The 121896-nt window shown below is 43.8% G+C and overlaps 1 protein-coding gene across 1 annotated transcript; it reads left to right on the top strand.

Moving 5' to 3' along the window:
• Positions 1 to 201: 201 nt before the first annotated feature.
• On the top strand, positions 202 to 66447 carry LOC132406388 (adhesion G protein-coupled receptor E2-like). Its single transcript, XM_059991994.1, has 17 exons — positions 202 to 251; positions 13143 to 13238; positions 15006 to 15122; positions 24241 to 24372; positions 26523 to 26608; positions 29874 to 29960; positions 32706 to 32880; positions 45737 to 45856; positions 48948 to 49135; positions 50104 to 50274; positions 52274 to 52468; positions 53360 to 53595; positions 54645 to 54711; positions 56496 to 56587; positions 59376 to 59544; positions 61019 to 61105; positions 64524 to 66447. Exons 1-17 carry the CDS (start codon positions 212 to 214, stop codon positions 64563 to 64565), a joined length of 2100 nt encoding a protein of 699 aa, XP_059847977.1. The 5' UTR covers positions 202 to 211; the 3' UTR covers positions 64566 to 66447.
• The last annotated feature ends 55449 nt before the right edge of the window (positions 66448 to 121896 follow it).

The following is a 121896-nucleotide window of genomic DNA, read 5'->3' as shown; positions in this document are numbered from 1 at the left end:
TCAGCAGGTCAGGCAGTGTCTATGGAGGGGAGTAAGGAGTTGATGTTTTGGGCTGAGAATTTCATCAGGACTCTTGCCTTTTGATGTGTTCAGGAAGGGAGTTTCATTTCCTTCTCCAATATTGAGTCAGTGTGATGGTAAGATTATACGGAGTATAAAACCCAGAGCTCACAGTGACAGCTGACACTAGAAAGGGCGAGTTGTGCAGAGAATGGGTCTCAGCAACACGAGCAGCTGCCTGCCTCTTCTGGGTAAGTGTTCATTCTGGAATATTTCTCTTTCTGTCTCTGGCCCACTCTTTTCCCTCCCCTCTCCACTCTTCTACCTCCCTTCTTCCTCCTCCCTCCTATTGCCCTTTGTCTTCCCCTCCCCTCTTCTTCCCCTCTCCCTTTACTTTCTGCATCATATTCCTGTTGCTTGTCCATTCCTTTTCATTTTCAAGACTACAACAGAACCGTTTTTCTCAGCAGGGTTGATGGGCAGATTGGGATTGGAACAGAGAGTGCGGAGGCTTCAAAGGTCATGAGGTTCAAATAAGAGAGAGGTGTGCTGAAGTTAAGACAGTTAAGGACCTGTTGTCAGTTGGAGATACAAAGCTCCAAAGCAATGTATGCCTGTTCTCAATATTATTTATGTATTTATTATGATTTATTTTGTTTTCTATTTGCACAGCTTATTATCTTTTGCACGTCGGTTGTTTGTCCGTCTTTGTGTGTAGCATTTCATTGATGCTGTTGCGTTTCTTTGTATCTGCTGTGAATGCCCACAAGAAAATGAATATCAATATGGTGACATATACGTGCTTTGATAATAAATTTCTTCAAACTTTGTAGACCAGAGCAAGGTGTTCAGGAAGAGGAGGATGGCTGAAGATGGGAGCCATCCCCCATTGGTGGGGGTGGGAAATTGTCATTACTCTGTCTGTAAAGGTAACTTCTTTTCATGGAGGGTAGTGAGCACCTGGAGTGGGCTGTAAGAGAAAGTAGTCAAGGTGGGCCCAATTTCAACCGTTAAGAGGGATTTTGATAGGTACATGGGGGGAGGGTGGAAAGGCTCAGAGGGTTCGGGGCCAGATGTAGGCTACTGGAACTAGCAGGGAGGATGCTGCACTCAGCATGGACCAGTTGGGCTGAAGGGCCTGTTTTCCTGCTATAAAAGTAAAGTTTTATAAGCTTATGATCAGTGGGCTCTTGACAGAGACCTTTGTGTCCTTTTTAGGTACACGTGAGTCACAGAACAGCGGAGAATAGCTGGCATTTTGTCTTCTTTTCCACATTGGTTGTTTGTCAAGTTTGTGTTCAAAGTTGAAAGTAAATTGCTTATCCAAGTATGTGTATGTCACCAAATACTGCCCTGAGATTCATTAACTTGCGAGCATTCACAGTAGAACAAAGAAGTACAATAAAATCAATGAAAAACGCACAGAACAAGTTAGACAAATGAGCAATGTGCAAAAGACAACAAACTGTTGATCATTTGCGGATATGGAGAGGGTGATGTCAGGTGGCAGTTAATCTGCGCATGGACATTGCGTTGTCAGCAGTGATTAGTTTAATTTCCTTACTAGTTTAATTAGTTCAGCAGAATACTGAGGGGCCTGTTCTGTGGCTGTGTTCAGATGTAAGTCCTGGGTCAATTGAATGAGTCCAGAGTCCAGTAAAGGTATTCTTTGCCCACCCCTTTGAACATCTTCTCCTGGTTGAAGAGGGAGTGGAAATCAGTGGACCAACTCTCTGAGGATGTTGGACCAGATCTCAGACAAAATAGACATCACCCTAAAAGGACCAGCACATGGCCCAGGGGTTGATAGTTCTCTGAGCAAAGATGCTGCTATCTGTGCTGAGGGAGGAGATTAGTCTTGAGCTTCTGAGGAAGTGAGAGTCAGCGGACCAAGGTTTAGTCTTGATCTCAGGTACTGCCTGTGGACTTTGCATGTTCTTCCTGTGAACACGAGGTTCCTCTGGGTGTTCCAGTTGCCTCTCACATCCCAAGGATATACAGGGTTAATTTTCACTGGAAACTACCTCGTCGAGTAGGTAAAAAGCAAAATAACCAAAGGGGAATTGATGGTCATCTGAGGGAGAATATTGCCAGGAAACAGGGAAATAAGAAAGGAAATAGGACACGATGAAGAGAAAATCTGCAGGTGCTAGAAATCCAAGCACCAGAATTAAAATTCTGGAGGTACCCAGCTGGTAAGGGAACATCTATGGAATAAAGTACAGTTGATATTTCGGGCTGAACCCCTTCAGCAGAACAGGAGAAAAAAAGCTGAGGAGTAGATTTAAAAGGCGGGCTAGGGGAGAGAGAACCACCGGGGGAGGGATGAAGTAAAGAGCTAGGAAGTTGATTGGTGAGATGAGATGAGGGGGGAAGAAAGGGATGGGTGATGGAAAAGGGGTGCGGATGTGGGTTGGGGTTGGGAGCATTACTGGAAGTTTGAGAAATTAATGTTCATGCCATCAGGTTGGAGGCTGCCCAAACGGAGTATAAGGTGTTGTTCCGCCAACCTAAATGTAGCCTCATCACAACAGTGGAGGAGGCCATGGATGGACATAATGGATAGGGAATGGGAAGTGAAATTAGAAAGGTGCCACTGTGAGATCCCACTTGTTCTGGCAGATAGATTGTAGATGCTCAGTGAAGCAGTCTCCCAATCTACGTCAATCTCACCGATGTACACTGTGAACACTGAACGCAGTAAATGACCCCAACAGACTTGCAGGTAAAGCGTCGCCTCACCTGGTAGGACTGTTTAAGACCTTAGATGGTCAGGAGGGAGGAGGTGTAAGGGCAGCTGTATCACTTGTTCCGCTTGCAAGGGTAAGTGTCAGGAGGGACAAGTGGACAAAGGAGTTGCATAGGGAGCGATCCCTGCAGAAAAGAGAAAGTGGTGGTGAGGGGGTGGGGGGTGGGAAGATGTGCTTGGTGGTGGGATCCCATTGGAGGTGGCGAAAGTTTCGGAGAATTATGTGCTGGACATAGAGGCTGGAGGGATATTAGGTGAGGACATGAGGAACCCTATCCCTGGGAGGGTGGTGGGAGGATGGGGTAAGCAGACATGTGTGAAATGAGTTTGTGGATCTTGGGTAGGAGGTAGAAATAGGAGGTGTGGGCTGCAGGAACTATGAGGTTGGTGGCGGTGAATGGGAGATCCTCAGAGCCAAAAAGGTTGGTGGTAGTGTGGGCAACGGTGGCCTGGTGTTCCTTAGTGGGTTCCTTTTCGAGGCGTAGGTAAAAAGAGGTGTCTGAGAGTTGGTGCTGGACCTCAGCCAGGTAGAAGTCAGAAGGGATTACTCTGACTTGGGCTGAATGGCTTTTGGCTGGCACATGAATCAGTAACATGGCAACAACCACCCTGTGTCACGAGAGTGATATCTGCCAGTCATCTGGTTTTCCCAAGTGTTTGCTTCAAGAAAGCCCTGAAGTTCTCCAAGGTCATCCTGGCCTGGCCTGGAGACTGACTTCCTGAGAGCTGGTGGAGGAGAATGGTCGGTTCCACCAATGTTGGGGAGTATCTGAGCCAATGTTTGGAAGGTCATCCCATAAACTGTGTGTGCATCCTGGCTGGGTCGACTAGGCGAGAACAGTCTGTTAAAGGTACAGGCCTAGTCTCCTATTCCCTCTGGATCCTTGACTGGGGTCAGAAATAGGAAAATGGTCAGAGATGGAGGGCCAGCTATAATTATCATTCTGACAGCACAGGCTTGAAGGGTTGAAAGGTCTCATCCTATCTTCTAAGTTTCTATGTGTAGGAGGGGTTGTCATTGAGCATATGATCTGGTGATGAAGCCTCGACCATTTCCCCACCAGTCAGAAGAGGAAGTCACAGTTCAAATTATCTGGGACTTTCCAAATGAATTTTAGTACATTATGAGCTGCAGGTCTATTAGTGGACTCTCCAAACCCTGGTACCTTTGTCCTGGGACAGGCTCTCAATCTGTGCTCTTATCCAGGAATTCCACGCCAGACCTCAGCCTCTGGTCTGCCCCCTCACATCTGTGTGATTGGATGTGGTAGAGGTGGCTTCACTCTGTATATAACTCATGTTGTCTCTGCCCATGATATATTTATGGGACAATGCGAAGGGAGCTTCATTCTGTACTTACCCCATGATGTCCCTGCCTCAGATGTGCTTATGTCAGTGCCTCCAGTTGAACTCTGTCTTTTTGTGTGTTTCCCCTTAGCTGTCAGTCTGTGGGTTTGTATTGCCATGTGCTCCTGTCCCCACTCCTGCTCTACTCCGGCCCCTGTATCACCGAGTACTCCGTCTCTCACCTGTTTCTCATTATTACCTGTAGTGCTGCCACCTGTGTTTCATTGTGCTCCACCTGTCATCTGCCTCTCTGTTTATTGTTCAGTGTATTTCAGTCCTGTGTTTTCACCTGTTTGTTGCCAGAGAACTTTCCTGAGCCTTTCCCTCATTTGTATTTGAACTTTGTCCCTCTGAATATCAACCCTGCCTGATTCTGGTTTTTGGATTTCTCTGGATCTTTTGATCTCTGCCTGAACTTTGACGCTGACTTTGTTTGCACCTCAGGATTTGTTACTCTATTAATGTCACTGTGTGCACAGTACTGGGTCTGTGATCAGATTCCTGCTGCAGCACCCCAACAGCTTGTGGTACATTGCAGAGGGAGATTTACCATGTATTTAACCCACAATATCCCTGCTCAGGATATGTTTAATGGGACGGTACAGAGGGAGTGTTACTCTGTATTTAACCCACATAGTCACTGGTCTGGAAGTATTTCGTGGGATACTTGACCAACTTTTATGCCATGGAGGTGTACCATTAACAGGCCTACCTTGAGATTCATCTCCTGACAGGCAGCCATTAAACAAAGAAGCTAAAAATAAACTATATATATATGGTGGCTTTCTGCATAGGTACATTCCAAAGAGTCAGGGAAAGGTTGGGAGGGTATAGGAACCATGGTGTACAAAGGCTGTTGAAAATCTAGTCAAGGAGAGAAGAAAAGCTTGTGAAAGGTTTAAAATAATTAGGTAATGATAGGAATCTAGAAGATTATAAGGCTTGCAGGAAGGAATTTAAGAATGAAATTAGGAGAGACAGAAGGGACCATGAGAAGGCCTTGGTGAGCAGGATTAAGGAAAACCCCAAGGCATTCTACAAGTATGTGAAGAGCAAGAGGATAAGACATGAGAGAATAGGATCAATCAAATGTGACAGTGGAAAGTGTGTATGGAACCAGAGCAGATAACTAAGGTACTTAATGAATACTTTGCTTCAGTGTTCACTATGGAAAAGGATCTTGGCGATTGTAGGGATGACTTAGAGTGGATTGAAATGATTGTGCATATAGATATTAAGAAAGAGGATGTGCTGGAGCTTTTGGAAAACATCAAGTTGGATAAGTCTTTGTTACCGGATGAGATGTACCCCAGGCTACTGAGGGAGGTGAGGGAGGAGATTGCTGAGCCTCTAACAATGATCTTTGCATCATCAACAGGGACAGGGCAGGTTCTGGAGGATTGAAGGGTTGCAGATGTTGTTACTTTGTTCAAGAAAGGGAGTAGAGATAGCCTAGGAAATTATAGACCAGTGAGTCTTACTTCAGTATTTGGTAAATTGATGGAAAAGATCCTGAGAGGCAGGATTTATGAACATTTGGAGAAGCATAATATGATTAGGGATAGTCAGTGTGGCTTTTTGAAAGGCAGGTTGTGCCTTACGAGCCTGATTGAATTTTTTGAGGATGTGACTAAACACATTGATGAAGGTAGAGTAGTAGATGTAGTGTATTTAGATTTCAGCAAGGCATTTGACAAGGCACCCCATGCAAGGCTTATTGAGAAGGTAAGGAGGCATGGGTTCCAAGGGGACCTTGCTTTGTGGATCCAGAAATGGTTTGCTCACAGAAGGCAAAGAGTGGTTGTAGACGGGTCATATTCTGCGTGGAGGTCGGTGACCAGTGGTATGCCTGAGGGAGCTGTTCTGGGACCCCTTCTGGGATGAGGAAGTGGAGGTATGGGTTAGTAAATTTTCTGATGACACAAAGGTTGGGGATGTTTTGGATAGCGTGGAGGGCTGTCAGAGGTTACAGCAGGACATTGATAGATGCAAAACTGGGCTGAGAAGTGGGAGATGGAGTTCAACCCAGATAACTGTGAGGCAGTTCATTTTGGTAGGTTAAATATGATGGCAGAATATAGTATTAATGGTAAGACTCTTTGTAGTGTTAAGGATCGGAGGGTCTGAGTCCATAGGATACTCAAAGCTGTTGAGCAGGTTGACTCTGTGGTTAAGAAGGCATGCAGGGTATTGGCCTTCAACCGTGGGATTGAGTTCAAGAGCCGTGAAGTAATGGTCCAGCTATATAGGACCATGGTCAGTTCCCACTTGGAGTACTGTGCTCAGTTCTGGTCACCTCACTACAGGAAGGATGTGGAAGCTATAGAAATGGTGCAGAGGAGATTTACAAGGATATTGCTTGGATTGGGGAACATGCCTTATGAGAATAAGTTGAGTGAACTCGGCCTTTTTTGCTTGGAGCGACGGAAGATGAGAGGTGACCTGGTAGAGGTGTATAAGATGATGAGGGACTTTGATCATGTGGATAGTCAGAGGCTTTTTCCCAGAGCTGAAATGGCTAGCATGAGAGGGCACAGCTTTAAGGTGCTTGGAAGTAGGTACAGAGGAGATGTCAGGGGTATGTTTTTTACACAGAGAATGGTGAGTGTGTGGAATGGGCTGCCGGCAACAGTGGTGGAGGCGGAAAAAGTAGGGTCTTTAAAGAGATTCCTGGATAGGTACATGGAGCTTAGAAAAATAGCTATGGGTAACCCCAGGTAATTTCTAATGTAAGTACATGTTCAGCACAGCATTGTGGGCTGAAGGGCCTGTATTGTGCTGTATGTTTTCTATGTTTCTATGTTTAACCCATAAAAAGACCATTGAACACCCAACGTGCGATGAAAAACAAACATCATACAGACAGTGACCACAAACAAATAGCTTTTCTGAACTGAAAGATGGTCCCAGAGTCCAGCGCAGAGCTGAGTAAACGCTGTAGAGTAGCAATCAGAACCAGCTCATACCTCGCTCCAGGCCTGAGCTTTTCAATCTGTCCCGGTGCTGAAGTCTCCATCTAAGTAACGGGTTCTGTCATACGGATACGCCGACTTTGCCTTCTTGATTCAGCCTGTAAACCTCCGTCTGCACATTGTGTTCAGTTGTGTCGATACTGTCTGGTGCCTGGACCCCTTGGCTTCGATTTGGCCTGTGCCCGACCTTTCATACTCTTCCATGCTCTCGGCGATAATTCCGCCGCCTTGCCTCAGTTCTGCCACATCGAATTGCCTCCAAGTCCAAAGGGAAGTTATAGACAATTACTTGGGATGATTGTTTTCCAGAAGAAGTATGCTTAATGAAATACTTAGTTGCTATCCTTGTTTCGTTAACCACCAGACAGAAGTCACTGAAGTTCACCAACGTCATCTTAAACTGGAAGACACACAAAGAGACACTCGGATACACACATGGATGAAAAGAAAGTGGATGGTTATGTGGAAGGGAGGAGTTAGATAGTTCTTAGAATAAGTTAAAATGTCGGCACAACATCTTGGGCCGAAGGGCCTGTATTGTGCTATACAGTTCTTTATCAATGTCCAGCAATTCCTCGGTTGATTTATCTTGGCATAAAAAGATTTGAAACTGTAACGAGTAACTCAGAAACCCAGACAGCATATTTGTAGGAAAGTAAACAGTCGATGTTTCGAGCCAAGACTCTCCATCAGAACTGTTGCTCAATATTTCCAGCATCTCTTTTGTTTAATCTTGAAAGAGTTAAGCCAAGAATATAAGAATTGGTGTCTGCAGTTTTCCTGATGATGAGTTTGTTTCCTCCCACATCCCAAAGTTGTGCAAGTTGGAGATTAATTGGCCTTTGTAACTTGTGTGGTCGGACAGAGTATGGGTGATTGGGCAATAGTTGGGATTGCTCTGTGAACCAGCAGAGACTCAATAGGCTGAATTGCCACCTTCAACCCAATGCAAAACACTCTAGAGCTGCTGAATCTAGATATCTTCCCCACCCTTGTGAAACTGTGTCGCTATGTCAGCAAACATTATTCATCGGCACACAGATAACAAACCTTTTCTTTCATACTCTGAATACAACAAACATTCGAGTAAATTGTGTCCATGTACCCTCACTGATCTCCACCTCTTGTTAGACATTGGAGCATGAGAAAGTACGAAGCAGACAACGTGGCCTTGGAATTACTCTGTGGGATATTGGGACTGATGGGATTCCTCCGCAGTACTTGCGAGCACATTAGAAAGGAGCTGGTGTACAGCTTTACTAAAGTTACTGGCAAATCAGTTTACATTTACATTTCGTATTGATCAATGCTTTATCACCTCACTGTCCCAACTCACTGCCTGTAATTCACCACTAAATGTCTGCAGCAGCAAGAAAGCAGGCATTGCCACAGGAATAGTTTCCATGGGAATGGGTCTCTCAAGCCCCACCACAGCTCCTGGATCCATGGAGCCTCTGTTTTTGTCCCACTCTCATATCAATGCTTTCCCCTTCCTGCTAGAGACATTTAGTGGTAACTTACAGATAATGAGTTGGGACCGTGAGTTGATAATTGAACAACCCAACCTTCATCCCTCCTCAGGTACGACCAAACCTCTTCCCTTCTCTGATCCTAGCTCTCATCCATGCTGAGTCTTCTTAATTCTTTCTGACCTTCCCCTCTCTGAGGTGGAACGTCCTGTCCTCAGTGAGAGTCTCACCTTTGTCCCCCATGCCTGCAATGATGCTGAGCTCTTCTGTTGCTTCCATCTCCATTCCTACTTCTCTACAGCCTCCACCGATGACCCTTTCTCCTCTTGCTGGACACCCTGGTCTGGTCTTCTGCCCTCTCTGGCTCTTTTATCGCTAACTTTTGATGACACATCAACCGTATCAACTTTAGCACTCCTCTCTACAATTCCAACCTCACTCCTTCTGAACGTGTGAACGTCCTGCCCTCAGTAAGAGTCTCACCTTTGTCCCCCAGCACCTGCCATGCCCTCAATAATGCCAAGCTCTTCTTCCATTGCCTCTATCTCTGTCCCTGCAGGCAAGAACTCTCCAGCCTGCACCGATGGCCCCTTCTCCTGTCTTCAACCCGCCTTCTCTTCCTGGACACTCTGCTCTGGGTCTTTTTATCACTAACTGCCGATCAACCATATGAAGCGTAACACTCATCTTTACAATCTAACCTCAGTCCCTTTGAACGTGTAGCTTTCCACTCTGTCCGCGCTGTCACCACCAAACCTGCAGATAAGTGTGGTGCTGACGGTCTGACCTCTACCTTGCTGAGGCCAGGCAGCAACTCTCAGACACCTTTTACTTGCCCCTTGAGCAGGACTCCATTAAGGAGCACCAGGCCATTGTCTCATGCACCATCACCGACCTCATTGACTCTGAGGATCTCCGACCCACTACCACCAGCCTGAGAGTTCCCTTACCCCACACCTCCCATTTCTACCTCCTTCCCAAAGTCCAGAAACCTGACTGTCCAGGTAGACCCATTGTTTCTGCCTGTTCCTGTCCCACTGAACTTGTGTCTGCACACCTCAACTTTCTTTTATCCCCCTAGTTCAGTCCCTTTCATCCTAAGTCTATGACACCTCATACACTCTTGATTATTTCAATGACTTTACATTCCTTGGCCCCGATGGTCTCATTTTCACTGTGAGTGTCCAGTTCCTGTAATCATCCATCACTCATTAGGATGGCCCTAAAGCTCTCTGCTTCTTTCTGGATAACAGACCCAACCAACTCCCCTCCATCACCACTCTCCTCCATCTTACAGCTAATCCCAGTTCCTTCAAACCAGCTATGCCTGCCTTTTCGTTGGTTACGTGAATGGACTTGCCTAAACGGTATTGCTCCCCAACTCTTCCAATGCTATATCAACCACTCCACTGAGGCTGCTTCCTGAACCCTTGCTGAGCTCGTCGATTTTTTCAAACTTGCCTCCAACTTCCACCCTGCCCGTAAATTCACTCGGTCCATTTCCAGCACCCCTTTGTCATCTTATTTTCCTTTTGGATAGCCTCTAACCTGATGGCATGAATATCGATTTATCTAGCTTACAGTAATTGCCCCTCTTCACCATTCCCCATTTCTGTTTTCTTCTCTTACCTAATCTCCTTTCCTGCCCATCACCTCCCACTGGTGTTCCTCCCCCTTCCTTCCATGGTCTTCTGTCCTTTCCTATCAGTTTCCTCCTTCTACAGTCCTTTTTCTCTTTCACCAATCAATTTCCCAGCTCTTTACTTCACCCCCTACCCATCTCTTAGACTGATCTATCACCTGCCACCTTGTACCTCTTCCTCCCCTCCTCCCATCTTCTTGCTCTGACTTCTCCCCTTCCTTCCCAGTCCTGTTCAAGAGCCTTGGCCCAAAACGTTGACTATTTAATCTTTTCTGTAGATGCCGCCTAGCCTGCTGAGTTCCTCCAGCATTTTGTGGTTGTTGCTTGGATTTTCAGCATCTGCAGATTTTCTCGTGCTTTAGTTGCAAGAGAAGTGACCACCTCGTTATCTTGCAACTATTTCCTTTTGTCTGTTTTTCTCCCAGGGGAGTAAAATTCCAGGGAAACCAAGTTTACCTCCTGTGGCACCATGTTGTGATGCACAGAAATTTCTTCCCTGAGGATAGAGAATCCCTGGATCTCTGAATTCACGAGGTTGGTGTTGGCTGGATCATTAGGAATATTTAAGGCGGAAATAGATAAATATTTGCAAAATTGAGGCATTGAATCCTTGAGAAGTTGGCACAGAAGAATCAGAACCAGGTTTATTATCACTGTCTTATATGACATGAAATTTGTGTTTTATGTCTGTAGTACAGAGCAGACATAACATTACTAAAAATTATAAAATAAATGCATGGTACAAAAAGAAGGAACAATGAGGTAGTGTTCATGGGATTTTGGACTTTTCAGAAGTCTGAAGATAGTGGGAAAGAAGCTGTTCCTAAAATGTACAGTGTGTGTCTTTATGATTCTGTACCTCTTCCCAATAAGATAAGATCAAACTTAATTTATCCTGAAGGAAACCATTGTTGCAAGGTTGTTCAGTCAGAAATATATACTTTAAAATACAAAATGTAAGTATTGAGGTATGAAAAATAATACAAATGTGCATTTAAAAGTCATTGTGCAAAATACAGGTGTGTAAAGAAACCATGTGCTTACATATTTAAGGAGGAGGAGTTGTAGAGTCTTATAGTCACAGGGAGAAAGGATCTCCTGTGGTGTTCCGTGGTGCACCTCAGTGGAATCAGTCCGTTACTAAAGGTGCTCCTCTGTTTGTCCAGAGTGTCCATAAGGCTCCGTAGCTTCTACAGCATCCTCCTCCATACACAACCACCAGGGAATCCAGTCCCACCCCCAGAACAGAACCAGCCTTCCTGATGAGCTTATTGATCTTGGCATCAGCTGTTCTCACCCTGCTGCCCCAGCAGAGTACAGCGTAGAATAGTATGCTGGCCACCAATGAATCGCAGAACATCTACAGCGTAGTACTGCAGTTGTTGAAAGGTAGTAATGAGAAGAGGGTATGTCCTGAATGGTGAGATTCTTTAATGAAGAATGTTGCCTTTAGATGACGGTCTTTTGAAAATGTCCTCGATGATGGGAGGGTGGTGCTTGTGATGGAACCGGCTGAGTCTGCTGTCTTCTGCTGACTCTTTTGATTCTGTACGTTGGAGCCTCCATACCAGGCGGTGATGCAACCAGTCGGACTACTCCCCTCCATAGAAATTTGCAAATCTTTGTTGACATACCAGATGTCCTCAAACTCCTAACAAAGTATAGCTACTGATGTGCTTTGTTCATGACTGAAGTTTGCTTTCATTTGCACATTGGTTGTATTGAGCCCAGGATATGTTGATGTTCATGTTGATGCAGTGCAGCTTACTGGGAAGTCCAATGGTGTAACACTCCAATCGCTGGAGGTCATCTTTTGGAGGGATGTGACAGAAAATAATTCGTTCCTTTGTTGACAGTTGAGAGAAAATTACACTTAAACTGGAAATCTTAAGCTCAAAGTAAATTTATTATCAAAGTAAGTATATGTCACCATATACTACCTTGGAATTAATTTTCTTGCAGGCATTTACTGGATAACTAAATACAATAGAATTTATGAAACACTATAAATAATAAAGAATGACAAACAACCAATCTGCAAAACAGTTCAAATCATGCAAATAATAGAAAAAGTAAATATATAATACAGAGAGCATGAAATGTAGAGTTCCTGAAAGTGAGTCTATAGGTTGTGGAATCAGTTCATCATTGAGGAGAGTGAAGTTATCCCTGGTAGTTTAGGAGCCTGATGGTTGCTGGGTAATAACTGTTCCTGAACCTGGTGTTGTGGGATCTAAGGCTCCTGTATCTCACCAACCAGGCCTTGCTCTCTTCTCAATAGTCCCATCAACAAAGCAGTACAGAGCCTGAAGACCCACACTCAATGTTTTCCAAACAGCTGCCATCAGTCCTGTCATCAGATTTCTGAAATGTCCATGAACTCACAAATACTCTCATAACACCTTGTTTGGGTATTAGTTAATATTTATCACTTCAAAGTTAAAAGTAAATTTATTATCATAGTATATTTAAGTTACCATGTATTATCCTGAGATTTATTTTTTGAAGACTTTTATGAGAAAATAAAGCAACACAGTAAAATTTATATAAAACTCTACATAAACAAAGACTAACAAACAACCAAAATGCAAATAAAGGCCAACTTGTTTCTTACACCACCAGATGCAGGAAGTTATTACCCTATAACCATCAGCCTCCTGACCCAGTGTAGATAACTTCAACAGGTGATGTGGAGTCATGTGAGCTTTGGACACCCGTGTCAGAAGTCAACACCGGTGGCTGGATTTTGGTCTCTGAGAACAAAGCTCTGACACTCCTGTGTTCAACGCCATCAATCCAAAGACTGGTTTTACCCATCTCAGGAGGTGGGGCTATTAACTCTCTCTCCCTCTCACAGTTGTCATCAGCCCTGGCTACGTTCAGTATTGGGTTGTTGTGTTCCAGGAGAGAAGAAGTAAAAATGATGGAACAAAAGTCTAACTGCTTCATTTTCTTTCTTCTAGTTATCTTGTGCTGTAGTATGTTCCAAGACATTCTGTCCCAAGATCACAAGTGTCAACCAGGTCATCGATTTGATCCATCACGAAACAACTGTTTGGGTGAGTTTTAAATCCCCTCAGGTGACTGAGTTTGGTTGAGGTTTATGTTGATGATACAGTCCAATTAATGGTGTCAATGAATGTACACTCAGTGCCCACTTTATAAGGTACACATGTACACCTGCTCATTAAAGCAAATGTCCAATCGACCAATCATGTGGCAGCGACTCAATGCACAAAAGCATGCAGACATGGTCAAAGGGTTCAACTGTTGTTCAGACCAAATGTCAGGATGGGGTAGAAATGTGATGTAAGTGACTTTGACCGTAGAATGATTGTTGGTGCCAGACGGGGTGGTTTGAGTATCTCAGAAACTGCTGATCTCCTGGATTTTCACACACAAGACTCTACAGCATCCAGTTCTGTGAGTGAAAACACCTTGTAATGAGAAAGTTTTATGTTTTGTAACTCTGAAACATAAAGCTAATTAAAAGCAAAACCACGGAGACAGAGTCAGGGATAACTCATGTACATTTTGTTTTGTTTAAATGATCCAGAACACTTAATCAAAGAATATATTTACAATATTACTCAAATATTTCTGAAATATTAAATACACAACAGAAGGGTCAAAGGAGAATGGCCAGACTAGTTCAAGCTGACAGAAAGGTGACAGTGATCGAAATAACGATGTGTTACATCAATGGTGTGCAGAAGGGCATCTCTGAATTACATTGTCATCGTTAGGTCACAACTGGAATTACCAGTTGCCAAACAATTTCCCTCCACGCCGCTCTGACATATTGGGCAATCATGTACTTGGCAGGTTACAGCAGTGGTTTGCTTTTGCCTTCTGCCGGGTGAGTTTAAAGAGATCACCACCTCTTGCGGTGGATGACCAAGATGTCTACGTGTCTTGTCATGCTCTTAGCACTCCACCAATGCCTGCTGGCCGCCTTCTTGACCGTTGGACCATTAATCGGTCTCCTCCACTCAATCTGCCAGGGCCAGACTTCACACGCCACTGTTCAGATAATAATCTGTTTTCCTGTTCTTGCAACCAAAGTGGATAACCTCACATTTATCCACATTAAATTGCATCTGCCATGAATTTGCCCAATCACTTAACCTATCCAAGTCACCCTGCATCCTCTTAGCATCCTCCTCACAGTTAACACTGCCGCCCAGCTTTGTGTCATCCACAAACTTGGAGATGCTGCATTTAATTCGGGGGGGGGGATCATTGGTGTGAAGATGCGATCAATATGTATCTGTCAAGCACATTGGTGGGTCTGGACTTGACCCATGGACCAGTGAGGACAGTGGGTGGCCTTCCATGAAAGGTATGTGTGAACCAAATGGTTTTGAAGACAATCTGGCACTTTTTAAAATTCACATCACTACAAAAGTCAACTTTAATGTTATTTATTTACTTAGTGATATAATATGGAACATACTATGGTATACTATAGTATGGTCCAAAGAGCCACACTGCAGCAACCCACCTATTTAATGGTAGCCTGATCACAGGACATTTTACAATAACCAATTAGCCTACCAACCAGTACGTCTTTGGAAATTAGGAGGAAACCACAACACTTGGAGGACATCCACACTCTCCTGGGGAGAATGTACAAGCTCCTCCCAGACAGTGTCGGAATTGATCTCTGAACTTCGGAATGCCCAGAGTTGTAATTGCATTGTGCTAGCCGCTTGCTACCATGGCATCCCGATGTAATTTTCTAAATTCCACCAACTACAGTAGAATCCACTTGTAATGGAGAGCCAAATGTTTATGATTGTAAAGAATTTCCCCTCTTTACACAGATATCAATGAATGTGAAACGTCTCCATGTGGACCTCGCAAAAAGTGTTGGAACACAGTTGGTTCTTACAAGTGTCGATGCAAGAATGGGTACAATGCAATCAATCAGGACTGTGAAGGTGAAGACTTTAAATAACTATGAAGTCAAGAATAAAATTCAAGATCTGAATTATTAGTTGTGATTGTGTTAGAGACTATGAATTAAACAGTCACCCTCTCGGAGCAGGTTCAGTGAGGAGCTGAGTAATTCATGGGGACATGGATGTGATCGTGAGAAGGAGGGTAAGAGTCAGCAATGGATCATGAGAAAAGAGGAGCAGCTTTGAAACTGGCATCAAAAATGAAAATGTTCTCATTTCTGTATGATTGTATGCAAATGTTGATGGACTGGAGAAAAGGTGAAAGAGATGATCAGGACAGAATTGAAGCAAGTTGTCTTCATCAGGTCCCACCAAAGTTCACTTGTAGTTTGGTCCATGTGAACTAAAGCCACACCATTGGCCACTGAAAGTGAGAGATGAGTAAGAGATATCACTGACTGTGAAGCCTCTCTGTGTCACCCTCTCACAACTTGTTACAACACATCAGGTTCCTACCTGTGCAACTGCAATGCAGGGTTTCAGGCAACTCCAGCAACAGTCAGCCTCACTGCAGGGGTGCTTTGTGAAGGTAGAGACTTTATATCACCATGAAAGTGAGAATTAATCACAAGGCTGTGTGGGTGTCATCAATCTTCCCGGATTGTCTTGAAGATATTCTTGGAATTAAAGATTTAATTCACAGGGTCTGCATTGTGTAAATCGTGTGGTTGGTAACAACTGGGTTTTCTTTGTGTTATCATTGTTTCCAAATGTTTTTAGATACATGGACAAGAATTTATTGACTAAACAGGTCCTTTGGAAACAGGAGATCATGCAACACAACTTTGAGGACAGTGTCTGAGGACAGTTTTAGCTCTTGTGGTCATTACTACTACAATCCTGCATCCCAAATTCCCACATGGAACAACATCTTACTCTTGGAGCCCATTCAGTGGAGGGGCTGGGAGAGCTATTGGGACTGAGATGTGATAGAAACATAGAAACATAGAAAACCTACAGCACAATGCAGGCCCTTTGGCCCACAAAGTTGTGCTGAACATGCCCCTACCTTAGAAATTACTAGGCCTACCTACGCTGTGCCGAACATATACTTACTTTAGAAATTACCTAGGGTTACCCATAGCCCTCTATTTTACTAAGCTCCATGTACCTATCTAAAAGCCTCTTAAAAGACCCTATCTTATCCGCCTCCATCTCCATTGCCGGTAGCCCATTCCACACACTCACCAGTCTCTGAGTAAAAAACTTACCCCTGACATCTCCTCTGTACCTACTCCCCAGCACCTTAAACCTGTATCCTCTTGTGGCAACCACTTCAGCCCTGGGAAAAAGCCTCTGACCAACCACACAATCAATGTCTCTCATCATCTTGTACACCTCTATCAGGTCATCTCATTCTCCTTCACTCCAAGGAGAAAAGGCTGAGTTCACTCAACGTATTCTCATAAGGCATGCTCCCCAATCCAGACGACATCCTTATAAAAATCTCCTCTGCACCCTTTCTATGGCTTCCCCATCCTTTCTGTTGTGAGCCGACCAGAACTGAGCACAGTACTCCAAGTGGGGTCTGACCAGGGTCCTATGTATCTGCAACATTACCTCTTGGCTCCTAAATTCAATTCCACGATTAATGAAGGCCAATACACTGTATGCCTTCTTAACCACAGGGTCAACCTGCACAGCTGCTTTGAGCGTCCTATGGACTTGGACCCCAAGATCCCTCTGATCCTCCACACTGGCAAGAGTCTTACCATTAATACTATATTCTGCCCCAACCCCAACCCATTCTCATGGCCATATTAAAGATGAGCAGAGTTACTGGCATCCAGTTCACCTCCCCACTGCCCATTGTCACCCCAGTAACACTCAGTCATTAATACATGACTCCATCAGAATCAGATTCAGATTTCTGTTTATTGTCATTGACATCTGTTGTGAAATGTCTTGTTTGGCAGCAACAGTATTAATAACAAAGATGTAATAATAACAGAGTTGTCGTGGTGGGAGATCTTAATTTCCCAAATATCGATTGGCATCTCCCTAGAGCAAGGGGTTTAGATGGGGTGGAGTTTGTTAGCTGTGTTCAGGAAGGTTTCTTGACACAATATGTAGTGTTACGTATCCCGTAACTGGATAACTTATCAGCAAAGATAGAGAGGTCTGTTGAAGTCTGTTGTCACTATTTTCAAACGTTTTATTCGTAAAGGTTCACAAAAGTAGGGTTAATACATACATTCAGATAGTGCACATCGTCAACACTCAATCTAAAGCGCGGGTATATTAATCATCATCATTAAGAAGTGAGCTCTGCTGATGTCTAGGGGTTAATAGATTGTCCGTTGGAAATATAAAAGTCACTCAGAAGGCTGCCGGCCTCAGCCCTTTTAAAATCGCTGGGTTTCACGTGGGGCATCCGAGAGAGAGAGATTGGGGGGAGAAGAGAAGGAACTTGCCGAGTCTTGATGAATCTTCCGTGAAATCAGGGGAGCGTTGGTTTCCTCTCCCCGATGTTAGTTAAAGCGGTTTTCTGTGATTCCAGCCACAAATTCCAATCCCGGAATCTAACGCACGTGGCTTCCTTCAGAATGGCTTCCCGCTGCTGCGGGAACACTCTCGTGTCTTCTTGGTGCGTCTGAGGGGCTGTCCCCGAGACTCTCCTTTATACTTCCTCACGGGGTCGCAGGTGTCAATCAGGTTGGGATGATGCAATCTCTCTCTCAACCAGCCCACCTTGCCCGAGGGCTTTTCCCGTGGTCTCCATGAGACAATAGTTGCTGTTGTCTTTATTCTGTATCCCTGGTGGTACCTGCAATTTGGCATGTCTCTCTTTCTCTCTCCGACTGGGTCTACTGACCCCCCCCTTTCGACGGGTGCTCTTGCGATTCTCAGAAGGGAGGGGGCTGGGATCATAACAGTAGATAAACCTACAAGAGGAGAGACTGTACTTGATGGTATTGGAAAATGAACCTGGTCAGGTGTCAGATCTCTCAGTGGGAGAGCATTTTGGAGATAGTGCTCATAATTTTATCTTCTTTACAATAGCATTGGAGAGAGTTAGGAACTGACAAGTTAGAAAAGTGTTTAATTGGAGTAAGGGTAATTATGACGCTATCAGGCAGGAACTTGGAAGCTTATATTGGGAACAGATGTTCTCAGGGAAAGGTACAGAAGAAATGTGGGAAATGTTCAGGGGATATTTGTGTGGAGTTCTGCATAGGTATGTTCCAATGAGTCAGGGAAGCTATGGTAGGGTACAGGAACCGTGGTGTACAAAGGCCGTAGTAAAGCTAGTCAAGAAGAAAAGAAAAGCTTTCAAAAGTTTAAGAGAGCTAGGTAATGTTAGAGATCTAGAAGATTATAAGGTTAACAGGAAGGAGCTTAAGAATGAAATTAGGAGAGTCAGAAGGGGCCATGAGAAGGCTTTGGTGGGCAGGATTAAGTAAAACACCAAGGCATTCTACAAGTATATAAAGAGCAAGAGGATAAGATGTGAACGAATAGGACCTATCAAGTGTGACAGTGGGAAAGTGTGTATGGAACCGGAAGAAATAGCAGAGGTACTTAATGAATAGTTTGCTTCAGTGTTAACTATGGAAAAGGATCTTGGTGATTGTAGTGCAACACGAGTGAATCTGCAGATGCTGTAAATAAATAAAAACACAAAATTCTGGCAGAACTCAGCAGGCCAGACAGCATCTATGGGAGGAGGTAGTGACGACATTTCAGGCTGAAACCCTTCATCAGGAGTGAAGTAACATGGGATGGTTGAGGGGGGGATAAGAAGTGGGGGGAGGGATGAAGTAGAGAGCTGGGAAGTGATAGGCTGGAGGGAAATGGGCTAGGGGAAGGTGGAGAATTATGGGAAATAAAAGAGAAAGAAAGGTAGGGCTGGGGGGAGTTTGTAGTCAGGGGTAAAAAAGAGAGAGAAAGAGAACCAGACTAAAATTATAGATAGGGATGGGGTAGGAGGGGGCAGGGGTATCAACAGAGGTCTGTGAGTGTCCAATCCCAATCGGTCCACAGCGTCATTCGCAACCTATCCTGTGGTGAGCCCAAATCCAAGATACCTCACCAGAGGTGTGTTCATTCTTTTATGCTGTAGTGCTCCACCACTACTTGGGTCGATCTTTGGTCCAGGTTGACCCATCACATGTCCATTGCTTCAGGCACTGCAGGCTCAGGTCTGTAGAGACAATACCCCAGTCAGATAGCACCCAGGTCACCCTTCACACACACATGACACATTTCATCCTTGTGCTCTCTGGCCAACATCTTAGGATTATTATTACATTATTAGGATTCTTACTGCACTTGTCTTTGCTGTTTCTATCAGAATTGGCTTGTTCTGTTGTAATTTATCTGTGTGCAGTTCCTCACACTTACTGTACTCTGACACAATTTGATCTGCTCAGCACTTTCTGCAGACTTGATTTGCATTTCACACTGGAGAGCTTGCTTAAAAGTTGACTACAGTCCTTGTATTTCTGCAGTTATTCTGGAAAAAATGCACTAAAGGGCTGTAGGTGAGAATTGCCAGATTGTGTAATGGGGAAAGAATTCCCAATTCTTTCCAAATCAGGGAGATGAACATTTCAGAAGATGGTGTTTTTCATCTGTTTAATGCCCTTTGCTGTGGTGAAGACTTCACAGGTTTATAAGGTTCAATTACATCAGAAAAAGACATTCATTGCTTGACTTCCAGACCCTTTCATGGGGAATTTGTGAGTTACCACATTGGTGGTCCTTATCACACAGTCTAGACTAAGCAAGGTCACCATATTTCCATCCTTGAGATTCAGGTTTCAACATTCTGGATTATTTGTCAAGTGTACATAAAACTTTGGAAACAGCAAACCATGCAACACAACCTTTAGGATCACATCCAAAATGGTTGGAAGTTTTAGCTGCCGTGGTCATTACTAATCCAGCACAGCATCCCAAATTTAAGCCTTTAACCCCAGGACAGGCCTCGAGCGGACCGGACTTGGGCCTACAGACACCAGGTTTCTTCCTCCCCAGTGGACTCAAGGAGATCTGCAGATCTGGCTCCAGCCAATGGGCCTTGACTTCTGGACTTCTCACTGAAAGAGGGTGGCAATTTGCCGTAATTAAACGAGTCAAATAATACTGAAAGTAACTGAGGAGAAAGAAGAGAAGAGAATGATTTATAAAATTCTACAGGGAACCCATCAGGTCCAGGAGATTTCCCTGAGGACAGTGCAGAAATTGCAGTAGATATTTCTTCTAATGACATAGGCGCATTGAGTTTGGCTTTGAAATCAGATGAAAGTGAGGGGATATTCAGATTCTGTAAAAATTGATCAACAGAGATATTGTCATTCAGAGATTCAGAGGAATAAAGCCGAGAATAAAAATTTTTAAATGCGTCATTAATTTCTAAATGATCCGATGTAAAGTCTCCATTCTCCTTCCGGATCTTTGTAATATGTTGTTTGGCTTTGGAACGCCTCAGCTGATTGGCTAGGAATTTACCAGACTTATCCCCATGAATGTAAAAGCGACTCTTGCTTTTGAGAAGTTGGCGTTCGACAGGTTGAGTGGACAGAAGGTTAAATTTAGTTTGGAGTTCAACACGCTTCTTATATAATTCAGGGTTCTTAGTTTGGGTATATATTTGATCCAATTCTTTAATCTGGTTAATGAGGTCTAATCGATCTGCACGATTTGTTGAGATTTGCTGTGTAAGAGATTATTTGCCCCCTCAGATATGCTTTCATGGCATCCCAGACAATCTGGGATGGCACTTCAGGTGATGTATTAGTGTTAAAATAAAAGGTTATCTGATCCTTAATAAATTTTTAAAAATCATCATCCGATAGTAAAATTGAATCAAACCGTCAGTGCTTATTCCTTTGAGGGAGACCAGGCAAATTCAATGAGAGAGTAATTGGGGCATGGTCAGAGATCAGTATACTCTGATAGTCACAAGAGTGGGCAAATGGAATAAGTTGGTTATCGAGTAAGAAATAATCAATTCTAGTGAAGGTATAGTGAACATGTGAGAAAAAAGAATAATCTCTCTCCGTAGATGGAGGAAACGCCATATATCAGAGATACCATAATTAGAGAGAAACGATTGGATAGCTAAGGCAGATTTAGTAGGTGGTCTAGTAACAGAGGACGATCCAAATTAGGATCTAACCAACAATTAAAGTCACCACCCAGTATAAGAGAGTATGAGTTTAAGTCTGGTAGTGAGGAAAAAAACCATTCAAAAAAATTAACATCGTCAAAGTTGGGGGCATACAGGTTTGCTAGTTTGTTAGTGTTATATAGTTTGCCAGAAACAATAATAAAATGGCCATCTATATCAGATATCTTATTATGGAGTTCAAAAGGAATATTTGAGTTAATAAGAATGGAGACTCCCCTAGCTTTAGCGGTAAAGGATGAATGAAAATGCTGACCCGCCCACTTTGACAAAAGCTGGGAGTTATCAGAACAACGAATATGAGTTTCTTGAAGGAAAGCAATGTCAGCTTTGAGTTGTTTGATATGTGAGAATACCTTCCTCTTTTTAACAGGGTGATTCAATCCCTTTACATTCCAGCTCACGAATTTAAGTGCACTAGCCATTATTGATTACTAATGCATAAAAGGCAGAAGGCATATAAAAAGTCAAGCAGTACAATAGCAGTCTGGGAGCAGAGATGTAAACATAGATTTGTAAAATCAAAACATATACATGTCCTGAGCAATAAAGAGATATAATATATACAGTGAGTGATGTTGGAACTAGAAAATCCACCCCACCCACACAACCCAAAACTAGACGGCTACCAAAACAAGTAGCTAGCTCTACCAAAAAAATTAACCCAAGTCCAACTTCCAGATCTGTGTCATTAACAGCAGTTCTGTGTAAATACTATAACAAATAGTAACTAGTTTATGCACTGGAAAACATAACTACAGATTAGAACACCTTCTGCAGGAATATAAAACTTAATACAGAGAAAATCGGAAGAGGACCAAAACTAACCTGCCAGTGAAAACATTATAGAAGAATAAAGTAAGAGAAAGCAAAAAAAAGGATAAAAAAAAGGAGAGGAAGGGGAAAATTATAAATTCAAGATGAGTATTTATCAACCATTTACAGAGAAGAGAGAAAAAAATTCAGAGAGAAAAAAGGGGGTGAAGAAAAGAAAAAAGTATAATAAAATACATAAATATAAAAAGAAGGAAAAATAGATCAGCAATTAAACTGTGAACCAACAAACAGGAAGGCCTTCACTGAAGACTTCAAACCTCCAAAACAGGTTAAAGTCAGTTGTAGAACTCTGCAGATAAAGTTGTACAAAAATAAAAAATAGATTACACACACACCAAATCCAGGGAGAGATTGTCAATAGCCCTTAGAGTTTCGATGAATAATGTCTGAATGATTCAAGTAAAATCTGAGTCCAGAAAAAGTAATTTTACTACGAGAAGTACTTATCCACCATTTTAGGAGGTCTGATCGGGTTCCGAAGATGGCTGGATAGCCGGAAGACTTGCCACAAATGCTTCAGCTTCCTTCACTGACTTAAACCATTTGTATTTCCCAGTGTTAAGCTTGATTCGTAGATCAGCAGGGGAACGAAGAGAGGGTTTAAAACCACGATCAAAAAGCACTTACATTGCACCTTTAAACTCAGCGCGCATTTTTAAGGTCTGGGGTGCAAAATCTTCCACAAAGCGAAAGGTTGTATCCTGGAAAATAAAAGAACCTCTGCGACGTGCCTCTATGATCAGACGGTGTTTTACCTGGTATTGATGGAAGCACAAGATTACTGGTCGCGGGCGGTTGCCCAGAATTCCGGCGGGAACATGGACCCGGTGTGCCCGTTCGAGCTCAGACGGGTTCGGAAGCAAATCTTTCCCGAATATCTCACAGAGAAACTCGGCGAAAAACTTCACTGTTGATCCCTGTTCGGTGGCCTCTGGCAATCCAAGAATTCTAAGATTGCAGCGTCTGCTGCGATTTTCGAGATCCACCGTTTTGAAAAGGAGTTTGTTACACTTTTCCTCCAAGCTGGAACAGAGAGTCTCCAAGTATCGAACATGACTTTCTAAATCTTCAGAAGTTGAATCGATGCGAGATAAGTGTTGGGCATGCTTGTCCACCTTGTCGTTGATTTGATCAAGTTTGTCCTCCAACTGTTTGAAAGCGGTTTTGAAATCCTTTAAAATTTCGTCTCGGAGCTGACCGAGCGCAGCCAGGGTCTCGTCTGAGAGAGCCGGAGCTTCCTTTCTCCCGGATTTAGAGCTCTTGATAGACATTGTAAGTTAGATGTGTTCACAGGCAAGTAAGAGGTACCGAAAAAGTTCCCAACTAAGGTTTAAAAAATGGAGACATTTAGTGCAAAGATAGCGACAGTAACGGAACAAAAGTTTGGAGCAGCTAAGCAATCGCCATCTTACCGGAAGTCCGACTTCTGGACTTCTGATTGGACCATCAGATCTCAATTGTCAGCATCGATTCCAGGGACAGCATTCACCAAACACCAGGCCTCGAACATCAGACACCTATCGTGAATCCAGGGGGTCATTCCAGGAGGATATTATGGATGACTTTTTAATATAACTTGTTCGTTTTAGTGAGAGATCTCCCAATGTCAAGTCATTCCCTAAATTGCAGCTGCTGTGGAGGAATTTGAATTCCGATTGGACCCAGGGTGCTGAGGTCTGTGGAGCAGCATCTGTAGTAGATGTAGCACTGTGCCTCCCTGGTGCTAGATCTATGGGAATCCGTGCAGGAAATGGTTAATAATGTGTGATGTAGAGTATGAGGAACAAAGATCTGAGTGATGTTCCTGTGGGACTCCATACACCATTCACTTTCCAGTCATCATTATCATCATCTTCACTCAGAGGGGTGGAGTGAGAGTGGAACGAGCTGCCAGTCGAAGTATTGGAAACAGTTTCAATTTCAACATTTAACAGTAATTTGAATAAATACATAGATGGGAGGGGTATGGAGGACTATGTTCTGGGTGCCGGTCAATGGGGCTGACAGAATAACAGTTCAGCACAGACTAGATGGGCAGCAGGGCCTGTTTCTGTGCTGTAGTCCTCTATGACTCTATGACTATATCTGTGTTGGTAATATTTGTACCTCTCTTCCTCTCTACAACAGATGTGGATGAATGCCAGGATAAAAATGCGTGCGGAGTGAACACGACCTGTCGCAACTCTGCTGGATCTTTTTACTGTGTCTGCAAAGCTGGATATCAGCAGAAGCAGGGAGACACTCAGCTGGCCTGTACAGGTGAAAACAGAATGATTACTGAGAGCTGAGAATCAAAATAGACAATGCTGGAAATACAAGTCAGGGAGATCCTGTGCAAAGAAAATGAATTTGTGTTTCAAAGCGTTAGTGCAGGGTTTTAAACTTTGAAATCTCAACTCCATTTCTCCCTACGCAGTCTCTGACAAAGCTGCTGAGTTGTAGGTGTGTTGCTCTGGATTTCCAGAATCTGCAGAACATCTTGTGTCTCTGCAAGTTTCTGAGTATCATTGACTGTCAAGGAGACACTTTGGGGTGTGTAGTGGAATGTGAGGAGTGAGGCTGAGGTTGGGTCAGTATGGAGTGTGTAGGACAGTGGGGAGTGAGGCTGCGTCAGTGAGGGGTGTGTAGGAGACAGTGGAGAGTGAGGTTGGGTCAGTATGGAGTGTGTAGGAGACAGTGGGGAATGAGGCTGGGTCAGTGAGGGGTGTGTAGGAGACAGTAGGGAATGAGGCTGGGTCAGTGTGGAGTGTGTAAAGGACAGTGGGAGTGGAGGCTGGGTCAGTGCAATGTGTGTAGGGAATGGTGGGGAGTGAGGCTGGAGCTGGCCCAGGCTAGCGTGTATAGTGAACAGTGGGGAGTGAGACTGGGGCTGCCAGTCAGGGGTGTGCAAGGGAGTGAGTCTGGAATATTGAATCTTTTTTTAGATCAAAGTGTCTGCCATAAAACCAATCCTCACCACTCCACCCAGAGAGATCCCTGGAGAGAGTTAGAGTACCTGCTCTCTTCCGATCCAAGGAAACCTTGTCCATAGACGACCCTGGGGAACAAACGAGTCCCCTAAGAGCTGTTCCATCTTCCTATATTGTTTCTATCTTCTATTGGGTATTCCTGTTTGTGGGTTTTGTCGTTAAGGGATCAGCAGACCAAGTCCTGGCATGTGGTGTTGATCCAGAATTATTTTTCCGATTCCCTTTCTGGGGTTTGCCGTTCCTGTTACCCATTTTACCTGCCTGTTAACTGTTCTGTACAAAGGACGTAAACACTTAAGACAAACAGAGGCATACACTCAAAGATATACAATCATACTCTCCATATAATTTCTTTTCCATTGGCCAATGGATCCAGGTTCTAATCTCAAGGTCTCAGTTGCCTTCGTTTTAACACCATCCTTTAATTGCCTTTGTTTTAATACCGTCTTTAATCAGAGCTCTCAGGACTCTTCTTCCAAAGCCTGTCTTGTTCTGAGTCTGAACTCAGAGATGATCACCGGCCGGTATGGGGCAGCTCCGGTCTGACCTCTATCTTTCAAGCAAGTCTCATGGGTGGGTAAGCTGGTCTGGTGTTGATGATAAGTCGTCATTTTTGGCTGAGACCCTTCATCAGGACTGGAGAGGAAGTGCGAAGAAGCCAGAATAAGAAGGTGGGGGGAGGGAAGGGGACAAGCTGACAGGTGATTGGTGAAGTCAGGCGAGGGAGAATGTAGGTGGGAGGGGGTGAGGTATGAAGTAAGAAGCTGGGAGGTGAGAGGTGGAGAAAGTAAAATGGGCTGAAGAAGAGAAAGCTTTTAGTCAAGGAGAGTGAACTGAGGGAGAAAGGGTTGGAAGACGGACACCAGAGGGAGATGATAGGTTGCTGAGAAGAAGAGAAGGGATAAGAGGAGAGCCAGAGTAGTGAATGGAAAAGAGAGAAGGGGAGTGTGAGAAATTACTGGGAGTTTGAGAATTCACTGTTTATGCTGTCAGGTTGGAGGCTAACCAGACAGAATATGAGGTGTTGTTCCTCCAACCAGAGAGGGCTGATCACTTACACATTTAACTGGTTTCATGGCTGTGAAGATGTTTACAAATTGTCCCTCCCAAACCAGCAATGAGGTCCATACCAACATTTTCACATTAGTGTGGCTTGTGCCAACATTTCAAGTACAATGCCAACCATGCTATCTGTTCCTTTGGGTGCCAGTGGGTGGGTGTGGGATTGGACGAAGCATTCACAGTTGTTCTTGGGGTCAGGAAGATGTGGCGTCGAGTCACAGTCCTGTGTGTCCGGGTCTGATGCTGCTCATTGTGGGAGTACACCAGCTTGGAGTTACAGAGGTCAGCGCTTCCCTGCCTGATCGGTGAACAGCAGGAAGGTGGGGTTAGAGTCAGCAGGTAGATGCACTGATCTCTCAAATGCCATCTTCATTCCAGTGGATCCACTTTCATGTCCTGTATCTGAGAAGCAGAACTCTACGCTGTCGCAGTGCAACTTCGATTATTCAGCAAATGCCCAGCAGGTATGAGAACTCATTCCGTTTCTCCAAGGCACAAACTTAACTTCCATTATCCCCGGATGTGGATCTGTTGGAATGTTTTCCTGCATATGCAATCCTCACCAGAGTCAACAGTGTTTCTTGGGCTGTCAGTGATCATGTGGGTACCGAAGAGAAATGGTTTTAATTTGGCATCATGTTCAGCACAGAAATTGTGGGCTGAATGGCCTGTTCCTATGCTGTACTGTGCTATGATCTATGTATTATGGAAAACAGAGCTGGAGAGGAGCAGATGTGAAGAGAGGAGTGTGGATGGGGTAGAAAGGGCATAGGAAGGTCCCAGAAAGAGTCTGAAAGTTAGGGCCATGCCTTTTAGGAGCGAAAGTTGAAAAAACTTGTACACAAAATGGCGCTGGAAACTAGTAATTAAACACCTATCTAAATTATTCTGCTGTGCCTACACAACATCCATATTTATGATTCTCTGCACATTCTTGTCCTTATTTAAGAGCCTCATAAATGTCTCTTTCATAATGTAAAAAGAATGTAAAGGAATGAATTTAGCAGTAGCATAAATGGAAGTTTGAGGGTCAGCATAGACTCAATGGGCTGAAGAGCCTGTTTCCATGCTGTCTGAATTCATTTTTTTTACCATTTTTCTATTCTTTTTAAAATATATTTTTTATTCAATTTTTAAGATAATTACATAGAATGAATAGTATGATAGAATAATAGAGTATAATATCTGCCCTCCCCCTCCCCTTAACCCTTCCCCCCTTAACATCCCCATCTGAAAAGAAAAGAAAAAAGAAGAAAAGAGAAAAAGAAAGAAGAAAGAAAGAAAGATTGCCTGGATGTTGGAAGATCCCCACAAGCTCCATGGAATTGAAAATAACTTTAATATATATATTTATTTCTTTCCCCAAATGGCTAATAACTTTATCTTCAAAGGGCCTATATATTTAATCCTATCTTTTGTAAATAAGGATGCCAAATTTTCAGAAATATATCATATTCATTTCTTAAATTATAAGTAATTTTTTCAAGTGGAATGCAACTAAAAATTTCATTATTCCAACGGTCCATACTTAAGTATGAATCCGATTTCCAAGTAACTGTAATAGCCTTTTTGGCTACTGCCAATGCAATTTTTATGAATTCTTTCTGATATTTGTTCAATTTGGATTTCGATTTTATCCCTTCAATATCGCCTAGTAAAAATAATGTTGGATTATGTGGAAGTTGTATTCCAATAATTTGTTCTAGTAAAACTCTTAAATTTATCCAAAACGGTTGAATTTTAAAACAAGACCAAGAAGAATGTAAAAAAGTACCAATTTCTTGATTATATAGTAAACATTGATCAGATAAATTTGGGTTTAATCTATTTATTTTTTGTGGTGTAATATATAATTGATGTAAAAAAATTATATTGTACTAATCTAAGTCAGACATTTATTTTATTTGTCATGCTGTCAAGGCATAGTCTTGACCAACTTATTTCATCAATTTTAATATTCAAACCAGTTTCCCATTTTTGTCTTGACTTATGAATTCCTTGTTTAATTGTCTATTTTTGAATCAAGTTGTACATACAATAAGTAAATTTTTTAATTTTTCCTTTTTGAATTAAAATTTCTATTTCATTAACATTGTTTGACCCTGTTTATCTCTTAAGTAAGCCCTTAATTGGAAATAACAGAAAAGAGTGTTATTTGATATTTGATATTTATCTTTTAGTTGATCAAACGACATCAATTTACCTCCTTCAAAATAGTCATCTATATATCTAATCCTGTTTTGAAACCAGCTATATAAAAGTTGGTTATCCATTGTAAAAGTAATGTCTATTTTGAATTAGGGGTCACTTTGCTAATAAAGATTTCTTTATCTCATCATCAACATTTATCTTATTCTATAAATCAATCAAATGCTTTAGTATAAGAGATTCTTTCTTTTCCTGTATCCATCTGGATTCCCATTTATATATAAAATCTTTTGGTATATTTTCTCCTATCTTATCTAACTCTATTCTAATCCATGTTGGTTTATCTTCATCAAAAAAAGATGCAATAAATCTAAGTTGATTTGCTTTATAATAATTATTAAAATTTGGGAGTTGTAACCCTCCTAGGTCAAATTTACATGTCAATTTTTCCAACGATATTCTTGACATCTTATCTTTCCAAAGAAACTTCCTCACATATTTATTTAGCTCTTGAAAAAACTTCTGTGGTAATGTTTAGAATAAATAGTTTAATCTAGGAAATATATTCATTTTTACAGCATTAACTCTACCTATTAATGTTATTGGTAACATCATCCATTTATCAAGATCTTCTTGAATTTTTTTCAAGAATGGCAAATAATTTAATTTATATAAATTCTTTACGTCATTATCAACTCTTATACCTAAATATTTTATACCATTTATCAGCCATCTAAATTGAGTTACTAATCGACATTGACTATAATCTCCTTTAGTAAGGGGTAAAATTTCACTTTTATCCCAGTTTACTTTATACCCTGATATTTTCCCATATTCTTCCAAGCTAAAAGATAATTTATGCGATGAATGCAATGGGTTTGTTAGATAAATCAGAACATCATCAGCAAATAGATTTATCTTATATTCCTCCCGTAATATCCCCTAAAGCCTGTAATATCTGAATCAGTTCTAATTAATTCAGCTGATGGTTCTATTGCCAATACAAATAGGGCAGGTGATAATGGATAGCCTTGTCTAGTTGACCTTGTTAACTGGAATGATGTTGAAATTTGGCCATTTGTCACTATTTTAGCTTTGGGATTAGTATTTAAGGTTTTAATCCAGTTTATAAAAGATTTTCCTAACCCGTATTTTTCCAATACCTTAAATAAAAAGTCCCATTCCAATCTATCAAATACTTTTTCTGCATCCAAAGCAACTGCCACGCTCATTTCCTCCCTCTTTTGTGCCAAATGAATTATGCTAAGTAACCGAGTTACATTATCTGCTGATTGTCTGTTTTTAATAAAGCCTGTTTGATCCATATGTTTTAATTTTGGTAAATATTTAGATCATCTATTAGATAAAATTTTTGCTATTATTTTATAATCCATATTCAACAAAGAGATAGGCCTATATGATAAAAACACAAAATGCTGGCAGAACTCAGCAGACCAGACAGCATCTATGGGAGGAGGGAATGATGACGTTTCGGGCCGAAACCCTGCATGTTACTTTTGATTATTTCTGTTTGTTTGGATGTCCTGGTATATTTAACTGTTGTCTTGTTCCTCCACCCAGTTAAACTCTGCAGAAGATGTGCTGAAGTTAGCTGATTGCTACCGTGATAAAATCTGTCAGAATTTCAGTGGGACAAATGATGCCAAGGTAAGGAATTAGAAGCACAACAATTTTATCCTGGGGTAAAAGTGGTGTGTTCCTGAGGTGGAGAGAGTAAAGAGGATATTTACAAGAATATAGTCAGGAGGATTTTGACTGAGGAATGATTGATAAAGTTGGCTTACTTGAAGCAGAGAGCACCGAGGACATGTAAAGGTCTTTTCACCTATCCAGAAACATCAGTAACAATGGACATGAAGTATTTGGCAGGAGGTTGGGAAGGAAGTTGAACAGATACTTTTCTCAGCCAGAGGATCTTGAATACATTGTCAGAAAGAGAGGCATAGACACTGTATCTAAAAAGTACAGAACTTGGGGCAGGGATTTTTTCTGCCAGAACTGGCAAGGTGATTTGTTGTTTTCACATTACAGTCTATAAGAAGACTTTGGACAAACTTGGGTCAGTTTCTCTGGAGCATCAGAGGCAGAGGCTGAGAAAGGCATAGACAGAGTAAACAGTCAGAATCTTCCTCCCAGGGTAGAAACACCAACTACTGTAGGACATGCATTTAAGGTGAGAGTGGGGAAGTTTAAAACAGATGTGTGGGACAGGTTTTTGCACAGAGTGTTGGATGTCAGGAACAGGCTGTCAGAGGTAATGGTGGGAATAGTGGTGTTTAAGACCCTATTCAATAAACACGTGACATTTCAGGGAATGGAGGGACATAGATCATGTGGATACAGAAGAGAAATGGTTTTAATTTGGCATCATGTTCAGCATAGATATTGTGGGCTGAATGGCCTGTTCCTGTGCTGTACTGTGCTATGATCTATGTATTATGGAAAACAGAGCTGGACAGGAGCAGATGTGAAGGGAGGGAGTGTGGAGTGTGGTCAGGGTAGGGAGAGCAGAACAAGAGGGCAGAGTCTGAAAGTTAGAGCCATGCCTTTCAGGAGTGAAATTTGAAAAGACTTGTACACCCAGATGGTGGTGGAAACTCAGAACACTCCTCAGTGACCCATCAATGTTGGGTCAAAGGTGGATTCTAGACCCGCGAGGGATGGGTTTTGTTAACTGAAGGTAGTAACGGGATGGGGGAAGATCACCAGATGGAGTTAGGTTGCATGGGTTTTAAGGAATAGTGGAATGTTCTTACATCACCTTTCTCATGGAATCATATGATATTCACAGCACAATTCACAGCAAATTGCCCACACAGTGTCTGCACTCTGCTGGTTACCAGAGGATGAGGGACAACGTGAAGGGAGTTAAAAAGAGGTGGAGAAAGGGAAATGGTTGAGAAAGTGGGAGTAGTGAAACAGAAGGCAATGGAGAAAGAGAGGTAGTCAAAATTGGAAGTGAAGAGAGAGAAAAAGGGTGTTGGAGTAGAAGGGGGAGAAAAAAGGAATGTAGGTGGAGAAAGATTCAATAATTAATACAGTAGAAATAAAAAACAGAAAGGTGTACAAATCCTTTATTGAAGAAAAGAACTTGTTAAAGGAAAACTAGTAGAACTGCCAATGTTCAAAGTAAATTTATTATCAAAGTACATATACGTCACCATATACAACACTGAGGTTCATTTCCTTGCAGGCATTCACTGGAAAATAAAGACACACAATACAATTTATTAAAAACTATAAATAACAAAGGGTGACGAATGACCAGTGTGCAAAAGAAAATAAATCTCGGAAATAATGAAAAATGTAAATAAATAATACTGAGTCATAGAGTCCTTGAAAAAGAGTCTATTGGTTGTGGAGTTAGTTCAGTGTTGAGAATCACAGAATAAAGTTTATCATCACTGACATGTGGTGAAATCTGTTGTTTTGAGTAGTAGTACAGTAGAAGACGTAACAAATAATTATAATTTGACTGTTTTCATTTTGATCGAGTTCTGTTGGGTTTCTTTGTTTTGTTGTTGCCTGTAAGGAAATTAATCTTAAGGTTGTATATAGTATATATACTTTGATATTAAATGTACTTTGAACTTTAAAATTACAACAACTAAATAGTGCAAAAGTGGAATAGTGAGGTTCATGGACCATTCAGAAATCTGATAGTAGTGAAAGAGGCTGTTCCTGAAATGTTGAGTATGCATCTTGAGGCTTCTCTATCTCCTTGATGGTAGTTATGAGAAGAGAGCTTGTCCTGGTGGTGATGGTCCTGAGTGATGGATGCTGCATTCTTGAGGCACTACCTTTTGAAGATGTCCTCGATGGTTGGGAGGATTGTACCATGATGGGTCTGGCGGAGTGGACAACCCTTTTCAGACTCTTTCAATCCTGTTATTGGAGCCTCCATTCCAGGCAGTACTGTAACCAGACAGAATTCATTGCATAAATCTGCTGGAAGGTTTGGTGACATACCAAATCTCTCAAACTTCTAATGAAGTATAACCACCAACGTGTTTTCATGATCACATTAATGTGTTGGGCCGAGAATAGAATCTCAAGAACGTTGACACCCAGGAATGTGAAGCTTCTCACTCTTTCCACCGCTAGTTCCTTTTAAAGTCAAAAATGCTGGAAAAACTCAGCCAGTCTGGCAGTATCAATGGAAAGAGAAACCAGACAACATTTTGTGTTAGTCACCCTTCCACAGAACTGGGGGAAGAGCAAATGGAAATTGCTGGACTCAAAAGGTCAGGCAGTATCTGTGGAGAGGGAAACAGAACTAATGTTCTTGTTCAACGACCCTTCATTGGAAAACCAACTTTTTCCACTTTTTAGACATCCAGCATCTGTAGTATTTTGCTTCTTAATTTATTAGATGTTCCTTTTCACCTCTAGGATTTGACAACGTTTGTAAACAATGTTCTTAATAGTTCGCGGCTGGATAGCATGCAGACCACTCAAAGGCTGGAGGTGGCAACGGCCACAGTGGACCTCTTGGAGAACATGGCAATGGCGATTGCCCTGAAACTACCCAGTTCAAAGGCAGAGACCATAGAAACAGACTCTTTCGGTAAAGTATTGGACTCTGAAAACATTGACCACTGGAGCAAAGGCCCTCATTGCTAGTTATCGAGTCTGTGAAACTGGTTTCAAGCTGAAGGAAGGAAATGTGGAGATTAGTTTCTAAATAATCATCTGATTTTGAAAATGACTAATGTGTTGGCTCTTGATAGAAATCTTTGTTTAATATGTCTAAAGTTTAAATATCAACCAAGTGGCAGGAAATATGGAAGAAAGGAAAATGCTGGAAGTAGTTGACTGGTCAGACAACGTCCGTAGAAAGAGAAACCATTAATGTTCATGTTGAAGATGTTAACTGTTCCTCATTCTAATGTTTCTGCCTGACCTGCTGAGTTTACCAACATTTTCTGCTTTTATTTCTGATTACATGAGGTTGCTTTGGAAGGCTGTGCTGAAACACGCTGTGTCACTGATGGTGAGAGTCAGTTCTCATGTCTTGCACCAGTTACGACATCTTCCCAGGAAATCTGATAATGAGGTCACTGTCAGCCAATGTTCCTGTTTCCCAGAACTCAGCAGAAATGATCGATGAAAGAGGCTGTTTCTTGCTTGTATGGTGTCGACTTTGCCAGCAATTAAGTGTAGCCCCATTCTCTCTGTTCCCACCCTCACTGCTGTCTCTAGAGCACAGTGTCTAATTCTCCATCCAGTGTAGAACTGAGGCATGGGACAATCTGTCACCTGCTCTGTCAGTGTGAATACAAGGCACTAAGTTATAGAAAAGCAGAAGAATTATACCAAGGGTTAGAGCATACGAACATAAGAAATAGGAGCAGGAGTCGGCCATCTGGCCCATCAAGCCTGCTCCACCATTCAATAAGATCATGGCTGATCTGGCCATGAACTCATCTCCAGCTACCGGAAAAAGAAGGCAATGGGAGAGCACCTAAGGATTTCCAGCGGGAAGACATTTTGAGTTCTCGGGGGAAGAGAGAGGCCAGACTGCGCAGGGGCGTGACGTCAGCCAGTTGAGCGCGAACAGTTTAAAAAGAAAGCCGCCGTATCCAGCGGGCAGCCGTATCCAGCGGGCAGCCGTATCCAGCGGGCAGCCGTATCCAGCGGGCAGCAGTGTCAGAGGCAGCAGAGTGAAAGGGCTTTGGCTCCACGGGCTTCGGCAGTCACGGGACGATGTGAGGCAGTCGTTGATTGCTAAAGGAGGTAGTATGTGTGTGAGGCCAGTTTTCTGTGGTCAGTGTCAGATGTGGGAAGTCCTGGAGTCTTCCGGCATCCCGGACGTCCACATCTGCACCCGGTACATCGAGATGCAACTCCTAAGGGACTGTGTTGGGGAACTGGAGCTGCAGCTCAATGACCTTCGTCTGGTCAGGGAGAGTTAGGAGGTGATAGAGAGGAGGTACAGGCAGGTGGTCACTCCAGGGCCATGGGGGACAGAGAAATGGGTCACAGTCAGAAGAGGGGAGGGGAAGAGTCAGGTACTAGGCAGTACCCCTGTGGTTGTACCTCTTGACAATAAGTACTCCTGTTTGAGTACTGTTGGGGGAGAGAGCCTACCTGGGGGAAGCGACAGTGGCTGTGCCTCTGGCACAGAGTCCGGCCCTGTGGCTCAGAAGGGTAGGGAAAGGAAGAGGAAGGCAGCAGTGATAGGGGACTCTATAGTCAGGGGTTCAGACAGGCCATTCTGTGGACGCAGGAAAGAAACTCGGATGGTAGTTTGCCGCCCAGGTGCCAGATGTTTTTGATTGCGTCCAAGATATCCTGCGGTGGGAGGGAGAACAGCCAGAGGTCGTGGTACATATTGGTACTAATGACATAGGTAGGAAAAGGGAAGAGGTCCTGAAAGAAGACTACAGGGAGTTAGGTAGGAAGTTGAGAAGCAGGACCTCAACGGTAATAATCTCGGGATTACTGTCTGTGCCACGTGACAGTGAGAGTAAGAATGGAATGAGGTGCAGGATAAATGCGTGGCTGAGGGATTGGAGCAGGGGGCAGAGATTCAGATTTCTGGATCATTGGGACCTCTTTTGGGGTGGGTGTGACCTGTACAAAAAGGACTGGTTGCACTTGAATCCCAGGAGGACCAATATCCTGGTGGGCAGGTTTGATAGAGCTGTTGGGGAGGGTTTAAACTAGTTTGGCAGGGGGTGGGGATCAGAATGTGAGTGCAGGGATTAAGGTAGAAGGACAAGGGCAAGATGCTAAGAGTTCTGAGTTGATGAGGAAGGATAGGCAGGGGACAGAACATAATTGTAGCCAGTTAAAGGGGTTGAAATGTGCCTACTTCAGTGCTAGGAGTATTAAGAACAAGGAGGATGAACTTAAAGCATGGATTAGTACGTGGAACTAAGATGTTGTGGCTGTTACTGAAACTTGGTTGGAGGAAGGACAGGATTGGATAATGCAGGTCCTGGGGTTCAGGTGTTTTAAAAGGAATAGGATGGGAGGTAGAAAAGCGGGGGGGGGGGAGTGGCATTGCTGGTCAGGGATAGTATCACAGCTATAGAAAGGGAGGACACTGCAGAAGGAGTGTCCACGGAGTCAGTCTGGGTGGAAGTCAGAAATAGGAAGGGATCAATCACTGTGCTGGGAATAGTCTATAGGCCCCCAAATAGCCCTCGGGACACCTAGGAGCAGATAAGCAGGCAGATTTTAGAATGGAGCAGGAAATACAGGGTAATAGTTATGAGTGATTTCAACTTCCCTCATATTGACTGGCACCTCCTGAGTTCATGGAGGATAGATGGGGCTGAATTTGTCAGGTGTGTTTAAGAAGGATTCCTGACACAGTATGTGGACCGGCCGACGAGAGGAGAGGCTATACTGGATCTAGTTCTGGGTAATGAACCTGGTCAGGTGACAGACCTCTTGGTGGGGGAGCATTTTGGTGAGAGTGACCACAACTCCCTTAGCTTCAGCATAGCTATGGAAAGGGATAAAATCAGACGAAATGGTAAAGTGCTTAACTGGGGAAGGGCTAACTTTGAAGGGATGAGGCAGGGACGAGCGAGAGTAAATTGGAAACAGATGTTCAAAGGGGAAAGCACAGAAGTAATGTGGGAGAAGTGTAGGGACCACATGAGCTGGGTTCAGGATAGGTTTGTCCCACTGAGGCAAGGAAAAAATAGTAGGAAAAGGGAACCGTGGCTGACAAAACATGTGAGGCAACTTGTCAAGAGGAAAAAGGAAGCATATGTTAGACATAAGAAGCAAGAAGTAGGAGGGGCTTATGAGAAATACAGGGTAGCCAGGAAGGAGCTAAAGAAAGGACTTAGGAGAGCTCGAAGGGGGTATGAGAAGGCCTTGGCATGTAGGATTAAGGAGAACCCCAAGGCGTTCTATGCATATGTGAAGAATAGGAGGATGACGAGAATGAAGGTGGGACCGCTAAAGGATAAAGAGGGCAACATGTGCCTGGAGACGGAGGAGGTTAGGGAGGTCCTAAATGAATACTTTGCTTCAGTATTCACAAGTGAAAAGGATCTTGATCAGGATGAGGTCGAAATAGAGCGGGCCTGTGTGCTGGACAGTATGGAGATTAAGGAAGAAGAAGTGCTGGATCTTCTTAAAAACATTAAGATTGATAAATCCCCAGGGCCAGATATGATACACCCCAGGTTGTTGTGGGAATTGAGAGAAGAGATCGCAGGAGCATTAGCTATGATCTTTGAATCCTCTTTGGCTGCAGGGGAAGTGCCAGAGGACTGGAGAATGGCAAATATAGTTCCCTTGTTTAAAAAAGGTAATAGGGAGAAACCTGGGAACTATAGACCGGTGAGTCTTATGACAGTGGTATGCAAACTACTGGAAAGGATTCTTAAGGATAGGATCTATGAGCATTTGGAGAAGTACAGTCTACTCATGGATAGTCAACATGGCTTTGTGAAGGGAAGAACGTGCCTCAGGAGTCTGATTGAGTTTTTTGAAGAGGTAACAAAAGAAATTGATGAGGGTAGAGCAGTGGATGCGGTCTACATGGACTTTAGCAAAGCATTTGACAAGGTCCCTCATGAGAGACTCATCCAGAAAGTCTTGAGGCATGGGATAAGTGAAACCTTGGCTGTTTGGATAAAAAAAATAGTCTTAAAGGAAGAAAGCAGAGGGTAGTTGTGGAAGGAAAGCATTCTGCCTGGAGGTCGGTGATTAGTGGAGTGCCACAGGGATCTGTCCTGGGACCCCTGCTATTTGTGATTTTTATAAATGACCTGGATGTGGAGGTGGTAGGATGGGTGAGTAAGTTTGTGGATGACACGAAGATTGGAGGAGTTGTGGATGGAGCTGTAGGTTGTCGAAGGTTACAAGAGGATATAGACAGGCTGCAGAGTTGGGCAGAAAAATGGCAGATGGAGTTCAATCTGGACAAGTGTGAGGTGATGCATTTTGGAAGGATAAACCAGAAGACTGAGTACAGGATTAACAGTCAGTTACTTAAGAGTGTGGATGAACAAAGGGACCTTGGGTTCAAATCCATATATCCCTCAAGGTCGCTGCACAGGTTGATAGGATAGTCAAGAAGGCCAATGGGATGCTGGGCTTCATTAACAGGGGTATTGAGTTCAAGAGTAGAGAGGTCATGTCGTAACTCTACAAATCTCTGGTGAGACCACACTTAGAGTATTGTGTTCATTTCTGGTCACCTCATTATAGTGTAACCCTTACCCAACAGGCTGGTATATGTCTAGGGGAAAAAGGAGATCCAGCCACTCTCCAACCCACCTCCCGTACACGCAGGTGCTGTGAGAATCGAGTTAATGCCTCGCGCCCGCCAACAGTATCAAACCCACAACAAATACCGTTATGAAATACACTTTAAAGAGTTTACTAAAATTAAAAAAATAGTAGGCAATACAATATTTATATATATATATACAAGGAAAAAACAAAAGGCGCCAACTTATCAAAGTTCAGTCTGTTTAGTGCACTCGTTGGAGCTCAATCCACGAACCAATCGACCCATCCGGCCGTCGCACCTGGGAACACCCCGGTGGTCTTACGAGCAGTCCAGCACATGTCCACCTTCCTCAGCGTCTTCCTCGGCCTCCCCAAAAAAACCCGCGAAAACCCCTCCCCCAAGTTCCCAGCATCACAAGACACAATGACATTCCCCATTGATTAACAAATGAAGACAATTACCATATCAGCCATTCTAAAGTGAAACAACGGCGAGAGAAACACTTATCCGACAAAGAAACATTCCTACTTGTAACAAACCAACGAGGCCATTTTGAGTAACATACCCAGGACATTGTACAATAGGAAGGATGTGGAAGCTATGGAGAGGGTGCAGAGGGGATTTACCAGGATGTTGCCTGGTTTGGGGAACAAGTCATATGAAGCAAGTTTAGCAGAGCTGGGACTTTTCTCATTGGAGCGTAGAAGAATGAGAGGGGACTTGATAGAGGCCTACAAGATTATGAGAGACATAGATAGGGTGGATAGTCAGTACCTGTTTCCCAGGGCACCAATAGCAAACGCCAGGGGGCATATGTACAAAATTAAGGGAGGGAAGTTTAGGGGAGACATCAGGGGTAAGTTTTTTTACACAGAGGGTTGTGAGTGCCTGGAATGACTTGCCAGGGATCGTGGTGGAGGCTAAAACATTAGGGGTATTTAAGAGCCTCTTGGACAGGCACATGGATGAAAGAAAAATGGAAGGTTATGGGGTAGTGCTGTAGTGTTCTACGGTTTTATGGCACCTGTCTTTTCCCCATGATCCTTAATTCCCCAACTATGCAAAAATCTATCCAACTTTGTCTTAAATATATTTACTGAGGTAGTCTCCACTGCTTCATTGGGCAGAGAATTCCACAGATTTACCACTCTCTGAGAATCAAAAGCAGTTGTTCCTCATCTCCATCCTAAATCTACTCCCACGAATCTTGTGGCTACTTCCCCTAGTTCTCATCTCAGCTACCAGTGGAAACAAATTTCCTGCCTCTACCTTATCTATGTCTTTCATGTCTTTAAAATGTTTCCTTAAGATCTCCTCCCATTCTTCTGAATTCCACTGAGTACAGACCCAGGTGATTTAATCTCTCCTCATAGTCTAAACCCTTCATCTCTGGAATCAATCTGGTGAATCTCCTCTGCACTGCCTCCAAAGCCAGCATATCTTTCCTCAAGTAAGGAGACAGAATTGCACACAGTACTCCAGGTGCGACCTCACCAGTATCCTGTACATAGAACATAGAATAGTACAGCACATTACAGGCCCTTCGGCCCACAATGTTGTGCCGACCCTCAAACCCTGCCTCCCATATAACCCCCACCTTAAATTCCTCCATATATCTGTCTAGTAGTCTCTTAAACTTCACTAGTGTATCTGCCTCCACCACTGACTCAAGTGGTGCATTCCACACACCAACCACTGTCTGAGTGAAAAACCTTCCTCTAATATCCCCCTTGAACTTCCCTCCCCTTACCTTAAAGCCATGTCCTCTTGTACTGAGCAGTGGTGCCCTGGGGAAGAGGCACTGGCTGTCCACTCTATCTATTCCTCTTAATATCTTGTACACCTCTATCATGTCTCCTTTCATCCTCCTTCTCTCCAAAGTGTAAAGCCCTAGCTCCTTAATCTCTGATCATGATCCATACTCTCTAAACCAGGCAGCATCCAGGTAAATCTCCTCTATACCCTTTCCAATGCTTCCACATCCTTCCTATAGTGAGGCACCCAGAAATGGACAGAGTAATCCAAGTGTGGCCTAACTGGAGATTTATAGAGCTGCATCATTACATCGCGTCTCTTAAACTCTATCCCTCAACTTATGAAAGCTAACACCCCATAAGCTTTCTTAACGACCCTATCTACCTGTGAGGCAATTTTCAGGGATCTGTGAACATGTACCCCCAGATCCCTCTGCGCCTCTGCACTACCAAGTATCCTGCCATTTACTTTGTACTCTGCCTTCGAGTTTGTCCTTCCAAAGTGTACCACCTCACACTTCTTTGGGTTGAACTCCATCTGCCACTGCTCAGCCCACTTCTGCATCCTAACAATATCTCTCTGCAATCTTCGACAATCCTCTACACTATCTACAACACCACCTACCTTTGTGTCGTCTGCAAACTTGCCAACCCACCCTTCTACCCCCACATCCTGGTCGTTAATAAAAATCACGAAAAGTAGAGGTCCCAGAACAGATCCTTGTGGGACACCACTAGTCACAACCCTCCAATCTGAATGTACTCCCTCCACCACAACCCTCTGCCTTCTGCAGAAAGCCAATTCTGAATCCACCTGGCCAAACTTCCCTGGATCCCATGCCTTCTGACTTTCTGAATAAGCCTACCGTGTGGAACTTTGTCAAATGACTTACTAAAATCCATGTAGATCACATCCACTGTACTACCCTCATCTATATGCCTGGTCACCTCCTTAAAGAACTCTATCAGGCTTGTTAGGCATGATCTACCCTTCACAAAGCCATGCTGACTGTCCCTGATCAGACCATGATTCTCTAAATGCTCATAGATCCTATCTCTAAGAATCTTTTCCAACAGCTTTCCCACCACAGATGTAAGGCTCACTGGTCTATAATTACCTGGACTATCCCTGCTACCTTTTTTGAACAAGGCGACAACATTCGCCTCCCTCCAATCCTCCAGTACCATTCCTGTGGACAACGAGGACATAAAGATCCCAGCCAGAGGTTCAGCAATCTCTTCCCTTGCCCCATGGAGCAGCCTGGGGAATATTCCGTCAGGCCCCGGGGACTTATCCGTCCTAATGTATTTTAACAACTCCAACACCTCTTCTCCCTTAATATCAACATGCTCCAGAATGTCAACCTCACTCATATTGTCCTCACCGTCATCAAGTTCCCTCTCAGTGGTGAATACCGAAGAGATGTATTCATTGAGGACCTCGCTCACTTCCACAGCCTCCAGGCACATTTTCCCACTTTTATCTCTAACCGGTCCTACCTTCACTCCTATCATCCTTTTGTTCTTCACATAATTGAAGAATGCCTTGGGGTTTTCCTTTACCCTACTTGCCAAGGCCTTCTCATGCCCCCTTCTTGCTCTTCTCAGTCCCTTCTTAAGCTCCTTTCTTGCTACCCTATATTCCTCAACAGACCCATCTGATCCTTGCTTCTTAAACCTCATGTATGCTGTCTTCTTCCACCTGACTAGATTTTCCACTTCACTTGTCACCCGTGGTTCCTTCACCCTACCATTCTTTATCTTCCTCACCGGGACAAATTTATCCCTAACATCCTGCAAGAGAACCTTAAACATCGACCACATGTCCATAGTACATTTCCTGCAAAAACATCATCCCAATTCACACCCACAAGTTCTAGCCTTATAGCCTCATAATTTTCCCTTCCCCAATTAAAAATTTTCCTGTCCTCTCTGATTCTATCCTTTTCCATGATAATGCTAAAGGTCAGGGAGCGGTGGTCACTGTCCCCCAGATGCTCACCCACTGACAGATCTGCAACCTGACCCGGTTCGTTACCTAATACTAGATCTAGTATGGCATTCCCCCTAGTCGGCCTGTCAACATACTGTGACAGGAATCCATCCTGGACACACTTAACAAACTCTGCCCCATCTAAACCCTTGGAATTACTCAAGTGCCAAAAAATATTAGGGAAGTTAAAGTCACTCATGATAACAACCCTGTTATTTTTGCACCTTTCCAAAATCTGCCTCCCAGTCTGCTCCTTGGAATCTCTGTTGTTATCAGGATGCCTATAGAATACTCCCAATAGAGTAACTGCTCCCTTCCTGTTCTTGACTTCCACCCATACTGACTCAAAAGAGGATCCTGCTACATTACCCACCCTTTCTGTAGCTGTAATAGTATCCCTGACCAGTAATGCTGCCCCTTCTCCCCTCCCTATCCCTTTTAAAGCACTGAAATCCAGGAATATTGAGAATCCATTCCTGCCCTGGTGCCAGCCAAGTCTCCATAATGGCCACTACATCATAATTCCATGTATGTATCCAAGCTCTCAGTTCATCACCTTTGTTCCTGATGCTTCTTGCATTGAAGTACACGCACTTTAGCCCTTCTACCTTACTACCTATATACCCTTTATTTTGCTTCTCTTTCCTCAAAGCCTCTCTATATGTTAGATCTGGCTTTACTACATGCACTTCTTTCACTGCTCTATCACTCTGGGTCCCATCCCCCTTGCAAATTTGTTTAAACCCTCCCGAACCATGCTAGCAAACCTACCTGCAAGGATATTGCTCCCCCTCAAGTTCGGATGTAACCCATCCAATCTTTACAGGTCCCACCTTCCCCAGAAGAGATCCCAATGATCCAAAAATCTAAAACCCTGCCCCCTGCACCAACTCCTCAGCCACGCGTTCAACTGCCATCTCCTCCAATTCTTACCATCACTATCACGTAGCACTGGCAGCAATCCAGAGAACACCACCCTTGGGGTCCTGTTCTTCAGCCTTCTGCCTAATTCCCGAAACTCACACTTCAGGACCTCATCCCTCTTCCTGCCTATGTCTTTGGTCCCAACATGTATCACGACTTCTGGTTGCTTTCCCTCTCGTACCAGGATGTCATGCACCCGGTCAGAGACATCCTGGACCCTGGCACCAGGGAGGCAACAAACCATGAGGGTTTCCTTCTCACATCCACAAAATCTCCTGTCTACTCCCCTGACTAAAGAGTCTCCAATGACAACAGCTCTCCTCTTCTCCGTCCCACCCTTCTGCACCACAGGGTCAGACTCAGTGCCAGAGGGCCTGCCACCATGGCTCACACCTGGTCGGTCATCCTCGCCAACAGCATCCAGGACGGTGAACTTATTATTCGGGGAATGGCTACAGGGGTGCTCTGCACTACCTGTCTACTCTCCTTCACTTTCCCCCCCTCAGACTGTCACCCAATGACCTGTTTCCGGCAGCCTAGGTGTGACTACCTCCCTGTAGCTCTCATCTATGACTGCCTCATTCTCCCTTATGAGTCGAAGGTCAACCAGCTGCTGCTCCAGATTCCTCACATGGTCTTCCAGATCGCCCAGCCGCAAGCACTTCTGGCAGATGTGACTGTGGGGGAGAGGAGCTCCCCCAAGACTGCCACGTCTCACAGGAAAGGCACATCACCATCTCAGGAAGCAATGTAAAGACTAACTGGGAACAAGTTCGTCCTCTGCCTCTTCTTGTCGAAGCCTCTCGAGTCAAAGCCTCAAACCTCCACTCCTTCACTGGCCCACCCACTCACTGGGCACTTTCCACAAGCTGCTCCGCTTGAGCTACCCCTCTATTTATTTGTTTGAGCTTTTCGAACTGCTTGATCACCTGACCTCGATTGCCGAATCAGCTGCTTTCTGCTGAGTCTGAGCTATACAAATCTTGATTGTCTGATCAACAGCTTTATGCTGAGCTATTCAAATCTTGATTGACTTGATTGCACGGTTCAACTGCCAAAACTGCCAGAATCTCTCGAGTCAAAGCCTCAAATCTCCACTCCTTCACTGGCCCACTCACTCACTGTCCACTTTCTACAGTTGCAGCATAACCTCCCTGCTCTTATCTTCAATTCCTCTAGCAATGAAGGCGAACATTCCATTTGCCTTCTTGATAGCCGGTTGCACCTGCAAACCAAAGTTTCATGCACAAACACTTCCAAATCCCTCTGGACAGCAGCATGTTGCAATTTTTTTTTACAATTTAGATAATAATCTGCTCTTCCAGTTTTCCTTCCAAAGTGGATGAACTCACATTTACCAATGTTGTACTCCATCTGCAAGATCCTTGCCCATTCACTTAACCTATCTATATCTCTCTGCAGTCTCTCCATATCTTTTGCACAATTTGCTTTTCCACTCAATTTTGTGTCATCAGCAAACTTAGATATACTCCACTTGGTCCCCTCTTCCAGATCGTTAATGTATATCGAGGACATTTGTGGGCACAGTACTGACCCCTGTGCACACCACACGCCACTACAGTAACATCCATGCATCCCAACTCTCTGCTTTATATTAGTTTATCAATCCTCTATCCAACACCCCCAACTCTATGCATCCTTATCTGATAGATAAGTCTTTTATGTGACACCTTATTGAACGCCTTCTGGAAATACACGTAAATACCATCTATCAGTTCCCCTCTATCCACTGTGCTCTTTATATTCTCAAAGAGCTCCAGTAAGTTTGTCAAATAGGACCTGCCTTTGCTGAATCTATGCTTTGTCTGTCTGATGGATCCATTTCTTTCCAGATGCTTTGCTATTTCTTCTTTAATGATAGCTTCAGGCATTTTCCAACTACAGATGTCAAACTAACTGTCCGATAATTATTTGCCTTTTGCCTATATCATATTTTTAACAGTGGCGTGACATTTGCTGTTTTCTATTCTGCTGGGACCTGCCCAGAGTCCAGAGAATTTTAGTAAATTATTACCAAAGCCTCTACTATAACTTCTGCCATTTTTTTCAGTGCCCTGGGGTGCATTCCATCAGGACCAGGGGACTTGTTCATCTTCAGGTTCACAAGTTTGCTCAGCATTACCTCCTAGTGACAGCTATTGTATCGAGGTCCTCACCTCCCATCGCACCCATTACATCCATATTATCTTTCTTTGGCATGTTAGACATGCCCTTCACCGTGAAGACCCGCACAAAATAGTCATTCAAAGCATCAGCCAATTGCTCATTTCCCAGTATTAATTCCCCCTTCTTGATCTCCAAGAGAGCTACGTTCACTTTAACCAACCTTTTCTGCTTTGTATTCCAGACAAGATGCATCCCCAAACCCTCTTTCACATTATATAAAGAGTTATTTAATTTCTTTGTGACCTCACTGTCTGCAAATATCCTAGTCCAAGGTGTTCCCCCCCACTGTAGTATCATGGGAGCATTGTTGTGCAGGTCATTCTGCACATTGAACCCATACTAGGTCTCTACAGGGACATCACAGTCTGGTCATCCTCTGTTTCTTGATTGTCTTGTAATTACAATCTCTCCAACACTCCACATACTTTCCCACTTGAAATGTTTCCACTTCCCAACCAAGCTGTGAGTTGCATGACCACTCTCTGTGTGGAAAGGGTTTCCCTCCTGGCACCCCTGGTTCAACAATAGTCACATTTAAACCTCTATTTATTGGTTCTCCACCCTTCTTTAATGAAAGAACTTTCTCTTCATTAACACTGCCCAAACCATTGACAATCTTGAAGATTTTTATCAAATTATGTCTCACCCTTCACTGCTAAAGAAGAACAATGCCACATTCTCTGGTGTGTCAATGGATCTGATGTTCCTCATTGACTGCATCTTCCTGCTCTATCTTCTCTGCAGTTCCTCTAAGCATGGTTACCAAACACAAAGTAGCTCAATCATCTCTTATGTTAATTCCACCACACTTCAAAAATAACATCTAGGAGGACGTTCTGAAGTTGAGAAAAAGACTGAAGTCATGAAACTTCAGTGTAGGTTCTGTGCTCGTGATATAGGAGTGGGAATCCTCACTATCTCTGGTAAAGAGTCAAGATCACTGTCTGTGCCAAGGATAAGAAGTGCTGGTAAGATATTAGACCTGGGGATCTAACATACTTGAGCCAGAATTTATCATTTTACCTGCTTTTGATTCAGTGCCACCAGACAGTGAAGAATATGCATGAGTATTTTCACTCAATTCTGTGGGAGCTGAGACTAATTGTTTTCTTACTACAATAAGCTAACTCAGCCCAAGAAAGCCCAATTGCAAATTGTATCCATCAGATGGGATTCTCAGAAAGCCCGAACAAGACTTTGCAGAGAGGCATTGATTAAACAGTTATCAGGAGAGAGAGAGAAGGAGAGAGAGAGAAGGAGAGAGAGAGGGAGAGGGGGAGAGAGAGAGAGAGAGAGAGAGAGAGAGAGAAACATCCTTTTTGCCTCTGAATGCTTTACCTTACTTTAACTTTCCTCATAGTTCTTAAGGTCAAGGTGCCTGAAAGGAACAGTGCGAGTGCAGACCAACTGGTGAAATTGGACACTCAGAATAATTCCTTCGAGATTTACTGGAGAACCACTGCTGGAGAAAGTAACACTGGTAAATGTTCTGTCTCTTTCCCATGCTTGTGTACACGGTATAAGAATGAGTTTGGCCAGTGATTTACAGACTCATTCACAGAACTATTACTCTGTGGGATCTGTCTGTGTTCCCCTACATCAAAATATGCTGCTGTGTTTGATCTTATTGTGTAAACCTCGGTGAAGACAATTCTGCCTTGAGTAGAAATCAAACGTAGTTCAGAATGAGCAGTGTTCGGCCACTGATTTTAATCCATGTGTAATCGACATTAAGATCCAATTTATGGGATCAAACTCTGTGTGAACCTGAGAGACCACCGAGGCAAGGCAGGTTCTGGGAGTGGGGACTCTCAGTCATATGCACAGCCCGAGCATGACCGCAAAAGTTCAACGTAATGATCTGGTCATTCAAGCTCTAATCAAGCAGTTTCCACAGGTACTGATCCTCATTTGTATTTTAGGGCTCAAGTATGTTGAAGATAAAGTGGGAAACTGCACTAGCCCATTTGACTCATCTTGCTTGCAGAGGCTATTTCAAAGAGCTCTCCGTGTGGTCCCATATCCCTGCTGACTTTGCAAAGGCCTCAGGCTGTGTATGGATTGTTTCTTGTTATCTCTGATCACTAACTCTCCTCCTTTTATTAAAATTCTTCAGGATTATTCGTGCCTCTTTCCTAATCACTTCAGTAACAATCTCAGTCCAGAGTCTCCTTCCACCTTCTGCCCCTTCCTAAACAGTCCTGATGAAGGATCTCACCCTGAAATGTCAAATTATTCCCTTCCATAGATGGTGTGTGTGTGTGTGTGTGTGTGTGTGTGTGTGTGCGCGTACGCGCGCATACCTCATACCTCATACTCAGGACTGTTGTGCTGTTGTGATACCTTCCTACCCTCCTTGGTGTTGGATGCAGTAGTCTCATTTCAAAGACCTCCTTGGTTTTCATTCAGTCCAAGTTAAAGCTGAAGATGACATTAGTAACCTCTCAGTTTGCTGAGAGGTTACTAATGCTTGCTCACCAGCAATCCTCAATCACAATCATTGTAAAATACCTGCTCTGCTGTTCAGAGTAATTACTGTTAATTTGGCTTTCAGTACCTGCTGTTTCTGTACTCTGGCTTTGACACCTTTCCTCTTCCTAAGTTCCTCACAGTTTACTTTTCTTCCAAGTTTTGTCTTATGATTATGGGTGGTTCTTTGTTATCAGGTGTCAACCTTGCGAGATCTGGTGCTGGAGATGCTGAAGAGTCAGACAGCTCTTCCCATCAGTAGGAATGATACAGAGTGGGGATGGGCTTTGTTTGTTGTAAATAGTGAACAATTTCCATCTCTATATCACCCTCACATCCCAATTGGGATGACAAAGAGCATTCTGCGATCTTAGAACTGTGGTTACCGTATAGATGCAGGACATGCACCTGCCAATTTTGCAGAGAAGATCCCACAAAAGCAATGCAGTGATCACTAGAAAACTTGTTTGGCAAAGTTTGGTTGAGGCCAAGCTCTGGCTTGACCCCTTGCACCCCTATTCATATCGGGATCCTGTGTGTGGGAGGGAGATGTGCACTGGTCGATCTACCAGCAGACAGTGAAAGAGAAAACAAGGGCAACGTTTAGCAGTAGACAGATTGTTGTTGCCCCAAAGGACAGGAAACATGAGAGAATGTAAATTGTGAGAAATAGAAGCTTTAACTACAGAAAGGAAAGAGAGATCCGGGTAAACACAGCACCTTTGAAAATGAGGCTGATAAAGTAAGTGTGAGATTAGTGGTGGGGAGTTCAACTGGCGATCATTTGGCATTGGAAACCATTATGAACATTCCATGAATGAGGATAACACCAGAATGAATTAAATATGGTCACCATCATGAGAGAATTGGTATCAGGTAGACTGATAGAATTCAAGGTTGATGCATGCATCTTGATCCTGTGATCATTAAAGAGATGTGGCAACTGAGATATTGGATATTTTAGTTGTAATATTCCAATAATCCATGGGAAAAAAAGGATCAGCCATATTTGAATGGTGGAGCAGACTTGATGGACCAAATGGCCTAATTCTGCTCCTATTTCTTATGGTCTTATGGACCTTAACATGTAGTTTGCAGACTGACAGATATTTGCTCATCTTAACATGTAGTTTGCAGACTGACAGATATCTGCTCATCTGATCATGAAGTGGGTCAGCAGGAAGTTCAATTGAATGACTATGGGAATGAAAGGGTTAACATATGAGGGCGATGATAAGAACAACAAATTTCACAACATATACCAGTGATATTAAGATTTTAAAGGTTTCAGATGTTTCAAAGGTTTCATAGGTATATTTAATATCAGAGAAATGTAAACATCCTGAAATTCTTTTTCTTTGCAATCATTCACAAAAACAGAGGAGTGCCCCAAAGAATGAATGACAGTTAAATGTTAGAACCCCAAAGTACCCCTCAGCTCCCCCTCTCCCCAACAAAAAAGAATCAGTGCCCCCCACCAAGCTCTCGAGCGTGCAGCAAAGGAATAATAAAGACACAGATTTGCAGTACCCCAAAGACTACTCCTTCACCTAGTAATTTGACATACCCCAGACTTGCTCTCTCCCTAATAAAGGGAAAAGTGTTGTCTCTGTATTAAACCTAATTCTGATTCTGGTTAGCAAGGCATCGAAGTTTAAGGGGAGAAAGAAGGAGAATTGGGTTGAGAGGGATAATAAATCGGCCATAATGGAATTGTGCAGCAAACCCGTTGGGCTGAATGACCTAATTCTGATCCTTGGTCTTAAGGTCTTATCTCCTTTCACAGAAAGGCACCATTTTCTGTGGATCTCCAGATTTTGAACCATCCACAAGACACAGGTCAGGAATGTGATAGACTCCCACTTACCTGGAAGAGTATAGTTTAACCAACACAGATTAACTTAACACCATCCATGATAAAGCAGCCTACGTGATGAGCTCCATGTCCATCCCCATTGACAGCTGATTTTAATACTCGAAAGACTTACAAAGCGCTACTGCAATGTGTGTGTTTTGTGTTGACCTGCCTTTATATCCAGTTGCTGCAGTGTTTCAGTGATGTTTCTCCACATTCACCAAAGGCTGATCTATTATCTCCACAGAGTTTCAGGCTGTTTCCTTAATTGTATTCAAAGACTTGGAAACCCTGCTGAACCAAGAGATTAAAGGCGGCCGTCCATCTCAGAACAATGTGTCATTAAACTCCAAGGTGATAGCCGCCACCATCAGCAACAAGGACATCAGCTCTAATCTGAAGGAAAAATTTAATTTGACTCTGAAACTCAACCAGGTTTGTAGATACAATCTGTGATGTTCCCCAATTGAAGATGAACTTCATGCTAAAATGCAAAATGGGAGGCTGAACAGGCACAGATCCTGGGTTTAGCTATAACATTTCCATGGGAACTGGGTTTGGGCCATTTCAAGTCAGTTTATGGTGGCCTTTCTAGTCACCATTACTCAGGGACAGTGCAATGGGGCCTGATAGAGGAAGTGGAGATCCCTCACCTGAGAGAGATGGGAGAATGTTTAGAGACTGGTGGTGAGACATATCAAAGGAGGAGTCCCTTGCTGTTATTTCTCAGGTCATTGAGTAAATGGTTATAAAGTTTCATTGAAAGGAAAATACCCATTGTAATTACCCATTCAGCCATCGAATTTGCACAGTAGCAGAGTGGTTGCCATAACACTTTACAGTGCCAGCAATAAGACAGGGGTTCAATTCCTGCCAGTGTCTGTGAGGAGCTTGTTCTTTCTCTTTGTGACCACATGGGGTTCATCAAAGACTGTGTTGGTCATTGACACAAGTGATGCATTTCACTGTATGTTTCAAAGGTTTGAAGTTCATGTGGCAAATAAAGGTAATCTTTTCTAATTTTATTACCTGCACTTCAAAAGTTGTTGGGATATTCTAGGAGCTGCATTTTCCATTTATATTGTCTACCCCTTGGCAAGTCAGTGTCATGGGACAAAGTAGACGGAGCTTCGCTCTGTTTCTAACCAGTGTCTCCTGTCCCATGGCTGTTTGATGGAACAGTGTCATGGGATTGGTTAGAATGATATTCCCTCTTTTGTGTTAAGTGCAGTTCTGTGAATTGTTTCCCACCTACAGGAGATCATTCTGTTTGCTGTATCTATGGGATTGGGGCGTACCGAACAATTTCTGCCTTTTTACTACTTTGGGATGTATAAATATTTAACTTGCTCTTAAAATGTTGTCAATAATGGTTAAAAGAATTTGTCTTTATCTGGAAACAGGAAAAGGAAGATGGTGAAGAGCCAAAATGTGTCTATTGGAGTAATACCAAAGAGAGAAGTGTCTGGTTATCTGATGGTTGTAAACGGATCCATTCCAATCAGACCCATGTAATCTGCCAGTGTAACCATCTGACAAGCTTTGCTGTTTTAATGGCTCCAGTTCAGACTGAGGTAAGAAATCATTCAACAGAAAAATCTGTAGTCAGATGAAAAGGGTGAATGAAGAGAGTCAGAGTGAGAGAGACACAAACACAGAAACAGACCCTTCGGCCCACATTCTCCATGCTGATCATCGAGGGTCACCTGCATTAAAATTTGTTCTGTAGCTTTCTATATACTGGTGATACAAATCCTCATCTAGATATCGCTGGATGTGGTGATGCACCTGCCTCTGCCACCCCGTCAAGGCAGTGTGTCCCAATGGGTGAAAACAATCCTTCCACAAATCCCTTCAAATTCCTTACCCCGTCCGCTCAACCTCTGCCGACTGCATTTCGACACTTCTGCTATGGTGTAGATTTTCCCAGTATCTATTCACTCTGTGCTCCATCAGCACCCTCTGCTGCAAGGAAAACAAAACAAGTCAAAAGGATGGTTCAGGAGGCATATGGTGTGGTGGCCTTCCTTAGTCAGATGGGGTGGGGGGGGGGTGGGTGAGTTCAAGAACCACAAAGAAATATTCCAACTCGATAAAACTGTGGGTTAGATCGCTCTCGGAGCACTGTGTTCAGTTCTGTTTGCCTCACTATAGGAATGATGTGGAAGAGTTAGGGGGGATTTATCAGATTGGAAAGCATGTTTTATGAGGACAGGTTCGGTGAGCCAGGGCTTCGTGAATCACCTCTTCACCCTCTGCACTGATACTTTTCATGACAGTTTCCCACAGTGCGGAGGGAGACAGGATAACCACCAAATGTTGGTAGGAGGTTTGTCACCATTTCTCAGGAAATTACGTAGCCACAGTTACAGAGAACAAGTGTAGCAAATTACTCAGCGGTACCCTAGCTGTTGTCTAGACAATGTTGCTTAAAGTTTTGCATTTCCTGCCTGTACAGTATTTATATTTTGTTGCCTGACTAATGCTGGCAAGTAATCGATGCCTTCTTTACTGCCTTAGTGACCTTTATTCCACCTTCGGGAATTCATTGACTTGTACACACTGTTCCTCCACACACCAGGTCCTCACCATTCATGCTGTAAGTCCTCCCCTTATTACAGATACTCAAGGGAGCACCGACACTGGGCTGAGGAGCAACAAACAATCTGCTGGAGGAACTTATCAGGTCGAGCAGCATCTGTAGGGGGAAAGGAATTGTCAAAATTTCAGGTCCGAACCCCATATCAGGACTGAGTTGACGTTCTGTTTCTGATTCAGGGTTTCAAACCAAAACACCGGCAGTTCCTTTCCTCCCACAGACGCTGCTCGACCCGCTGAGTTCCTCCAGCAGATCAATTACTGCTCCTACCTTTGTTAGACGTGCCAAGGTTATGGTACGGTATTAGTTATGGGTGGCACTGTAGCGTTCCTGCCTTTATTAGTTGTGCTGGGGATACAGTACGGTATCAGATGTGGGCAACACGGTAGCGTAGTGGTGAGCAAAATCACTTTATAGCACCAGTGATCACCAGTTGTGGTTTGATTCCCACCGCTGCCTGTAATGGGTTTGTACCTTCTCCCCGTGACCGCGAGAGTTGCCTCGAGGTGCCCTGATTCCCTCCCACGTTCCAATGACATACATTTGGGTTCGGGTTAGTGAGTTGTGGACATGCTATATTAGTGCTGGAAGAGTGGCAGCATTTGTCAGCTGCTCCCAGCACGATCCTCGGTCTGGGTTGGTTATCAACATGAAATAACACATTTCACAGTATGTTTTGATGTTTTGATCTACATGTGACAAATAAAGCGAATCTTTCTTTAAGTTTACAGAGTAAGGGTTCAGTATCAGAGATCCTAGATTGTCAGGATCCAGTGATAAGTGGTGGAGGGGTGTATTGATGGGTTGTATAAAGAGAAGATGGAGGAGCCATGTGTGGAACAGAATCACTGACACAGGACTGCAGGGGCTGGACATCCCATGAGTGTGAACTTGAAGTAACTCTGTCTAATGCTGTCCCTGGAGACTCTATCACAGCCGATTCCTGAGCATGGTTCCCCACTTTGTGCTTGCAGATTGACGACAGGCTCTTGGAGATAATCACCTACATCGGCCTCATCATCTCCCTGCTCTGCCTCGTTGCCTCCATCGCCGTATTTGTCAACTGCAAATCCATCCAGAATGCGAACACCAGTCTCCACAAGCACCTGAGTATCACCCTCTTCCTGGCACAGTTCATCTTTCTGATCGGAATGTGGATTAAACAGCGGGTAAGAAAACCAAATTAACATCTCTAATTCTCAGATGTCTTCTGAATGTGCAGTTAATCAAATTCTGCAGCAAAGCCAGACTTAACGTGGGAGTGATGGGATCTCAGTTCCTGCTCTCCCACCACTCTCCTCTGGTGTCCTCTCCTTCCATTGACCCATCATGACCAGTGTGCCATCCTTGGTGTGTATCACCACCGTGTTCTTTATATGTTTGCACATTATCTTTTCCATTGTGTACATGTGTTGTTGTACTGATTTATTTCCATGTCTCTGTGATAGTATCTCTGAGTTACACACACAAAACACTGGAGAAACTCAACAGGTCAGGCAGCATCTATGGAAGGAATAAACAGTTGAGATTTCAGGCTGAGACCCTTCATCAGGATTGGAAAGGAAGGGGGCAGAAGTCAGAATCAGAGGGAGAGGAGGGGGAAGGAATACAAGCTGGCAGATGATAGGTGAGATGAGGTGACGGGGAAGGAGTGTGGGTGGTGGGGGTGGGTACGAATACAGCAGCTGGGAGGTGATAGGTGAAAAAGTTAAAGGGCTGAAGGAAAAGGAATCTGATCGGACAGGAACATGGAGCTTGGGGGAAGGGGAAGGATGGGAACTAGAGGGAAGTGATGGGCAGGTGAGGCGAAGAGAAAAGGTAAGGGGGAGCTGGAAGAAGTTGTGTTTCGCTCTGTGTTCCAGTTCCAATGTCAGTCCATTTCTGACTCTGTGTTTTTCACTGTGTCCGTGTGAATATCTTTAGCTGTGGTTATCTCTCTCTGTTTCTTTCCACTTGTCTGTAACTGTCTGTGTGTCTCTGCATGTTCCTGCCTGCGTCCCTGTCTCTGACTGCCCTCTGCTTTTGCCCTGAGCTGCTCACTGTGTTGCCTCTTTCTTTAGGTTGTGTGCGCCCTGGTTGCCGGGTGTCTGCATTACCTCTTCCTTGTCGTCTTCGTCTGGATGTTCCTGGACAGTTTGCAGCTTTTCATCACATCCAGACACCTGACAGTCACCAATTACACTCGCACACATATCATCAAACGAAGATACCTGTACGTTTCTGCTTATGCTGTTCCTGCTGTGATCGTCATTATCTCAGCAGCAATAAAACCCGGAGGCTATGGAACAGAGACCGAGTGAGTATTAAATGATAAAAAAAATGTGATAGAGTGATACAACTGACTGTGACGCAGGGGGGCCATTTGGTCCATCTGGTCCATGCTGGCTTCATGCGGATTTAGCCCATCAGTCCCATTGCCCCTCTCCCTATCTCCCTCTACCCCTGCATCTTAACCTCCCATACATTCCCATCAACTCTCCTTTGATGCTTCCTCAGTTGCTGAACCACTGAGAAGTCTGAGATTGGCCAGAGGAGAATCCCAGGAATCATAGGGGAACAGGAGAAGACCATTTGGCATCTCAATCTACCCTGACTGGATCCCATTTCCCTAGTTTAGGTCCACAGTCTTGACACCCTGATAGAACAAGTGTCCACCCACCTCGGCAGCCTGGGATCAAAGGGGAGAGTTTCCAGTGACCTGATATCCCACTGATCTCCATTGAGGGACCTGCAGAAGTGAGTTTGGCTGAGATCCCAGCATCACAAAACATTGCAGGGCTGATAGGCTAATGGCCAATCATTCCCTCAACTTCTGGGATTGACCACAATGAGAGAGGCAAACAAGGTTTCTGTTGAAACACCAGCTGCCTGATGCTGTTGGACTTGGTCACTATCAACCCCAGTCTCTGCATGTGGAGCAAGGGGGAGACGGGGTGGTGCCCATCCCCGTCCTTGTCAAGTCCGTCCTGTGCTAAGTGGCCCCACTCTCCCAGTTTAATGACAGATACCCAACTCTGGACGGAGGTTGAGTTCCAGTGCGGAGCTGAGGGGGAGTCACGTCGTCACTGGTGCTGTCATTGGAGGAGATATCACAGCCAAGTCCTGTCTGTAGTTTCGGATGGACAGAACTTATCAAACAAAACTATATCAAAGAAGAACACAGGCCATTTTCCCCCACATTCAGACCAACATCCCTTAACCAGTGGCATGATTGGTCATCAGCGCACTGCTATTGTTTGGGATCTTGCCGTGCGGAGATTGGCTGCCTCTTTCCTGCACTCTAGATCCGCTGATGTTCTCACAAACTGACTGCCACCCGGTGACGAAACTCTTCCATCTTCACAGCTGTTGGCTGAAGCACGAGTCGGGGTTTAACTGGAGTTTCCAGGGTCCGGTCTGTTTCATGATTCTGGTAAGTTTCCTGTTTCTCTCTACACAGCAGCCATTCCAGACCAGGGTTCTCTCTTGTTGTGTGCTTCATTTTCAGGCCCCTGTGTGTGTCCACATGGTGTGTCTCTATGCCCATTGTTCACAGACACCAGATATCACTGTGCACTGGAGTCTCTTGATGCCCAGGGTTGAGAAGGACGAGCTTGGGGGTGCACTGAAGCTCGGTGCAGACACTGCAAAAGCTCAGTGGGGAAGGACCACAGTCAAGGATGGTGCCTCTGCTGTGGGGCTGTGTCCAGTGTAGCAACCCCTCAGGAATCACTCATGGACTGTGAGAAGCATCGTGTCCTCTCAATGTTAATGTGTCTGACACTCAACGTGGTCAGCACATTTGATAACTGAGGAAATATCAGTGAACCTGGCCCTCAGGTGTGTGTGGCAATTGCAGCTCTGACCTAGGGGCTGGCCTTTGACCTCTGATCCATTGTTTTCTCTTCAAACCCTGTGTCACTGCCCCCATCAACCTGAAACCTGTGTTATCCTGAACTCCAGCCACTGACCAACACAAGGGATGCACCCAGCCTGCTCATCCTGGGTAGTTTCCTCCATCATTGCCACCCCACCCCCAGACCCTCTCTGAGTCGTGTGTGCACTGGGCCCAGTGATAACGGAATCTTCATGGTTGCTTTCATCCCTTTGAGACATTGGCACATTTGCAGATTAGATACCACTTTACTCCAAGTGTTGGGACATTTCGTCAAATGTTTCACACTTTGGAGATGATGAAAGATTTTGATCTAAAAGCAATTCCTGTTGTTGAAGTATGGTATCTCTTTCCACCATCTTCATCATCCTATTATTTATCACTGAGTAGGGGTGGGCCTAGGTCTTGGGTTTAGTTGTGTCTGTCTGCATAATTAAGAAGAGCAGTGAGGAGGAATAGACAGGTTGAGGGGCACCGGGTCATTGATTCAGGACAGGGTGGAGGAAAGAAGCAGAGAAAGTGGGGCCTGCTTCCCAACCTTCTGGACTGGAATTCCCAGCTCACAGATGCCACTGACTCAGCATAGTGGTTGAGGGTGACCAATTCCCAGTTAATTCTTCTCGTGGGTTTCCTAGGATCCAGATTATGTGGAAAACCTCATCTCCTGGGTTACAACTAGAAGAAAGTTGGTTTTCCAAAATATATGAGTGGAGAGTCTGAGGGGGAGACATGGGGGACAAGCAGAAACAAGAGAAAGTCTGCAGATGCTGAAAATTGAAATAACGGACAGACAATGCTGGAGGAAATCCGCTGAACAGGCAGTATCCGTGGATAAAAGTACAGTCGATCTTTTAGGCCGAGACTCTTCAGGGGCAATTAGTGTGTGTTGCTTGGCTTTCCAGCATTTGCAGATTTACTCTTGTTTGTGATTTAATTACTGCATTGCTAAGTCTCTTTCAGGGATATCTACCCTCGAGAAGTTTGAATCTCCCCAGTACTGCTGAAGGGTTGGCCCAACATATCAACTGGACTTCTTTGCATTGATGCTGCAGCATTTTGTGGGGACAAGCAGAGTTTTAGATAAAGAAAGAGAGCTCATTGAGGAGTAAGTGTGAGTGTCAGTGAGTGAGAATGGAAAGTAGGAGGGGTGGATTCAGTATGGGATTTGGGGGATCCGTTCTGTCTTGCTTATGAAAATCAGTCTTTCTCTCAGTCTCTCTCACTTTCTCCCTCCATCATTCTCTCACACACTCTCTCACTCACACACTCTTTCTTTCTTGCAATCTCTCCCTCTCTTGCACTCTCTCTTTCTCTCTCTCCAGGTCAATACAGTCCTTTTATTTTCAACTCTCTACTTACTGAGACGCCATTTCAACTCGCGCAACAAGGAGGTGTCGAAGCTTAAGGAAATCAAGTAAGTGACTTGATGGATGTATATAAGATGATATGAGGCATATAGTGGACATTAGGGGCATTTGAAAGACTCTTAGATAGGCACATGGATGTAAGAAAAATGAAGCCCTATGTGGGAGGGAAGACTTAGCTTAATCTTGGAGTAGGTTAAAAGTTTAGCACAACATCATGAGCTGTAGGGTCTGCATTGTACCTGTTCTCTGTTCTATGTTCCACTATGTGTCCATCACTAGCCCAGCCTCTCGGGACCCTGACATGGGGCAGACTCCTGGCATGGAAGCTGCTGTTGTTTGTGACCTGGCAAGACACAGAGACACTCCTACTGAGAGCCAACAGCACATGACCCATGTGGCTAGGTCCCAAATGTCTGAGGCATCCTTGATGTTACAAAGTAAATATATGCACTTGCATCCTCTTTAGATAACTATAGGGAGGGAACACCAAGATCTCCTTGCACATACCTCACCTTTCAGAAGCAGAGTCAGGTTTGTTAGCACTGAAATACTTTATTATCACTAACATACTAGTGGCCACATTGTTAGGCATATCTATTAGATACACCAACATCTTCAGCTGCAGTAGCCCATCTGCTTCAAGGTTTGATGTGTTGTGTGTTCTGAACTTCAGTGTTATAATGCGTGGTTATTTGAGTTACTGTTACCTTCCTTACAGCTTGAACCTGTTGGTCTATTCTACTCTGACCTCTGTCATTAAAAATGTGTTTTTACCCACAGAACCGCCATTCACTGGATTAAAACAAATTGCACCATTCTCTGTAAATTCTAGATACTGTTGTGCATGAAAATCCCATGATATCAGCAAATTTTGAGATGTCCAAGCCTCCCCATCTGGCACCAACTGCTATTCCGCAGTCAAAATCACTTAGTTCATTTTCTTTCCCATTCTCATTAACAACTGAACCTTTTGACCCCGTCTGCAAGCTTTTACGCATTGAATCACTGCTACATGATTGGCTGATTAGATATTTGTATTAACAAACAGGTTTACTGGTGTGTCTAATAAAGTGACCACTGAGTGTATGTCATAATATTTGTTGATTTGTAACAGCAAATCAACTCTATCTTTAATACTAGTATATTGTTTTACAATTGATTCCTGGTGAGTAAATGGGGTGAGAGTTAGCAGGTTCCCAGGAAGGGTCTCTGTCCATGGTGCTGATCTCTGCTGATGCGAGATTGGAAGTGGGGAGCTAGTCGCCCAGAGTTCAGGTCATTGGCTGAAGATGCCTGGTGGAAATGTTCTTGTGTACATGCCATTTGAGAACAGTGTCAGGACTGACACGGTTGCTGCCACTTACCCTGAAACCCAATGACCAGGAAAGGGCGCACAGACAATGTAAGGTGATGGTATCACCAAAAGATGGGACACATCATTAAGGTCTCATTCAGGAGGCACTTCTATAGTCTGAGCATAACCAAGCAGAACCAACACTGTATCATGAAGGGAAGCTCATGTTTCCTATCGTCAATGTAATAATAAGTAAGGTAGAGAAGGAGGAGCCATTGGGTTTTCAGAAGGATTTGGATGTTTCTTAATGACAGAAGTACTCCTTTTGGGGATAGATCACATAGACAGATGAGGTGATTCTCAGCAGCCCTGAAGGCTTCTTCCCACTCACCCTCAGGATCCATTCTTGTTTATGGAGCCAGAGGGTATGTGGTAGCATCACAACCAAATCCATCAGCCACCCTAAACATAACTGAAGCATATCAGCCCTATTTCCCAAGCTCTACTAGCATGGAGCCTTAGCAGTCAGTTGATCAAATCTTTTCTACTAACACTGAGGTTTGATCATAGGCCAAAGACAATAACCTGCTGGCTTATCATTGGTGTCTGACACACCAGGCATTCCAAACCCAACTCTTGGCCTCAGGGTTCTTCATGAAAAGAAGAGGTCAATTTACTCAAAATTACCATGACCAGATGATCTCACATTGTTGTGTTGCAGTTTGTGCACAAATTGACTGGTGTGCACTGTGGAGAAGGTTTACCAGGCTGATTCTTAGGCTGGGTTGATGTTTGAGAGACATTTAAGCGGAATGGAACTTCACTCATTATAAGTTAGAAGGGTGAGAAGGGCCCACATTGCAAAATAGAAGATTATGAAGGGGATAGAGAAGGTGTGAGAGGATGGTGTTCATTACTTAGAGTAATGAACACTTTCCGGATAGGGGGTGACACATCACAAAATGGAATCAGGAGAAACTTCTTTACTTGAAAGATAATGAATTGACATAAAATGATGCATATATGCAGTTACTGAATATTTTTAAGGCAGAAATTGACAAATGGGAGTGTCAATGGGTTTGTGGAGAACAAGAGAGCATTGTGGAAGCCAAGATTAGATTAGACCAACTGTGTGTGATCTTACCAAATCTCAGGGAAGGTTCAAAGAGGCAATTTCTGCACCTGCTTCCTGTCTTATGTAACACAACATCCTGAACTGGCAATATATTACTGCTCCTCTGCCATGACTGGGTCTAAATCCTTGGACTCATTTTCCCATCATTTCATGGGAGCACCTGCACCAGAAGGAAAGCAACACTTCCAGGCAGTGACACACCACCGCCTTCTCAAGGGCAGTTTTGATGCAATAAGCAATATCCTTTCCAGTGATGCCTGGGGCCCAGCAATGTATCCAATAAACACAAGAATATGCTGTTGGCTGCTAAGAAAACCCTGAGAACCCTAAGAATACCCACATGAAGGGAATTTCTTCATTCCTGTGCTTTTCATTCACCTGGTTTCTTTTTCCTTCTTCTCTACAGAACCCTAACCATTAAGGCTGCAGCACGAATGTTTGTTTTGGGATCCACGTGGATCTTTGGAATATTTCAAGTTGATAAGAGCACTGCAGTGTTCTCCCACTTATTCACGGTCATCAACAGTCTCCAGGGTCTGTTCGTTTTCCTTATTTACTGCGTTTTCAATCGCCGGGTAAGAGTCTCTTCCCTATAGACACATACTGTGAATGGTTGGGCACTCGGGGTGTAAAGGACCAGAGGAACCTAGGAGTATGAGTTTGAAAGCAGTGTCAGAGGTGGACAGGGTGGTAAAAAAGGCATTTGGCACACTGGCCTTCATTAGTCAGGGCATTAAGCATTGGAGATTGAACAGTAGTTTGCAGTTTCTTAAGTTGTTGGTGAGGATGCAATTGGAATACTGTGTATAGTTTTGGTCATCCTGTTATCAGAAAGTAGTGGTTAAAATGGAAAGAGTGCAGACAATATTTGAGGATGTTTCCAGGGCTAGAGGGCCTGAGTTATAGGGAGAGGTTGACCAGCTTAGGTTTCTGTTCCTTGGAATGTAGGAGAACGAGAGTCAACCTTGCAGAAATTTTTAAATGAATGATAAGATGGATGATAAGGCTTTTCCACATGGTTAGAAGATCAAACCTAGAGGCATAGATTTAGGATGGGAGGGGAAAAATTTAAAAAGGACCTGAGAGGTAGAGGGTAGTGAGTAAATGGAATGAGCTGCCAGAAGAAGTGGTTGAGGCAGGTACAGTGGTATAATTTTAGAAGTATTTGGATATGTACATGGAGGGTTGGGGATTTGAGGGTCATGGGTTGAAAGGAGCAGACTCAATAGGCCGAATGGACTAATTCTGCTTCAATGTCTGATGGTGCAACACAGGAATTTGGAATAACGGCGTGGGCACCGTCATTGCCCTGAGCTTGTTGGGTCCAAGGGCCTCTATCCAAACAGTATTGCTCAATGACTCCACAACTCTATGAATTTCTCCTCCTGATCTTACTCTCTGCATGTAATCATCATAGTGATGAATAGTTAGAGAGTCTTTTACTGAACCATGAATTTGAAGCAAGAGTCAGCACATGTTCCTTCAGGTTTTCATCGCCATTTAATAAGATCAGGCTGATGTGATTGTGACCTCTAAAGTTCTTTTACACCCCCTCTTGATAAATGTTTACCTCCTTATCCAGAAGCTCTCCACCTCTCTGTAAATTTTTTCAAAGATCATGATTTCATTGCTCTTTGATAAAAGAAATTTGGTGGACTTGTTTCTGTCTGAGTGATCCACTGGAGGTGCCAATGGGACACAGTTACAATATAAAATTTAATTCTAAATAAAATTAATTGGCTTTGGGACTCTGAAGGTTGAGTGAAATGTAGTTTTATTCTGCTAGGTAGGAATTAACAAATTCTTTAAAGCATACTACAAAATAATAGTCAGTGTGTAAAGATTTCTCTCACCACTCATAACCATGTTATGATATTTGCATAACCATCACAAAAATAGATAGCAATGACCATTGCAAAATAAATAACAGAAAATGAAAGACAGGTTCAAAATTCATGATTAGTGCAAAGAATCAAACATCTTAATTGTGCAAAAATAAAATTCATTGGAACAGAGTGTGACTAATGTATCATTCTCATTTCATTGAAGGTGTTTGATGAATTACAGAAATCGTTGACCAGTAAACAGAAAAGCATCACCACAGATTCCTCACAGATGGAGATGAACACGACTGAGGTGAGAAGTTTTCTCCAGAAGGACAGAAACCTTCAGACGGTCAGGCTGTGTCCACGGAGGCAGAAATAAATTGAGTGATTTGAGTTGTTGATCTTCCATCAAATCTCCTCCAATGAAAGATCATCCACCCAAACATTAATGGTCTCTTTTGACATCTGTAGAGGGAGGAAGAGTGAATGTTTTTGGAACCTTCATTCCTCCAATCAGGCATGGGCTGAGAAGTGGGAAATAATTCACAATCGCCACCTCCATCAAGAGCACATCAATCCACTTATCCCTGAGATTCGATGATGTCATTGAGTCCCTTCCATCAATATCCTGGAGCTGTCACCGTTAACTAACTGAACCAGACCAGCCACATTTACTGAAGTATACATGTGGAATGAGCAGCCAGAGGAATTGCTTGAGTTAGGTACAAAAACAATTTTTAAATGGTAGTTGGATGTAAATGGATAGGAAGCTTTCAGAGAAATTGGGGCTCAAATCAGAGAAATATGATAAGCTTGGATAGGACATCCTGGTTGGCATAGACTAGTTAGTCCAGAGGGTCAATGCTTGTGCATGGGAGAGGGAAGGGTGGGTCTTGTGATTCTGATATTCCTGTCAATTAATCCTTAGTGTAATTTGTTATGTGGATGACTGAGAAGAGTGAAAGTTTCAGGCTATATTCTGCATACTTTCTCTGATATTAAATTAACCATCTGAACACCAGGAAACCAGGCAAAGCTGATCCAGCTGAACATGAATTTGATGCAGCTTTTACATTCTCAGTTGATGAGATTACCTGTAAAACTATATTTTGATAACAGAATGGCATCTACAGGGACAGTTAATTGAGTTTAGGTCAAATTGCAGAATAAAATGATTATCCATAGGTATAGCAATAAATCCAATTTTCTATCACAACAGTGAGTATATGCTATTGCATAATTAGTTAAGTTACTGAAACTTGGGTGTCCTCGCTGCTGCATTTTATGTTTCTGCTTTTGTCTGCGGTTTCCTGTTACCACATTAACACAATACACATCACTATTTACTAATTATTAGCCCTCACAATTCTTTCCTCTACAACACAAGTTTATTATCATTGACATATGTTGTGAAATTACTTGTTTCCTGGTCCCAGAACTCTGCAATACATAAAAGTTACCAGGAGTTACAAAATAAATAATGCAAAAGGCGACTGGATAGAGTTCATGGTGTGTTCAGAAATCTGATGATAGAAGTCTCCTATACCTTGTTCCTGATGGTGGTAACAAGAAGAAGGCATGTCCCGGATGCTGAGGGTCTTTAAAGATGGATGAACCTTCTTGTGTCTCTTCGAACTTCTAATGAAGTAGATGGTATTTGAGCAGGGCCTAGCCACAGGAGATTGGACAGAGTAGAGTCATGAGCTCAGCACACATCCTTGACTGTCAGTGAGGAGGAGATGTTATGACTGATCCATAATGATTGGTCTCCTGAGAAGGAAATCTATGAGTGTGAATCACTTGGTGACAATAGTGGGCCCGACACACTGCTGGATTCCTACAACATCCTCTCATGATCTCAGCTCGAGACCCACAGAGCCCTCTGAACCACCAATTTCACCCTGGCCTCAAATTTACCTGGTCCATTTCTGACACCTCCCTCTCCTTTCTTGATCTTTCTGTCTCCATCTCTGGAGACGGCCTATCTACTATAAACCTACAGACTCTCACAGCTACCTGGACTATTCCTCTTCCCACCCTGTCTCTTGCAAAAAGGCTATCCCCTTCTCACAATTCCTCCGTCTCCGCCGCATCTGCTCTCAGGATGAGGCTTTTCATTCCAGGATGAAGGAGATGTCCTCCTTTTTTAAACAAAGGGGCTTCCCTTCGTCCACCATCAACTCTGCTCTCAAATGCATCTCTCCCATTTCCTGCACATCTGCCTTCACCCCATCCACCCGCCACCCCACTCGGGAGAGGGTTCCCCTTGTCCTTACCTACCACCCCACCAGCCTCCAGGTCCAACATATAATTCTCCATAACTTCTGCCACTTCCAACGGGATCCCACATTTTTCCCTCCCCCCCTTTCTGCTTTTCGCAGGGATCGCTCCCTATGGAACTCCCTTGTCCACTGGTTTCCCCCCCCCACATCCCTTCCCACCGATCTCCCTCCTGGCACTTATCCTTGTAAACGGAACAAGTGCTACACCTGCCCTTACACTTCCTCCCTCACCACCATTCAGGGCCCCAGACAGTCCTTCCAGGTGAGGCGACACTTCACTTGTGAGTCGGCTGGTGTGGTATACTGCGTCCAGTACTCCCGGTGTGGCCTTTTATATATTGGCGAGACCCGACGCAGACTGGGAGACCGTTTCGCTGAACACCTACGCTCAGTCCACCAGAAAAAGCAGGATCTCCCAGTGGCCACACATTTTAATTCCACATCCCATTCCCATTCTGATATGTCTATCCATGGCCTCCTCTACTGTCAAGATGAAGCCATGCTCAAGTTGGAGGAACAACACCTTATATACCGGCTGGGTAGCCTCCAACCTGATGGCACGAACATTGACTTCTCTAACTTCCATTAATGCCCCTCCTCCCCTTCTTACCCCATCCCTGACATATTTAGTTGTTTGCCTGTTCTTCATCTCCCTCTGGTGCTCCCCGCCCCTTTCTTTCTCCTGAGACCTCCCGTCCCATGATCCTTTCCCTTCTGCAGCTCTGTATCACTTTCGCCAATCACCTATCCAGCTCTTAGCTTCATCCCACCCCCTCCGGTCTTCTCCTATCATTTTGCATTTCCCCCTCCCCCCACTACTTTCAAATCTCTTACTATCTTTCCTTTCGGTTAGTCCTGACGAAGGGTCTTGGCCCAAAACGTCGACAGCGCTTCCCCCTATAGAAGCTGCCTGGCCTGCTTGTTCCACCAGCGTTTTGTGTGTGTTGTTGCACCAATTTATGTCCTACATTGGCGGAGTTACTGCTCCTTACAATGGATAGTGAACCCACACAGCTAAAGCTCTGATCCTAGGAAATGCTGGGTATGTTTCTGCCTCCATTTGCCTTTTGCTGCCCTCTGCTGTTGTATGAGATCTGATGAGTGAATCTGATGAGTGAATATTAAGGTAGTTTGCTCCCCTTGCTGGGAGTGATGTATGCAGGGTCTCGACAAGGTATCTTGTCATTGCCCCATCCTTTGCCTACTGCACACAAGGAGCCGTCAGAGTTCCAACAGACTACCGTGGGCCAACAAAGGTGATGAACACACCGTGGTTCTTGTTCCCATTCAAGCCCTCCTGCTGACCATGAATGCCAAGGAGCTTTGACTCTCCTGGCACAACCCCCAGGGCAGTGATTAGAAGAATTCTACCCCCTCAAAGTTGGTCTTAACTCAGTTTTGTCTGGAGCAAGACAAGTAATAGCAATCCCATTTTGTTTTATCTAGGCTTGTAAAAGATTCCAAGCAGAGGCCTACAAGACCCAATGACAACATTCTTCTCAGTGAAGCAACTTTTTTCATTCTCATTGGCCCTCACAGTGCATCGTGCTCTGAAGATTGTGGGTTCAAGACCCACTGTGAGCTGTGAGCTGCATTGCAGGGCTGGTCACAACTCCAGAATTATATGGCTTGTATGCGCTTGTGAAAAGGCACAATCTAACTTGACGTTTAAAAGTGTGAATATGTAAGTGAGTCTGTATAGGAATGTGTATGAGGTTTGTTGTAATTATGAGTGTGATTTTTAATAGATTTCAGTATTTTTGCAACATTTCCAAGTTTTGCACAGATACCCTGTTATTGGGTAACTTATCACCTGAGAAGCATCATGCCTTCTCATCTTCTGCCTTTATAAGTGGAAATTCACTGCCACTCTTGTGTGCTACATCCCCTTTAAAACCATCCGTATAAGAAATATATAAGATATTTTAAAAATTAGAATAAAGCTCTTTATTTATTAATTTATTCATACCTGAAAATCATTGTACTATTGATCAAAATTCATAAAGTCAAAATATTTTAAATAAATAAATCATATTAGTGTTAGTGCAATGTCTAACAATTAAAAGTGAATGAGATTTTGAACTGTAGAAAGAGGGTTGTACGTGGACTTTCACATGCTGAGACCCCCCTGTCGTACCAGAGAGATGGGTGTGGCAACACGAGCTACAGAGGTTACTTCAGGGGTCTGTCCTCGACTGATCTGAAGACCCATGAGATGTGTTCTTGGTGCAGCCTGTTAGATCAGCTCACTGCCCTCAGAGATAAGTTCACTGTCTCCAAGCAAGGCTGTCTTTCAGCCCAAATATTCCCCACAACCAGCACGGCTCCTGGGTGCTGGGGCTGGAGGATTCAATGTCCATTCTTCCCCACCATTCCACCAATGTCTGTTGTAGGAGGCCCAGTAGAACTGGAATCTCAGGAAATGAGAGAAGGAATCTCCCTCTCGGTTGGTCCATAGACCCTGTTTTTGGCCAGGTCAAAGCCTCCTTGCCCTAAGGATACTCCCTCCATTCTGTGAGTTGAGGTTCACCTACAGGGAATTATAGTGTTACAAAGGATGAACAGCTCTGATGGGCAGAAGGGTGCAAGGTTGCCCATATCCCCCTCCCCTGGGAGAATTACAAACTGTTACTGTTGCCACGCTGCTCATGAGAGAGAATGAAAGAGAGACACAGATAAGAGGAAAACAAGTTGGAACATCTGCTGCTGATAATACCGGGGGAGAGAGACCATATTATGACGCCTGTAAGACTCACGGCTCCGGAGAGGGCTGTTTACTTGGTACTATTCTGTTCATTAAAATTCCTCAGTGGACAGCCAGAGTGGGCTGGTTTGATGGACTAAGCCATTCAAAGCTGATTGATACCTGAGACCCCGTGAGTAGGGATAAAAGTGAGGTCTGGGGAGACACCCCTGAGATGCACCAAGAGACACACTAGTGAGCACTGCTTAAGTGTTGGAACCCACGAGAAAGTGTGGGGCATCGGAGACCGAAAGAAGGATTGGTCAATTTTAACTCAGTGTTTAGAGCGAGGCTGGTGGGGCGTTGTGTGTGTGTCCACCCTTGCCTGGGTGACAAGTCCACCATAGAAGAACGGCCTAGCTAAAGGACAGAGGGGTCATATCTGAATGGCCACAACAACACATTGACGGATCAAGATCGTAAAGGAAGGTTTGACTGGCTGTCACTGTTTGCTCGCTCTCGCTCTCTCTCTCTCCAACAATTACAACACATCGACCAACAACTACCTCAACCTGTATGAACTGAACTGAACTTTATATTCACATATGACAATTCATTATCCCCTAGACATCAGTATAGCTTGTTTATTATTATTATTATACCCACACTTTTAGGTTTAGTATTGCTAATGTGTATTATCTGTATATTTGCATTGTTGATATTGATTTGTATATTTTTACTAATAAACACTGTTTTGAAAATAGTACCAGACTCCAACAGACACTTCTATCTTTGCTGGTAAGACACCCAGTTACGGGGTACGTAACAATAGGAACAATCATTATTGTCCACTGGTTCCTTCCATTGTGAACCTCCTATTGAAGATAAAAGTGTCATGTTTAGGACATCGCGATTGACTCATTTCTATTGAAGTTAATGCTACTCTGCTGAGGTACACACCCATTCCTGACCTCTCCTAAGCCCCGACTTCTCTCTACGTAACTCTCCTTTCAACCCCCATCCTTCTGACCTTCTCAGTCATATTAACTTCTCTTAATTCCACCTCTGGAGCTTCTCCACCCAACCTCATCCTTCATAGACATTTCCTCCACCCACTGTCCCCCTCCATCCTTTCTGCTCTGGGTGGAGTGGGAAATGGTGGAGACCAGAAAGTGAAAATCTCCCTCCTTTGGGACCTGGATCTTGGTGAGTTTATTGTTGTTCTCTGGGCCTCCAATTACAATAAATCCATAAATAAGCAGTACAAGAGAATAGTGAGGTACTGTTCATGGATTCATAGACCATTCAGAAATCGGAGGGTGGAGAAGAAGAAACATTTCCTCAAATGTAGATGTGGGTCTTCATCTTCCAGAGGTAGAGCTTTATGAAGGCAGGATCCATCATTAAGGACTCTCTACATCTGGGACATGCCCTTTTCTCATTACTACCAGCAGGAAGGAAGTACAGGAGCCTGAAGCCTTACATCCATCATTTCAGGAATAGCTTCTTCTCCTCTGCCTTCAGAATTATGACTGTTCCATGAATTGTACCTCGCTAGTCATCTCCTACTCTGTTTATTTATTTTTGTAACATATTGTCAGTTTTATGTTTGCACTGTACTGCTGCCACAAAAGAATTCATTTCATGATATACTGAATGTCAGTGTACTAAACCTGATTCTAATTCTGGCCTTGGTGAATTCATTGTCGAGTCTCTGGTCCTCAAGCCTGTGTTTGGGGACGGTCTCCATGTCTCTCTAGTTCTCACAGGTCCGCCAGAAGTTGCCCTCCTCCTCTCTGAACTTGGACCTCAGGAAGTTGTGGGCTGCAGACTCCCCACCTGAGAGCTGCGTCTATATGAAAGGGTTTTCTTTCCTTCCTCTCCTGAGGACCCGCTCTGCATTGGTCTATTCGTTGTGGTGCAGAGAGCTGTTACATTCCTGCAGCTCCCAATGTCTCCCCCCCACACATGACAGCCCACATACTACCGACACAAACACTCCTCTTCTCCTGTTGTCCATTCCTGTCCCTACAGTCTCGTCCCATCCTTTCCTCCAGTTCTACAGCATCCGGCAATTGCCGGTCATCTTGGATAAAGGTAAAGATATAGATCAGCTTAATTAATCACATGTACATTGAAACATACAATGAAGGGTTTCGGCCCGAAACGTTGTCACTACCTCCTCCCATAGATGCTGTCTGGCCTGCTGAGTTCTGCCAGCATTTTGTGTTTTTAATGAAATGTGCTGTTTGTGTTAACATCTAACACAGCTTAAAGATGTGCTGGGGGCAGCCCACAAGCGTAGCTACACTCTTGGTAACAATGTAGAATGCCCACCGCTTACCAACCCTGACCCGAACGTCTTTTTGGAATGTGGGAGGAAATTGGAGTACCTGGAGGAAAACCACACAATCACAGGGAGAACTTGTAAACTCCTTACAGATAGTGTCAGGAATTGAACCCTGATCTTCTGATCACACATGCTGTAAAGTGTTATGCTAACTATGTTCCTGTGATGCACACAATTCAGCACCATGCCATCCATTTCCTCCAGGGGTTGACCTAGACGCCAATCTCTGGGAGACTCCAGAAATTAAAGATCTCTCTGTGCATCATTTCTTTCACAGACCCTGGTGTTTGTCACTTACCACCCTCTGAAATGACACAGCAAGTGACTCAGTTGCAACTTTATTTGTAAGTAGAGGAAGGGTAAAAATGGGGTAAACCACCCAGCATGAAACTGGACTCTGGATCGGAACCCAGTCAAGTTGCTCCAAGCATTGGAACATTCTCTGGACAAACGTTCAGGGACTGGGAGAGTTGTCCCATATTGCCTGATGGATTTGCACTCAGGATCCTTTGGAAAAATCGTTTCATGTAGAGGCAGCAACTAACTCTTTTCATTGACTCTCAGGTGGGGAGTCTCTGAGGAATTATTCTGAGCTTCTAATTTCACCAATGGGTTCACACTCACATTTTTTCCTCCAGGCACCTGGATCTGAAGAATTATGAGGAAAGGTAAGGGAATGTGAAGCATCCAGCGACAAAGAGAATGTCTCTCTCTCTCTCTCTGCTTCTGATGATAATACTTTCATCAATGCTTCCCTGCAATGTGTTGTTCAAGCTTCCTGAGAATTCCACCTGAAGGATATAATTTGTGCAGACCTTTTTGGGTTGAGCTCACTTTATGTAGCCAGAGAAGATAATCTGTCTCAACACCCACAGAACTGAGAGAAAAATACATCTGTCCTTCCCTGTCTGGTGGCTCTGATCAAAAGTAGGTAAAAGGATGATTCTGGCTCAAGTGTGTTAGCTCTCCAGGTCTAATAGCTACCAGTACAAGTTAGCCATGACATGTAGTGATCTGGCCTCTTTTCTGGAAGTACTGTTGATTCCCACTCTGTCAATAGTCAGGAGTGCGGTTATACGTAGGTTGGGTGTCACAAGCCCTGCACCTGCATTTGTTAATTGTTGTCTTATCTGGAGTCATTGAGCCCTTGTGCTTCCTGTTTAATCTTGTCAAGCTTATTTTGACTGCCATGAGTTTTCTGTGTACTGTGATTATTTAAAGTGGACTTCCGATTAGCGTTAATTGCGGGGTCCCTGTGTTTTGGGAATAATTGGCCATGGTATGGTTATATGTTGGGGGTATGTCTATCATTGGTCAGTCCTGTGGTTATACGTTTGGGATGTGTGCATCATTGATCAGGGATGTGGTTATGTTGGTGGTGCCCATCACTGGTCAGGGATGTGTCTACATGTTGTGGGTGTGTCTGTCATTAGACAGTGATGCTGAGCCACCGGAGCTAATGGACCACATGCTGTCTCTGCAGGGAAATCACCATCCTTGTTTTATTGTTTAAGATCTCTTCGAGCAGCAAATGCCTGATTGAATTTGCCTGCACCTGTGAAGGACTATAGGGAGTTTGCCAAAATGCCTGATATTCTGCACTCAGCTCAGTAGCGGTGCATCATTCCTTCTCCATTCTCTACATTAATAAACCTGGTCAGCAAGGACCTGAACTCAAGGATGTCCACAGCTACGAAATAGATGATACCGGGGCTGTGTTTGTACCACGCTCGCTTTGGTACAAGCGCTAAGTTCAGACGGTCTTGCATCTTCGAAAAGGCCAGTGCTTCAGGACGTCAGAGGTCTGTGAGCACCGTGGGTTCCAGCTGCGACGATTGTCTTCTGTTCATTATGGACACCTTTTCAGGGTGACGATTCCTGTTTGACACCGCTGCTCAAGTGAGAGTGTGCTGATGGCATTGTCTATTGATTGGCAAGTAAGGAACAAAACCTCGCTGGAGGTCACCAATGCAGCAGGGTCCAGACACGATGGCATATGCACCACCGCATATGAGCTTACTCAACTGCTGGGTGAATTCCAAGACTCTACCCAGCAAACATTCATCAGTACCATCACAAAAGATGGGGCCAAGTACCACATTTCTACAACTGCTCTGCCAGTCCACGCCTGCGCTCCTCAACTAGACCCTCTGTAGGGTAAACATGAGGAAATCTGCAGATGCTGGAACTTCAAGCAACATACACAAAATGTTGTTGGAACGCAGCAGGCCAGGCAGCATCTATAGGAAGATGCTGTCATCTTGAAATCTCTTCTTTTAGTCCTGATGAAGGGTCTCGGTCCGAAATGTTGACTGTACTTCTTCCTATAGATGCTGCATGGCCTTCTGCTTTCCACCAGCATTTTGCATGTGTTCCTAGGGTACCGCGCAGGCTGAGTTTGCCAACATGGAAATACTTGGCATTGTACGCTGGTCAAGTAGCCACTGGGCTTCACCCCTCCATTGTCACCATGGCCCAAGTGCAGAGTGAGCGACACTGAAGCAGGTCGATAGTTCATGGACGTTAATGCGAACAGTGTTAAAGGGAAAATAAACAATAAACACTAAGCCAAACAGGGGCATTAGCTAAAACTCTCAAAGGAAAATGAAGCCTGTACTGTGGCTGAAAAGAACATCCAGACTAAGCGGATACCACTAGTCTTCAGAGTCAGTTGATTTTGAAAGTCCAATATCTCAGGGAAGGCCGGTACAAAGCAGCAGCGAAGCGTTGCTATGCTCTGTCCAAGTCTCAACAAGGACTATGGTGACAGGAATAGAGTTAAATACTATCACGATTACATAATAATTACCTGACATGTGCAAATTCACAAGTGCATTTGCCGCGCTGATGAATCCGTGTTGGGACAGGGCCCCCTTCTCTTGGCGCAGCGGACCTGTGTCTGCTGGAAGTCCCGGGTCAGCGACTTATCCAAGAGGTCCTTCGCTGTGATCCAAGTAGGTTCCTCTGGGCATACCCTTCCCAGTCCACAAGGTACTGGTCCTTACCACGTGCCTGGCTAAATGCCAGGAGTCTCCGCACAGTATAGACAAGGGAACAATCTACTAGGCAGGGAGGAGTGGGAGGTGGGGTGACCGGGGCCAGGTGCGAAGTAGTAACCGGCTTAAGCTGGGAAACATGGAATACTGGATGGATCTTCAGTGATGCTGGCAGGCGCAATCTATAGGTCACCTTGTTGACGGCCTTTTCCACTACAAATGGTCCCACGTAGCGCGGTGCCAATTTCCGGTTCTCGACTTTCAGGGGAAGATGCCTCGATGCCAACCAGACCTCCTCTCCTGGCTTGAATGGCCTTACCTGTCGACGGAGCTGATCAGGCTGCCGCTGTTTCTGGGCGCGCAGCAGAGAAGCCCTGGCTCGTCTCCAGGTGCGCTTGTAGCGCTGGGTCAGCTGTTCAGCAGCAGGAACTCCTACATCAATCTCCTGATCAGGGAAGAGCGAGGGCTGGAATCCCTTCTGGCATTCAAAGGGAGACATACCGGTGGAGGACGACTGGAGGTTATTGTGGGCGATCTCTGCCCAATTCAATTGGGAGCTCCAGGACGTGGGGTTGGAAGAGGCAAGACAGCACAGGGTGGTCTCCAACTCCTGGTTCATTCTCTCAGACTGGCCATTAGAAGCCAGACGAGAGGCTGACTGTAGCTCCTACTGGAGAGCGGAAAGCCTTCCAAAAGCGGGAAGTGAACTGTGGTCCACAATCTGACACTGTCTGGAGGAAAGCCATGGAGCCTGAACACCTGTTGAACCATGAGTGTGACAGTCTCACGAGCCGATGGGAGCTTGGGGAGGGCAATGAAGTGGGCAGCCTTGGAAAATTGATCCACAACGACCAAAATGGTGGTGTTTCCATTAGACAGGGGCAGACCAGTGATGAAACCTACTGAGAGGTGGGACCAGGGGCAGTGGGGCACAGGCGGTGGACATAGCAGACCCACAGGACGCTGGCGTGATGTCTTGTTCTGAGCGAGGTGGGACAAGCGGATACAAATTCATGGACATCCTGGCACATAGATGGCCACCAAAATTGTCTCTTTAAAAACTCCTGAGTCCGTTGAATTCCTGGATGTCCAGCCAGACGGGAGGGGTGACCTCATTCCAACACTTTGGAACGCACCAATGCAGAGACAAACAGCCGGTGTGAGGTCCCCATCCGGGCCCGGATCTGATTGTTGGGCGGCTCTCAGCTCTGCCTCGATTCCCCAGATCACTGGAGAAGCAAGGAGGAAGATTGGGCTCTGGATCGGCATTGTCCTCAGATCCGTCAAACTGCCGGGAGAGAGCGTCGGCCTTCGTATTATTGCTGCCGGGACGGTAAGTGAGGATGAAATTGAACTGTGTGAAGAGAGCCCACTGGGCTTGATGAGAGTTGAGTCTCTTAGCATCCTGGATATAGGAGAGATTCTTGTGATCTGTCCCGACCAAGAATGGATGCTCTGCCCCCTCCAGCCAGTGTCGCCATTCCCCCTCCTTGACAGCCAGAAGCTCCCGGTTCCCAACGTCATAATTCCTCTCGGCCAGAGTCAAGCGACAGGAAAGAAAGGCACAGAGGTGCAACTGGCTATCCGCAGACGAGCACTGATTGAGGACAGCTCCAATGCCGACGTCGGCTGCATCAACCTCGACAATGAATGGCCGAGATGTGTCTGGGTGTGGCAGCAGCGGGGCAGAGGTGAAACGTCGCCTTAGCTCGGAAAATGCTTGGTCGGCATCGTCCGTCCAACGGAATCCTGCTGAGGTCTTCTTGCACAGTGCGTTAACTGGATCCACGATTGAGCCGAAATCCCAGATGAAGCGGCGATAAGAGTTGGCACGCCCCATGAAGCGTTGTACCTGTTTGACTGTAGATGGTTTGGGCCACTCTGCAACTGCCTGAACTTCACTAGAGTCCATTTGAACACTGGATGGGGTAAGTATATAGCCCAAAAACGACATTGGTCTTTATGGAAATCACATTGTTCAGGTTTGGCGTACAGGTCATTTTCAAGAAGGCATCTGAGTACTCTCCGGGCATGCTGGACGTGCTCCTGATGACAGCAGGAATAGATAAGGATGTCATTTAAACACCCAAACACAAACTAGTTCAACGTCCCTGAGAACATCATTCACCAAGGCCTGGAATACAGCGGGGTCGTAGGCCAGACCAAAAGGCATCACCCTGTATTCACAGCGGCCACTAGAGGTGCCGAAAGCTGTTTTCCACTCATCCCCTTCTCTTATGCGAATCAGATTGCAAGCATTGCACAGATCAATTTTGGAAAATATTGTTGCTCCCTGGAGATGTTCAAACGCAGACGCCAGCAAGGGAAGAGGGTAGTGGTTCCTCACAGTGATGTTGTCCAGGGGCCGATAATCGATGCAGGGATGGAGTTTGCCATCATTCTTGCTCACAAAAAAGAAGTCCACTCCTTCCGGCGAGGTTGACGGATGGATAAACCCCATGCTCAAAGTATTCTTCCATGGCCACTGTTTCAGGACGAGAGGGGGAGAAAGAGCTGGACGAGTGCCAGGTAGATCTATGGCACAGTCGTATCACCAGTGTGGGGGCAGGCTAGTGGCCTTTATTTTACTGAAAACATCAAGGAGATCCACATATTTAGCCAGAATCCCAGACAGGTCCACATCCTTAGCTGACACAAGAGGGGATTCATGGAACAGAGCCTGAGCTGGACCCAGACGGGCATGACCGTCCCCACCCTTGGAGTACCTTCAGAGACCAATCGATCTTATATTGGGATAACCAGGGGAGACCAAGTACCAGTGGCAGTTCAGGTGAATTAACCAGATAGAAAGATACTTCTTCATGATGGTCGCCTTTGAGCACCAGTTGGAGGAGTTGGGTGGAAAGCTGGATCTGACCGGTTCCCAGAGGTCGACTGTCCAGCACCTTGACGTTGATCTTTACTTTTAATTTCTGAGTTGGAACTCCCCATCTTTGAGCAAGAGCGATGTCCATAAGATTCCCGGCTGCACCAGAATTGATGAATGCCTAAAGTTCATGGGTCTGAGATCTCCGCGACCGGGAAGCTGCGAGCATTACAGAATTAGGGGAAGCTGACTGACGAGAGAACCGACCCATCGGGAATCCCCTCCCTGCTGACGGGTATTCTCTTTTACTGGACGCTTGGAACTTGCCGCCTGGGAGAGTCCTGGATCATCACAGTAGAGGCAGGAACCTGTCCTGCAGCGCTGCTCTCGTTCCTCCTGAGACAGGCGCATGCACCCCACTGGCATAGGCTCCTCCGTGGGCTGGGTGCTGGGTGGTGAAGGACGGTGATCTGGCGGCACATAGGAAGTTTGAAACATTCTTTCCCTGTGCCACTCAGTTACCCCGTCGTCAACTCGAATAGCCAGATTAATCAGGTCATCCAGACTATCCTGCTCGCCCTGGACAGCGATCTCATGCTGGACTCCTGCATTCAGACCACGCTGGAAGGCAGTTATGAGTGATATCTCAGTCCATCCCGTCTCTACTGCAAGGGTACGGAATTTGACTTGTGATGGGGAAACCAAGTTTGAAATGGGGTCCAGAATTGACCCTATGAGCTGTGCTGCTATTGAGAGAGTGAGGGGAGGGGGAGGCATCCAGCGCAAATGCGAGAGAGAGCGAGACAAGATTATGGTTCCTTGGCTGATTGTTTACTTTTCTCCAAGGACACTTTTGCCTGCTTGTTAAGATTCCTGAAGAGACGGCAGGGTGGAGCCAGTTGATGGACAGCCGGTGTCCAGCATGTGGTGATAAAAAGCAGGTCTGCTAAGACACAGGCAGACACACCACGGGACACTGAGCGAGCTTTGTGCACCCACGTGAAGGTGGGGGTTTGGAGGGTCGATTCGGGAAATCGATCAGTAGCTCTCAGTGTGAGAAGGTGCGACCGATGGAGAACTATTTGTGTGTCCTCCCTTGCCTGGGTGATAGCTCTACCACTGAAGAATGGTTGTACATGGTATGGTCATAGGCGGTGACCACAACAGAAAGACAACGGGAAGATTGATGGCAATGGCATCACCTCTCTCTCTCTCCAAAGATACTCAAACAACTACCTCAACCTGAAATGAACTGAACTCTTCACCATTGTAAGACTCCATCCATTTACCCCTAACTTCGAAAGAGCCTGGGTTTGGTTCCTATTTCCACACTTCTGTATATATCATTGCTAACCTGTTACATATATTTGCATTTTAGAGTACTGTATTGCTTAGTTTACTAATAAACACTATTAGTTTATGGTAATACCAGGCTCCAAGGTTTTTTCCATTTCTGCTGGTTCTTAACCCGGTCACAGGTTATGTGACAAAATTGGGGCCTTTGTCTGGGATCTGAACAAATTTGTGTGGGGGGCTTGTTGAATTGATTGGAGTGAATTCCCTTAATTTATTTGGTTGTGTGGAAAAACAGCAGAAATGGACATTGATATATTTTTGGCGGAGCCAACCTCAGAGGCATTAGAGGATGCCAGGAAGTTGGAGTTGCTGAGTATTGCGAGAAGGTTAAAACTTTTGAAGGTGAAGCCAACAGTGAGGAAGTCAGAAATGCAGAGAACCATAGCCGAGTATTATGTATCCAAGGAGGTGTTTCACGTAGAGGAGTTGGAGTTGTTTCCTGAAAGTAAACCTATCAGGGTTGAGCCCCAGGTTCAGATAGAAAGATTGAGGCTCGAGGCTGAGGAGAAGAAAAGAGCACAACAGCACGAGTTTGAGTTCCAAGTAAAGAAACTGGAGGTAGAAAGTCAGAGAGAAGAAGCAGAATGACAGAGTGAAGAAAGAGAAAAAGAGAGGTGGTTTGAGCTGGCAAAGATAAAGTCATTGCGAGAAGGGGGATAAGTGATAGACCCAGTTGGGGGGTTTCAAGGTTAGTCAGGAAATTAAGTTGGTACCCCCGTTTGAGGAAACTGATGTCGATAGGTATTTTCTACATTTTGAGAAAGTCGCTATGAATCAGAACTGGTCGAAGGAGAAGTGGGCTGTTTTGTTACAAAGTGTACTTAAGGGGAAGGCTGAACAAGCTGATTCAGCATTGTCTGCGGAAGACGCAAGGGATTACGATGAAGTAAAGGGGGCTATACTTAAGATTTACTAGTTGGTTCCGGAGGCATACAAAGGTTCCGAAATTTGAGGAAGTCGTGGGACCGCACATATCTGGAGTTTGCCCGTGAGATGCAGATGTACTTTGATCGCTGGTGCACCTCAAAAGGGGCCAGTGAGGACATTGACAAACTGAAACAGTTGATGCTGATTGAGCAGTTTAAAAGTTGCGTCCCTGAGGGTATGAGGACATATTTAGATGAGAAAGCAGCAGAAACCCTGTCCACATCTGCCAAGTTAGTGGACGAGTATGCCTTAACCCATAAGGTAAAGTTTTCCTCGAGCCAGAGCTACCAGAGGGGTAGTAGAGATAACAGAGAGAGCCCGCTGGCTAAGTCAGAAAGTAAGCCGGGGACTAGTGGGAAAGGTAAGCAGGATGAGAAGCAGTCTGGAGGGAAGCTCCCCAGTTTAACGTGTTTTAACTGTGGGAAGGCTGGTCACACAGCGTCTAAGTGTTTCGCTCCAAAAAGAGATAAAGGAAAAGGAAAGGCGACAACCTCAACTGCCCGCATTGAGCCGGTTAACAGACCACTAAAGAAGCAGGGGTCAGATGGAGTTCAGGAAGGACGCGAGAGGTTTATTTTGAACGGATTGGTATCTGTAAAGGAGGGGTCAACCCCGGATCCAGTGAGAATGTGGAGAGACACTGGGTCAGTCATTGATCCTAAGGAAGGTGTTGGAATTCAGTGCTGAGACGGAGACTGGTGAAGTGGATGTGATAACAGGCATTGGAAAAGGGACTGAGGCCGTACCTTTGCATAAAATATTTCTGAAATGTGACTTAGTATCCAGACCAGTCACAATAGGGGTGCCGTTTGAACTACTGATGGATGATGTGAATGTCTTGCCGGGTAATGACCTTGCAGGTGGGGATGTGTACTCAGCAGTGCAACTAATGAGCAAGCCTGCAGCTGCTGAGAACCCACCTGTAGATTCTGAAGTTTATCCCGCCTGCACAGTAACCAGAAGCATGTCGAAAAAGGCTGCTGAGACAAACATTGATTTATCCGAGACTTTCTTACTGTCCCTGTAGCAACAGGATTTGGAGGATAGTAAGGCGGAGGAGAGTAAGAGGGAGATGTGGCAGCTGGGAGGTTCAGTGTTGGAAACTGATGATTTTTATAGCTTGAAAGAGCTGTTTGCAATTGAAGAATTTAAGTGTCTTCCCGATGATATAAGGGCATTCCGAGATGAAAAGGATGCCACTACTTTGCGGTGGTCTGCTGGGTTGGCAGACGAGGTTGTCTTAACCCACAAGATTGAGTTTATTCTGGATGAGAGTTTCCCAGAGAGTAGCTGGGAGGATCAGGGGAACCTGGAATTTGAAACTGAGACTGGTATTGGTAGCCTAGAAGAGGCAGCTGTCCCGTTTGCCTGTGTTCAGGTTGTTGAGGTACCTGTGGATTCACAGGGTACTGAACCTTGTATTGAGACTCAGTTAAGGTCTGAGGTGTCTGACTTAGTTAAAAAGGAATGCAGTCCTTTTGTGTCAAATGGACTTGGTTCAGTGAGTGTGGGGTTAACCCTGGTGCCAGTGGAAATTGAGTATTCTCAGTCACTTGTGTTAGAAGGTGTTCTAAAAGTTAGTGATGAGATAAAAGCTGGTGATGTGAATATTATTGAAGATATTGAGAAAAGTTTTCTGAACTTTTGAATAAGATAAATTTAAAGTCTGGATTGGTTTCAGGACCATTGACCTTGCCCAGAGAGCAGTGGACTAACCAGGAAGTGCACGTCAGTGTGATTGACTATGTTCTGAAATTCCGCGAGAGGCTAAGTAAGGTATGCAACCTTGCAAGGGAAAATTTACAAGACTCCCAAGTCAAAATAAAGCATCAGTATGATAAAAGAGCACAAGAAAAACTGTTTAAGGTTGGTGATAAGGTCCTGGTTTTGTTTTCCTTAATGTCCAAGTGAGATTCCAGGGTCCATATGAGGTAATTAAAAAGATTGGCTCTTTGAACTATGTTATCAAAACTCCTGATAGATGCAAGCCTAATCAATTAGTTCACGTGAATATGCTCAAACCTTATCATGACTATAAAACAGTACCAGTCAGTGCTGTCATGAAAACAAATGAGGTTGTGGAATCTGATGAGGGGCAGGAGCATTTTAATAAGTTAAATATAGTGTCCTCCAGACTGGAGAATTCTGTTATTTTGACCTACTTTACTGATAAGGTCTGTCACTTGGAGTCTACACAGAGACTGCAGCTGCCAAAGTTAATTAACCGGCATACAGATTTATGTCCAGATGTCCCGAGGAAATGCACGGTCACAGTACATGAAGTTATTGTCAATTCAGCTCAGCCCATTAAGCAACATCCCTATAGAATGAATTTAGAAAAGAGCAAATTGGTGGAAGAGAAATTGAACATATGCTAGCTGCAGGTATTATTAGGCAAACTACCTTGGACTGGGCGTCCCCGGGCGTGATTGTTCCGAAACCCGATGGTAGTGTGAGGTTCTGTACTGATTACAGGAAAGTGAATAACATCACAAAGACTGATCTTTATCCTATCCCGATGGTAGATGACTGTATTGATAGAGTGGGACAGGCTAGGTACATCATAAAAATTGACTTGCTGAAAGGATATTGGTGTGTTCCTTTAAATGACAGGGCTAGAGAAATTCCAGCATTTGTCACACCATCAGGGTTGTGTGAGTATAATGTTTTGCCTTTTGGAATAAAAAATGCTTCAGGGACATTTCAAAGGATGATTGACTTGGTAATTAGAGGTTTAGAAAACATAAGGACTTATAATCGACAAATTAGTGGTCTGGAGTGACACGTGGGAAGAGCACATTGTGGCTGTGGAAAAGCTGTTCAAACGGCTGTCTGAAGCTAATCTAACAGGGAACCTCGCCAAAAGTGAGTTCGGCTATGCTACTGTCACGTTTCTGGGGTATGTAGTAGGTCAGGGTCAGCTGGCTCCAGCACAAGCTAAGGTGCAGGCTATTTCTGAAGGCCCCATTCCGACTGACAAGAAAGCTCTGAGAAGGTTTTTAGGAATGGTAGGGTATTACCGGAAGTTTTGGAAAAACTGTGCAGATATCACTCTTCCTCTTACCAAGCTCTTGGGAAAGAGTGAGAAATTTGTATGGACTGACCCTTGCCAAGAAGCCTTTGAGAGGCTGAAAACTATATTGTGTTACCATCCTGTGCTAAAAGCACCTGACTTTTCAAAACCCTTCTCTCTAGCAATGGATGCTAGTGATGAGGCTGCTGGAGCAGTATTGCTACAGAAAGATGAGGATGAAATTAAACACCCAGTGTCTTATTTCTCCAGAAAATTTAATGTACACCAGAAAAATTACTCCACTGTGGAGAAAGAATTACTCTCCCTTATTCTGGCTTTACAGCATTTTGTAGTTTATGTTTGTCCTGCACAGAAGCCACTAATAGTTTACACTGACCATAATCCACTGGTGTTTCTGACTTATTTAAAAGATAAGAATAGTAGGATGCTGAATTGGAGTCTGATATTACAAGAGTATGACCTCAAAATAAAACATATAAAGGGTACTGACAACGTGATTGCCGATTGTTTATCTAGTTATATCTGTTTTACTCTGATAATTGATGACTACTTATGTATTGCATTCGTCTCTGCAATGTACATTTACGTTTAAATTTTTACCCCCGTAAAAATTTCCTAAGGGGGGGAGGTGTGATGGGCAAACCAAGTTTGAAACAGGGTCCAGAATTGACCCTATGAACTGTGCTGCTATTGACAGGGGAGGGGTGGGGGGGGGGGAAGGCATCCAGCGCAAATGCGAGAGAGAGCGAGACAAGATTTAATGTTATGATTCCTCGGTTGATTGTTTACTTTTCTCCAAGGACACTTTTGCCTGCTTGTTAAGATCCCTGCAGAGACGGCAGGGTGGAGCCAGTTGATGGACAGCCGGTGTCCAGCATGTGGTGATAAAAAGCAGGTCTGCTAAGATACAGGCAGACACACCACGGGACACTGAGCGAGCTTTGTGCACCCATGTGAAGGTGGGGGTTTGGAGGATCGATTCAGGAAATTGATCATTAGCTCACAGTGTGAGAAGATGCAACCGGTGGAGAACTATTTGTGTGTCCTCCCTTGCCTGGGTGGTAGTTCTACAACTGAAGAATGGTTGTACGTGGTATGGTCATAGTCGGTGACCACAACAGGAAGATCGACGGCAACAGCATCACCTCTCATCACCTTTCTCTCTCTCTCCTTCAACAATACTCAAACAACTACCTCGACCTGAACTGAACTCTTCACCATCGTAAGACTCCATCCATTTACCCCTAGCTTTGAAAGAGCCTGGTTTTGGTTACTATTTCCACACTTCTGTATATATCATTGCTAACCTGTTTCATATATTTGCATTTTATAGTACTGTACTGCTTAGTTTACTAATAAACACTATTAGTTTATGGTAATACCAGACTCCAAGGTGTTTTCCATTTCTGCTGGTTCTTAACCCGATCACAGGGTACGTGACAGACTGCATAGGCTCTCACCGTTCCTCTGCCTTGGCGCAGTTCCAAGAGTCGGTGGGCAGCCTCTTGACCCCGTACTGAAGGATCAAAAACCCTCCTTAACTCCGCCATGAAATGTTGGAACGACTGGGCTGCGGGTTATTCTTGCTCCCGTAAAGCCTTGAACAGGCTGAGTGGAGGTCCGTCAGGAAGATTGACCATGTATGCCAATTTTTGTGTATCATCACCAAAACGACCAGGCTGGGCTTGGAATGTCAGCTCGCATTGGGTAATAAAATTCCTGCAACGATTGGGATCACCAGAATATCTGCCTGGTGGTGGAATACTCGGTTCCTGAATGGTCGTGGGAGTCGACTCTGGTCCGGGCGCGGGAGTGGATGCATTAGTAGCAGAGATTGTCGGGGCAGCAGAAAAGGAAGTCCTACAAGATGCTGGGAGTGGGTCTGAGGCGGCCTGAAGCTGCTGAATTGAGCTGGAGAGAACATTAATGGCTGTCAGCTGATGCTGGCTGTTCACAGTAATTTCGTGGACGGCGGCCGTGAGTGTGGAAATCACAGACACCCGCGTCCGATTGTCTGTGGTGAGTTGTTGAACAGCTGCAGCTAGGGACGATACCCGTTCCTCCAAGTGAGACTGGGCTTGTTGGCTGGAGGTTACCTGCCTCATTGCCTCCGTAACTTCACTGAGAAGAGATTCCATTGCCTGTAGCGTATCCCCTACCTGACCAATGACTCTCACAGTCGAGTCCAGCTGCTCTCTCTCTGCTGGGTCCATCTTTCTGGTTGAGACTTGTCGTCAGCCCGGTTCGGATATGGCCCAAGCGCAGAGTGAGAGACACTGAAGCAGGTCGATAGTTCACGGACGTTAATGCGAACAGTGTTAAAGGGAAAATAAACAATAAACACTAAGCCCAACAGGGCCGTTAACTAAAACTCAAAGGAAAACGAAGCCTACAATGCGGCTGAAAAGAACATCCAAACATTAAACGAATACCGCTAGTCTTCAGGGTCAGTTGATTTGAAAGTCCAATATCTAAGGGAAGGCCGAATACAAACCAGCAGCAAAGTGTTGCTATGCTCTGTCCAAGTCTCGACAAGCACTACGACAACAGGAATAGTGTTAAATACTATAACGGTTAAATAATAATTACCTGACACGTGCAAATTCACAAGCGCAATTGCCGCATCTACCGCGCTGCCAAATCCGTGGTTGTGACATCCATAGGGTCCCTCAGTCTGATGGTGGTTGGGGCCGTTGTGGCGATTACTGCCGCCTTAATGAGGCTACCACCCCCGATTGTTACCCGGTCCCACACATCCGGGACTTTTCGGCAAGTTTAGCCGGACAGTTGCTTTTTTTAATGTCAATCCAGTTAGGGGCTACCTTCAGGTGTTGGGAGTGCTCGGAGGACGTTCCCAAAATGGCAGTGATAACCCCGTTTGGGCTGAAAAATGCAGCCCAGTATTTCCAATGGCTGATTCCAAAACCTTCTATTAAAAGACTTAGATTTTATTTTCGTTTGCCTGAATGACAGTCTTATTGCCAGTGCATTAAAGTCCAAATACGTATCTCAACTCCGCACATTTTTCGATCGCAAAGCCACGTGGGTTGATTATTAATCCTGCTGAATGCCAGTTTGGGTTGCCAACCATTGACTTTCTCGGCCTTTGCATCTCTGCAGAAGGCGCGAAAACCCTCCTATTAAAATTAGCTGCTATTATGGATTTCCCACCACCCCGCATTTGTAATAAACTACAGGCATGTTGAATTTCTGTCACCGCTTCATTCCGTGAACTGCTGTAGTTATGCTTCCCCTGTATAGTGTGATTAAAGACAGTACCCCTATTCACATGCTTGACTGATCAGCGGACATGGCCATGGCTCTTTCCAACGCGGCCCGACTGGTGTATCCACTCCCCAATGCACCTGTAGCCATTATTACTGACCCTGCAGTCTATAGTGTGGGTGCTGTGCATGAACAGTTGGTCGTAGGCGTGCGGCAGCCACTCATCATTTGACTGTGAGCTTCTCGGTCTCTATCTATAGACTGTCCACCATTTTTGTTTTCTTCTAGAGGGTCGCCAGTTGACAGTGCTTGTTTGACCCCACTCAATATATCAGATCCTTGGTCTGTGCGGCAGCAATGGCACCTGGCCTACATATCAAAGTTTACAACTGATATACAACATATCAATGGGAAAATAATGCTGTGGCTGATTGCCTCTCGTAGACAGCCGCTGAGACCCAACGTCCTTGACATTCAGAAGCCAGCAGTTATCAGATCCTTGGGCACACAGGAAATATGTACCGAGCAGAAGTCTAGCCAATTCAGCCAGGACGAAGTGACGTTTGTTACATCGCCCTCTGAAGCAGAGCGTCATCTGTCGTGTCCCCTAAGTCTGGATCGTGCTGCTGTCGGCAGCTTCCGGCGAGGTTTTGTTGTTCTTTGCCTGCCAATCAACAGGCGATGTTGGCGGCACACTCACCTGAGCGCCCGTGAACGGGTGTCCGTAATGAGCAGAGGACAATCTGCTGGAACCCACGATGTTCACTGACCTCTGATGTCCTGAAGCACTGGCACTTTCAAAGCTGCAAGGTTGTTGGCACTTCCTACCGTTTGTACCAAAGCGAGCGTGGTAAAAACACAGGCCCGGCACCGTCTATTTCGCCGCTGCTGGCGTCCTTGTGCTTGGGTCCTTCCTGACCGCGTTTATTAAGGTAGAGAAAGGAGAAGGAATGATGCACCGCTGCCTAGCTGAGTGTAGACTATCAGCTATTTTAGCAAACTCCCTATAGTCCTTCACGGTTAGATTAGCGAGAGTTATGCGAACTTGATCAGGCATTCGCTGCATGAAGAGTTCTTTAACAATAAAACAATGACGGTGACTTCCCAGGAGAGACAACACGTGGTCCATTAGCTCTGGCGGCTTACAATCACCGAGGCCAGGCAAGGAGAGCAACTTTCATCTCACTCAGACTCTAAAAGTCTGAAAGGTAAAAGGTGAATTTTGGGGGTCCGTTTTAAATGATCACAGTACTCGGAAAACCCATGGCAGTCAAAATAAGCTTGACAAGATTAAGCAGGAAGCACAAGAGCTTAATGACTCTGGATAAGATGACAATTAACAAATGCAGGTGCAGGGCTTGTGACACCCAACCTACGTACAACCACACTCCTGACCATTGATAGAGTGGGAATCCACAGTACCTCCAGTAAAGAGGCAAGATCACTACATGTCATGGCTAACTTATACTGGTAGCTATTAGACCTGGAGAGCTAATACACTTGAGCCAGGATCATCCTTTTACCTCCTTTTGATCAGAGCCACCGGACAGTGAAGAACAGGTATTTATTTTTTCTCTCAGTTCTGATGGTACTGAGACAGATTATCTTCTCTGGCTACATTAAGTGAGCTCAACCCAAGAAAGCTCTGCACAAATTATATCCTTCAGGTGGAATTCTCAGGAAGCTTGAACAACACATTGCAGGGAAGCATTGATGAAAGAATTATCATCAGAGGCAGAGAGAGAGAGAGAGACATTCTCTTTGTCGCTGGATGCTTCACATTCCCTTACCTTTCCTCATAATTCTTCAGATCCAGGTGCCTGGAGGGAAAAATGTGAGTGTGAACCCATTGGTGAAATTAGCTCAGAATAATTCCTCAGAGGTTTCCTGCAGAACTATTGCTGGAGAAAATAACCGGAAAATTTCCTGATCCTTTCCCATCCTTGGTGTCATCTCGATGTCCTTGTATTCCTCACAAGCCCAGCAGAAGTTGTCCTTCTCCTCCCTGAACTCATACCACATGAAGGTGTGGACAGCAGACTCCCCACCTGACAGTCAATGAAAGGAGTCAGTTGCTGTCTCTGTGTGAAATGATTTTTCCTGATGATTGGCTCTGTATCTGTCCATCAGGTGATGTGTACAGAGCAATCACATTCCCTCAGTCTGGGAGACGGCTCTCCCTGTCCCTGTCCCTGGATATTTGTGCGGAGAATGTTGCAAGTTTGGCCAGGCTTGGAACAACCTGACTGGGTTCCGATCCAGAGTCCAGGTTGATGCTGGGTGCTTCACCCCATTTTACTCTTCCTCTGTTTACAGTAAAGTTGCAACTGAGTCACTTGCTGGGTCATTTCAGAGGGTGGTAAGTGACAAACATCAGGGCCTCTAAAAGAAATGATGCACGGAGAGATCTTTAGTTTCAGGTTACGCCCAGAGATTGATGTCTAGGTCAGTCCTTGGAGGAATGGGATGGCATGGTGATGTTTTGAGGGCAGCACAGTAACATAGTTAGTATAACACATTATAGCACAAGTGATCAGAAGATCAGGGTTCAATTCCTGTAAGGAGTTTATAAGTTCTCCCTGTGATCATGTGGTTTTCCTCCAGGTGCTCCAATTTCCTCCCACATTCTAAGAAGACATTCGGGTCAGGGTTGGTAAGCTGTGGGCATGCTGCATCATTGCCAGGTGTGTAGCAACAACATTTCGAACTGTGTTGGACGTTAACAGAGACAACACATTTCATTGTATGTTTTGAAGTAAAGATGATCTATATCTTTATTTGCCACATGAACATCAAACCTTTGAAAGGTACAGTGAAATGCATTATTTGCGTCAATGACCAACACGGTCTTTGATGAAACCCATGTGGTCACAAAGAGTAAGAACAAGCTCCTCACAGACACTGGCAGGAATTGAACACTGTAAGGTGTTATGTCAACCACTCTGCTACTGTGCAAACCCGATGGCTGAATGGGTAATTACAATGCAGTAATGGGTATTTTCCTTTCAATGAAATGGTGCTTGTACTTTGTAACCAGTTACTCAATAACCTGAGAAATTACAGCAAAGGACTCCTGCTCTGATGTGTCTCATGACCAGTCTCTAAACATTCCCCCATCTCTCTCAGGTGAGGGATCTCCACTGCCTCTATCAGGCCCCATTGTACTGTCCCTGAGTAATGGTGACTGGAAAGGCCACCATAAACTGACCTGAAATGGCCCAAACCCAGTTTCCATGGAAATGTTATAGCTAAACCCAGGATCTGCACCTGTTCAGCTTCCCATTTTGCATTTTAGCAGGAAGTTTATCTTCAATTGGGGAACATTACAGATTGTAACCACAAACCTGGTTGAGTTTCATAGTCAAATTGAACTTTTCCTTCAGATTAGAGCTGATGGTTTTGTTGCTGATGGTGACGGCTATCACCTTGGAGTTTAATGACACATTGTTCTGAGATGGACGGGCACCTTTAATCTCTTGGTTCAGCAGGAATTCCAAATCTTTGAATACAATTAAGGAAACAGCCTGAAACTCTGTGGAGATAATAGATCAGCCTTTGGTGAATATGGAGAGACATCACTGAAACACTGCAGCAACTGGATATAAAGGCAGGTCAACACAAAACACACACATTGCAGTAGCGCTTTGTAAGTCTTTTGAGTATTAAAATTGATGGGGATGGACAAGGAGATCATCACGTAGGCTGCTTTATTGTGGATGGTGTTAAGTTAATTTGTGTTGGTTAAGCTGTACTCATCTAGGTAAATGGGAGTCTATCACATTCTTGTGGATGGTTCAAAATCTAGAGATCCACAGAAAATGGTGCCTGTCTGTGAAAGGAGATAAGGCGTTAAGACCAAGGATCAGAATTAGGCCATTCAGCCCATCGGGTTTGATCCACCATTCCATTATGGCTGATTTATTATCCCTCTCAACCCAATTCTCCTTCCTTCTCCCCTTAAACTTTGATGCCTTGCTAACCAAAATCAGAATCAGATTTAATATCATTGGCTTATGTTGTGAAATTTGTTCCTTAGGGCATTAGTGCATTGCAATGCATAATAATAATAATAATAATAAATAATAAACCTTTAAATTACAATAAGTAGAATACATAAAGAAAATGATATTAAATAAGTAGTGTGAAAAGATAGCATAAAGTAAAATGGTAGTGTTCGTGGTTTCATTGTCCATTGAGAAATCTAATTGTGGAGAGGCTCCTGAGAGGCTGAGAGTGTGTCTTCAGTACTTGTTTCTGTGTCGTTGATGGTAGCAATAGGAAGAGAACATGTCCTGGGTGATGGGTTTCCTTAATGACAGATGCCACCTGTTTGAACATTGCCTTTTGAATGTGTCCCTGATGGAGCTGGCTGAGTTTTCAACACTCTGCAGCTTTTTCTAATCCTACACAGTGGCCGCTCCATACCAGACAGTGATGAAAACGGTTAGAATGCTCTCCACAGAACATCTGTAGAAATTTGCGTGCGTCTTTGGTGACATACCAATCCTCCTCAAACTCTGAATCACACATAGCCGCTGTTGTGCCTTCTTTGTAATTGCATCAACATGGGTCCAGGACAAACCTTCAAAGTTGTTGGCTCCCAGGAACTTGAAACTGTTTACCCTTTCCACTGCTGACCCCTCGATGAGGATGTGTGTTTCCTCGACTTCCCCTTCCTAAAATCCACAATCAGTTCCTTGGTCTTACTGAAGTTGTGTGTAGGGTTTTTGTTGTGATACACCTCAACTAGCTGATCTATCTCACTCCTGTACAATTCCTCAGAAATTCTGTCAATAATAGTTGTGTTGTCAGCAAATTTAAAGATGGAATTTGAGCTGTGCCTAGCCACACAGTCATGGGTGTAGAGAGAGTAGAGCAGTGGGTAAGCACGCATCCCTGAGGTGCACCAGTCTTGATTATCAGCAAGGAGGAGGTTATTTCTGATCTGCACTGACTGTGGTTTCCCGATGACGAAGTCAAGGATCCAGTTGCAGAGAGGGGTACAGAAGCCCAGGTTTTGGAGTCTGTTGGTTAGAACTGAGGATACGATTGTGTTGAACGCTGAGCTGGAATCAATAAATAGCAGCATGACGTAACTGTTGCTATTATCCAGGTGATCTAAGGCCAAGTGGAGTGCCAGTGAGATTGCATCCAATTGTAGCGATAGGCACAGTTTATTCTATTTTATTTAGAGATTCAGCATTTAACAGGCCCTTCTGGCCCTTTGAGCTGTGTCACCCAGCAACCCACTGATTTAACCTTAGCCTAATTGTGGGACAATAAACTACGAACCGGTCTGACTTTGAATGGCGGGAGGAAATCGGAACACCCAGTGGAAAGCTATGTGCACACGGGAAGGAATGTACAAACTTGCTTCCGAAGGACACTGGAATTGAACTCTGAACGCGGCTGCCCGGCAGTGGGAGATTGAAGGTGTTCTTGAACACTCCCACCAGTTGGTTTCAAAGCCCGCATAAATGGCACTGAGCTCATCTGGGAGAGAAGCATCACAACCATTCATGATGTTAGGTTTCTCTTTGGAGAAACAGACGGTTACAGACAAGTGGAAAGAGAGAGAGATAACCACAGCTAAAGACATTCACATGGACAGAGAGAAAAACACAGTAACGGCTTGTAAGTCCTTCAGAGCTGACATGCATTTGATTCCATCTCTAACTTCAATTGGCATGTGTTTTTCTCTCTTAAAGTAGCCTTCAGTAGGTCATACCTGGACCTCTTGTGTAGTTCTGGATCACTGGTCTAGAATACCACATATCCAGCTCTCAGCAGTCTACGAATCTCCTGGTTTATCCAAGGTTTTTGGTTTGGTAACATCCAGTCTGTTCCTGAAGGCACACCCTCATGATTCCCACCTGAGTTGCATGCAAAGAGTTGCCACTTATCAGCACCATCAGTAACCTATCAAGCCCCATTTTAAATATACCCAATCACTTGGCCTCCACAGCCTCTGACTAAAGAAATACTTGCACACCTCTATTCCCAAGGGATGTCCTTGTATGCAGAGGCTGTGCTCTCTGGTGCAAGACTCTCCCTGGCCTTTCAATATTCGATATGTTTCAGTGAGATCCGCCCTCACTCTTATCATCTCCCTCATATGTTAACCCTTTCATTCCCACAATCATTCTAATGAACTTCCTGCTGACCCTCTCCACCATTTCCAGACCTGATAAAGGGTCTTGGGCTGATTGGGAGGGATTTTCATTCTCTCGTTGCTACAGTGGGAGTTCCTACCTGCTTCAAAAGGGCAGCAATTATACCAGTGCCCAAGAAGAGCAGGGTGATCTGCCTTAATGACTATCGTGCAGAAGCACTCACATATCTGGTGATGAAGTGCTTTGAGAGGTTAGTTATTGCTACTATTAACTCCCATCTCAGCAAGGACCTGGACCCAGTGCATTTTGCCTATCACCCCAAAAGGTTACGGTGGATGCGATCTCATTGGCTCCACATGCGTACTTGGATCTCCTGTACAATACAAATACCTATGTCAGGATGCTATTTACTGACTACAGCTCAGCGTTCAGCACAAAAGTTCCCATTGTTCTGATCGAAAATCCCCAGAACCGGGGTGTCTGTACTTCCCTCTGCAATTGGATCCTCAACTTCAATCCACAATCTGTGCAGATTGGAAAAAACATCTCCAATCAACACTGACAATCAACACTGACACACCTCAGGGATGAATACTTAGCCCATTGTTCTACTCTCTACACTCATGACTGTATGGCTAGGCATACCTCAAATGCCATCCATAAATTTGCTGATGATAGGAAGGACAAACTCCAAGGCAGAGTACAAAGTAAATGGCAGGATACTTGGTAGTGTGGAGGAGCAGAGGGATCTGGGGGTACATGTCCACAGATCCCTGAAAGTTGCCTCACAGGTAGATAGGGTAGTTAAGAAAGCTTATGGGGTGTTACCTTTCATAAGTCGAGGGATAGAGTTTAAGAGATGCGATGTAATGACGCAGCTCTATAAAACTCTAGTTAGGCCACACTTGGAGTACTGTGTCCAGTTCTGGTTGCCTCACTATAGGAAGGATGTGGAAGCATTGGAAAGGGTATAGAGATTTACCAGGATGCTGCCTGGTTTAGAGAGTATGGATTATGATCAGAGATTAAGAGAGCTAGGGCTTTACTCTTTGGAGAGAAGGAGGATGAGAGGAGACATGATAGAGGTGTACAAGATATTAAGAGGAATAGACAGTGGACAGCCAGCGCCTCTTCCCCAGGGCACCACTGCTCAGTACAAGAGGACATCACTTTAAGTTAAGGGGAGGGAAGTTCAAGGGGGCTATTAGAGGAAGGTTTTTCACTCAGAGAGTGGTTGATGCATGGAATGCACTGCCTGAGTCAGTGGTGGAGGCAGACACGCTAGTGCAGTTTAAGAGACTACTAGACAAGTATTTGGAGGGATTTAAGGTGGTGGGTTATATGTGAGGCAGGGTTTGAGGGTCAGCACAACATTGTGGGCTGAAGGGCCTGTAATGTGCTGTACTATTCTATGTCCTATGTTCATACAACTATTGTTGGCAGAATTTCAGATGGTGACAGGAAAGCATACATGAGCAAGATTTATCAGCAACTTGAGTGATGTCGCAGCAACAACTTTGCACTCGACGTCAGTAAGACCAAAGAGCTGATTGTGGATTTGAGAAAGGGTAATATGAGGGAACACACACAGGTTCTCATTGAGGGATCAGATATGGGAAGAGTGAATAATTTAAAGTTCCTGGGTGTCAATGTCTCTGAGGATCTGTCCTGGACCCAACATACCAATGCAGCTACAAAGAAGGCAGGACAGCGGCGATATTCATTAGGAGTTTGAGGTGATTAGGTCTGTCACTAAAGGCATTTGCAAATTTCTACAGATGTACTGTGGAGAGTATTTTAACTGGGTTCATCACCAGGTTCATCATGGGGGTGGGGGAGCTATTGCACAGGATCAAAATATCTGCAGAAAGTTGTAAACTCAGTCAGCTCCAACATGAGCAATGGCCTCCGTAGTGTCCATGACATCTTCCAGGAGAGATGCCTCAAAAAGTTGGCATCCATCATAATGACCCCCAGGTCATGCCTTGTTCTCATTGCTACCATCAGGAAGGAGGTACAGAAGCCTAAAGGCACACGATCAGATGAGCAGATATCCTGAACTTAGCAAATATCTGTCGGTCTGCAAACTACGTACTGAGGTCTCTCAGATTAATACAGTGTTTGATATTATAAACTGGATATTACTGTTGATTACACATGGACTGAAAACAGTAGCCAAGCACTGCTCATTCTGAACTGCATTTGATTTCTACTCAAGGTAGATTTGTCTTCACCGAGGTTTACACAATAAAATCAAACACAGCAGCATATTTTGATGTAGGGGAACACAGACTGATCCCACAGAATAATAGTTCAGTGAACAACCTGGGCAAGGTAGAACATCCCCTGTGAATGAGTCTGTAAATCACTGGCCAAACTCATTCTTATACCGTGTACACAAGCATGGGAAAGAGACAGGAAATTTACCAGTGTTATTTTCTCCAGCAATGGTTCTCCAGTAAATCTCGAAGGAATTATTCTGAGTGTCCAATTTCACCAGTTGGACTGCACTCGCACTGTTCCTTTCAGGCACCTTGACCTTAAGAACTATGAAGAAAGTTAAAGTAAGGTGAAGCATTCAGAGGCAAAAAGGATGTTCTCTCTCTCTCTCTACTGATAACTCTTTAATCAATGCTTCTCTGCAAAGTCTTGTTCAGGCTTTCTGAGAATCCCATCTGATGGGTACAATTTGCAACTGGGCTTTCTTGGGCTGAATTAGCTTATTGTAGTAAGAAATCAATTAGTCTCAGTTCTCACAGAACTAAGTGAAAATACTCATGCATGTTCTTCACTGTTTGGTGGCACTGCTCAAAAGTAGGTAAAATGATAAATTCTAGCTCAAATATGTTAGCTCACCAGGTCTAATATCTTACCAGCACCTCCTATCTTTGGCACAGACAGTGATCTTGACTCCATACCTGAGGTAGTGAGGATTCCGGTCCTATATCATGAGCACAGAACCTACACTGAAGTTTCATGACTTCAGTCTTTTTCTCAACTTCAGAACGTCCTTCTAGATGTTATTTTTGAAGTGTGGTGGAATTAACATAAGAGATGATTGAGCTACTTTGTGTTTGGCTATCATGCTTAGAAGGAGTGCAGAGAAGACAGAGCAGGAAGATCCATTGACAGACCAGAGAATGTGGCATTGTTCTTCTTTAGTAGTGAAGGTTGAGAAATAATTTGATAAAAATCTTCAAGATTGTCAATGCTTTGGGCAGAGTTAATGAAGAGAATGAAACATAGAAAACCTACAGAACAATACAGGTCCTTTGGCCCACCAAGTTGTGCTGAACATGTCCCTACCTCAGAAGTTATCAGGTTTACCCATAGCCCTCTATTTTCTAAGCTCCATGTACCTATTCAAAAGTCTCTTAAAAGACCCTATCGTATCCGCCTCCACCACCATTGCTGGAAGCGCATTTCACACAATGGTCTTCCATTGAAGAAGGGTGGAGAACTAATAATCAGAGATTTAAAGGTGACTACTGCAGAACCAAGGGTGCCAGGAGAGAAACACTTTCCACAAAGTGAGTGGTCACAGAACTCACTGCATGGACGGGAAGTGGAATTACTTCACCATGAGCTTTCAAATGGGAAAACACATGGAGTGTTGGAGAGAAAATAATTATAGGGTTATTGAGAAACAGGGGATGATCAGACTGTAATGTTCCTGTCGAGACCTAGTATGGGTTCAATGGGTAGAATGGCCTTCTGCACAATGTTTCTATGATACTACACTGCTGATGAATACTTTGGAGTAGTTTGTTTGCAGACAGTGAGGTCACAAAGAAATTAGATAACTCATTATATAATGTGAATGAGGGTTTGTGGATTAACTTGTCTGGGATCTTTGCTATAATTCTCCTGGTTTCTATGATATAGTGTCCTGTATTCTCACCAACAGAGCAAATGACAGAACGTCTCATGCAAATGAGGCAACTCTGAAGGTGTGGTACCCCCTCAGCCTAGACATTGTGCTCAACAGGCAGCAGTGAGGGTGAGGGTAAATTGTGCAAAACATGAGAGCAGACACTCACAATCAGTGACGTGGCATGTTTCAGCACAGTCTTCCAAAGCAACCTCATGAAATCAGAAATAAAAGCAGAAAATGTTGGTAAATTCAGCTGCTCAGGTAGAAACATTAGAATGAAAAATGCTTAACTTCTTCAGCATGAAACTTTAACTATTAATCTTTCCAGAAATGCAGCCTGAACTACTGACTACTTCCAGCATTTTTCTTTCTTCCACATTATGGGAAAGTGTCATGAAAAATATCAGTGGAGAGGGTGAAGAGATGATTCACGAAGCCCTAGGTCACCCAACCTATCCTCATAAGACATTCTTTCCAATCGCAAATCCCCTCTGAAGCCTCTCTAAATCTTCCACATCATCGGAGGATGAGGGGTCCTGATAGAGGTGTATGAGATGATGAGAAGCATTGATCGTGTGGATAGTCAGAGGCTTTTCCCAGGGCTGAAATGGCTAACACAGGAGGGCACAGCTTTAAGGTGCTTGGAAGTAGGTACAGAGGAGATGTCAGGGGTAAGTTTTTTTATGCAGAGAGTGCTGAGTGCGTAGAATCGGCTGCCAGCAACGATGCTGGTGGCAGATACAATAGGGTACTTTAAGAGGCTCCTGGATAGGTACATGGAGCTTAGTAAAAGAAGAGGGCTATGGGTAACCCTTGGTAATTTCTATAGTAAAGACATGTTTGGCACAGCTTTGTGGGCTGAAGGGCCTGTAATGTGCTGTAGGCTTTCTACATTTCTAACATTCCTATAATAAGGCAAACAGAACTGAACTCAGTGCTCTGACAGCGATCTAACCGCATCTGACTAAGGAAGGCGACCACACCATATGCCTTCTGAACCACCCTTTTGACTTGCATGGCATCATTGTTTTGTTTTCCTTGCAGCCGAGGGTGCTGACGGAGCACAGAGTGAATAGATACCGGGAAAATTTACACCATAGCAGAAGTGTCGAAATGCAGATGGCAGAGGTTGAGCGGACAGGGTAAGGAATTTGAAGGGATCTGTGGAAGGATTGTTTTCACCCATTGGGACACACTGCCTTGAGGGTGTGGCAGAGGCAGGTGCATCACCACATTTCAGCGACATCTAGACAAGGATTTGTATCACCAGTATATAGAAAGCTACAGAACAAATTTTAATGCAGGTGACCCTCGATGATCAGCATGGAGAATGTGGGCCGAAGGGTCTGTTTCTGTGTTTGTGTCTCTCTCACTCTGACTCTCTTCATTCACCCTTTTCATCTGACTACAGATTTTTCTGTTGAATGATTTCTTACCTTAGTCTGAACTGGAACCATTAAAACAGCAAAGCTTGTCAGATGGTTACACTGGCAGATTACATGGGTCTGATTGGAATTAATCTGTTCACAACTATCAGATAACCAGACACTTCTCTCTTTGGTATTACTCCAATAGACATATTCTGGCTCTTTGCCGACTTCCTTTTCCTGTTTCCAGATAAGCACAAATTCTTTTAACCATTATTGAAAATATTCTAATAACAACTTAAATTTTCACAGCCACAGGACAGGTGACACTGGTTAGAAACAGAGTGAAGCTCCATCTACATTGTCCCATCAAACTTGAGAAGTGCAGGGCAATAAAGTTAGAAAAGATTAATTATTTGCTCTCTAGAATCCTCCCCCCTACTAGTTAGTTTAAAGACCTCTCTGCAGCCCTAGTTATATGATTCGCCAGGACACTAACCCCAGCCCGGTTCAGGTGAAGCCCGTCCCTCTGGAACAGTTCTCTCCTGTCCCAGTACTGGTGCCAGTGTCCCAAGAAGCAAAACCCACTTCTCCCACACCAGTCTTTGAGCCACACGTTTAACTCCCTAATTTTATTTAACCTAGCCAAATTTGCTCGTGGCTCAGGTAATAATCCAGAGATTATTACCCTTGAGGTTCTGTTTTTTAATTTGATCCCTACCTGCTCATATTCCTGTAACAGAACCTTCTTCCTTGTCCTATCAATGTCATTAGTACTGATGTGTACTAAGACAACTGGATCCTCGCCCTCCCACTGCAAGTTTCTCTCCAGCCCAGAAGAGATGTCCTTAACCCTGGCACCAGGCAGGCAACATAGCCTTCGGGACTCTTGCTCTCGGTTGCCGAGAACCCTATCTATCCCCCTGACGATACTGTCCCCTATTACAACATTTCTATTGACTCCCCCTCTGGAGTGGCCCCCCACTCCATGGTGCTATGGGCAGGTTGCTCATCCTCCCCACAGTCCCCGCTCCTGCCCTCACAGGGAGTTAAAGCCTCGAATCTGTTGGACAAGAGCAAGGCCTGCATCTCCTCCAGCCCTACCTCCTGGATTCCCCTACTTTCCTCACTCATAGCCACACCATCCCATGCTTGACTGCAATCTACATTAGTTAATCTATTAGGTGTGGCTATCTCCTGGTACACAGAGTCAGGTAACTCTCCCCCTCCCTGATGTGTCGCAGTGTCTGAAGCTCAGACTGCAGCTCATCAATATGAAGCTGGAGTTCCTCGAGCAACAAACACTTGCTGCAAATGTAGTCGCCGTGTCCCTCAATGGGGTCTACCGGTTCCCACATCTCGCAGCAGTAACACATCACCTGCTCTATGCTATATTATTAATTTAATGTACTAGTATTAGTTATGCAAGAACCCTTTGCCCCAATACAGCTAACTATCACACTATTTAACAATACTTTTAAAGTTATAAGTGTAAAAGGAAGCAGGACTACTTACCAATACTTACCAAGCAACCAGCTGTGAGAGCTCTGCAGCTCCAGTCTTCCTCGCCTCACCCGGTTCCGCCGAAGCCCGTTAAGCCAAAGCCCTTAGGTCTCCACTCTACTCCCGGCTCACTCCACTGCCCGCGACGACGCTGCCCACTATATCGGGCTGTGTTCCTTTTAAGTCTCCCGCACTTCACTGCCTGACGTCACATGCCTGCGCAGTCCCGCCTCTCTCAACTCTGATGAAAACTGGTAAAATTCAAAATGGCTGTAGCTGCTAATTAACAAGTCCACACAGCTCACACTGATCTATTCACTGGGACAGAGAGTGTTGCATCTACCACACTCCCGGCTATCAGACTGATGACTTGGTGCACTGATCCTGACCAGGTATTTGGACCTCTGCTGAATTGATTGTTGGGCCACAACCCCACGATACCCAACTTCACACTTGAGATTGTGCAAATGCTGAAAATGCAGTCAAACACACACAAAATGCAGGAGGAACTCAGCATCTATGGAGGGGAATAGAGAGTTGAAGTTTTGTGTTGAGACTTTCATCAGGATTCTTGCCTTTAGTCGTTTTCAGGAATAGAGTTTCATTTCCTTCTCCAATGTGGAGTCAGTGTGATGGTGAGATTATACAGAGTATAAAACCCAGAGCTCACAGTGACAGCTGACACTAGAAAGGACGAGTTGTGCAGAGAATGGGTCTCGGCAACACGAGCAGCTGCCCGCCTCTTCTGGGTAAGTGTTAGTTCTAGAATATTTCCCTTTCTGTCTCTGGTCCACCCTTTTTGCTCCCCTCTCCACTCCTCCACCTCCTTTCTTGCTCCTCACTCCCTCCCTTCTATTGCCCTTTGTCCTCCCCTCCCTTCTTCTTCCCCCTCCCTTAACTTTCCTCATCATATTCCTGTTGCTTGTTCATTCCTTTTCATTTTCAAGACCACAACAGTCCGCCTTTCCTCAGCAGGGTTGATCGGCAGATTGCAATGTGGTTTTGGAGTACTTGGAGGCACATGTTAAAATAGGCCAAAGTTAATATGGTTTCCTTAAGGGAATACCTTGCCTGACAAATCTGTTAGCATTCTTTGAGGAAATAGCAGACAGTATAGACAAAGGAGAATTGGTGGATGTTGTGTACTTGGATTTTCAGAAGGCCTTTGACAAGATGCCATACACGAGGCTGCTTAACAAGATAAGAGTGTATGGTATTACGGGAAAGATACGTCCATGGATACAACATTGACCAATTGGCAGGAGGCGAAGAGGAGGCAAGGAGGATTAAAGGAGGCCTTTTCTGATTGGCTGCCTGTGACTAGTGGTTGTCCACAGTGGTCTCTGTTAGGACCACTTCTTTTCATGTTCTCTGTCAATGATTTGGATGATGGTATTAATGACTCTGTGGCCATGATTGTGGATGATATGAAGATAGGTGGAAGTGCAGGTAGATTTGAGGCAAATGGCATATAGTGTCAGGAAGTATATGGTCATGAGACTTCCGGTGTAATGGAGTAGGTTGCACTAGCTTCGTGCTTCAAAATTATTTGCTTACTTTGCTGTTTAAACCTATCTCGGTGAGAGCACCAGGAGTAGAAAGCCATCAAAAAGACAGACTACCTTAGAGACTTTGACTGAAGTGATTCAACAAATGTCAGAGAAACTCGAAAAATTGGATAAACTGGATGACTTGGAATCCAAGTTTGATTTGTTATAGAATTCCTTTGACCTGGTTAAATCTGAATTGAAAACGCTTAATCGGAAAATTGGAAGTATACAGCAGACTGTGAATGACCACAAAATTTGTATTAAGCTACAAGAATCTCTGCTGGTGTTGCAGAAGGATATCCAATGTTTCAAGAGAATTTCTAAGGAACAACTTAAAAAATACGACGTGTTACTGAAGAAACTTACAGATTTGGAGACCAGGAACCGAAGATGCAATATCAGAATTCTTGGACTTTCTGAAAAACTGGAGGGTAATCAACCTATCGATTTTTGTGCTGAAAGATTTATTCCCTGATATATTATCGGAACTACCAAAATTTGAGCGTGTTCACTGAGTTACCCCGCCTAATTGGGATACTGCCAAACCTCGCTCTATTATCATTCACTTTTATGACTATCAGATTAAAGAACAGATCTTTCGTGAATCAAGGAAAAAACGTATATTACAATTTCGTGATCAACAGTTTCGGATCATTCAAGATTATCCACCGGAAGTTCTAAGAGCTAGACAGGCTTTTAAAGAGGTCATGTCTGATCTTTTTAAGCTTAGCTGTTACCTTTCTCTCAGAGATCCGTGTAAACTCAGGGTTACTACTTCTGATAATAAGGTCTCTAGGTTTATGAAGCCTGAAGAAGCTAAGAAACTTTTACAAAGTCTCCATCCTTAAATTCAACTTCGAGTTGTTTTATGTTAAATGTTTTAATTTCAGGAGTTCAATCAAGTAATTGGCGTTTTGTTGATAACAAGGTTTCTTGGTTTTATGAAGTCTTAATCATTTGTTTGATTAAGTAACTGGCGCCTTGTTATCTTTCAAACTATGCAAAACGCAGGCAGACTGCATCCATTTTCTCTTTTGCTGTTTTTCGCAGCTCTTTTTAAGCAATATGCTATATTCTGTCAGTGTTATGTAGGAAGCTATCTAAACTGCTTCCCTTTTTAATTATCTTCTATTTGTTTCTTTACTCTTTTTTTGCACCTGCGAGTATATGTTGTTTTACTTATCGATTTTCCATATTTGATTTTCCTTATCTGTCTTTCCTTTTTTACCGAGACTAATATTTATATTTTCCCATGGTTTTTTTTTAATCGTAATTAGCAAACTTATTTACTTTGATTTTTTTTTGTATATATACATTTACAATCGTTTATTCAGCACAGCTATACATATATATTTTCTGGAGCCACCGGAGTTTTGGGTTGGGAACGTTAGAATTAGTCTTCAGCCTCCCTTGGCTGATTTCTCTCTTTGGGGGGAGGGAGGTGGGAAATGGGTTTTTCTATAAAGCTGATTGGATGTTTTCACTGTTTTATTTGTTCACTATCTACATGTCTGTGATTACCTTTTATACATTATTAAAGGATACTTGATGGATTCTTTTATTAATATACACAATTTTAATGTGAAAGGTCTAAATAACCCCGTTAAATGAAATAAGATTTTCTCTTATATCCAGAAACTTAAAACTCATATAATCTTTCTCCAAGAAACCAATATTCGTAAAGATGATATTTCACGTTCTTTCAAAGGATGGAAGGGTATACATTTTCACTCACCCTCTCAATCTAGATCGAGAGGCGTCTCTATCCTGTTTGATCAGAATGTATCCTTTATTCAACATAATGTAATTTCTGATACAAATGGGCACTTTGTTATTGTTTTGGGTAGTCTTGGGAATAAACTAATCGTATTTGCGAATGTATATGCTCCAAGTACAGATGACTCCTTGTTCTTTGAACATCTTTTCTCTTTTCTGCCTGATTTGAATCGGTATTCCTTAGTGATGGGTGGAGATTTTAATTTTTGGCTTGACCCTATATTAGACTGCTCTTCATGTAAAACCCTTGTCACTAATAAATCAGTCTTACTTTTTAAATCTTTTTTATCTCAATGTGGTATTCTTGATGTGTGGCATTTTTTACACCCCCAAGAAAAAGGAATATTCATATTTCTCTCAGGTTCATCATATGTACTCTCGGATTGATTTTTTTTTATAGATAGAAACTTGCTTCCACTGGTACGATCCTGTGATTATAAGGAGATTGCTTTGTCTGATCATGCACCTGTGCTTCTGGCTTTAAGATTACCTGTTTATTCTGTACCAAATAGAAGTTGGCGTTTTAACTTATCATTGTTAACTGATAAAAATTTTCTAAAGTTTTTGGAAAACCATATTACTTTTCTCTTTAAAGAAAATTTTAAAGGAGATATTGCTGGTAATATAGTCTGGGATACTTTTAAAGCATATATTCGTGGAGAAATTATCTCTTACTCTTACCTATATAAAGAAAAAAGCTGACAAAGAAAGGTCTCATCTAGCAATGATATTAAAAGATCTTGATCGAAAGTATGCCCTATCTCTAGATCCAAGTATATATAATAAGCATATTGAAATCCAATCCAAGTATAATCTTCTGCTGACATACCCAATTAAATGACAGTTGTTGAGAGATAAAACTCAATTTTACATTCACGGGGATAGAACTGGTAGTTTATTAGCCAATCACTTAAAATTTTTTACAGCTAATCGTCAAATCACAGAAATTTTTAAAGATAATGGAACTAAGAAATCTGACCATTCTGAAATTAACAACATATTTAAAGACTTTTACCTTAAGTTGTATCAGTCTGACTCTTCTTCAGATGATACCTATATGAATGCTTTTTTCAGTAATATCAATATTCCTACATTGTCTGCTGATAGTCTAACATAGTTAGATCAGCCTATTTCCAATGAAGAAGTGGCTGAGGCTATGCGTGCTTTACATTCTAGTAAGACCCCAGGACCTGATGGCTTTCCTGGGGAGTTTTATAAAACTTTCACTACGTTACTTACACCTTATTTATCCTCTGTTTTATCAGAGTCCTTTAAATCAGGTAAACTCCCTCAATCTTTTTATGAAGCTTTTATTTCTCTTATTCTTAAAAAAATAAAAATCCAGCTGAATGTTCTTCATACAGACCGATTTCTTTATTAAATGTTGATGCAAAAATTTTAGCCAAAATCTTAGTTCGAAGACTTGAAAATATTCTAACATCTATTATATCACATGACCAGACAGGATTTATTAAAAATCGTTACTCACATTTTAATATACGTCGGTATTGAATGTGATATGTTCACCATCCAAAAAATTTCAGAGTGTATTTTATCCTTAGATGCAGAAAAAGCCTTTGATAGGATTGAGTGGAATTATCTTTTTAAGACCTTAGAAAAGTTTAATTTTGGGCCTAATTTTATTCATTGGGTTAAATTAATCTACTTGTCTCCTACTGCTCAGGTTATTACTAACTCCCAAATTTCTAAGCCCTTTAAATTACAGCGGGGAACTAGACAAGGATGTCCTCTTAGTCCTTTACTTTTTGCTTTAGCTATCGAACCCTTAGCAATAGCACTTCGAGAAGCTAAGGACATTTCTGGTATACTAAGGGAAGGTATGTCTCATAAAATTTCATTATACGCTGATGATATTTTACTTTTTATCTGTAACACTGAAACTTCTTTACCTTTGGTTCTTTCTTTAATATCCCAGTTTAGTTCTTTTTCAGGATATAAACTGAACCTACATAAAAGTGAGCTATTTCCTTTAAATGACCTAATGTTATCAAATGCCAAATTTCCGTTCAAAGTTGTTACAAGTCAATTTACATATTTAGGTGTAACAATTACTAAAAACTTCAAGAATTTATTCAAAGAAAACGTAAACCCCTTATTGAATTATGTGAAAAAGATGCTTTCCAAATGGTCCCCTCTTTCTTTATCCCTAATTGGCTGAATTAATTCGATTAAAATGAAGATTCTTCCTAAATTTTTATATCTTTTTCAGGCCTTACCTATTTTTATTCCTAAGACGTACTTTGATTCTTTAGATTCAATTTTAACCTCTTATATTTGGAATAATAAACAAGCTCGTTTAAGTAAAGTTTACTTACAAAGAAATAAGGAGATAGGTGGACTAGCCCTACCCAATTTTAGGTTTTACTATTGGGCTGCCAATATAAGGAATATTACTTTCTGGTCTTATTATATTTATCGTAAAGATTGCCCATCATGGGTCTCCTTAGAAGTTAATTCTGTAAAAAATTCCTCTATTGTCTCTCTTCTTGGATCATACTCTTCTTTTGCAGCAAATAAAACAACAGATAACATAATTGTTAAGCAAACTTTAAGGATCTGGTCTCAATTCAGAAAATAGAGCTTACATAGAGCTTATAGAGTTCATAGAGCTTACATTTCTAAACAGAAGCTCACCAGTTTTTACCTGAATGTTTCTCCACTTTGTAATAAATGCAACTCTGCTGATGCCTCTTTAATTCATATGTTTTCGTTTTGCCCTACAATTGAAAAGTTTTGGCGGGAAGTATTTCATAACTTCTCTCAACTTTTTAGGGTCCAATTTGACCCAAATCCCCTTACTGCCTTGCTTGGTATTATTGCAAATGAAGATATAACTTTAAATACTCCTAACCTACAAGTTTTAGATTTTACCTCTCTCTTAGCAAGAAGAGCAATCAAGTAGAGGTACATGGTTCCATAAAAGTGGCACCATCGATAAACAGGGTGTCATCAGTCAGTGGAGTGAGTGTAGAAGTTGGAATGTTACATTGCAGTTCTACAAAACAATAGTGAGGTCACATTTGAAATATTTTATTTAATTTGGCCACTATGCTGTAAGAAAGATGCCTTAAAGCTGCAAAGAGTGCAGAGGAAATTTAAGAAGATATTCCTGCCATTTAAGCTAATATGGTAGCGGGATGGTAGCCAGTATGATTGCGCTGAGATTGAGCCAGCAAGATTATAAGTAGATGATGGGTATAACATGAATGTAAGGAAGGATAAGCCAATTATTGGGTAGAAATGCAGACAGAGAAAAGAGTTGACTTGTACCACAGGACAAAATTCAAAAGGGCGAAGAATTCAGGACTGAAGATGCTGTATTTAAATGCAGTTGGAATAAGCTGGATGAACTCATGACACAATTGGAGATTGGTTTCTATGACTGTGTGGGCATCACTGAGTCGTGGCTGAGGGAAGGCATTGGTTCGGAGTTTAACATCAGAGGATATACTTCGTATTGAAAGGACAGGCAGGAAGGCGTAGGCAGTCCTGTGGCTCTGGTGCTAAGAGAGGGAATTACATCTTGAGAAAGAGATGACAAGGTCAGAGAATAAATCTTTGTCGTTTCAGTTAAGAAATTGCAAGGGTAAAAAAAAACATTATGGGAATGATATATAGGCCTCCAAATAGTAGCTAAAATGTGAGATTAAGATTGCAAAGAGAACTGGAAAAAGCATGTAATAAGGGTAATAACACAGTTGTAATGGGGGACTACAGTATGCAAGGGGATTGGGAAAATCAGGTTGGTGTCAGATCGCAAGAGAGGGAATTGATTGAATGCCTATGAGATAGCTTTTTAGAACAACTTGTGGTTCAGCCTACTCAGGTAAAGGCTATCTTAGATTGAGTGTTGTATAATAAACCAGATTATTAGGGAGCTTAATGCAAAGGAACCCTTAGGAGGCGGTGATCATAATATTATTGAATTCATACTGCAGTTTGAGGGGGAGAAGCATAGCTCACATGTATCAATATCGCAATAGAATAAAGGGAATTACAGAGGCATGAGAAAGGACCTTGCTCAGGGTTTGGAGGAGGATACTGGCAGTGATGAGGGCAGAGCAGAGGTGGCTGAAGTTTCTGGGAATAGTTCACAAGGCGGAGGATAGATATGTCCCACAGAGGAAGAAGTTCTCAAATGGCAGGGGTAAGCAACCATGGCTGACAAGGGTAGATAAGGACTTCATAAAAGCCAAGCAAAAGACCTATGACAGCAAAAGTGAGTGAGAAATTGGATCACTGGGAAGTTTTTAAAATCCAACAAAAGGCAACTAAAAAAGCTATAAGAAGGGAAAAGATGGTCCCAGGGGACTGGAAAATTGCAAATGTCATTCCACTCTTTAAGCTGGGGAAGGCAAAAGAAAGGAAATTATAGGCCAATTAGCCTAACCTCAGTGGTTGGAAAAGTGTTGGAGTCTATTATTAAGGATGAGGCTTTGAGGTACTTCGAGACTAATGATAAAATTAGTCAAAGTCTGCATGGTTTCTGTGAAGGGAAATCTTATCTGCTAAATCTGTTAGAGTTCTTCGAGGAAGTAACAAGCAAGGTGGACGAAGGAAAGGTAGTGGATGTCATTTATTTGGATTTTCAGAAGCTGTTTGATAAGGCTGCTTAACAAGATGAAATCCTATGGCATTACAGGAAAGATACCTGCATGGACAGTGGAAGTGCTGACAGGCAGGAGGCAGTCAGTGAGAATAATGGGAGCCTTTTCTGATTGGCTGACAGTGATGAGCGGTGTTTCCCAGCAATCAGTATTGGGCCCATTACTTTTTTAATAGACAAATTAGAAGAATGAGCAGGGGATGTAGAGTCAGTGTGGATAGAACTGAGAAATTCTAAGGGTAGAAAGACCCTGATGGGAGTTATCTACAGGCCCCCAAAGAGTAGTCTGGATGTAGGGTGTAAGTTGAATGAAGAGTTAAAATTGACATGTCACAAAGGTAATGATACAGTTGTCATGGGGGATTTCAACATGCAGGTAGACTGGGAGAATCAGAATGGTACTGGACCCCAAGATAGGGAGTTTGTGGAGTGCCTCTGAGATGGATTCTTAGAACAGCTTGTACTGGAGCCTACCAGGGAGAAGGCAATTCTAGATTTAGTGTTGTGCAATGAACCGGATTTGATCAGGGACCTCGAGGTAAAGGAGCCATTAGGAGGTAGTGACCATAATATGATATGTTTTAACCTACAATTTGTGAAGAAGAAGGGAAAATCAGATGTGTCAGTATTACAGTTGAACAAAGGGAACTATGGAGCTATGAGGGAGGAGCTGGCCAAAGTTCAATGAAACAATACCCTAGCAGGGAAGACAGTGGAACAACAATGGCAGGTATTTCTGGGAATAATGCAGAAGGTGCAGGATTGGTTCATTCCAAAGAGGAAGAAAAATCCTAAGGGGAGTAAGAGTTAGCCCTGGTTGATGAGGGAAGTAAAGGACAGTATAAAAATAAAAGAGAAGAAGTATAACATAGCAAAGACGAGCGGGAAGCTGAAGGAATGGGAAGCTTTTAAAGAGCAAAAGAAGATAAAAGAAAAGGCAATATGCAGAGAAAAAGATGAGGTATGAAGGTAAACTAGCCAAGAATATAAAGGAGGATAGCAAAAGCTTCTTTAGGTATGTGAAAACAAAAAAAAATAGTTAAGACCAAAATTGGGCCATTCAAGACGGAAACGGGTGAATTTATTATGGGGAACAAGGAAATGGCAGATGAGTTGAACAGGTACTTTGGATCTGTCTTCACTAGGGAAGACACAAAGAATCTCCCAGATGTAATAGTGGCCAAAGAAACTAAGGTAATGGATGAACTGAATGAAATTTATATTAGGCAAGAAACGGTGCTGGATAGACTGTTGGGTCTGAAGGCTGATAAGTCCCTGGGACCTGATGGTTTACATCCCAGGGTACTTAAGGAAGTGGCTCTAGAAATTGTGGATGCATTGGTAACCATTTTCCAATGTTCTATAGATTCAGGATCAGTTCCTGTGGATTGGAGGAATGTTGTCCCACTTTTCAAGAAAGGAGGGAGAGGGAAAACAGGGAATTATAGACCGGTTAGCCTGACGTCAGTGGTGGGAAAGATGCTGGAGTTAATTATAAAAGAGGAAATTACGGCACATTTGGACAGTAGTCGAAGGATCAGTCAGAGTCGGCATGGATTTACAAAGGGAGAATCATGCTTGACTAATCTTCAGGAGTTTTTTGAGGATGTAACTATGAAAATGGACAAGGGAGAGCCAGTGGATGTAGTGTACCTGGACTTTCAGAAAGCCTTTGATAAAGACCCACATAGGAGATTAGTGGGAAAATTAGGGCACATGGTATTGGGGGCAGAGTACTGACATGGATTGAAAATTGGCTGGCTGACAGGAAACAAAGAGTAGCAATTAACGGGTCCCTTTCGGAATGGCAGGCTGTGACCAGTAGGGTACCGCAAGGTTTGGTGCTGGGACCACAGCTGTTTACAATATACATTAATGATTTAGATGAAGGGATTAAAAGTAACATTAACAATTTGCCGATGACACAAAGTTGGGTGGCAGTGTGAAATGTCAGGAGGATGTTATGAGAACGCAGGGTGACTTGGACAGGTTGGGTGAGTGGGCAAATGCATGGTAGATGCAGTTTAATGTGGATAACTGTGAGGATATCCACTTTGGTGACAAGAACAGGAAGACAGATTACTATCTAAATGGAGTCACGTTGGGAAAGGGGAAGTACAATGTGATCTAAGTGTTCTTGTACATCAGTCAATGAAAGCGAGCATGCAGGTACAGCAGGCAGTGAAGAAAGCTAATGGCATGCTGGCCTTTATAACAAAAGAATTGAGTATAGGAATAAAGAGATCCTTCTGCAGCTGTACAGGGCCCTGGTGAGACCCCACCTGGAGTCTTGGTCTCCAAATTTGAGGAAAGACATTCTTGCTATTGAGGGAGTGCAGCGTAGGTTCATGAGCTTAATTCCCAGGATGGCGGGACTGTCATATGAAAGATTGGAGTGACTGGGCTTGTATACACTGGAATTTAGAAGGATGAAAGGGGATCTGATTGAAACATGTGAGATTATTAAGGGATGGGACACGCTGGAGGCAGGAATCATGTTCCCGCTGATTGGTGAGTCCAGAACTAGAGGCCACAGTTTAAGAATAAGGGGTAAGCCATTTAGAACAGTGATTTGAAAAACCTTTTTCACCCAGAGAGTGGTGGATATGTAGAATGCTCTACCCCAGAATGCAGTGGAGGCCAAGTCTCTGGATGCATTCAAGAGAGAGTTAGATAGAGCTCTTATAGATAGCGGGGTCACGGGATATGGGGAGAGGGCAGGAACGGGGTACTGATTGTGTATGATCAGCCATTATCACAGTGAATGGTGGTGCATGCTAGAAGAGCCGAATGGCCTACTCCTGCACCTACTGTCTATTGTCTATTATAGGCAGAGTGGGTGGTGTGTGGTGTGGCTCTGTGTATAAGAAATAATATTCACTCATTGGAAAGAGATGACATAGGATTTGAAAGCGTAGTGTCTCTATGGGTTGAGTTCAGAAATGGCAAGTGTAAAAGGACCCTATTGGCAGTTGTATACAGGCCTCCAAACAGCAGCCGGGATGTGGATTACAAATCACAACAGGAGTATCTGAAGGGCAATATTCTAGTAACCACTGGGGATTTTAACATGAAACTGGATTGGGAAAACTAGGCCAATTCTGGACCTCAAGAGAGAGAATTTGCAGATGTCTAAGGGATGGCTTTTTAGAACAGCTTGTTGTTGAACCCAAGAGGGGATCGGCTGTACTGGATTGGGTGTTGTGCAATGATCTGGAGGTGATAAGAGAGCTTAAGGTTAAGGAACCCTTAGGGAACAGTGATCACAATATGATCGTGTTCACTTTAAAATTTGAGAAGGAGAAGCTAAATTCCAGTGTGTTGGTATTTCAGTGGAATAAAGGAAATTACAATGGCATGAGAGGGGAACTGGCCAATGTTGACTGGAAGGGATGCGAGCATGAAGGACGGCAAAGCAGCAATGGCTGGAGTTTCTGTGGAAAATGAGGGAAGTGCATGACAGATATATTCTAAATAACAGGAAATTTTCAAAGGGAAGAAGGACACTACCATGGCTGACACGTGAAGTCAGAGCCAAAGTAAGAGTAAATGAGAGACAATACAAGGAATCCAAAACTAGTGGGAAGATAAAGGGTTGGGATGCTTTAAAAAATTGGCAGAAAGAAACTAAGAAGGTCATTCAGTAGGAAAAGATGAATTATGAAAGAAGCTGGTGACTAATACCAAAGAAGATACTAAAAGCCTTTTTAAGCATATAAAGGGTAAACGATTTGAGGGCAGATATAGGATCAATAGAAAATGATGCTGGAGATATTGTAATGAGAGACAAAGAGATGGCAGAGGAACTGAAGACATCTGCAGGGTCAGGGAAGTGATGAATGTGCAGTGAAATTTACAACTGAGAAGGTGATCAGGAAGTTTAATGGTCTGAGGGTGGATAAATCTCCTGGAACTCATGGAATGCACCCTCAGGTTCTGAAGGAAGCAGCTGGAGACATTGCAGAGGCACGAACAATGATCTTTCAAGGATTGATAGATTCTGACATTGTACTGGTTGACTGGAAAATTGCAAATGTTACTCCGCTATTTAAGAAGGGTGGGAGGCAGCAGAAAGGGAACTATAGACCTGTTAGCCTGACATCAATGGTTGGGAAGTTGTTGGAATCGATTGTTAGGTATGAGATTATGGAATACGTGGAAGCATGTGACAAGATAGGCCAAAGTCAGCATGGTTTCCTGAAAGAAAATCTTGCCTGAAAACCACTGCAATTTTTCAAGGAAATTACAAGCAGGGTAGACAAAGGAGTTGCGGTAGATGTGCTGTAGTTGGATTTTGAGAAGGCCTTTGACAAGGTGTCACACATGAGGCTGCTTAGCAAGATAAGAGCACATAGAATTACAGGGGAGTTACTAGCATGGGTGGAACATTGTCTGATCGGCAGAAAACAGAGAGTGGGAATAAGGGGATCCTACTCTGGCTGGCTGCTGGTTACAAGTAGAGTTCTATAGGGGTCAGTGTAGGGACCACTGCTTGTAGTCAATGATTTGGACTATGGGATTAATGGACTTGTGGCTAAATTTGCCGATGATACAAAGATAGGTGGAGGAACAGGTAGTGTTGAGGAAACAGAGCCTGCAGAAAGACTTGGATAGTTTCAGAAAATGGGCAAAGAAGTGGCAAATGAAATACAATGTTGGAAAGTACATGGTCATACACTTTATTGGAAATAATAAATAGGCATACTATTATTTAGCTGGGGAGAAAACTCAAAATGCAGAGATACAAAGGGACTTGGGAGTCCTTGTGCAGGACACCCCGAAAGGTTAAATTCCAGTTTGAGTCGGTGGTGAAGAAGAAGAATGCAATGTTGGCATTCATTTCCAGAGGTATAGAATATAAGAGCGGGGGTGTGATTTTGAGGCTCTATAAGGCACTCATGAGACCATACGGTGTAATGTGTGCAGTTTTCAGCTTCTTATTTTAGAAAGGATATACTACATTGGAGAATGATTCCAGGAATGAAAGGGTTACTGTATGAGGAATGTCTGGCAGCTCCTGGGCTGTATTCCCTGGAGTTCAGGAGAACGAGGGGGGGATATCATAGAAACATTCCAAATGTTGAAAGGCCTGAACAGATTAGATATGGCAAAGTTATTTTCCATGGTAGGGGATTCTAGGACAAGAGGGCACGACTTCAGGATTGAAGGATGTCCATTTAAAATAAAGATCTGGAGAAATTACTTTAGTCAGAGGGTGGTAAATCTGTGGAATTTTTGCCACGAGTGGTTGTGGAGGCCAAGTCTTTGTGTTCATTTAAGGCAGAGACAGACACATTCTTGATTAACAGGCAACAAAGGGTATAGGGAGATGGCAGGGGAGTGGGGATGACTGGAAGAATTGGATCAGCCCATGATTGAATGGTGGAGCAGACTCGATGGGCTGAATGGCCTACTTCTGCTCCTATATCTTATGGTCCTCTGGACTCTGGCATGGGCTGAATTATGATTTATTTCACTCCATGTTTGAGATTGAATAAGACTGAGTTCATTCAAACCCTTAAACATTGCTCAAACAATAACTCACACATCATTTCATTACTCCAAGTCAGTCCCATGTCCCACCTCAAAAGTTGTGTAAGTTGATTCAACAAATTAACAATTGATAATTTGTTAACAGTTAACAATTTTGATTCAACAAATGCTCTGACAATAAGTGCAGTTATTTATGAACAAGAGAAATTTCAATTGTTTACTGGAAGAGTGGTGAATGCTTTGAATGTGCAATCTTAACACAAAAGACTACCTTGGCTCTGAGTTTTTTCTTCTTCAGAGGGAGGAACAAATCCAGTCTTATTGCTGCAGCTAAAGTTTCCGGGATTGTTGATGCATGTTAGATTTGGACCACAAATGTCTGGGTTGTCGTCACACTCATTGATATCTGGAATAGAAAAGCTATCTTAAAATAGGATAAAAATCTTCATGTTCTAGTGACATGCTTTATTCTCTCCTGGACCTGAATTCCCATGACATTTGTTGCCATGTAATGCACAATATTTAGAGCAGTGACACTCAGAGACTTAAAAAACATCAGAGCTCTAAGCAACAGATGTAGTGGGAGGTGATTCCATCAAAAAGTTGCAGTGTTGAATGCAGGACTAAAGTGGTCACTTCCATCAGGAGCCATTCAAACTCCACCTCTCATCCAAGTTTTCATCTTCCTAGATTCATCAGATCTGAAGAGCCAGTTTATTGTAGCGACTTTTCTGAATGCAGAGAAGATAAAATTTCCTGGGCTAATTAATAGTTCATAATATTTATTCCATATGAATCTTAAATGTTGATAAACTCCAATAATGGAAAGTCAACTCACCTTTCACTGAGAGAGGAGTATTATTGCTGAATACATCACCAGCATGATACTAGCACAGGACTGATTAGGAATAGTCAACATGGCTTTGTGCAATGGTAGGTCATGTCTAATCAAAGTTAGGGAGTTTTTTAAGGAAATTACCAGGAAAGTTGATGAAGGCAAAGCAGTGGAAATTGTTCACATGGACTTTACTAAGGCCTTTGACAAAGTCCTGCATGGGAGGTTGGTCAGGAAGGCTCAGTTGCTTGGCATTCAGAATGAGGTAGTAAATTGGATTAGACATAGGCTTTGTGGTAGAAGCCAGAAAATGGCAGTAGCTGGTTGCCTCTCTGACTGGAGGCTTGTAACTAGTTGTGTGCCTCAGGGATCAGTGCTGGGTCCATTGATGTTTGTTATTTGTATCAATGGTCTGGATGTAGTAAAATGGATCAGCAAATTTGCGGATGACACCAAGGTTGGGACGTAGTGGACAACAAGGAAAGTTATCATAGCTTGCAATGGGATCTGTACCAGCCTGGAAAATGGGCTGAAAATTGGTAGATGGAATTTAAAGCAGACAAGTTTGCCAAGGTATTACACTTTGACAGGACAAACCAGGGTAGAACTTACACAATGAGCAGGTTGGGCACTGAGGAGCACTGTAGAACACAGGGATCTAAACAGATTAACAGCTCAGCAAGGACTAGATGGGCTGAAGGACCCTTTTCAGTGCTATAGTGACCTGTGACTTCAGGTCATCAGAAATCTATTTTTATCACAATCAGATTGGCACGATCGTGGAATCGCTGGAGCTCCTAACACATCCTCCACTTCTCAGGCATGGCACGTGACTGATATTTCTCTCTGACACATTTTAGAACTTAACACGGACTCATCATAGGCTCTTTAATTTTTCACCTAGCTGTACAACGTCCTGTGTATGTTACTCAAAATGGCTTCTTTGGTTTGTTACGAGTAGGAATGCTTCTTTGTCGGATAAGTGTTTCTCTCGCTGTTGTTTCGCTTTAGAATGGCTGATATGGTAATTGTATTCATTTGTTAATCAATGGGGAATGTTATTGTGTCTTGTGATGCTGGGAACTTGGGGGAGGGGTTTTCGCGGGTTTTTGGCGTGAGGGGAGTCGGGAGGAAGACGCCGAGGAAGGTGGATGTGCGCTGGACTGCTCGTAAGACCACCGAGGTGGTCCCAGGTGTGACGGCGTGGTAGTCGGATGGGTCGAATGGTTCATTGATTAAGCTCCAACGAGTGCACTAAACAGACTGAACTTTGATAAGTTGGCGCCTTTTGTTTTTTTCCTTATATATATATATTGTATTGCCTAATACTCTTAATTTTAGTAAACTCTTTAAAGTGTATTTCATAACTGTATTTGTTGTGGGTTTGATACTGTTGGCGGGCGCGAGGCATAAAACTCGATTCTCACAGCACCTGCGCGAACGGGAGGTGGGTTGGTGAGTGGCTGGATCTCCGTTTCCCCTAGACATATACCAGCCTTTTGGGTAAGTGTTACATAGCAAACTGCCTTTCCAGTTTCTTCTCAGTAGTGCTGATTCCAATATGATAATGTACCCAGAAATGGTGAAGATAATTCACTTTCAGAAGAGATTAGTAAATGAAATGTTACTTGAAGGGCTCCTTGCAGTGAAATGTGTCATTGACAAACTTACCTCCCTTTGGCTTTTCGCAGAATGGGTGCTGGAAAGTTGGATCATAACTTAAAGCAATTTAACTGAACTAACATGTAAAAGTGATCCAGTACACCAGATTCTGATGTGGCCAGTACTCTTCCAGCCCAATTGACTTGCAAGTTCCTTCACAAAAAGATTTGGTGAACAGTGACTCAGTTGGAAGAACTATCCCACACATTAACCAAGCAATACTTTGACATTATGGATGTATTAAAGTCTTTCTTGTAATCTAGGTCTATTCCTGCCCCACTCAATGACAAACTCACAAAAGGGTGTGGTACAGTTCTATAAAAGGAATTGACTTGGAATTCCTCAAATAATTATTTCAAATTTCATGAGCCTCTCGGCATCAGGTGAAACATGGGAAAAGAATATTCCTCCTTTGTACCACTCCTGCTTTCCTTTATTGACAAAACTGTCTCATTTTAACTGTGAATGTCCAGTCCATTCACCATCAGGAAGGCCTTAAAACTCTTCATATCTTTCTTGACCAGTGGTCCCCAACCACCAGGCCGCAAAGCATGTGCTACCGGGCAGCGAGGTAACAATATGATTTGGCGATATGAAACGATATGAGTCAGCTGCACCTTTTCTCATTCCCTGTCACGCCCACTGTTGAACTTGAACGCACATGAGGTCATTAACCACGCGAGGTCATCAGTTGCATAAATGCAGTGATACACTTGTGCCAGGGATCACTGGTTGGCTTTGGGTAACTGGTCACCTTGTGCGGCAAGCGAGAGGTGCCATTGCTATTGGCCTGGAGAGCGGACAGATGGGCGTCAACTGTAAACCTGTTTATCACACCGAATGTTTGTGGGGAATCCTGTGCTAAAATATTTGCAGACGATCTAATTCAGGCTCAGGGTTTCGGAAACAGCAGAGCAGCTACCTCGCTGCGATCTACTGAAAGTCATCCCTCGAGCCGAAGTTTTGTGGGCCAATAGATCCTGCCTACCTATAAGGGCACGCGCCCTGTTGCACTCCTCACTCGGTCGGTCACTCTCTCCGGACTGTGACCTGCTGTGGCCCCAGCACGGGGACCTCCGGCCCTCACCTTGTCTTCTCACTGGTGTGTTGCAATGATTTTATATGTTCATATGAGGAAAACATGCACCGTGTGTTTAATATCCAAACGTTACTTAAAATGTTCTGATGCTATTAACAAGTGAGTTATAATTAACATCACTATATTCATGCAAGGAAAATATGCGCAGTGTGTTTAATATTAAATTTGTTAGATAAGCCCTTTTAGAAACGAAATTGAGTGTATTAGCCACTTATAAGTGACTTATAGTTGACTTATCACCACTATTCCAGTCACGATTAACACCCACACCATCCCCCCCCCCCAACCCCCAGTCGGCCGGTCGGCAAGAATATTGTCTATATAAAACCGATCCGCGGTGCAAAAATGGTTGGTGACCCCTGTTCTAGAAAACATAACTGACAAGATTCCCTCAACCACCACTCTGCTCTGCTCAGCAGAATTGGTCCTGCATAGAAGCATAGAAAACCTACAGCACAATACAGGCCCTTCAGCCCAAAATGCTATGCCGAAGATTTACACACTTAGAAATATTCTGAAAACATCCGAAAAAATATCCCTGACATCGTGTGGACAGCTTTTCCCGAGGGCTGGAAAGGCTAGCATGAGAGGGCACAGCTTTAAAGTGCTTTGAAGTAGGTACAGAGGAGATGTCAGGGGTAAGATTTTGGTGAGTGAGTGAGTGAGTGGACTGGGCTGCCAGTGACGGTGGTGGAGGCAGATATGGTAGGGTCTTTGAAGTGACTCCTGGATAGGTACATGGAGCTTAGAAAATTAGAGGACTATGGGTAACTCCAGGTAATTTCTAAAGTAAGGACATTTTCGGCACAGCATTGTGGGCCGAAGTCCTGTATTGTGCTGCAGGTTATCTATGTTTCTATCTCCTCTATACCTGCTTGCAAGAACCTTAAAACTGTGCCCTCTTGTGTTAGCCATTTCAGCCGTGGGAAAAAGCCTCTGACTATCCACATGATCAATGCCTCTCATCATTTTGTACACTTCTATCAGGTCACCTCTCATCCACTGCCGCTCCAAGGAGAAAAGGCTGAGTTCACTCAAGCTTTTCTCATAAGGCATGCTCCCTAATCCAGGCAATATACTTGTAAATCTCCTCTGAACCCATTCTATAGTTTCCACATCGTTCCTGTTGTGAGGTGACCAGAACTGAGCACAGCACTATAACTGGGGCCTGACTAGGGTCCATGTAGATATAACATTACCTCTCGACTCTTAAACTCAATCCCACGATTGATGAAGGCCAATGCACCGTATGCCTTCTGAACCACACAGTCAACCTGCGCAGCAACTTCGAGTGTCCTATGGACTCAGAACCCAAGATCCCTCTGGTCCTCCACACTGCCAAGATTCTTACCATTAATACTATATTCTGCCATCATATTTGACCTACCAAAATGAACCACCTCACACTTATATGGGTTGAATTCCATCTGCCACTTCTCAGTGCAGTTTTGCATCTTATTGATGTTCCGCTGTAACCTCTGACAGCCCTCCACACTATCCACGAGACCCCCAACCTTTGTGTCATCAGTGAATTTACTAACCCATCCCTCCACTTCATCCAGGTCACTTACAAAAATCACAAAGAGAAGGGTTCCCAGAACAGATCCCTGAAGCACACCATTGGTCAACAACCTCCATGTAGAATATGACCCATCTACAACCACTCTTTGCCTTCCGTGAGCAAGCCAATTCTGGATCCACAAAGCAAGGAACCCTTGGTCCTTTGCCTCCTTGCTTTCCCAATACACCTTGCATGGGGTACCTTATCAAAAGCCTTGCTGAAATCCATATACACTACATCTACTGCTCTATCTTTATCAATGTGCTTAGTCATATCCTCAAAAAAATTCAAACAGGCTCATAAAGCACGATTTGCCTTTGACAAAGCCATGCTGACTATTCCTAATCATATTATGCCTCTCCAAAAGTTCATAAATCTTGCCTCTCAGAATCTTTTCCATCAACTTACCAACCACTGAAGTAAGACCCACTGGTCTATAATTTCCTGGGCTATCTCAACTCTCTTCCTTGAATAAAACAACATCTGCAACCCTTCAGTTCTCTGGAACCTCTCTCCTTTCCCCATTGATAATGCAAAACCATTATCAGGGACTCAGCAATCTCCTCCCTTGCCTCCGACAGTAGCCTGGGGTACATCTTGTTCAGTCCTGGAGACTTATCCAACTTGATGCTTTCCAAAAGCTCCAGCACATCATCTTTCTTAATGTCTATATGCTCAAGCTTTTCAATCTGCTGTAAGTCATCCCTACAATCGCCAAGATCCTTTTCTGCAGTGAATACTGAAGCAAAGTATTCATTGAATACCTCTGCTATCTCCTCCATTTCCATAGGCTCTTTTCCACTGTCACACTTGATTAGTCCTATTCTCTCATATCTTCTTGCTCTTCATGTACTTGTAGAATGCTTTGCAGTTTTCCTTAATCCTGCTCGCCACGGCTTTATCACGGCCCCTTCTGGCTCTCCTAATTTCTTTCTTAAGCTCCTTCCTGCTAACCTTATAATCTTCTAGAGCTCAACAATTACCTAGTTTTTTTGAACCTTTTCTTTTCTTGTTGACTAGATTTTCAACAGCCTTTATACACTATGGTTCCTGTACCCTACCATCCTTTCCCTGTCTCATTGGAATGTACCTATGCAAAACGCCACGCAAATATCCTTGAGGTTTTGCCACATTTCCTGAGTAGATCTGTTTCCAATTTATGCTTCCAAGTTCACATCTGTTTCCAATCTATGCTTCCAAGTTCACATATGTTCCCGATTTATACTTCCAAGTCCTCACCCTCAACAATTTTTCCTTCACCTCCTCCTACTTCCTTCAAACCAAAGGTGAAGTCATGGACAATCGCATGGGTCCCAAGTATGCCTGTCTTTTCATCGGTTGTGCGAAGTGATCCATGTTCTAAGCCTACACCGGCACCACTTCCCATCTCTTCTTATGTTATATTGGTAACTGCATTGGTACTGCTTCTTGCACCCATGCTGAGCTCGTTGATTTCATCAGCTTCGTTTGCAGTTTCCACCTTGCTCTCAGATTTACTTGGACCATTTCTGACATCTTTCTCCCATTTCTAGATCTCTTGTCTTCAACTCTGGAGGCAGTCTATGTACCCACTGACTCTCACAGGTATATAGCTCCTATGTACTAATCACTCCTATCTACTCCCTGTCCATGTCCCTCCATCATCCTCACATCCATGTACCTGTTGAAACATCACTTAAAAGTCTCTGCCACCACACCAGGAGTCCCTGATTTACCTCAGGCCCTACAATTTTACTCTGAGGTCTTCAACTTTATTTTCCAGAGACTGGCAGAGTCTAAGGCATTTTGATCATACCTGTAAACTAGCTTGCTATCCCTGGTTTCACTTTCTTAAACGGGAACTGCACTCACAACCCAGGTGTTCCAGGTGGAGTCCATTAATTTAAGGATCAATAGATCTTTTAAGTGTCTTACAATAATGTTGTTTACTGTAAGTTTGTGGATTTCAGCTGTAATAGGTCTGGAGCAGTATTAACATTCTTGCAGGGAAGTTTGCTAGTGCTTCTTGGGGGGGGGGGTTAAACTAAATTTGCAGGGGGCGGGGATCCAGAATGTGAGAGAGGATAGCAAGAGGAAGAATAAAGGACAGGTCGGGACTACACGGTTCCAGAATATTAAGTGTGTAGTAGAGAAAGGTGAGGTGGTACAAGTGATAAGGAGGACACATGTACAGAGAGATGGTCTGACGGAACATGGAGTTAAATGTGCAGAAAGAATAAATAAATTTAGGAAGGACAACAAAATTCTAGGGGCGTATAGCCCGAAGGGAATTTGGGGAGCTGGGTTAAGCACAATGGGCAGCGATTCAAACAGAGAGAGGAGAAATGGGCTAAAAATTCTATATCTGAATGCACGAAGTGTCAGAAATAAGGCAGATGAGCTTGAAGCTCAGGTGCGAATGGGTAGCTATGATGTTGTTGGGATAACTGAGACATGGCTGCAGGGAGATCAGACCAGGGAAATGAATGTACAAGGATATACGTGCTATCGTAGGGACAGAAATGTGGGCAGAGTGGGTGGGGTAGCCCTGTTGGTGAGGAATGAGATTCAGTCCCTTGCAAGGGGGGACATAGGATTAGGAGAAGTAGAGTCTGTGTGGATAGAACTGAGGAACAGTAAGGGCAAAAGGACCCTAATGGGTGTTGTGTACAGGCCACCAAACAGTAGCATGGATATTGGGTGCAAGTTGAATAGGGAGTTAACATTGGCATGTGGCAAAGGTAATGTCACAGTAGTTATGGGGGATTTCAACATGCAGGTGAACTGGGAGAATCAGGTTGGTGCTGGACCACAGGATATAGAGTGCCTACGGGATGCATTCTTGGAACAGCTTGTATGACAGCCGACCAGGGACAAGGCTATTCTGGATTTAGTGTTATGTAATGAACAGGATTTGATAAGCGATCTTGAAGTAAAGGAGCCATTAGGAGGTAGTGATCATAATATGATAAGTTTTTATCTGCAATTTGAGAAGGATAAGGGCAGCTTGGAGGTGTCAGTGTTGCAGTCGAAAGGGGAAACTATGGAGCCATGAGGGAGGAGCTGGTCAAAGTTGACTGGATGGATATCCTAGCAGAAAAGGCAGTGGAACAGCAATGGCAGGTATTCTTGGGAATAATGCACAAGGTGCAAAATCAGTTCATCCCCCGGAGAAGGAAGGATTCAAAGGGGGAAAGGGGCCACAGTGGTTGACAAAGGAAGTCAGAGATTGCATAGCATTTAAAAAAAGGAGGTATGACAGAGCTAAGGTGAGTGGGAGGACAGATGATTGGGAAGTTTTTAAGGAACAACAGAACTTAACTAAAAAGGCAATACGGGGAGAAAAAATGAGGTAGAACACAAGCTAGCCAGGAATATAAAGGAGGATAGCAAAAGCTTTTTTAGGTATGTGAAGAGAAAGAAGATAGTTAAGAACAATGTTGGGCCCTTGGAGAATGAATTGGGTGAAATTGTTATGGGAAACAGAGAAATGGCAGAAGAATTTAATAAGTACTTTAGATCTGTCTTCACTTAGGAAGACACAAGCAATCTCCCAGATGTATGGATAGGCCAAGGACATAGGGTAACTGAGGAAATGAAACAGATTGACATTAGGAAGGAAACGATGATGAGTAGACTGATTGGACTGAAGGCTGACAAATCCCCAGGTCCAGATGGTCTGCATCCTAGGGTACTAAAGGAGGTGGCCCTGGAAATCGCAGATGCATTGGTAATCATTTTCCAATGTTCCTTAGATTCAGGATCAGTTCTTGAGGATTGGAGAATGGCCAATGTTATCCCACTTTTTAAGAAAGGAGGGAGGGAGAAAACAGAGAACTATCGACCTGTCAGCCTGACATCGGTGGTGGGGAGGATGCTAGAGTCCATTATTAAAGATGAAATAGTGGCATATCTAGATATCAGTGATAGGATTGGGCCGAGCCAGCATGGATTTACCAAGGGTAAATCATGCTTGACTAATCTGTTGGAGTTTTTCGAGGATGTAACCAGGAAGTTAAGACGGGGGAGATCCAGTGGATGTAGAGTACCTCGATTTTCAGAAGGCATTTGATAAGGTCCCACATAGGAGATTGGTGGGTAAAATCAAAGCTCATGGCATTGGGGGGAAGTCATTGATATGGATAGAAAACTGGTTGGCAGATAGAAAGCAAAGGGTAGCGGTGAATGGGTGTTTCTCGGAATGGCAGGTGGAGACTAGTGGGGTGCCACAGGGCTCGATATTGGGACCACAGCTGTTTACGATCTATGTCAACGATGTAGATGAAGGCATTGAGAATAACATCAGCAAGTTTGCTGATGGTACTAAGCTGGGTGGCAGTGTGACATGTGATGAGGATGTTAGGAGAATTCAGGGTGACTTGGATAGGCTGGGTGAGTGAGCAGATACTTGGCAGATGACGTTTAATGTGAATAAGTGTGAGGTTATCCACTTTGGGAGTAAGAACAGGAAGGCAGATTATTATCTGAACGGAGTAGAGTTAGGTAAGGGAGAAATACAAAGAGATCTAGGAGTCCTTCTTCATCAGTCACTGAAGGTGAATGAGCAAGTGCAGCAGGCAGTGAAGAAGGCTAATGGAATGTTGGCCTTTATTACACAGGGAATTGAGTACAAGAGGAAGGAAATCCTCTTGCATTTGTACAGAGCCCTGGTGAGACCACACCTGGAGTATTGTGTACAGTTTTGGTCTCCAGAATTAAGGACGGACATCGTGGCTGTAGAGGAAGTGCAGCGTAGATTCACGAGGGTGGGATGTCTGGACTGTCTTACGCAGAGAGGCTAGAGAGACTGGGCTTGTACATGCTGGAATTAAGGAGATTGAGAGGGGATCCGATTGAAACATATAAGATTATTAAAGGATTGTACAAGATAGAGGCAGGAAATATGTTCCAGATGCTGGGAGAGTCCAGCACCAGAGGGCATGGTTTGAGAATAAGGGGTAGGTCATTTAGGACAGAGTTAAGGAAAAACTTCTTCTCCCAGAGAGTTGTGGAAAGCACTGCCTCGGAAGGTAGTGGAGGCCAATTCTCTGGATGTTTTCAAGAAGGAGCTAGATAGGTATCTTATGGATAGGGGAATCAAGGGATATGGGGACAAGGCAGGAACTGGGTATTGATAGTAGATGATCAGCCATGATCTCAAAATGGCGGTGCAGGTTTGAAGGGCCGAATGGTCTACCTCTGCACCTATTGTCTATTGTCTTTGGCAATGGGCCAACACAATCCACTATGACCCTGGAAAAAGGTTCACCAAAAGCAGGTATCGGTTTAAGTGGTGCTACTTGAATAACCTGATTAGGTTTCCCTATTGTCTATATAAATTGGAATGTGTAATGATTTCCATCATAGCTGCACATAAAGTATCGCCACTTATCTGCTCCACCTTTCCAGAAATTAGGGTACTATGTCAACGGGCAGCACCAAGATCAGATTGAGCATGTATGCCTGGTGTTGTCAGACATTTGCATTACCTGCTCCCGCAATCTCATTGTACCAACTTTTTCTTTTATTTTTCTTTACTTTAAAATATTCTTCACTTATCCACCTTGAACAGAACAAATTCAATCACATATACCCAGCATCACAACAACAGTACCAAGCTCAGCACAGGGAGATCATGCACTGTAAAAGCTCAATAACATACTTGTATGTGCTGTATAACCAACTGTGAAGTTAGTTAGTCCTGATGGGATGGCAGTAGAAAATCCCACTGTATTAAAATGTATAGTATTTGGCCCACACACTGATGGAATTTGGAAACATTAATTATTTTCTGTAATCAATATGAAACAGGCATGTGAATAGTATTCATTCTTTATACTGGTTTGCAGTGACCTTTTCCCCCAGCTGAGAAATATCTCCATGCCAGTTTTCTTAACAGAATGCTGACACATCCAGTGGATGTCAAAATGAGGCAGGAGATTCGCTGCCAACTAAGTGGATTAAGGAAAGGGTCCAATCTGAACATTCTCTTATAATGAGATGATTTTATGAATTGGACAATATGCAATCGCAACAGAATTACCACCAGCTGTTCAAAGGAGCAGAGAAGTTCTGAAGCATCCCCATGATGATGGTACTTAACGTGCAGTCTTGCCTGGCATCTCGGGTTGTCAGAGGCTTTCAGTGAGCCACAGTAAGGAGCTATTAATGAATCTTCCACTCAGGGGTTTATGTGCTTTGAGAGATCATTATCACCTGTATTGTGGGACAGAAAGACAAACATCACCATGAGCAGTTCTAGCAAGATCTCGTCACTGAGACAAAGCTTCTTCATGGGTAAAAGGCTGCATCCGTTTCTCTCAGATGCCCTGGTTGTTGTTGAGAGCCACATTGCTTCATTCAGGTTTCACTATGTGAAGCTGAGGTCCATAATGCAGGGTTGGAATGGAGCAGAAAGGAAGTTTATTTAACCTGAATAATTAATTAATTGATAAGATTATGGAATATTAATTGGGTAACAAAGATAGTACGGATGTTAAGAAACAGAAGAACAGGGAAAATTTCATAAAGATTGAAGAATTATGGTATGAGAGCGTAAAAAGATGAGAAACAGATCAAGAGTAGGTCAGTAGGCCCTTCATTGTTAGGGTCCGGTCCAGAGTCCGCCTTCCGAGTCTTGCTCCGGTCTGTGGACTCCGGACTCCAGGCCTTGCAGCCAGGCCTCCTGTCACAGAGCCATTGCATCATCTTGGCTTAAGGAGGTACACCTGTTGCCTATTGCAGGTGTTTATAAGGGGCTCGGGGACTGAGCCTAGTTGGGGGTTGTCCTGCTCTGAAGCTGATTTAACCTGCTCAGTACCTGGACTGCCAGCTCTGAATCCTGTTCTGCCCTGGTTGCCAGCCTGTTCTGTATATGCTCTATCCAACTGGTCTTGTTCCCCCGCTTCTCTCCTGTGCGATGGACCCATGGTTCTGCCTTATTTGTCTTGCTCCTGCTGCCATGCTGTTGGTTGCCTTTCCCAAATTACTGGTGTATCATGGTAGTTCTGTTGCTCACCCTGGACCCAGCTTCCTTCTGATCCCTTGCCCCTGTCAGGCAGGTCTGGCTGGACTGCTGCTGCCCAGCGGGGGGTTCTGCCCCTTCCTACCTGTTGCCTCTGTCGGGCAGGTCTGGTTGGACTGCTGCTGGCCGGCAGGGGTTTCGTCCCTTTCCACCTATTGCTCCCTAAGGGTTGTGTCCCGCACCTGCCCAGGTGTTCGCGAGTGGCCCAGGCCTCTGTGTTTCCACCTGGGAGGTGGCCCTGCCCGGGATCCATGCGGCCCGCCATGAGGAATCTTCCTGCCTGCCTCGTCCGAACTCTGGGATCCAGCCCCACCTGCCTTACCCCTCACATGCCATGGCATCCCCAGCCTGTCCTACCCCTAGTACTTCAGTGTCTGCATCCTGCAGTTGAGTCCAATCCTGTGCCTGACATTCATACCTGCTCTGTTGTTCTGTAAGAACACAGCTGAATTGTTACCTCTTTCATATCTAAAAAATTGTCCATTGTTTCATTTAGAGTGCACCTATTTGCGCTGAAATCTTTTCCTGCATGTAACATCACATTGAGTCCAATGCATAGAGGAATGGAATTAATTTTGCAGGCAGAGTATTGGTAGAAAATGTTTTTGCCTGGGAAGAAAAATAGGAGCTCCATTATGATTAAACTGTGGCGACCCATTTCCTGGCACATCCGAACCGGCTCACAATTAGCCAGCGTTCCGGCTAAGGAAGATAGCCTACGGGGGTTTGCGAGCACAGAGCTTTGGAGCCTCTGTGCCACAGGGGGCAGGTTGAGGGAGGCTTAAAAGCAAGGCTGGGTATTTCGAATAAAGTTTTTCTTCGACTGCAGTTACCGACTCCGTGTCGTAATTTTAGCGCTGCATGTAGCACACCGCTACAATTGGTGATCCCGATGGTCCAAACGATTTTTGGACCAGAAATGACCGACGCCGCCTCTGTTCATGCGGTTTCATTGAAA

This window comes from Hypanus sabinus, chromosome 16 (genome assembly GCF_030144855.1).
Source record: "Hypanus sabinus isolate sHypSab1 chromosome 16, sHypSab1.hap1, whole genome shotgun sequence".
Classification (NCBI taxonomy): domain Eukaryota; kingdom Metazoa; phylum Chordata; class Chondrichthyes; order Myliobatiformes; family Dasyatidae; genus Hypanus; species Hypanus sabinus.
The sequence above is the reverse complement of the archived record's forward strand: the minus strand, read 5'-3'. Positions and strand labels throughout refer to the sequence as shown.

Excerpts from the sequence above, each read along its gene's own strand:
- LOC132406388 (XM_059991994.1), top strand. The coding sequence starts at position 212 with ATGGGTCTCAGCAACACGAGCAGCTGCCTGCCTCTTCTGG. Across the intron at positions 53,596-54,644 it reads GGCTATGGAACAGAGACCGA|CTGTTGGCTGAAGCACGAGT; the intron begins GTGAGTATTAAA and ends CCATCTTCACAG. Across the intron at positions 59,545-61,018 it reads ACTGCGTTTTCAATCGCCGG|GTGTTTGATGAATTACAGAA; the intron begins GTAAGAGTCTCT and ends ATTTCATTGAAG.